Source organism: Cynocephalus volans, chromosome 2 (genome assembly GCF_027409185.1).
Source record: "Cynocephalus volans isolate mCynVol1 chromosome 2, mCynVol1.pri, whole genome shotgun sequence".
Lineage (NCBI taxonomy): Eukaryota > Metazoa > Chordata > Mammalia > Dermoptera > Cynocephalidae > Cynocephalus > Cynocephalus volans.
In genome coordinates this window covers 9,545,181-9,660,411 of record NC_084461.1, presented here as the reverse complement: position 1 = coordinate 9,660,411, position 115,231 = coordinate 9,545,181, and the positions used below count along the sequence as shown (strand labels likewise).

Below are 115,231 nucleotides of genomic sequence, written 5' to 3'. Positions count from 1 at the left end.
GGAATTGGGAAGACCCTTCCTCCAATCTTCATCAATCAGAATAAAGCTTAAAATAAGAATAATGAAATGGAGTCCTTCAAAAGGATTTGATTAATGTCAGTCATGTTACTCAAGGCGAGAAGGAATTCAAACTCCATTTGACACAATAATGGAGACCCACTGGTTTCAAGAGTTGACATGGAGAATTGAGCAGACAGCCATTCCTTAAATATGTTTACACTGTCTCCCAAGAAACTAAATTTGAGGTCAGCTTTTCCCCCCCAGCCACCATCCCTCTGACCCAACCCTAACGAGAGCTCTCTGTAAGACCTGTGACAGAGCACTTACAGCCAGCTGAGACCAAGAACACACATCAGGACCGTTGCACCAATCAGATGTTGTAAAGCATAAGGGGGAAGGATTCTGAGAGAGAAACACTGAAACTTGCTGAAGGAAGCATTAGTAGTACTTAAGGACAAATATATGAACCATAGAGCAGCAGAGCTAGATTAAGATTAGAAGGGTGTGTGTGGTGCGGGTGGGGGTCTTCTTGTCTTTAGGTGACTTCCCTCGTGATGCTCAAAGGAAAGTTAATCTTTTAACCAATTGTCCCTTCTACTTAGTAATAATACCCTTCTGGAATTAACCCAGCCTTTATTCAAAATTTGGGCATTAAATATGAAAGTAATAAACGAACATTTGTTGAGTCCCTGCTATGTGTCAGTCACTTGTCTTCCCAACAGCACTTTCAATTACGTAAGTCAGACCTCTCCTGGTTGCCATTGACAGGAACCCAACTAAACTCTAAAGGCAAAAGGGAGGAACGTATGGTTTATATGAATGAACTATGAGAAGGGTAGGGGTCTGCTGGACCTCAGGGACTACTACAACCAGAGTCCCTCTGTCTGTCCCCATTCCTCGGCTCTACTTTTCTCTGCACATTGGTTTCATGCTGTCAGACCAACTTCCTGCACAAGCTGGAAACAAGGCCAATGATAGCTCTCAACTTCACATCTTCAGCCTTGCCATCAGACAGGCTAAGGGTGATGATCTCTGGTCCCTAGTTAAAAATTCCCAGGGAAGGACAGTTAATTGGTGCAGCCAGTTGCCCATCCCTGAACCAAATGACTGTGCTGAAGAACTAGGATATGTTAGAATGATGGACACTACATTGTTGAAGTGGGGAAAGAATATTTCCCACGAGAAGAGGGAGGACAAAACAATAGATGTCCATTAGAATTAGAATTCGTATTGTTTTCAAACAAGAACACTGAAATTATATAGAAATATTTTTATTTGCCACACTTTTATCGAAGGAAACCAATGTTAGAATTGTTACAGAATTTCAATCTGGAAAATTCATTTCTGATCAAGAGAGACGCTTTATTAAAGGTATAGGATATACATAATTTCAGCCTCATTTGCTCAGGCACCCACATGCATTTCAGTGCTGTGAGGATACTATAGTCTAGTAATGCTGGTTTTCCATACAGCAATAAAATGAGTAAAGGGGGTCATGTAGGAGGATACAGTACAATTCTTTGAGCACCAACTATAACAATAACAATAACAATAATTCCCTGAACTCCCTGTTATGTCCAATGAACACCAATAGTAATCCCATGAAGTAAATACTACACACATTTTATGGATGAGGAATCATACTCATAGCTAATAAGTAATTAGCCCTAGGCCATACACTTACCAGAAGAGGAAGTAGAATTGAGGCACAGGTCTGTCTAACTCCAGGCCTCCAAGTTTTAAACCTCAATGGTATGCCATCAGCAGCTACCCTTAACACGGCCATTAAACTCTCAACCCTTTTACTATGAGCCCAAAACCCATGACTTTTCAACAATTGCATAGAATTGCTGCTGAAGAAACACAGATGTGGTAGTTAGGCAAAGTGTCTTTCTTACCATCAGCTTAACATTAACAAATTCCTGAAGGCAGTTTATGGCATTATCTTAATATTAAATTCTTCCCTTCCAATCATCCCTTCCTTCCTATCTTCCCTTCCCTTCAATGTTTCTTTTCTATTTCTCCTCCCTTCCTGAAGTGAGACCCAGCAGCAGTAGGGCAAGAACACAGAGCTGAAATGAGCAGCATGCAGGTGGCAGAGAGAAGACTGGTGTGGTTGGACAATGGATTACATTGAGCAAATAAGCAAATATATTTAAAATAATGATGATCATATTTCTCCCTTTTGGAGAAAATACAAACATGGAAAGGGCAAAGGCTAGAAAAAACATTGAGGTGTTGGATTGGAAATATAGGTATTATTATAAACTCACTTTTAAAAATATAAGCAGTTATATATGGAAACAGTTATATATGGATGTATGTGTATAAGTATATATATTTTATACACACACACACTAGGGAAAAAACTTAGTTTGTATATATATATGTACATATACACACTAGGATAAAAACCTAGTTCTGTCCTCTGAGAAGATACACATGAAATGGCACCCCAGTAGCTATGAACACACAAGTATACAGATTTTTGTTTCTAATACCATGCTCCACTAAAAGGAACCGGGACTCCTTGGTCCTGTCTTCAAGTGTGTGAGAGTCTGTGACCTGTGGCTGCACAACGGCAGAGGACACATTTTATTTGCTGCTATTTCCGAGGCCAACACAGGGTTTGACATGTAGTAGAGTGGCAATAAATATTGGCTGAATGAATAAAGTATGATTTCCCAGGAGGTACTTTATATTGCTGAAATAGCAACATGTGTATAAATGCTGATGGAGTTTGGATATGTTGTCCCCTCCAAAACTCATGTGGATATTTGATCTCCAATGTGGCAGTGTTGGAAACTGATTGAGTCATGGGGGCGGATCCCTCACGAATAGATTAATGCTCTCCCTGGGGGTGGGGGGATTAATGAGTGAGTTCTCACTCTATTAGTTCCCACGAGAGCTCGTTGCTTAAAAAGACCCTGGCACCTTCTCTCTCTCTCTTGCTTTCTCTCTCTTGCTTCCTCTTGCCACGTGATCTGCTTGTACCCGCCGGCTGCTTGCCACTTTCCACCATGAGTAGAAGCAGCCTGAGGCCCATGCCAGATACAGCTGTCCTAGAATCGTAAGCCAGATAAATCTCTTTTGCTTATAAATTACCCAGTCTCAGGTATTACTGTTATAGCAACATAAAACGGACTAAAACAGATGCCTTTCTTAGGAAGTGACAAGTTCATATAATAGCTTGTAGTGGATTGAATTATGTCTCCCCAAAACTCATTGAAGCTCGAATTGTATCCCCCAAGTTTTACGTATTAGAAACTTAGGCCCCGCTGTGACTGTTAAGAAGGTAGGAAATTCTATTATTGTAATGGAAAGGTGGAGCCTTGAAGAGGTGATTAGATTGTACAACCATGCAGTAGTGAATAGATTAAAAAACGATGGTCAGGGGAGTGGTTCTGAGGGCTTTAAAAGTAGAGGACAGTCTGTCTCTCTGCTCTACTCTCTCTCTGCTCTCTCTGCTTTTACCATCTTGCAATGTGAGACCCCTGGGTCGCTGTCACCATCACCGGATTGACTTGGACTTCCCAGCCTCAGAAACTGTAAGCAATAAATTTCATTTTCTTTATAAATCACCCAGTTTCAGGTATTTTGTTATAAGCAACAAAAGAGGACTAATACATAGCTGAAATATGATTAACTGAATAACAACCATACATTAGGTTTAGTGTGTTTGTACTTTTATATCTGGATTTCTGGGTTGTAATGAATTCGGTTTCAGTACTTTATGCAGATATATCACTCCACAGTGATATACACTGAGTCAAATCAAATAATCAAAATAGAGCACCATATGTTTCTTATTCCTAACATATTCAGATACAGTATTCACGTAAAAAATAGTTTAATCCAAAATGTTGCTGAGATGAAGAGCTTCAAGACCACAGTTCTTTTTTTCTCCAAACTTTTGTTATGAACATTTTTAAGTGTACAGAAAAGTTAAAAGAATAATACAATGAACATCTATACCCTCAACCTAGATTCAACAATTGTTTACATTTAGCCATATTTATCTTAATAGTAGATTTTTTTTCTGTATCATTTGAAAGTACATATTTGAACATCTTTGCTCCTAAATACTTTAGCATGTATCTCCTAGAGTTAGAATAACCTCCTTTAAAACCATTACCACATCATAATGATATCCAGAATCTAAAGATTCTCTAGTTGTCCCAAAATATCTTTTATAAATTTGTTTGTTTTCTTTAGTAAGGATCCAATCTGGTTTCATTCATTGCCACTGGTTTGGTCTCTATAGTCTCCTTTAGTCTAGACAGGTCCCTGTACCTTTCGTTTTCCAATAACAATGCCTGTTGGAAGACCACAGGACAGTGGTCTTATCAGTGTCCCTCATTCCAGATTTGTATGATTGATTCCTCTTGGTGTCATTTTATTTTTTCCTTTAACCCCATTTCCTGTAAACTAGAAGTTAGACCTAGAGGCTTGAGATTCATGTTAAACATTTTTTAGCTAGAATATTTCACAGATGATGAAGTGTCCTCCATATTGCAGTGTGCCAGGAGTATCAGGAGGCCAGAAAGTCAGTTTGTATCACTATTAGCATTGCTGAGTTTGATCACATAGTTAAGGTGGTGGCTGCCAAGTCTTATCATTTATTAAGTAATATGTGGAGTAATACATTAAAGCCACAGTCTTCGGCTCAGATCCTTTCATTGATATCTCTTTCATTAAGTAGGTTGACAGATTTTTAAATTATTCTTAAATTTAAAGTTTCATGTTATCATTAAAAACATTTCTGTGATATTCAAAAGATAAGTTTATTTTATAAAACCTTCCATGTTCTTTATCACAGAATTCCCCCATAATTTTTCCAGTGAGATAAAACCACGTTCTGTTTGTGTCACTCTTCTGATTTCTTGCAAAAATAAAGATGACCCACCACGAGTTCTTCCTGAATGACAGTACCCTGAGTGTCTGTCCCTGTGGCATACTGGACCTTGAAGTTCCTTCTGAAGGAACTAAAGGAGGAAAAAGAGAAGCTGGGAACCCCTTCCTTGAGCCCCACATAAATTCATATCCATCTGCCATGCTTCTTGTGTCATTACTCAGTGAAGTCAGATAAATGAGACACAGCTTTATTTAGTGCCTGTGCATATAGAGCTCACCCACAAGCAAGGCGTGTTCCCTGACTAGTGCGAGAAGGCAGAATATGGAGCGGGCTGCAGGGCGCTCAGTGCAACTGAGGACTCTCTGCTCTCTGCTGCAACATCAAGCAAGATCAATAAATCCTGGACAGACAGTTGAATCCTGGGATGTTATTTTTGTCTGTGAAGTCCCGCTTCCCCGCTTCTCCTGGCAATAATATCCACATTTCTTTTAGAGAACTGCTCCTCCTCACTTGAAACACAGAGTTCCAGCAGGAGCTTCCAGTCTCCCAGCCGGCCAATCCTCTATCCCTTGGGGAGGGCATATGGTCTGGGCGGGACCAAATGTACATTCTCTTGGTGCCCATGGGGACTGCACTTCTACTGGCCCCTTTAATCCACTTGCCACCCTTCTCTACCCCACACTGAATCCAGGTTTCTGACACTTTGGTTCATGGTTGCATCAACAGTTTGACATTGATCCTAAAAATATTTTTGGTTTAAATTTTAACCAGTTATTCAGAAGTTCTAAAATAATAATAACATCTAACATCGATTGAATACTTGTGAGGCTCCATGTCCCACTTCTCCTGGGGTACCCCTTAAAGTTGTGTTCCTATGCTGCAAAGTGCCCTCCCTTGTTAACAAGATCATGGGGACCTCTCTCTTGACTTGTCCAACTTCTGGGTATTCACCGAGAGGCTGAATATACTAACAAAGGCCAGACCATATTTGGCTATAGAACTCTAAGCCACAATCTGCGGCAGCCAGTACAAGAAGCCAAATCATAACCTCTGCAGCAATCGGCAGGGAATGGTAGGGACTTAATAACTACCAGCTTCCCTACTTTTTGCTGCTGCTTCCAATTTAGGACCAAAGAAAGCCAAATATGTTCCCCTAGCCAATCGGATGGGATGCCCACTTCTCTCAGCCCACTGCAGCTTCCCAGGCCAGTGGCTTCCGGTGCGGGCACCCCTGAAGCCCCCCTTTGTTCACTGTGAAGCCTTCCCCCTCCTCCACCTGCCTTCGAGTCTCTGCCAAACACACCTGTTGGAGGCTGACTCCTGTACAGCAAGGTCTGAATAGCCTTTGCTTATTCTCATTTGGGTGGTCTTTGTTTATTTCCACATCGTTTTAGTTTAACTGGCCCTTAGGTCTTTTTATTTAGTGTCCTACCCACCCCTGCCTTCAGACAACCTTCACCACTCTCTCTGAGGCCTGACCTCCAGCCTCAAATCTGTGCCACTTCGGCAGGAATGACCCTGTCCCACAAGTGTCAGTCGTTCTCTGTAGTGACTCATCCCTTTCCTCATCAGGCGTTGGATTCCATGGCAGGGGAGACCTCCAGTCACTGCGAGACACCCACAGAGCCTCATTTTAGCCCCAGTGCTGGGAAGCAGTTGCCATAGCGACGGATGCAGCAGGCGGCCGTGAGAGCGGCTCCCTGCAGCCCGCCCACTCCAGGGGGGCCGGCCTTCGGCTTGGTCTCGGCGGCTCAACGCCCCCCAGTCCAAACCCCCACGTCGGAGGGCGAAAGCGGGGCTGGGAGTGGGAATTGTCCACGTCCATCACTCTTGAGTCCTGGGCTGAGCATACCCCCCACGTTAGCTGTTAATGGTTGGCCTCACTTGGTTGTGCAGCTTGGACTGTGCTGCTTAGCAACGAAATAACAAACAACTTAAGTCGAATCTCCATTGAATCTGCATGAATGGCTCTTTTACGTGGACGCAATCTTGGTGCTCTGTGCCAAGGTGGGGGTGGGGCGGTTTGAATCTTTTCAAATGGAGGATTAACATGCACAGAACCAAGTGCAAAAAGCGTAAGTGCAAGTCTTGATAAATTGTAACCAACACGCAGATCAAGATAGAACATTTCCAGGACCCTCCCCCTCCTCACCCGCCGAGTTCCCCCTGCCCTTCCCAGGTAATACCACTCTCCATGCACATGGCTATGACTTTCATCAGCATCCATTCGTTCCGCCTGTAGCTGAACTTCACATAAATGGAATCATATAGTCTGGTTCTTTTGCGTTAGACCTACTTCACTCATCACTGTGTCAGTGAGATTATCCCCTGTCCTGCGCGTAGTGCAGGAGGAGGGGATGCGGTGAACACGGTTCCCTCCACCCCCAGCAACAGGACTGGCAGGACTGAACTTCATTTGTCTCCTGGCTTCTCTGCCTCACCTTCCCTGTTGAAACTTCTTGGATAGATGCCCACCTGAACCATACCCAAGTTCATCTCACCTCTTTGGCTACCGGTCCATCTCTACAAGTGGACGGGGTTGCCGTCACTTGCAGGGCCCCCAAACTCCTTCTGCCCCACCAATCAGTGCAGCTAGGAGCCTGCATCCCTTGTTCCTGCCTGTGCTGGGACATCCCAGAGCCGAGGCTGCCCAGACAGCTCACTGCATCCGAACCTTAAGGCACTGAAATTGTGTTTCTGCTACATAAAGTGCCTCTTTCCAATTAGTTAGCCCTCTTTTTTTTTTTTTCTTTTTGCAGCCGGCAGGCGTCCGGATCCAACCCTGGTGTTATCAGCATCGTGCTCTAAACAACTGAGCTAACCGGCTGACCCTTAACCCTCTTCAATTTTTTTAAACTGCTTATTTTGAAATAATTTTAGGCTTACAGAAAAGTTGCAACAATAGTACAAATTTCCATATACACTTCACCCACATTCCCCAAATGTTAATATTTTGCCACATTCGCTTTACTATTCTTTTTATGTCTGTTCATACATGTGATTTTTAAAAAGTCTGCTCTGAACAGGTCAGCTAAATCATAGTGTCTTGGGAGATATGAGATAAGTCAGCAGTCACATCCACTGGTCCTGGAAAATGGAATCAGAAGACCTTTTAACTCAGGACATTATGGCACCAGAAGGCCATAAAATAAGCTAGAATGCTTCTTGTAACTCTTACCCTAGATCCCGGCATGTAGGATGTATCCTCGTAACAATCCGAAATCTACATCATGTACAACCAATAGAAAAACTGATAAAGTGATTAGGTCGGGCTGCCCCCTCCCTTTGATTCTTCCCCCTCCTTGTGTTCATAAAACACTAAGCCCTGCAGGCCCTCGTGGGATCGCATTTCTCAGGGTGACCTGATCTATGCATTTCCTGGTTGCGATCTTCATATTGGCTCAGTAAATCTTATACTTTATATCTTTGGCTTCAGTTTCTTTTAGGTAAACACGTGTATAACTTGCACATATTAATTTTTCATTTTTCTACACCATTAGCTGGGAGTAGATTTATAGACAGGATGTCTCATCACCCCTACATATTTCAGTGTATAATTCTTCTTTTTCTTCCTGGTTGGCTGGTAAGAAGATCCAATCCCTTGACCTTGGTGTTATCAGCACCAGTCTCTAACCAAGTGAGCTAACCGGCCAGCTCTATTAATCTTAAAATGAAAAATAAGGACATTTTCTTGCGTAACCACAGTACACTTATCAAAATGAGGAAATTAACCTTGGCACGTCATTATTATGTAATCTACAGACCTCATGCAAATTTTGTCAATCATCTACTAAAGTTCATCTTTCTAAAAGTCGCAATTTAAAAATATATATATTTTTATTGTGGTGAATTATATATAGCATAAGATTTACCATTGTCACTTTGTGTGTGTGTGTGTGGCTGGCGGGTACAGGGATCCAGCCCTGGGCCTTGGTGTTATCAGCACCATGCTCTAACCAATGAGCTAACTGGCCATCCCCATTTTAGCCAGTTTTAAGTATACAATTTATGGCATTTATTATATTTGCAGTATTTGCAATCATCACCACTATCCATCTCTAGCACTTTCTCATCATCCCAAACTGAAACTCTGGACCCATTAAATAGTAACTCCTTATTTCCCCTCCCTCCAGCTCCTGGTAACCACCGTTCTACTTTGTTTCTATGATTATGATTATTCTTGGTACCTCGTACAAGTGGAATCACACATATTTGTCCTGCAAGAATTGGATTATTTCACTTCACATAATGTCCTCATGGTTCAACCATGTCCTTTAAAATGAAAGAAAAAAACCTCATTCCTTCCTGTTTCAGTATGCAGAATCCATACTGCATTGAGTTGTCAAGGCTCTTTAATCCCCTTTAATAAGGAACAATTCCTTAGTCTTTCTTTGTCATCCATGACAGTGATGTTTTTATAGGGTATAGGCCAGTTATTTTGTAAAATGTCTCTCAATTTGATTCGATATTTCCCCACAGCTGAATTGAGGTTATGCATTTTTGGCAAGAACAGCATGGAAGGGATATTGTCCCCTTCTGTTGTGTCATATCATTGGCACCTGTTCTCTATTTGTCCCCTTACTGATGATGTTAACTTTGACCATTTGGTTAAGGTTTGTCGGGTTGTCCACTGTAAAGTTACTATTCTCTCCTTTGTAGTTAGTATCTCCCCTGTGGGGAGATAGTTTGAGACTCTATGCAAATCCTTTTCCTCCTCAAACTTTTCCCACAGTTTAGCGTCCATTGATTGTTCTGACACAATTATGACCATGGTTCCAAGTGGAGTTTTCTCATTCCAGTATTCCTTCTACATTGATGAGTTGATATTCTACCATAAGGAAGAGCTGTCTCTTCTTCCCACATTTATTTTTTCATTTATATGATTATATCAGTATGTACTCCTGAAGTCTTTCTTTGGACTGTGATTGTAATAAAGTAAGAAGAGCTGTAATTCTGCGTATCATTATTGTTGCTCTCATGATCCCAGATTGGGCCAGCGGGAGCCCGTCAAGCTAGCTTTCTTCTGTCCTTTTGATAAGTTCTTATTCTTTGAGCACTTCCTTACTGACTGCCAGAATAATATGCTCTCGGCTCACCTTGTTCCTCTCCTACCCTGACCCTGGAATGCACCGTTTCCCCAAGGTGCCTGTGTTCTTTTCAGTGGAGAATGGTATTTGGAAACCCAAATGAGCTTTGAGCCGCCTCGGCCAGTGGAGTCCCTGGGGTGCCTTCATCTGAGCAGGCCAGTGTCACCTACACAGCACACATCAGTTCACACATCAGTTCCTGTCATCCAACTGCTAAACTACACGTGTTAAAAACCATTCCAGGAGGTGGATTACAAGTGATTCATTTTCTTTATCTTTTGAATGTATACATTCTTGTATTCATTTACTGTGGCTGCTATAAAAAAAAAAAAAAACTCCACGAATTTAGAGCTTAAAACAACACAAGGGTCAGAAGCTCGGTATGGGCTACACTGGGCCGAAATCAAGATGTTTGCGGCCTGTGTTGCTTCCGGAGGCTCAAGGGGAGAACGTTCCTCTGCCGTTTCCACCTGCTGGCAGCCGCCTGCCTTCCTGAAGTCCGTCTTCACAGCAGCCGCGTCACTGCACCTCTGCTTTTGTCTTCACGCGTCCTCCGACTCTCCTGCCTCCCTCTTATGAGGCCCCGTCTGATGACACTGTGCCCACCCGGACGATCCAGGATAATCTCCCCATCGAAAATCTTTAACTTAATCACTCCTGCAAAGTCCCCCCACCCCACTTTTTTTTCATGCAACATTTACAGGCTCTGAGGATTACAACGTGGACATCTTTGCAGGGCCATTATTCTGTCTATAATAACAACGTGTCATACATAGTCTGTGTCACTCTGGCGGGAGGCAGCAGAGGGAGCAACCAGGTGGCCCACGCTAGCCGCAGAGGCAAGGCTCCGGGTCGCCGCCGGGGGAGCGGCCCGGGGCTGGGCAGGGGTCGCCTCCGGCCTCTGGCGCTCTCTGCGGTCCCTCCCGCCGGCGCGCAGTTCACAGGAGCAGGACAGCGCGGGGGGACCTGGGACGGCGTTTCCACTGGAGCACACGACATCGCGGGCACACGGTGTGGGGTGAGCCGTCCGCGCGCCGCTGGCGTCCACGCCGCCGCCGCCCTCCCCACCGCGCGGGCCAAGTGTCCCCGTTGTCCCCCGCTCCCACGCCCGCTGTCGGCCGCCGCGTCCCAGCTTTCTCCCTGGTCCCCCTCGTTTCCTGATTCCCAGCTGCTGACACTGTTCTTCTCCCCGATACCAATATTGCCGTTTCCCAGACTTCCCGCTCCCTGCCGTCCCTTTGATGCTGAGCCGGTGTCGGTCACAGGCAGTCGGGACGCACCGCGGGGACTGGGCGTCCCCAATTCGTGCGCCCCAGTCCCGCCCCCACCGCGCCCCCGCGCCGCTGCCTTCTCCTTCCTCCTCCCGCAGCGACCCCCGCAGGGATCCGGGTGCCGGTGCCCGGTGGACCAGTGGCCGGGTGGCCGCCACCCTCGCCCTCTGAAGAGCCCTCTCGCTGCTCGGGTCCACACGCGGCTGGTGTCGCGGTCTCCCGGGGCGGCTCGGGGTGGCAGCACCTGGAGGAAGGCGAAAACAGCTCCTTTGGTGTCACGGGTCAGCTTTGCTCGGGGCCTGCAGCCCCCGGCTGTGGAGGACACCGACATGAACAAAGCAAAAGTATTTTACAACGCCTCATTTACAGCTTAGCAAGGCCAAAGCCCTGTAGTTTAAGGTAGAGCCTAACTTTTTACAATTGCACATAGAAATGCGAAGCTTGGGAAAAACAGAAAACTTTCCCAGGACTAAAGTCTCTGCTGTAGATGAAAAAAATTGTAACACAGCAAAAATGCTGGCTCTAAGGGCAGATGTCTTTGGTGCAGCTAAACCTATGATAGAAAAATATGTGAGCTCCAAGCTTCAAGGCTGCTGGTTGGGAATGATCCACATCTCGCTGTCAGCTTGTTTCTGTGAGTTTCTTGGGGAACTGAGTGTTGCCATGATGATTCTGTCATTGTTCCTTTTGAAACCACCTGTGTTCCTTTTCTGTAACTTTCTCGCCTGGACAATAAAAACTGGGAGAAAACCTCATTCGTGGTTATTTCCTAGGAAATCTTCTCTCTCGAAGGAATCTCTCCTGGAATTAACCCCTTCTGGGCCTCTCACTGCTCTGGGCTTTGAGTAATCCTTTGCGTGTCTGTCACCCTGGGAGAGGTGACACCCTGGGGCCCTGGCAGGGGTGCAGGCCACCCTGCATCTCAGTCTCCACAAGCTTTGGGCACAGGGGTGGCCTCCGGGTCAGCCTTCTCCTCCAGGACACGTGCCCCAGGCTCCTTCCCACGCCTCTGCTGGCTTTGATGCCCCCACTCCCTCACCCCAGTCACAGAGGGGAGAAGAGGAGGGGGAAGATGTAAGTCCCAAGAAAAGGTGATGGGGGGAAGAGCCGGAGCCGTTTCCGAGGCGATTTTCTTGTGCTTAGAACAGAATGAATAGAGCCCGCGGAGGATGGGAACACTGTTTGACAGTGCTCAGAGGCCTGCTTATGCAGAGCTCGCACACCACAGTTCATCCTCTTAAAGTGTGCAATTCAGTGGTTTAGGATGTTCACACGGTTCTGCAACCATGACCGCAATCCACTTGAGAGCATTTTACTCTCTGTGAAAAGAAAGCCATACCCATTAGTAGTCACTCGTTGTTCCTCATCTGCCCCCCAGTCCCTGGCAACCACTAATCTGGTTTCTTTCTCTACAACTTTATTTCTGGATACTTCATATAAGTAAAATCATATAATATGTGATCTTCTGCAACTGGCTTTTTTCACTTAACTGTAGTGTTTTCAAGGCCCATCCATGTTGTGTCATGAGTCAGTACTTCATTCCTTTTTACTGCCAAATAATACTCTCTTGTGTGGATATACCACATTTTATTTGTCCCTTAGATAGGCATTTGGGTTGTTTCCATTTGGGGGCTATTATGAACAATGCTGCTGTGAACATCCGTGTGTAAATTTGTGTGAGGACATATGTTTTCAGTTCTTTTGTCTATATGCCTTAGAGCAGAATTGCTGGGTCATATGGTAACTCTAAGTCTAACACTTCAAGAAACTGTCAAAGACCTAATTTTATATATTTTGGGAAGAGGGAGGTGGGTCCAGTTCAAAAAGTAATTGCATAAGTCTGCAACAGCACTGGATGCATTACTTCCCAGGTGTTTGAGAAGAGTCTTCTGTATAGACAGCCTACTGTACAGAGACCTGCTTACCATATTGAAAAGAGTAAGGCAGAGCTCAGGGACACCTGATCCAGTGGGAACCTCCTCCACCCGGTGAGAAGGGAGGCAGGCATTCCAACTCCTGGCTATAACCCATTACAGATGTTTTGACACAGAGAGTGCAGAAATCCACAGGAACACTCAGCAGAGGCCGGTTGGGATGGGGGCTCTGATGAAGACATGGGGAGGGCTTCACAGCTGAAATAATATTTGCCTCTATCTCCAAGAGACTGTGTTCTGGCAGCAAGTCAGGGAAGAGCCTACTGGGAGGAGAGAACAGCTTGGGTTAAAGCTCAGTCATGTGGGAGCTCGTGATATGTTTGGCAGTGATGAGAGGAGAATGGTGGGGGTGGGGGACAGGTTTGTGAAGGTAAACTGAGGCACAATTTTGATGCCACACTAGGGAATTTGGACTTGAACCCTGGTGCCATTTGAGGACTTAGGGTTGAGCAGGGTGTCCTGGAGCCATGCCTTGGAGGGGAGGGGGGCTAATGATGGGAGTCTGGGGGCAGCTGTCAAGAGAGAGATCAGGAGGACCTGGGAGTAGGCCTGGGAGTGAGGATGAGTTAAGGAAGGAGGGGGCAGATCAGAATGTCCACAAGACTGCATGAAAGGGGGAGGGTAGTGAGGGACGAGGGAGAGCCACCTTGACTCATAAAGGTTCCAGTCATTTTTTTTCCTGGGAGAAAAAAATGGCATTGTCTATGATATTTATAGCACCCAGGACATATACAGCCCCAAAATGCTTTAAGAGCATGATTGTTTCACCCAGTTGAGTTCCAAAAAGTTAGCTTCAGAAGACAACTCAAAACTTTTAGAGAGGTTAGAAAATTCTTGTGATTTGGGACAAAGCCTTTCCTGTCTGTCCGGCGGGTTGGGGGGGGCATCCTGTAATGACTGCTCAGGAGGCCCCCCTCCCCTGCACACACACCACTCCGACCCCACATTTGCAAACTCCTCCAGTCTCCTTCTTGCTGGCAATTAAAGGCCCATTTCAGCATCGGCAAAAGTGTGGGAAAGGAATCATTTGTCTCCAGAAGCCATCCTTTTTCTTCCTCCTTTGTTTCTCTGTTTTTGTGTTTCTTCTCCCTATTTCTCTGTTTTCCTGTAGGTATCTGGAGCTATCCTGCTGCCCGGTGTCCCTGCAGGACCTGTTCCCCGCATTAGGGTCCTGGGTTAAGGCACAGGCCGGGGCTTACAGAAAGGGCCCCTGATTCAAGGGGTCAGAGGAAGACACATTCCCAAAGGAAGGATGGAGGCTGAAAATCTGGGCTTAGCGCTCAGAATGGCAAGGCAAAGAGTGCTTCCACGACGCTTGATCCCTTGCTTTGATTTATGCCCCTAAGCTTCATTACTTACCTAAATGTTCTTGGAGGTCATGCTCATGGGCAGGGAGAACTGCTAGTGCAAAGACTTTGAAGTGGGAAAGAACATGAAGAGTCTCATGAGAGTAGTCATTGAAGCAGGCATGTGGGCACTTTCCCGACCTTGATATTTCTGCATGGCACTCTCTTCCCAGGGATTTCATGGAATTAGCCCAGACTCCAGAGGTGGTCAGATGTCAGCGTGGCCCTGACATCCAAGCATTGCTCCCTATTGCCAGAGTGTGACAGGTCTGGCAGCCTGTAATGACAGGGGGCCAAGTCTGAGCTGGACGCACAAGGATTATCTTGGTCTTTCTCTGTGTCCTCTTACCCAGACCAAACGGTAGTCTAGCACTGCTGCACATTCGTGTTCAAGCTTGCCTACATCCTCTTGGAAATTGGATCCCTTCATAATTCTACAACATTGTGAAATGTTTAGCTATCAGGAAACCAAAGGAAGTTCACTTACAATTAGGTAATGATAGTGTATATTAAAATAGCTAATGGATTCCTGTTACTTTTTCTCTTAGTGGATGGTTAAAATCCCCATAAAAACCAGGGATCAGGTTTCTCTGGCTGATCTAAAGTGATTTCTGATAGTTTTAAAATAAGAATCAACTATATTAAAGCTGGACTGAATGTGAGCTTCTGATCCAAAATGTATCTTTAGCTTAATTTTAGTCAGTTTACAGGTTAAGAGCCAAAAATAATTCAATTAATATTTATATTAGTTCTAAGCATTATTAACAATAGAGTTGTGGATCGTTACAGTCATGGCCCCCCAGTGAATAGTGTCCCTCTGTCCTCGCTCCTTTGCAATATGACTTTGCTGCTTCTCCCTAAATCAAGAGGTGGAAACTATTCTCCGTTCTTGACTCTCAGCTGGCCTGGTGACTTGTTTTAACCAACTTATGCAGCAGAAGTGATGTCATGTAATCTCTGAGACTAGTTCTTCTTCTTCTTTTTTTTTTTTTTTTTTTTTTTGCAGCTGGTCAGTATAAGACTAGGTCTTAAGAGATATTGCAAATCCCATTTTCAATCTCTTGTGACACTCAGGAACTACATGGAGAGGGAAGCCCAGTGACAACCATACCAAGGCCCCAGACATGTAAAGGAGGCCATCAAGACCCTCTAAGCTAAGAAATTCCACCAGCTGTTAGAGCCCAGGTGGACCAGCAGAAATGTGAAAAACAATACATGGTTACCTTAAGCCACCAAGTTTTAGGGACATTTGTTCTGCAACAATGGTGTCCCAAACAGTGACAGAATGTAGTCCTTTTCCTATAAAAATAGATTTTGTCTCTAAAAACAAATGGGACATTTCCCAACTTTCCAGAATAGTAGGGTTGAGTTTTCACCTTTGAGTTAAGAAAGCAAAGTTGTTCAAGAAAGCCTATGAATTTAGATTTGAATGCCAAGAGGTAATAATGTTCATCCACTTAAAATACCCAAGGAGTTTCTACCATCAAGACTAAAAGCTACCCAGGGAGAAAAGAAAATGAAATTGTGAATGGGTTTGATGATGCGTTTCATTTCACCCTTAGTGCTTTGCTCGCTCCGGACTCGGAGGAGTTTGAATCTGCCCACCTTTGCACTTCGCAGCTTTTTGGATTAGGAAAATTCTGGTCTCCCTTTCTGCTGTCTTGATGCGGATACTTTCTTCATAGCAGCTCTCTCTGCACTGGTAGACATTTGCTGTTTCAGAAAGGATGCAGTTTCCCTGTGTTTTGTGCTCTCACCTTGACATCATGATCTTTCTTACAGGAATTTAAATTACAACTTTTCTCCCCAAGTCAGGATTTCAGGAAGTCCATCTTTGCTGTTCTACTGGAAAAGAAATACATGATTAGACAACACCATTTTCATGAAGAAAGGTGGCCACCATTCAATTCAAATTCCTTAATTGCAATCCACCATTGCAATTAAGGAATTCGATAACAGAAGTTATTCCTCTGTTTGCCAGAATTCTGGGCAGCAAATACCTAGAGAAAAAAGAGAGAGTTAAGGAATTACCATTTATACTCTTTGATACCGGGGAGGGACATGATTCAGTCCATAACTCTGTCTATCCATTGTCTGTCTATCTCCCATCTATGTATCCATCCATCCATCCTATTGGATCTCTATCTCTTCTTTTTGACATTTGTGTCTCTCTATATTTTAAATTATTTTAATTTACATACCATAAAGCTGACTTTTGATCTTGGTGTACAGTTCTGTGAGTTTTAACATATGTATAGATATGTGTATCCACCACCACAACCAGGATACAAAACAATTCCATCACCCAGAAACCTCCCTCATGTGCCCCTTTACTGTTAAACTCCCCTCGCCCCCAGCCCCTGACCACCACTGGTCTGTCCCATTCCTACAGTTTTACCTTTCAGAATGTAATATATGTGGAATCATATAGGATGTAACCTAGGAGACTGGTTTCTTTCACCCATTCATTCATATTTTAGGATGTACAAGTAATTTGTTATATCTGAGTAGTATTGCGTTGTATGGATGGACCACAGTTTAACCATTCACACACTGAAAGATGTCTGGGTTATTTCCAGTTTTGGATGATTCTGAACAGAACGGCTATATATGTCTCTTCATTTTAATTCATAAAAATATAATGCACTTTATTTCAAAGCTACTTTGTAAGCAGAAATATTATATAGTAGTTTATAATACTTTGCTTTTTATAGGGTACTTCAAGAAGTTCACAGAAAGTTCATAATTTGTATTATCTTTTAATTCTATTTTTCCACCAACTTTTTGAAGTACCCTCAGATTTCAAGCATTTTCTCTAGTAGTTTTGAGGGGAGTTAAATAAGCATTTCCTTTGCATTATCACTTTTATTAAATAAGTATCTAGGTGTGATCACTTACATTAAACAATCTATAGATTAGTGATAGATCATAAAGCTCAGCACTGGGGTCAGTTGAATGACTGTGTATGATGAAATTTCAAACTCCATTCTGTCTGTTAGGGGCCCTCCAGAGAAACAGAACCACTGGATTGTTCCTTCTGCCCCAAATTCATATGTTGAAGCCCTAACGCCCAGTGTGTCTATGTTTGGAGATAGGGCCTGTAGGGAGGTAATTAAGGTTAAATGAGATCATAAGTGTAGGGCCTTAATCCGATAGGACTACTTTCCTTATAAGAAGAGAAAAAGACACTGGAGATCTCTCTCTCCAAGGGTGCACAGAAGAAAGGCCATGTGAGGACCCAGAGAGAAGGCAGCAGTCTGCAAGCCAGGAAGAGAGCTCGGCACCCTGCCAGCACCTTGATTTGGACTTCCAGCCTCCAGTACTGTGAGAAAATAAATTTCTGTTGTTAAAGCCACCCAGTCTCTGGCACTTTGTTATGGCAGCCCTAGCAGATTAATATAGATAGATAGGTAGATAGATAGATAGATTTTTGTTTCAAAGAATTGGCTTGTGCAATTGTGGGCCTGGTGAGTCTGAAATCTGTAGGGCAGGCTGGCAGCCTGAAACTCAGGCTAGATTCCTATATTACAGTCTTGAGGCATAATTCCTTATTCTCTGGGAAACCTCAGGTTTTGCTCTTCAGGTCTTTAACTGATTGGATGAGGCCCACCGCATTATCAAAGGTAATCTTCTTTATTTAAATTCAACTGACTTAAACGTTAATCACATGTACCAAATATCTTCATAGCAACATCTAAACGTGTTTGACCAAACTATTGGGTACCATAGCCTAGCCAAGGTGACACATAAAATTAACCATCACAGTATCCATCAAATTTTAGGAAAGATCTCATTCGAAGCAGAAATAAGAACTTCTTCCACATTGCTGCCCTTGTCATCTTGCTGCATAGAGAGGGAAATTAACTAATGAATAAGAGCACTGTTGTTCCAGTCAGCCCTCCATGGCTGCTGTTTGGACAAGCATGGTGTCCAGAATCCATTTCTTTGAACTAGCTCCCTTGCTGTAGAGAAGGATAAATCTGCCTCTGTCTTTACCTGAGTGAATAAGACTGATCTCTTCATGCAATAAGTTTGCAAATTAGTGAGGCAGTTTAGGAACACTGAAGTTTACAAACATGATAATACTATTTATTTATTGAATGTTTACCAAGTGCCAGGCATCACTCTAAGCATTTTATATCACACCATTTAATCCTCAAGACAGCCTGAATGTGGTAGGTACTACTTGTAACCCCTTCTTCAGATGTGCAAACAGGCATGAGAGATAGAAACAGTGCAGAGCTGCAATTCGCCCCCATGCAGTCTAGCTCCAGAGCTTAGAGCTCTGCCACTTAAAGCGTTGATTTAATGCATCTCCACAAGTTATAACAACTCAAGGCAAAGAAAAATCAAGTCCATACAATAGATACAGACAAAATGGTGGTTTGGAGCAGGGCAGTTTGACACATGATTTGAGGATGGAAAGATAGAAATTAAAAAATGTTTAAACTTGATGCATTTTGGCATTTTAGTTGGTTCCTAGAGAGTATTCAATATATTGGCAGCCAGAAATGGCCAAGGGATGGCATGGATTTGTCGATATGAAGTTTTTGGCATTTTTGAGGTTAGTTTTCAGGTATAGAAAGAACTAGGCAGATGTTTATTTTGGCTTTGTATTTTATTTTTCAGTATATGAAATTTACAAATCCTAAATCCTTGTTTTTTCATTAGTTATTAAAGTTCAAGTTACAGATCTCATTTTTCTTATTATACATCTAGAAAATCTTGGGTATCAGTTTTAAGAGGTCTTTGCATAATACTTGGTCCCATTTACTAACTTAGCTAATTAACCATCTTCAAATCTTTTAAATCACATTTAAAAATTTAATGTAACTCATGTTTTTAAAGTACTTTCATTGTCTGAATTAACAACAGCAAAAACCATTCCTGAGTACTAAATAATTATAGGAAATTTAGTAAATTAAATTTGCAAAAGAAGTGAAACTTAAGTTCTTTAAAAAATTCAACATAGTAAATAAACCTAGTAAGATTTCATCCTTGAATCATACGTGTAAATTAACTTTTTATTTACACATTTTAAATTGATGTTACATGCCTGATCCTCCAATAGGCTAAATTCTCTTAACTGTTTCAAGAACATAAAATGCCAACTGTACACATATTCTACCAAACAAATTTTGTATTAATACTATGGTTTTAATTCTTACATGGTTTTCAGTACTTAATTATAAATCTTCCCGAACTGAAAGCTATGTACCCACAGGAGAGGACAGTTACATCCCAGTTAATGGAAGCTACTAAGGCCAGGGTCTTCAGGCATGTGAGTGCTAATGCTGTATAGATCTGGAATGGATCTTCCCACTGCGTGACAGTCACACAGAGCCCTTTCCACAACTGTTTACGACTCTGTAACCTCCAAAAGGTGTGTCAGTGTGGCCCCCATTCCCACACTCCAGTATACGTGTTTCTTAATCCAAATACCTTTGACTTTAATAGTAATCCTAAAATATGTAAATGCCTGTTCCCTTCAACATGAAAAATTTTAAACCTGTTGGAATCTTGCTTTCTCTCATTTTTTTTTCAGATCACACATAACTTTTGTGGATATTTAAAATGCTATGTGAGTGAATTCTGGATATCACATATGTACCAATTTATGAGGTCATTCTACTGACTGAGGCCTGGTGAGAAGCCTGCATGAGGTACGAGGTTCACGTCCCCGAACCTGGAATCTGTGAGTATGACCTTACTTGGAAAAAGGGTCTTTGAAGATATAATTAAGTTAAGGATCTTGAGATGGAATCTTCCTGGATTATTTGGGTGCACCCTAATCCTATTAAATGTCCTTATAAGAGACAGAAGACAGACACAGAGTATATGTAGATGGAGGCAGAGATCGGAGTGATACAACCATAGCCAAGGGATACCCGGAGCCTCCAGATGCTGGAAGAAGCAAGGAAGGATGCTCCCCTTGAGTCTGCCAACCCCATCAGATTTCTGGTCCTGAGAACTATGAGAGAATACGTTTTTGTTGTTTGAAGTCACCAGGTTTGTTACGGCAGCTGCAGGAAACTAATTCAGGTACGTTCAAGGGCATGCCTGGGTGAGGTAGGGTCAGGCACGTGTATTAAGTTACAAGTATGAAAACACAGTGACACTATCTTAAGCATGAAAGGGGAAGTTGTCATAATAGTACAGTTTTCTAGAACTGAAGGTCAGGAATGGATCTGGGTCTCAGAGACACATGGGAGCCAGGATCAGGAGCGCTGACCAGACCTCTCTATGTATCTATGTCTGCTTGCTTGTTTTTTCTTGCTTTAGACCTGCTTCCTTAGTAGAATATGGCCACCCCATAGCTACTGCAGTTAACTATTCCAGCATATTCCAGCTAGCTAGTTTTCTGTCACCCCCAAACCAAAGGCCCAGCTTGGGTTGGGTGCCTATCCTGGTTTGGCCTGCCATGGTCCTGGGGACAGGCTCTTGGAGTCCAAACATGGCTGCTGGGTGCCTACACCTGTGGATCAGGAGGCTGATTCTCTGAGAAAAGTGGGTTGTTGAACAATGCCTACTGGTAGCAGCAATCTCGTTTGTGCTGTGTATGAGTTAGCTATTTACTCCCCTCTCCCTACAACCAAATGCTGCCTAGAAAACCAACCCAAAATGAAGTGCCTGAAAACAACAAGTTAATTATTTTCATAGATCTACAGGCCAGCTGATCTAGACTGGTCTTGGCTAGATGGTCCTGCTTCAAGGGATGAATCTGGATGGGGCTCTGTTCAAGGGAGAGCAGTTATCCGGGAGAAGCTGTTCTCAGGGTAATGGCAGAAGTACAGGAAGGCAAGCCCAGACATGCAGGCATGCTTTAAGCCTCTACCTGCATCATGTGTGCTAACATCGTATTGGCCAAAGCAAGCCTCATGGAGTATCAGTGGAGTGGGAGAGGACTTCTGAACAATAATCTACTCTTCCTTGTAGTATCGGATTTTTAGTAATGGAACCAAATGATCAAACTTAACACTACTAATGGTAGTCCACCTAACATCACGTACCTCCTGACGTACTGTAACATAAAGTTCTTAAAACAACCTATAAAAACTCTTGCCAACAACATTTAACCAGAAACTAAGCCTATAAATTTCTGGTTCACAGGAAATACCAGGGGAGGTAAAGGAATAAGTTAAATAGACTCTGTATTAGTCATCTATTGCTGAGTAACAAATTACTCCATAATTTAAAACAACAAGAAACAATATCTCACAGGGTGGTCCAAGAGAAAGCAAGCAGACGGCCACGATGCCTTTTATGACCTAGTCTCAGAAAGCACAAGCTGTCACATTTGCCACATTCCATTTGTTAGAAGTGAGTTACTAAGTACATTTCATACTCAAGGGGAAGTCACATGTTTTGAATGGGCAGAATCAAAGCATTTGAGAACACGTTTTAAGTTCACCACTGGGGTTATTTAGGTTAAAAGACATTACAGAGATAAAAGAATCAAAGGCAGTGTGTGAATCCTGATGGGATCCTAGATTTTTTTAAAAGGCTATATAAGTTATTTTGGGTACAATTGGAAAAATTTGAATGTGAAATAAATATTAGATGATGTTAGAGAATTAATGATCATTTTTGTAGTGTGTTAGTAGCCTTGTGGTGATGTGGAAAAAGGTTCTTATTCTTAGGGGATGCAAGGGCAGTGTTTAGGGGTAAAATGTCATGACATCTGCAACTTATCTTCAAACAGGTCAGAAAAAAAAGAGAGCAAGAGAAGTATGAAGCAAATGAAGCGAAATACTAACACTTCTTGAGTCGAGAGTATAGAGATATTCATTGTACTACTTTTTGACTTCTTCATACTTTCAAAATAAAAGTAGATAAATATATTAGGATAATTTGGAGTGAAATCTGGGGCAGGATTCTCAAATTCAAGGCTGAGGAATTAGGTTGCTATCCTCAGTTTGCCCACAAGGAAGATGAGGACTGCTACTTTTAAGTTTGAGGACTTCCTTTATCTAATTCGCCCGATGAGTAGGTGCCACATTAACTTCCAGGAACTCTCTTCCTGCAGGGGACACAGGAAGAAGTGCCCTGTGTACTCGTGGGGCTCCCCCTGTTAATCCAGGCAAATAAGCCATGCTGAAGAGGTCGAAGACATTTACGAGAAGCAGAACAAATCAGAAATTAATGTCAAGGGGAGAAGCCTATGTGCTCTCTAAAAAGCAGAAGGTCAGAATCTTTGGGGAAAGTCTGAGAAGGAAGAGGGGTGAGGGATGCAGGGGGAGGGGTGGGAAGGCGAGCCCCCTCTAGCCTCCAGCCCAGCACTTCAAAGAAATCTCCATGAAGCCTCTCTCTGCTAGACACTGAAGGATCCCAGAGGAAAAGGAGGGGACAGCTGTGCTTGAGATGAACAAGCAAACGAAGGCCTCAGAATCAAGCCCTCAAAGCCAAGCTCACATCCACTACTTTTGAGAACCCAAAGGGAACCTTAGGTATTATAATTCGAGGAGAATGATTAAAATGAATAAATTAATAAAACATTATTTCTACATTCTGTAAGGATTGAATAAATCTTACGCACAAAAAAATTTCATCCATGAATAACGTGGTGTTACTTTTAGCAACCAGATACTGATTTAAAAATCACATTTGATTGAGGTGACTTAGGAGGAAACAAGCAGATAAATGCAAAATGTGGGCCATTCTAAGGATAACAACCCAGAGGGGAGGTTATTCAAGATTAAAAGAGTGTTTAAAAACAACAACTCTGAAATAGAGAAAGGATGACTTAGTTAATGTCCTGCCCTTTTGACATCACGCTGGGGCATGGTCCAGCCCTCCCATGGTGTGCACCTTCATTTCAGACTATTTAATGAATTCTGATATTTTATAACTCTGTGAGGGTGGATGACAACATGGACAAAACTGAGAGTGATGCAAATGATTCTTATCTGACAGCAATCCACATGGACTCTGTCTGTTAAAGCTGCACATGATTCCTGTCTGGTAGCAAACATGAACAAAAAAGTTACAGTTTTATTGCCTTGGAGTTTATTAAACAGTTTTTAAAAAACTCTCACTTAGCAATCATTTTCTAGTGCCTATCTCTAGATACGCAATCTCTCAAAGTTTCTTTTAATCAGCTTAACCATCCTGCTGCTTCCCTCACTAATAAGGTAATTACATATTTAATACCTACTTGCTGTATGTTTATAGGAGACCCACATTTTGTCTTTTTGAAAATTCTACTTTGAAAAGACATTTAGAATACATAACATCAAATGGAATATGTGGACCTTTTTTGGACCCCATTCTCTAACAAGCCAGTTGTAAAGACATTTTTAGGGAGATGGTCTAGGTATTTGATGATATTAAGGAATAATTGTCAATTTTGTGAGATGTGATGATGGCATTGTGGTATGAAGGAAAAGTGTATGTATGTTTAAGTGTATTAGTTATGTAGTGCTGTGTAACAAGTTCCTTTAAATCATAGTGCTTTAAATGCAGGTTATATTATTATTTAGGTGTGGCATGGCCAACAGGTAGGCAGATGACCACCATTGAAAAGACAGTTTGTTACATTCACAGATCACAAGAGGAAGGGTGTGGCACATCACGCTGTGGAGATGCTGGGGGGTGCAGCTGCATAGGTAAGCATCGGGTCAGTCAGAAGGCAGAGGGAGCACGGGGAAGTGTGGGCAACAGCCTTCACTGTGGTTTCTGAGGGGTGGAATGGGCGAGGCAGGGCAAGTGGGCTTAGGATTGGTGAGTTTGAATAGTTTCATAGGGCTCTGGGGGATAAGGGCTATCTCCAGTGTTCGTACCTGGCCCTGGCGTGATTAGTGCAGGTGGATAGTGGCCCAGTGCATGAAAGCCTGGTAGAGGAGGGGGTTGGGGTGTGGGCTCTGGTCTGCATATGAAAGGCAGGCACAATCTCTTGGAATTGGCCAGCCCTGGGAGGGGCAGATTCTGAAGGGTCAGCAGGGTCCCAGCTGTCAAAGCATCAGAAGCACATAGTTAATACACTTAGGGACTGAAAACAAAAGCATTCAGTATTTCATGCAGTTTCTGAGGGTCAGGAATCTGGGAATGGCTTAGCCAGGTGGTTCTGACTCAGGGTCTTTCAGGAAGTTATCATCAAGATGTTGGCTAGACCTGCAGTCATCTGACACTTGACTGGGGCTACAGGATGTGTGTCCAAGATGGCCCAACCATATGGCTGTGGGAAGAAGCCTCAGCTCACTACTGTCTTTGGCCTCAGTTCTTCTCCACGTGGGCCTCGTCACAGGGCGGTTGGCTTCTCCTGGAGCACGTGATCTGACTAAGAGAGAGGGAGAGAGAAAGCACCAAGATAAAAGCCACACTTTTAAAAATAAGTTAATATCAGAGTGACACACCATTATTTCCACTGTATGTTATTGATCTCACATGAGGTACGGGGGGAGGGGAACTACAGAAGGGTGTGACTACCAGGAGGTGGGAATCAATGTGGGCCAACTCGCAGGCAACCACAGTCCACCTTCTGGTCCCCAAAGATTCATACCCTTTCCACATGCAAAATACGGTCAACTCCTTCCAAAGGTCCCAACAGACTTATCCTATTATAGCATCTGCTCGATGTCCAGTCTCATAACCTAAATCAGGTTCAAGTATGACTATCTTTCCTTGAATACAATTCCTCTAGTGCAGTTCTTCTTGACAAGTTATCTGCCTACCCACTCCCTACCCCACTAAACATACATGGAATAGACAAAGAATAACCACTCTAGACACTTCTGTTCAAAGACAGAGGGAAAAAGGTATCGTGTGTTTGCAGCAGAGTAGTATCCTCAGCCAGCTTCCTGCCAGTAGAATTTTGATGGTCTGAAGAACTTTTTTTATGTTCTACTATCTCTGTCCTTTTTAGTACAAGCTGGTGATGTTTCTGTATATGTAATTCTCTTAAAAACTTTATGGATTTTCTATGAATCTTACTGGAGTCTACTCCATTGGACAAATGCAACACCCACAAAACTCTGTAAGATAAGCCCTTCTCTACCTTGGGTTTCCGCAGGCAGCAGAGGGACAACACCCTTAAGCTTCCTAGAAGGACTATCCTTTGATTGAGAAAGTCTGTGCAGTGCACCTGTCATCCCTCCCGACAGAAAGCTTTTTGTCTGACTGAATAGTACTCTGAGGTGCCACCTTATACCTTTCTGAAATTAAAAAAAGAAAAGGTTTTACAGTCACACTCAAGGATTCATCTCTGGACCATGCTTTTTCTGTTAGGACCCTGCATTTGATCTTTACTTGGAAGTTATTTCTTAATTATAGCATAATTTATCATCAGGAAAGCTGAGAATTTTCAGTACCATCCAGTCCTAGCTCTTTTTTGTTTAATGGTCCTTTCTTTTGTTGATCTCTCTCCTTTAGCATCTTGTTAGGAGAAACTAGAAGCAACTAGGTAGCATTTCCAATACTCTGATTCAAAATATCCTTAACTAGATCACCCAGTGCATTTGCTTCTGTCCACATAAATGCAGGAACAGCATTGCTAAACTTTCTGCCACTGCGTAACAAGGATCCCCTTCTTCCAGTTTCTACCTCACTTTGCTACAAGCAAAGCATCTACCTCTCTTAGCATCTGCCTCACTTTGCTATGAGCACTCACCTACAACCTTTAAGGTCCCAAGTCTTTTATTAACAGCTTCTTCAGGTAACTGAAAGCTTTCACTAACAGTCTCGAGAAAGCCCTCTGCCCCGTTCCAAGCTACCCTCACACACACAGTTTTTGTCACAGCAGCACCCCGCTTGCAGGTATCAAAATCTGTACAAACAATATATTGATTGCTTCCTAACAATTTAGCCCCAAATTTAGCAGCTTAAAACAATAAACATTATTATCTTGCACAGTTTGTGAGGGTCAGGAATCTGGCTTAGCTGGCTGGTTCTGGCATCAAGATGTCCACTGGGGTTGCAGGTATCTGACACTTGTCTGAGGCTAAAGGATTTGTGTCTGATTTAGCCAAGCACATGAATATAAGTCAGAGGACTTCTTGTCAAATGGGCCTCTCCGTAGCACTACTCAAGACATGGAAGCAGACTTCCCCCAGAGCATGTGATCTGAGAGAGAAAGCAAGACACACACACACACACACACACACAGACACACACACACACACACACGCAGAGAAGGAGAGAGAGGTGGAAGTCACAGTGTCTTTTATAACCTAATGTTGGAAGAGGCATACTATCACCACTTTTGTTTTCTGTTCGTCACAGGGAGCAGCCACAGTGCGGTGTGAGAGACTACACAGGGGTGTGAATTCCCAGAGGCATGAGGCAACTACTAAAAAATTGAGGGGTGAAATGTCCTGCTGTCTATCATTTCCATACTTCAGGAAAAAAATTGATGAAGCAAATTTAGCAAAATATTATCAATCATTACATCTCAGTCTGGGGCATATGGGACTTTATTGTAATCTTTTTACTTTTTTTACTTTTATTTTTACATTTTCATAATAAAAAGTAAAAAAAAAAAAAAAGAAAAGTGAATTTAGGCTTTCTGTCTGGAGTGACAAGATGGCCTCCTGGCTCAAGAACCTTCTAGAAACCAGCTACTTTCTTCTTACCCAGCCTCTGGCTTGTCTTTACCAGCAGTGCCTTCCCTGCACACAAGATTCGGTGCTTTCCATGCAGGCTCCCTGCAGGGGTACTGAGGGGCGGGGGGGGGGGGGGGGGGGGGGGGGGGGGGGGGGCTGAGTCAGCGACATGGCCCTGTAAGTGGTGACAGATGAAGTGGAGCATGTTCTCCCTCAGGTATTGAGATGTTCTGAAACACACCAGTACTTCTTCTCATTTTGTTCCAAAATTTCTTCAGAGGAGCAGTTGCATGGAATACTTTTCCTGACCTTGCCTTCAAGGTCAGTGTTAATCACTGGGGTTTGAGTAGAGTCAGCAGTTGTGTTTAACTTTGCCCTTGCCCTGTTTGTTAATTCAGCTTGAAATCATTCTGTCCCTGGAATTTAGTTCCTTATTTCATAATGAAAAATAAAAACAACTCTGGAGGGGTAACCAGCAGTGACTGCTGAGTCACAGCTCTTAATTTATAAGGAACTCTGGGATATCCTAGTGTTCACGTACACTGAGAGATTCTATAAGAATGAAAGTTTTAATTTCTTTGAAGATCCTAGAGTAAACATTCACTTGTGAGATGAATTTTCCAGAGGAGTTTGGAACTAAAATTGGTGAAGCTGGAAATTTGCCATTGTGGGTGTTGCAAGCAGTTTGAGCATTGTAGGACGGAAGCAAGAATATTTGTTTAGGGCTGGCCCTTGGATTGTTCTGGGTAATAACACTTTGGTAACTTCTTTTAATTATTCAGATGTTTAAAAGATACCTACCCATTATTTTAGAGAAATCCCAAGGTAGTAAAACAATTCATTTGCAGATGTTTCAGACTGGGATGTGGAGGTTTTAGAAAAACGCAAACTCATTTCAGTTTCTCCCACGATACCCTCACAACATGCTTCAGACACTGTGTGTGGGGGTCTCTCCACACACTAAGCAAGCGATTCTGCAGCAGACACCAGCTGGGTGTCCTCCAATTCAATTCAATTCTGACACTATCTACCTGCAGAAAGTCAGATCCCATGGATCAAGGACTCAGAACCCAAGACTCCCTGCCCCTCCTTCCCTCATCTGATGCCAGTCTCAAGACCCAGGTTGTTTTATCTGTGCTTCTGACCAATTGGATATAAACTAGGGTTCCCACAACCCCCTCCTTGGATTAAATTAATTTGCTGAGTGGCTTCCAGAACTCAGAAAAACACTTAAGTTTACTGGCTTATTATAAAGGATATTACAAGGGATACAGAAGAAGAAACGCATAGAGCAAGGTATGGGGAAAGGGACATGGAACTTCCGTGCCCTTCCTGGGTGCACCATCCTCCAGGAACCTCCAAGTGTTCAGCTATCCAGAAGCTACCTGAACCCTGTGCTCTTGGGTTTTTGTGGAAGCTTCATTATGGAAGCATGATTAATTAAATCATTGGCCATTGGTGATCAACTTAACTTTCAGCCCCTCTCCCTTCCCCAGAGGTTGGGGGTGGGTGGGCTCAAAGTCCCAATCCTTTAATCCTGCCTTGGTCTTTCCTGTGACCAGCTCCTATCCTGAAGCTACCTAAGGGCTGCCAGTCATCTGTCAATTTATGAGCATAAAAAAAGACACCACTTTGGATATTTTAATAATTATAGGAATTGTGTGCCAGGAAAAGGACAGAAACAGGGATAAAGACCAAATATATACTATATTTCAAAATATCACAGAAGGGCCCTGATTGAGGGTAAATTAATATATCTCTAGCAGAATAACACTGTCTTAGTCCGTTCCAGCTGCTATAACAAAACACTATAGACTGGGTGGCTTAAACAACAAACATGTATTTCTCATAGTTCTGGAGGTTGGAAGTCTGAGATCAAGGTGCCAGCAGGATTAGATTCTTGGTGTGTGCCCTCTTTCTGGTTTGCAGATAAGGAAGCAATGTCTTGTATATCTTCTTGTAAGGCCACTAATCCCATTTGTCAGGACTCTACCCTCATGACCTAAGAACCTCCCAAAGGCCCCACCTTCTAATACTACCCCATTGAGGGGTTAGGATTTCAACATATGAATTTTGTGGGGTCACAGACATTCAGTGCATAACAACACCTTTGCAGTGGGGGACAGGAAGCGTGCTCACTGTTGTATGATGGCTTGGTGATATGTCCACTTGGCTAGGCTGACCTATATTTCCCAGAATTCCCTTTCCTTGTAGGTTTCCAGGTTGGGAGAGCTATAATAGATGTGTTCTCCTGAGAGCTGGGGAGGGAAGGGAGGCAGCAGCCATTCTGTAGCTCAGTGAGTTGGCGACCTGCTGACTCGCCTCTTTGGTGTGAAGCAGCAGCTGGCCCTGGAATTGCTCTCCTTTCCCCCTGGAGCTTCCTTCTGCTTCTCTGACTCCTGGGCCAGATGTGTGAGTGTAGCTCCCTCATGAAGAGCTCCAGAGTCTGCAGCATACACTTACCACCAAGGTCAGATGCCAAGATGGACACAAGTACCAGGCTGTTTTTGTGGGGTTCTGGTTTTTGCTCCTCAGGTTCCAGTCTGCTCTTGATCTTTCTTGATTTTCTGCCTGTGTGTGAACTTTGGCCTTCAGCATTGGACACAGAGACTTAAGGAGACTGCTTAGCCAACCCCCGTAATTTTGTAAGCTGATTCCCTGTAATAAACAGCGTATGTGTATATGTATATGCATATGGGTATGTGTATATTTCCTGTGGTTCAGTTTCTTAGGGTCCACCCTGGAGCTTCTGAAAGAGGGGCTCTGTGGCTTAACAAGCCCTCTGGGGATTCTGATGCATGCCTACATTTGAGAACCAGATCTAGTCTAAGCCCCTCGTTTTACAGTTAAGGAAGCTGAGTCTAAAGAGAAGGAACATGTCTTTGAGTTAACTCAGAGAGTGGAAATTGGAAGCACCCACTCACTGAGCTCTGGGTTTTTGTGTTTTCTTTGATGGCTTTCCTACGCGGGGATCCAAACCCTTGACCTTGCCTCCCCCCTCCTCCCCTCCCCCCTCCCCTCCTCCTCCCCTCCCCCGTCCCCTCCCTTCCTCCTCTACTCCCCTCCTCTTTCCTCCCTCCCTCCCCTCCTCCCTGCTCTCTCCTCCCATCCGGCTCCGGCCTCCCTCTAGAGCCGCCGGCCACACCGCGTCCGCTTCCCGCTTCCCGTGCGTCCCGCGGCTCCGTCCCCTTCCCCGGGCCTGGCCTCGCGCGCGTGCACGGCAGAGCTCGTCCCGACAAGGTACGTGCGCGTCGCTGGGGACGGAGAAGCCGGGGGCTCCGCTCTGCTCGGCCTCGCGCGTGTGTCTGCATTTCGGCCAAGAAACCCCCCAAAGTCCACTTTCAAAAACGGACTTTCATGACAGGAACGCATTGTCCTTGCAAAGGCAGCCCCTCGGTCCAACGCTGTGCCCTGCTTTCCTGTAGGCACTGAGCCGTACGTTGTCATTTAGTTGAAACCACCCTGGATACCGACTTGTGTCCTTTTTGCCATTTAACACCATGGGGCGAGCCTTTTTTTCTCCATACCGTCCAATACTCTTTGTAACTGTTTTCCTACAGCTGGACATTTCGGTTGTATAGTCGACACTAATATAAAACGATGAAAACACCCAGCATATTTGCATCGAAGTCACAATCCAGCTCTGGCGGTATTTCCTTCGGTGGGGACCAAGAGGGGGTGCAGGCCCGAGTCTGACAGCCCGGATGCTGGGTGGGTCTGTCCAGCGGAAAGACTGTACAGTCTACACCGCAGCTGTGTGGGCTGGGGCAGGCCTTGCTAACATTAGGTTCGACTCATGTCCACTTGCTGCGGGAAAATGCCACCTGTTGTTTTCAAAGCCCATTTAAAGTAAGGTGGTTAGAAATGAGCCTTGCCAGTATCTGGGGAAGCCCGTCCAGGCCTGGGAAAAGGCCAAAGGCAGGAGCATGATTGGCCAGTTTAAGGAGGTCAGTGTGTGCTCATCATATGAAGCTTTTTACTATCTAACTGCTGCTGTCTAAAGCCTATACCCTATGGAAAACATAAACATGATTGTTGAAAAATAAATATTTGGAGGGGTTGATAGAATCATCTAAGGAAAGTACAGGCTTTGACCCTGCCTTCCACACTGCAAGATTGAAAATCAACCACATTCCTACAGTGTTTAACCAGTAAAGGAAAAACAGCAAGCCCTTCACCGTGGCACACCGCCCATTTTACCTTGAGCCCCTGTTACTCTCACACATGGTTTCTATTTCTAACTCTCTAAAGCTTCCAGCAATTTATTCCTAGACTTTCTTGCTTGTTACAGTCCCATCTGCACCAGTTCCTTTTGCTCATCAAAGTCTATTTTCTCTGTTTCTGGTGGAGAACTTAGTTGTGTTAGGAAGTCTGACTTGTGAGTTGTTTAAATCCTTGGGGTCAAAAGCAGAAAGACCATACTCTGGCCATACTTTACCACCCATTTCTCACCTTTCTGACTTCCAGTGGGAAAAAGGAAATGTTCAATTACACGGCTCAAAGATAATTTTCAGCCAAAAGTAAAGTCATGACTTTCATATGGATATAAAAATGAGCACATGGTAAAGATTTTGTTTTATTCGTTAATGAGGGAAACAGGCAGATGTTACAACTGGTTCAAAAAAAAAGTCGACTTGTAAATTTAGATGGAGTAAAGGAATGCCCAGGAAGGGAGGAGAAGAGGAGAGGATACCCTTGGAATTTGCAGATGAAGTGCTCAATAGTGATCCCCATGGGTTTTGATTTTTAATTTTGCAGAAGAATGTGCCTGTATGAGGCAGGGTGGGAGGGGCTGCAAGAGTCACTCTGTAAGGCAGTGGCCTCGCGATCATTCACAGGCATGCGACATCTTGCTTGAATGCTTATGCTGTGTGTTTGTACTGCTGGCCAATGTGGGCATTGCCAAAGAGTGTGCCCGACAGGGTTTCCTTTGCAGGGGCTTGTCCTGGCCATCCCTGGCGCCATGAGGAGTGCCCTGACTTTGGGAGGCTTTGCCAGTGGAGAACACAGACCTGATCTCTGTGTGGTCGAGGTGTGGCCCCAAACATACCTGCTGTGATACAGAAAAGCCTGTCTTGACACACATGTAATGAGGACCTGCCATGCATGTCAGACACAGTCCTGCCGGTGTCCAGGAGGACACTGAAACCTTGTCACGCACAGTGAAGGACCCTGTGATGTGCAAAAGAAACATTGTTGTGCTCCAGGAAAAGTACTCATGGTCTTACAGCATACCCCCTAGGCTGCCTGATTCTATCTAGCCCTGTTCATTGTATTTGAGCCATTTGGCAACTCTGTGTAAGTCACAGGTAACTGATCTGATAGATTTGTATGTCCTGTCTGTTTCCATAGAAAATTAGTTGACTCTCTCCCCTCCTGTGGAAGAATGTTTTGTCTCCATTTGCAGTTCATCTCAACATTTCTTTACAGCACAGAAATTTGTGACTTTCCTTCCAGCCAGTTAGAACGTCTGCCTATCGTCCAAGTAAAATAAAGTCCTTAGTATTTGTTCATTTGTATATCTGTTTAAGAGTAATGGTTTTACTTTTTCCTGAAAATTATCTTTTAGTAAATGTGTCACTCTTTGGGAAAGATAGAACAAAAATCCTGAAAGGTATATACAGAAAATGTACTTATTGTACAGTCGGTCGAAGGTCATGGGCATGTTCCCTGAGACTTCCAGGGCCCACAGGCGGTGCCAGGCAGCAGGACCTTTGATCACCCTGCCCACCGTGGACTTGGCCCCTGACGCTCAGGCTTGGCCTGACTGCTGTGCCCACGTGAAGGGTCTGGGCAGGAGTCCAGCCTTCGACATGCGGCACACCCAGGCCTGTCCTACTCGCCGTTCCTTTCTGCAAGAGAACAACCTTGCGGGATCAGTCCAGAGGGCTGCTTTCTGGTCTGTAAACATTCCTTTTGGAAAGTGGATATCAGCTGAAGATAAAGTAAAAAGATTTTGATTAGAGGCTGCTTTGGAATAGCCAGGATTTTCAGTGGTCCCTGGGTCCTTCTAGGACAAGCCCAGGTAAGAAATCAGCCCAAGGAATCAGTTCTCAAAAGATAGTGCTGTGGGGCCTAAAATATATTGATATCGGTGCTAGGTTGTTGTGATGTCCCTTACTAATAATAGTTTTGTGATGTAGCTTATGGAAACAAAACCAAGAAAACTACAGTCAAATTGCTCTTAATTGAATAACTAGTTATTAATTCCTTTCTCTTTAAAATCTAATTACTTTTGGATCCCTACATCAGCTAGCCGCCAACAAAACAAAACAAAACAACAGAAAAACTAATTGCTTTATTTCTAATTACAAAACACAAACATTCAGTGAAGTGCAGGAAATTATTATTATTAATAGCCACTCATTTTCACATCACCCAGATTTAAAAGATATTACTATCTTGTCTTACGTATTTCAAATCAAAACTTTTTAAGGAAATAAAATTAAGAAATAAAATTAAAGCCAGCAACCTCCACACACACCTTCCGCCCCCAGTGACCACAGCCCTAATGTGGTTTATTTCATTTCCATGCATGATTCTTTTACTCCAGTATATTTATTGGTAAAATATGTATCATTTTGGTTGCTATTATTTAGTAGCATCGAAATAGCAGTTGTCTTTTACATAGCATTGTGTTTTTGAGACTTATATTGATAAATATAGATACAGTTTGTTCATTGAACTATGTAATATTCTTTTTATAAATGTATTTGTTTCCTGGTAGCAAATTACCACAAACTGGGTGGTTTGAAGCAACAGAAATTTATTCTGTCACAGTGCTGGAGGCCAGAAGTTCGAAATCAGGGTGTCAGCAGGGCCATGCTCTTTCAGAAGCCTGTCGGGCAGAATTCTTTTTTTACCTCTTTCAGCTTCTAGTGGTTCCTGGCGGTCCTTGGTGTACCTCGGTTTGTAGAAACATCACTCGAGTCTCTTCCTCCAGGGCCATCTCTCCTGTGTGTCTGTCTCTGTATCCAAATTACCCCCTTTTTGTAAGGATGCCAGTCATTGGATTTAGGGCCTACTCTAATCCAGCGTGACCTCATCTTAATTTCATTATTTCTGCAAAGACCCTATTTCTAATTAAGGTCACATTCACAGGTACCAGGGGATAGGACTTGAACATATTTTGGGGGGGGGGAAACAATTCAACCCACAACAACGAATAAATCACAGTTTATTCCATTTTCCTCCTGATGCTCAATTAGATTTCTTCCAATTGTTGCCATCATCTTAGTGCCACCAAGAACATCCTTCCATATCCACCTCATGGATACCCCCACGCACACATATGTGCACGCACACACACCCCTGTGAATTTCTCTAGGGAATAAATCTAGTGGTGGGATTTCTGGGTTGCAGGGAGTCTTCATCTTTAACTTTGCTGGACCTTGCCAGTCTGCTTTCCAGGGTTTGTCTTGATTTACGCTCTACCCCATTTTCCTACAAGTGCACTATTTCTTGGTGTTAAAAGACTTTTTGCCAATCTGCAAGATCTAAAGTGGTATCTCGTTGTTCATAGTATTATCTCCTTAAATACCAGTGAGGTTGAATATCTTTTCCTATGTTTATGGGCCATATAGGTGCACTCTTTTGTAAATTGATTGTTCATATGTCTGGAGCATTTTTCTATTGGGTTGTTTGTCGTTTTCTTAGTGATCTATAAGAATGCTTCATATGTTTTAGGTAGATACTAAGTCCTCTGTATCTAAAATAATATTTTCTTCTAGTCTATAATATTGTTTTCTCACCTTGGTTATAGAGCCTTTTATCTTATTAATCTTAACTATTCTCTTACTAATGAAATTTTAAAAGCTTTTTGTGGTGGAAAATCTCGTGTGCATAAAAGTAGAGAGATCAGTGCAAAGGATGCTCTTGAATCGCACCCCAGCTCCAACACTGTCAACACATGGGCATCCCCTCCCCTACCCTCACCCCACACTGGGCAATTCAGAAGTAAATCCCAAACATCTGGCTGTGTGTCATTGCTGGTTTGAATGTTTGTTCCCTCCAAAACTCATACTGAAATTTAATTATCCAGGAAATGGTTTAGGGAAGTGAGCCCTTAAGAGGTGATTAGGCCATGAGGTCTGCTGTTCTGGGTGGGCTAATGCCTTTAAAAAAGGGCTTTGGGGAATAGGTTCTCTCTCCTTGCTCTTCTGACATGTGAAGAATAGTGTTCTTCCCCTCTGGAGAATGCAGTGTTCAAGGCACCGTCTTGGAAGCAAAGACCAGGCCCTTATCAAACATGAAACCTGCTGGCACCTTGATCTTGGACTTCCCAGCCACAAGAACCATAAAAAATAAATTTCTGTTCTTTATAAATTACCCTGTCTCAGGTATTTTTTTATAACAGGACAAAATGGACTAAGACAATTATGGTGTATCTATGAAAGACAAGGATTCTTAAAAAATATTGATAACATTACCACTGCAATAACGCTCCCCGACTAAAGTGAACAGTAATCCTCAATATTGTCAAATATCTATTCAGTGTTCAATTTTTTTTAATACAATTGGTTATAGTGAAATGAAATTTATCAATCCTTTCCTTTATGATTTGTTTTTTGGTCCAATTTAAGAAATTGTGGCTTACTCCAAGGTTCAAGAAAAAGGTATTCTCCTATATTTTCTTCTAACAGTTGAGTTTTGCTTCTTCTACTTAGATTTCATACCATCTGATACTATCGCTCATCATGATTTCACCTGAACAGCTCAGTGTTGAAAATTGGCCAGTTGATCCTCTCCCCATGGTCCTGCCCCCGTAATGACAGAGCCCCGTCGTGTCTCAGCCCCTCTCTCTACCTGCTCTGCACCTGCACCCGCACCCCACTGCTGGACCTGGTCGGAGGAACATGGCCTTGCTGACCAGCATACTTCTCTCTCCTCACACCTCCTCCCCTGCTCACACCCTGACTCCGCTTCTTAGTTCTGTGAGCAAACAGATGGAGACAGGGAACACCCACCTATGTTTGTGTCCACATCCTCTGACTTCCCTCCTGTCCACGCTTCTAAAGAAGGTGCTAGATCCCCTCTCATCCCCCCTATGCAATCACAGTTCCCTCTCTCCCACATCATGGTTTTGTTCTGTTTTGTTTTCCTCTCTGTGGTGTCATTCTCACCCACATACAAATATGCAGACATTTCTTCCATTAAAAAAAAAAAAAAAAGACTTGTCACTGTATCTTATCTCCAGCTTTTGCTCAATCTCTTTGTTCCCCTTTCTGGCAAAAGTCTTCAAAGAGTTTTCTATGTTCATTGTCTGCATTTCTCTCCTATCATTCTCTCTTAAGCCCACTGCAGTCATGCCCACACCATTCCTCCCAACCTGCCCTTGTGGAGGTCACCATGACCTTCACTTTGCTAAGCCCTGTCAGCACCCCTCAGTCCATCTCTCATGTCTTCTGGCAGCATGTTGAACAGTCGATCGCTTTCCCTTCTTGAAACCCTTTCTTCACTTGGCTCCAGGACACCACCCTCAGGGCTTTCCTCCCCCGTCACTGGCTGTTCTTTCTCTCTTTCTTTTATTTTTTGTGGCTGGCCAGTATAGGGATGGGACCCTGGACCTTGGTGTTAGCAGCACCACACTCTAACCAGCTGAGCTAACCAGCCAGCCTGTTCCTTCTCAGACTCATTCACTGGTTCCTTCTTACCTCTCTAAAGCCTTAGTGTTGAAAGAACCTAGGGTTCAGTCTTCTGGATTGTTCTCTGCTTTATCTCCTGTCACTCCCTTGAGCGATGTCATTCCATCTCAAGGTGTTAAATGCTGTGTACAGTTGATTCTTGTTATTTGCAGTAGTTATATTCTATAAAGTCTCCACAAACACTGAGTTAGCAAATATTGAATTATTGCTTGTAGGGAAAATACCTACAGGGTTAGATTCCTGTGAGCCTCTCTGTTCACAGCATTATTTTCAACTGACCAACACCTAACCTTGTTTTATGTGTGTTTCTCTTTAGAGATATCTTATTTAATATACAGGGATACTTCAAAAAGTTGATGCAAAAATGGAATTAAAAGATAATATGAATCTTTCCACAAACTTTTAAAGTACTTTCATGAATTGCTTTTTCAGATTTTTTTTTTTTTGGCAGCTGGCTAGTACAGGGATCAAACCATATATTGTTGATTCATTAACATTGAACTCACTGCCAACAGCACTATATGGCACATGCCTGATGGAAGCTTTTCTAACACAAGTGCTGTCTCTGTAGGGCACATCGCAGCCTTCTTACACTTAGGAACCCTAGACAGTATTTCAGCTCTGTGCTTGGGAGCCATTTTAAACAGTGAAGTCACCAAGAAAATGCAGAAAAAGTATGAAAAGTGTGGCACTAAATAGACCATGCAAAGGACATTTGTTTGTAGTGAGAGTGTGGAAACAAGAAGTTAGAGTGTCTTAGTCCGTTTGGGCTGCTATAACAAATGACCATTGACTGGGTGGCTTAAACACCAGAAATGTATTTCTCACAGTTCTGCAGCCTGGAAAGTGCAAGATCAAGGTGCTGGCAGATCCTGTGTCTGGTGAGGGCCTGTTCTCAGGTTTGCAGATGGCTGTCTTCTTGCTGTGTTCTCACGTGGCAGGAAGAGGGCAAACTAGCTCCCTGGTATCTTCCAATAAGGGCACTAATCCCTTTATGAACTAATTACCTCCCAAAGACCCTACCTCCAAATACCATCCCATTGGGCTTAGGGTTTCAACATATAATGTTTAAGGGGGACGCAAACATTGAGTCCACTGTACAGAGTGTCACCTTGTTTGACTTTAGCTCGGAATGTGCACATTGACAGTCAGGTTTCTTGCACGTCTGTGAATGATGGTGAGGTTACAAACAAATTCAGTGAGTAGACTAATTCATGAATACAGAATCTGCAAATAATGAGGATCTACTATTGTATTAATCTGTTTTCTGTTGCTTATAATAGATTACCTGAAACTGGGTAATTTATAAAGAAGTAGAATTTATTTCTTACAGTTTCGGAGGCTGGAAAGTCCACAGTCCAGGGGGCGCATCTGGTGAGGGCCTTGTCCTTGGTGGAAACTCTCTACAGTGATGCAGGGTGTCATGTGGCGAGAATGGGTTGAGCAAGAGAGAGCTCATCTGCTCACTTGCCCTCCTTACAAAGCCATCAGAACCACACCCATTCCTCCATGGCTGGGTCAGTCCATTCATGAGGGCACAGTCCTCACAATCTAATCACCCCGACTTTCAAATACTATCATTGTATTTCCCACCTTCTTAACACTGTTGTAGTGAGGGTCAAGTTTCCAACACATGAACTTTTGGGATACACATTTGACCCATAGCAACTGTGTATGTTGATCACTCTCAAATTTATATCTTTAGCTTGGTGACCAGGAAACAGGCCCTCATCTTGTTATCCAGCTGTCCACTCAGCTTTTCTCTTGGATGTCTCATAGAGACCTCAAACTTAACATGCCCCAAACTGAAGTTCTCATCTCCTCAGACCTGCTCTTCCCATGTTCTTCTTCTCATTTAAAAGCACTCTGTCCTCCAGTTGCTCGGGCAAAACCCCTTATAGTCATCAGTGTCTCCTCCTTTTGTCTAATGCCCCACAGCTACAATCTGTCGGCAGAACAGTCTCTGACGGCTCTCTCCTGTCTCACCATCACCTCCTGGCATAAGCCGTGTCATCTCTTGCCTGGATGATTGAAGTGGCCGTCTAACTGGACTTTCTTTTCTTCCTTTTTACCGCCTGATGATCTCACCTTAAAACAGGACCTTCATCAGGTGATAGATACGCTAACTGTTTGGATTACATCATTATACAATGCATGCATGTATTAGGGAACCCCTAACACACCATTTTAAATTGCAACCCCCTCCCTTAGCCCCAACATTGTCTTGTCTCCTTCTCTCTGTTTCTTAGCATTTACTACATCTGACAAGCGCTGCATTTCTCATATTATTTTATGTACAGGTTGAGTATCCCTTATCCGAAATGCTTGGGACCAGAAGTGTTTCAGATTTTGGATTTTTTAGGATTTTGGAACATTTGGGAATATTTGAGAATAATGAGATATCTTGGGGATTGAATCCAAGTCTGAACATGAAATTTATTTATGTTTCATATACACCTTATACACATAGGCTGAAGGTAATTTTATACAGCATTTTATATAATTTTGTGCACGAAACAAAGTTTGTGTGCACTGAACTATCAGAAACACCTGATAGTTTAGTGACACCTGATAGAGGTGTCACTATCAGCCACCCATGTGGACAATCTGGTTGGTTGGCATCACTGTTATTCTTGACGCTGGATTTATATGCTACCAATAAGCAGTCATTTTCTTATACTTATCCACACAGAAGTAATTAACAGTAAAAAATACGACACACCATGAATGCAGTGAAAAAATAATGTGTTCAGGGTAACTAAGCAACACGGTTAAACCACAGCAACAACAGATCTCAGCAGGTGTTCCGTCTCCACCTACGATGCTCTGTTTTGATTAAACGGTTACTGTATACGTATTTTATTTTTTTAGGTGAGAAGAAACATCAGAAGCAGTTGAGGGACCAGGAAGTGGGTCCTCTAGGGAAGAAGAGCCGTTCTGCTGGAAAAAATGTTTCCTCCAGAGTCATCTGCATCATTAACAACAGCATTTGTCTTAGAAGTCTCTCTTTGATTTTATAAACTAACACGTTTATAAAATCTTGTCCTGTTGTGAATGCATGGGGCTATAGTCCTTCAATAAGCCTGTCACACGTTTTCACCATGTTGTCACTTTTCCTGCAGTGACAGGACGCCTATCCCTTATGCTAAATGCTTAGGACCATAGGGTGGAATTTTCCACTTGTGGGGTCATGTTGATGCTCGAAAAGTTTTGGATTTTGGAGCATTTTTGTTTTCAGATTTTCAGAATAGGGATGCTCAACCCGTGTTTCATTCCATTAGAATGCACACTCCACGAGGTCAGGAATTTTTATACGCTTTGTGCTCTGCACTTTCCCCAGAACCTACAACAGTGTTTATCGTAGTGTTGCCCCTTAACAAGTATTTCTTGAGTGAATAGATAGAGAAACATGAATCTGTTACTGGTGTCTTTGTTCTGTTCCATTGATTTATCTGTCTGTCCTTCCAGCAATATCATACTGTTTATATAAATATATTTCTTTTAGCGGCTGGCTGGTGCAGGGATCTGAACCCTTGACCTGGGTGTTGGATCACCACACTCTAACTAACTGAGCTAACTGGCCAGCCCCTGTTTTAATATATTTATAATAGGTTTTGTTGTCTCTTAAGGTTATGTTTTCTTCTTTTATTTTATTTTAGTTATCTTGGCTATTCTTGTCCCTTACCCTTTTTCATTAATTTTAATATGAAAAATCCTTTTGGAATTTCTATTGTACTTGCATTGAATTTACAGGTTAATTTGAAGAAAATTGCCATCTTTACAATATTGATTCTTTTAATGACTAATCAATTAACATGATACATGTCTTCATTTATTTAGGTCTTATTAAAAAGTATATTTTCTTTACACACCTATTGTTAGCATTATTTCTGTCTAACAATGTTGATATTTTGAGTGGTATTATATGCAAATTATACCTCCTAATGATTGCTGCTGGTATATGAGAAAGCTGTTGATTTTTGTATAGTCTCGTGTGCAGCAGCCTTGCTAAACTCTCTCATTTGTTCTATTCGTTTGTCCTTAAACTTGAAGTTTCTGTGGAGCTAATCTTATAGTCAAAAGATAATGATAATTTTTCTTCCTGTCCAATTCTTATAAACTGTTCTTCTTTTTCTTGTTTTCTTGTGTTTGCTGGACCCTCCATTCCATGTAAGACAGGAGTAATGATAAGCGGTATCTTTCCCTACCTCCTGGCTTTAAAAGGAGTGGTGTTTGCTGTAGGGATTCAGTATGCCCTTTATGGGGTAGGAAATTTTTTTTTCCCCCTTTACCGTGAATGGCTGTTGTCTTAGTCTGCCTGGGCTGCCAGAACAAAATACCACAGCCTGTATGGCTCAAACAACAGGAATTTATTTTCGTATAGTTCTGGAAGCTAGAAATCCAAGATCAAGTTTCTGGCTAATGTGGTTTCTTGTAAAGGGCTCTCTTTCTGGCTTGTAGATGGCCACCTTTTTTTGGTGTGTGTGTGTGCACAGAGGTGGGGAGAGGGAGAACATGGTGTCTCATCTTATAAGGACATTAATCCCCTCAAGGCCACACCCTTATGATCTCATTTTACCTTAATTACCTCCTAAAGGCCCTATCTCCAAATATAGCCACACAGGGGGTTAGGGCTTCAACCTGTGAATTTTGGGGGAATACAACACATTCTGCCCATAACAGTTGTCACATTTTATCAAAACGCTTTTTTCTGCATCTGTTGGGATGGTGACAGGGACTTACTCTTTTAATTTGTTAATATATTGGGTTACATCATAAAATGTCTGACAGTAAACTATCTTTGCATTCCTGATACAGTCATGATATATACACTTAAAAATACATTGCAAGATTTAGTGTGCTAATATTTTATTTAGGATTTTTGTATCTAAATTCATAAGTAAGGGCTTTATACAATTTTTCATTTTCATCTTGTCCTTGTTCAGTTTTCATTTCCAAGATATAGCCAGATTTTATTTGCTCCAAGTTGACATTTACTCCTGATTTTTTTTTTTTTTTGATTGGTGAATATTTCTGGGGTTAGGTCTCCACCCCAACTTTCTATTATGAAAAATTTTCAAATATAGAAAAATGGAAAGAATAGTACAACAAACACTTGTATACTGATCATCTACATTCAGCAGTTGCTGGCAATTTGTCATCTTGCTTGAGTATCTGTATGTGTGTCATGTGATGTGTGTTTATGAACCATTTAAGGGCAAATTATGAATGTTATGACACTTCATCTCCCAGTATTTGAGCACATATTGTCTAAAAATAGGAGCACTACATAATCACATTATCACACCTTAATCATACCTTATAAAATTAATGATAATTCACAGTATCAACTATCATCCATTTTCACTTCCCCAGTTGTCCCCCAGATGTCTCCTATAGCTCTTCTTAATTTTGGACCAGGATCTAGGTAAGGTTCACATGGTGCAATTGGGTTTTTTTCTCTTTAATTTCTTTTAATCTAGAGAGTCTCACTACCTGTTATCCTTTTACCATTGATTTTTGAAGTTAGGCATGTAAAATAGTTGGGAAACATTCCCTGTCTTTTTATATTTTACTAATTTATCAATTTTGTCTGTTTTCTAATTTATTAGTATAAAGTTGTTCATACTGCTTTCTTTTGATTTTTAAAGAGAAAACCTTTAATTATGTCACCTTTTCATTCCAGATATCGTTTTATTTGTGTGCGTTTATAATTCTTTCCTGTTTATTGATCAGTTTTGCTGGAGATGTGCCTATTTTGTAACTCTTCAAGGAATTAGATTTTAGTCGTTTTGGATTTTCTCCATTGTTTATTTTCGTCTCATTATTTTCTCTTTGTAGGTTCTGCTATGCTCTGAATGTTTGTGTTCCTCCAAATCCATATGTTGAAATCCTAACCCCCAAGATGATGGTACTGGGAGGTGGAGGCCTTTGGGAGGTGATTAGGTCATGAGGGCAGAGCCCTTATGATTGGGATAGTGCCCTCATGAGAGAGACTCCAGAGAGCTTGCTAGTCCCTTCCACCATGGGAGGACACAGGGAGAAATGCCATCTGTGAACCAGGAAGTGACCCTCACCTGACACAAATCTTCTGGCACCTTGAACTTAGATTTCTCAGACTCAAGAATTGCGAGAAATAAATTTCTCTTTATGAGCTACACAGTATATGGTATTTTGTTATAGCAGCCCAGATGGACTAAGACAGCATTTATTCTGGTTTTTTTTTTTTTTGCTCCTGACTTCCTGATGCTTAGCTTATTTTCATTTTTTCCACTTATCTAATATGTGCAATCTAGGCTGTAAAGATTTCTCTATGTACCACTGAATCGGTTATATCACCTTTTGCTATATAGTGTTTTCATTGTAATTCAGTTCTAAACCTTTTGAGTTTTTATTATAATTTCTTCCTTGTACTGATATAATGTTTTCTACATAAAATCTTTGTTGAAACGTGCATCATGGGTTAATACGTGGGTAGTGTGGTGACTGTTCTCATGTGCTTGAGAAGACTGTAGTCTCTAATTGTTAGAGGAGGGATCTCCCATTATCTGTGGATTCAGTGTTCCCAGTTCCTCCTTCCTGGGAACACTGCCTGCCTCTTCCTGACTCCGGCTTTCAGCTTCCTCTCCAATTCTGGCTCCTGGGGAGTTCCCTTTTTCCTATGAGCTCTGCCATTTTTATTGTTATTTGTTGATTTCATTCCATCTGGCATTTCTAGTGTTTGTAAGCGGTATAGATCCTCCTTAGCCTTAGTCTGCAGTGTTGCCAGAATCAGAAGTTATTACTGATTTCTTCCATAACAAATAGCATAGATGTCGTCTGAATTAATTTTTTTCTGTAACCTTCATGTTCGTTTACTTACTGTTTGTAATCTTTAGATTTGCACCGTTCAGAATATAATGTGTGTTTCTGTCCCTGCAGCTCAACTTAAATACCTCCAATGGCTAACGAAGCTCATCCCTGTCCCTGCGACATTGGCCATAGGCTGGACTATGGAGGGATGGGATGTGAAGTTCAGGTCGAGCACATAAAGGCGTATGTCACCAAATCCCCCGTTGACACAGGCAAAGCTGTGATTGTCATTCAAGATATATACGGCTGGCAATTGCCTAATACCAGGTATATGGCTGACATGATCGCTGGAAATGGATACACGTACGTATAAAATTCTGTTCCTCGGCTTAAGTTCATGTAAATGTCTGTGGTCCCTTCAGAAAGAAAACAAACAAAACGTGACTATACTCTAATTTTCATGATGCACTTCCTTATCTCACTGTGGTGAAGGTAAATGGGAAATGTCATAGGAAATTAAACACCCACGTGGTGGAAGCCATCTGCTCCCAACACGGTCCCTGGGCTTCAGGTCCTCCTGGGAATCCCTGGCCCTACAGACTTGCTGGACACGGAGAGTCCTCACCCCGCGTTGAGCCCTGTTCAGACACAGGCACCGGGCACCTTGGGCAGACCTCAGCAGCTCTGAAAAGGACCCATTACTTGGCCCTGGAAGTATCTCAGCCTGGGCTCAGATTTCACAGGTCTGCTTGGATGGCAGGGTGTCCACGGGTCATCCTTGTCTAAACACGGACTATCCTGGCCCTGTCTGAAGTAGACTTGGTTCCAGAAATGGCACAGTGAGACCTCATGCATCTCCCAAAGTTTATGCCTTTGTTCAGCCAAGTAGCTGTGGCCACCTTGGCGAAGGCTGACACTATCTGTTCTCATTTGCCCCTGGTGTTGGTACAAGTGGCAGTGAACCATGACAGAGAGTAGGCACCAAGCTTTCCTACCAGCTTCAGAAAGCTTTATCCCAGCAAACCCTGAGCTTGGGTTGTCACCTGGACTTTGTTTTCTCAAAAAAAAAAAAAAAAAGAAGCTGGAAACTCGAGGGTGCAGCTGCCTCGTTCTCCTGCAGGAGATGGCTTGACGAACGGGCTCATATCACCGCGGCGTGACACGCGTGTAGTGTTGAATGAAAAGATGACCTGCGTTTGATGTCGCGCTTGTTCACAACCCCACATTCCCTCTTGAGGATGAGGTGACTTAACTTTCTAGGGGCAAGCTTGATCATTAAAAAAAAATAGCCAACTCTGATTGCCTTCTGGCTGGGCCAGACCCAGTGCCAAGGGTGTTCTTGGGGTCATTGCCCTTAATCCTTCCACCAACTCCACGAGGGAGGAATTGGTGTTGTTCCCATTTTGCAGATTAGGAAACCAGGGCATAAAGATAGAGGCTCCAGGCACTGCGGGTTAGCTCACTCGTCAGAGTGTGGTGCTGATAACACCAAGGTCAAGAGTTCGGATCCCTGTACCTGCCAGCTGCCAAAAAAAAGAAAGAAAAAGAAAAAAAATTAGAGGATTGCAGCTGTCCCAGATCACTCAGCTGGGGGCCAGCTGATTGAATGGAATTGCGGCTTCTGTTGTAACGGTGGGTCTTTTAGCTGGCTTCAGAACATAAAAGATGAGTAAAGATAGCTACGATTTACAGAGCACTTTTACATGCATCCGATTCATTTTGCCCTCGAGATAGTCTGAGTGATTTGGGCGGTGCAGGGTACTGTCTACTCAGATCAAGAAAATGGGGCTAAAAGTGGTTAAATGACTTGTTAAGATCACAGGCAGTATGGGTTGGTACTGAGACTAAAACTTGGATTTTCTGACTCAGGTTTCAGTGTTCCTTCCACCCCTGCAGGAGGAGCCGTGTTCCTCCAAGCACAGCTGCGGCGACTCTATTTTAGGAAACAGGGCTCTTGGCGGGAGCAGCCTTGGCTCCATCCCTCCTGGGCCAATTTGCGTGGAAGAACCACATGGACTCGGGCGAGAAGGGCTTGTTTTCTCTCCGTGGCCTCTTTTAGAACCTGCTTTAGACCATACCCTCTGGGCAAGGAGTTGTGCCCTGTTGGCATCCTGGGCGAGGCTGGGGAAAATTGCTTGGTCATAGTGACTGGACATGCTGCTCTCCAGCCGAGGCTAACATCAAAGGCCAGGAGGCTCCAAGGCCAGTGAGAGGTGCAGCTCCGTGGGGACAGAAAGGGCCCTCGGAGCTACCCGCCCAGGTCCACGTGCCCTGTGCCCCCCCATCCTGTGCCAGAGTATCTAGCAGGGACTGGCCCTCGCCTGATGGCTCGTTATGTCCCAGGGCAGGGTTAAAGCAGGCCACCAGAGGCCATGCACCTGCGGTTGTGAAATCCGAGATGGCCTGGCCTAGAGCCAGGTGGCCTCTCTACTGCGATTAAAGTTGGCCTCATGGTCAACACTTTTCCTTTTCTCTGAGCCAGAATTGCCAACTTAGCAAGTTTCTTAACTGTAAGCAAATACTGGGTCCAAGAACTCTGAAACTAAGATCAATTATCACCCCTATTTTCCAGAACCATCGTTCCAGACTTCTTTGTAGGGCAGGAGCCATGGCACCCCTCTGATGACATGTCCACCATCTTCGAGTGGTTGAAAACGAGAGATGCCAGAAAGATTGATAAGTAAGTTATCAGCGGATGTGGCTGTGTGTGTGGCATGGCCCGGGGGGAGAGAGATGGTTTGGGCCCCCCTCAGAAACCCACCTCCCTCCTTCCCTCCCTAGGACTTTGCATGGCCACAGCCAATGGAGTCCTTCCTACAGCATAAAGGAGAAGTGACTTCATTTGGTGTTATTTATGAGCCAAAGGTTTGAAGCCAACAGGTGCTCCTGCTGCCCCAGCAAGCGCAGATGCTTCCCTCTCTCAGAGACTCTACACACCCCCGATTTCAAGGGGAGCTTTGTGGAGGTGCTGGGCAGTGCTGAGTACCCTGGATGGTGGGGCTTCTTCCCCTCCTGGCTGCAGAACCGGTTGAGATGAAGGGCAGAAAAAAGACACTAGACAATGCCAGCTCCTTACTGCTCAGCTGACTGGAAACCACGGTCTTAGACCTGAGGCCTGAAGGACCACCCCCACCCCCAGCCTAGACCTAGACCTCGCTGTCATTTCCCTTGAGGGCAACTTTGGGTCTTTCGAGCAGACCCACCTGACCACGCCTGCTGTCTTGCCAGGGTCTGGGAGCAATGAGGAGAAACGGGAGGAGGCCCTGGGCCACAGCCTTTTATTGGATTTGCTCTCCTGGTCTAGAAGGGCCACAGCTGTCAACTGCTGGTCCCAGCCCCTTCCTGCTGTCTGGAGTCCTGTCTCCTCAGCTCTGCCTCATCCCCACACTCGTTGGGGGCCAGATTCTCCCCTGTTCTGGCTGTCCTCTTTCTAGGGGCTGATGCAGAACAGCAGTGCTGCACGGCTCAGGCCCAGTGTCTGGGCCCGTCCAGCCTGGGGCTCCCCAGGGTCTCTGTGGGGTCTCATCAGACCATGGGGATGTGCTGCAGGTGATCTTGGAGCTCCCAGCTTGGCTGAGTGCCTGCGACTGTGAGTATTAGCAAGTACTGACTGCAGGGCCCTGCAAGAGGAGACCAGGGCTGGATGTTGTAGCATTGATTGATTGCCTCTGGTAAAGCCCTGATCATAGAGCAGACGGGACCCAACAGTGGACTTGTCATGTACCCCCTAGATCTGCCCCGGGAGAACAGAGAACCTGTTCCTCCTGCAAGGAGAGCTGTCCACTGGAAGCCCCCGCCATCAGATCTCTGTGGGATTGCCTCTAGAGAGTCAGCTGCCTTGTCCAAGCCTGCCCCATCCTGGGAAGTCTGTGCCCAGTGAATGGTCACCGAAGGGGTATGAAGGCTTGGCTCTTTGCCCCACATCGAGGTGACCGTCCAGGGCCGTCCCAGCACTGGAGCTCCCCTGTGGAGTCAGTTGAGGCCTTGGTTGTTGACTCTACCCTGCCCAACTTCTCCCTCTGCGGGTCCTGCTCCCCCGTTTCCTTGCCCTCCCCTACCCCCTTTCCTTCCCCAGTGTTGACCCCAAGAGCACTGCCAATAAGCCTCCCACACGCTACTCTCCATATGGGAGTCGGCTTCCCAGGGACCCAAGCTGCCACCCCGAGAAAAACAGAGCAAGAGGTTAAGAGTAAATTAGAAGTGGAAAGCAAGAGAAGCAGAGGGAGGACTGTGACACTAAGAATACACAGTTCAGCCTGTCCTGTGGGGGTGAAATGGGTGGGGGAAGGACAGTAAGGACACTGTGCTGCTCCCTGAGGAAAAACTGCGGGTGTCCCTTCCATTTGTGAGCAGAAATCAGGGTGACAGTCGCTGGCAGGTATCAGAACAGCCCACTGAGCCTTTTCCACAGGGGAAAGGAAAGCCATACATTTTTAATTAAAATGAGACATAAAACGGAAACAGTAACTTTGGAAGTAGACAGAAGTCCTTATATCTGGTCAGATGTCTTGTTTGCAAGAGACAGAAAACCCATCCTGAATGCTTACTGCTTAAGCAGTTAGGGATTTATCAGCTTAGAGAACTGAAAAGAGGTAGCTTTTGGCTTTAAGCAGGGTTTGGTCACGGGCTTAAAAGAGATCGCCAGGACTAGTTCTCCCAGCAGCTCTCAATCCACTTCCATGTGCTGACTCCATTCTCAGGTGGAGACTGCTGCAGCAGCCCCAGCCTCCCTTTGGCCTGTCTCCCAGCATCCCAGCATCAGTCTTATTTTGCTCCTTTGGTTATGATTGGGTCACAAGTCCTTCCTTGACCAGTCATTGTGGCCAGGAGATTGCTATGTTCTGATTGGCCAGGTCTGAACCCCCAAATATGTGGACCAAGCATGGGGAGAGGCAATTCATCCACGGCTGAATACTGATGTTCCCAGAAACGTGGGGAACAGACTTGGAACAACAGAATCAAATCCACTCGAGTCAGTTGAAGAATTTTTATAGAAATGCCTCTTCCTCGCCCCATCCAGTTAAGGCAGTCATTCCTAAGATCAAAGCATTCAAGAAAAGTTAAAAGCCAGAACAACAAAAACTATTGCGTGTTACATTTTGTTTTGCAGGATGAACTTAATGACTGCTTTTGTAACATTGTGAGAATAACTGTACACAGAGTGGCATGATACATGTGTTTAAATGTGTTCTAATATATGTTAAGATGAAAAGAAAAAGGAGGTACCATAGAATTGCTTTTTGCTATTTTTTTTTTTTTTTTTTTGGCATCTGGCTGGTATAGGGATAACACTTTTTTTTTTTTTAATTGCAAACATACAGCATTTTTTTCCCTATTTGACCAAACAGAACTTTCTGGGCTGGACTTGCAGCCCTACCTCCAATTCGGTTCATTGCTTCTAGTTGAAAATGCTTTCTGAGTTCCAAACAATCAATTTGCACACGAACCATTTGCAAGATACAGCCACTGTTCTGGGTCCCCTCATGGCTTAAATAGTCCTGGTGGCTTTCCAATTTTTACCTTGCTCTTTGGGTGCTAGCGGGGAGCAGATCTTGGACTCAGGTTTTATGAGCCATGCTGCAGACTTTGGCCTTTATCCTGAGACTGTTGCTCAACTCTCAGCTGGAAAGTGAGCTGGTCAGATCTGTGCTTTGGAAAGAGCACGGCATACCTGCAGCTCTGCCAGGTGGCTGGAGAAGGGTGGGCTTGGCAGGGGGACCTGTCAGGATGAAACATCACTTGAGCAGGAGGTAGTGAGAAGGGAGCTTGGAAAATAAGACTCTTTGACAACTTCAAATAACAGTTGCTCATACAGCACTGTTACCTTCAGTGTGGTCCTTTGAGGGGTTCACAAAATAGTCCTTGATTCTTGAATACCTTTTCTTTGTGTTCTAGAGAGGTTGATGCTGTCTTGAAGTATCTGAAACAACAGTGTCATGCCCAGAAAATTGGCGTCGTGGGATTCTGCTGGGGTGGAGTTGCTGTCCATCATGTGATGATGAAATACTCAGAATTCAGGGCAGGGGTGTCCGTCTACGGTAAATCTGCCTTGTGCATTTTTGCACAGTAAAAACAGGAATGGAATGGGTGACTGACAGTAACCACAAGCCTCTTCCACCTGGTGCAACACAAAACCCAATAGTTGGAAGATGGCCCATCTTAAGGAAATTGGCTTTAAGAATCTGAGAAGAGACATGGAGGTTTGTAATGTAGTAACCAGAGGATGTCACTGGCAGTAAGGAGTCCTGGGTCCCAACAGTGTGACTTTGAGAAAGTCTGCTAACCTGAGGTCTTCATTTCTTCACTGAGGAGGAAGGGTAGCATTTCTTTCTGTGATGGTGATTCATATAAAGCTATATTTTTTATGAGGGACATTTATGAAAATGCTTTTTCAAGATATGACTTGCTCAACACACACATACACACACTGAAGTCAGAAAGAAAGAAAAGCAAACCCATTCTAAAATGTAAATAGCAACTTACACATTTTGGCTAAAACAAACCAAAGCTATCATAGCAATAAATTAAGAACATTATACCTGTATATAGAAACGGAATACTAAGTTCATGATATAGAAGCATTTGGACCAAAAACATGTTAAAAACAGATAAGACATACAAGGAAATCTGACCATCTTTTATTCTAGTATATTGTAAGTTATTCTAGTGATTCTTATTTGGTTTAATGGTTCCTCACTGTGGTATTTTCATCTACGTTTAGCATTTTAAAAACCTTTTGAATATTTACTTACACAAAAGGAAATCGGTTCAATAAATGGCCAGTTGCCCTCGGGCACAATGGGGCAGGACTGTGAGCCCATGTAGTGAGTATGAATTGGTGAGAATTAGCAAAAGGCGCTCAGGCGTGGATGCCTCGCCGATGCCACCTTCTGGCCACTGTTGCGCAGTACGTGAGGGGCAGAGCTTGGAGGGACTCAGGCTCAGGGGACTGCAAACCGCTCTCCAGCCAAGTAAGTGGCCTTGCCAGAGTGGGCAGGGAGTGTGGCTGTCTTTCCCGTGGCTCCCTGCCTCCTAGAGAGGAATTATAGGTGAGGAGAGGCTCTCTGTGTTGCTTCCCTCTGCTGTGCTGCCAGCAAGAGGTGTAAAAAAAGTTGACAGTTATTGTCTCTACCTACTCTTATCTTAAAATGGTAACTTAGGCTGGTCGGTTAGTCAGTTGGTTAGAGCATGGTGCTGTAACACCGAGGTCCAGGGTTCCATCCCTGTTCCGGCCAGATGCCAAAAAAAAGAAAAAAAAAAAGGTAACTTATTGCAAGACATTTACTCATGTTTCCACAGCAGTGGGCAGAGGTTGTTTCCAGAACCCCTGGGACAGGCAGAGCATGCTTTTGACTAATTAGTCTCTAAAATTCTGAGAGTAAGGATGAAAACTAATTTTTACAGAATGACCTGCTAAGACCAGGTGCTGGCAATTTCACACTTGTGGTCCTGTCTGAGATGGCCACTCCTCTTAGGAACAAAATGCCTCAGTGTATTTAAGTCATAACCTGTGGGGCTTGTGTAGACCGTGACAAGCTTCTAGAACAACAGTTTGAAAATGATCACCTCTGAAAGTGAAGGCGCATCCCAAGGGGGAATATTTCTCAGCATATCTTTACGTACAGGTCTAACTAATTCCATTATTTAATGGCCTGATTCCTAGCGAATAGGAATTCCTAGTGAGCAGGAAGATCTGGATGAATGTTTCTCTTTTACGCTAATTTTGTAGGCCAGGCCACTTGTGTGGAATTGCTAAAGAAAAAGCCCCCAAAGCACGTGCTTTACTTTGGAAAAATGAAACCAAATGCACGCAGTTTCCTGTGGCGTGTGACGGAGATTATCCTCTCATGCACCTGTGCTCATTTTTCAGGCATCATCAAGGATTCTGAAGACATTCACAGTTTAAAGAACCCCACACTGTTCATTTTTGCTGAAAACGATGCTGTGATTCCACTCGAGCAAGTGAGTTGGGCTTCTCTCCTCTTACCAGTTATATATTTAATAGCATGATGTGACATTTTGGGGGGAAAGGGTCTTAAAAGAATCATTTGTTGCTACAAATGTTTTCCAACATTAACATTTTGAAGATGGTTTTTATCAGGGACTTAGAGTGGAACTGAAACCTTCCCCAGACACACTTATTTAACATAACGCTTGAAGGAGGTGCTCGGGGCCTGGCCTGGTCACTGCGCATAGAAAACCGGTTCTGCCTTGTGCCACCCCTCAAGGTATAACCCACGAGTTACCATAAAGTCAAGAAGTCTAACACATGCATGTGTTAAATATAAGGTTTTTAAAAATAAATAAATAAAAGAAATTTATGTATTTCTTAATTGAAATATTGATTGTACATATTTATGAGGTATAGAGTTATATTTCGATACATATATACAATGTGTACGGTCAGATCAGCATAATTAGCATATTCATCATGGCAAAACGTTATCATTTTTTTGTGATGAGAACATTTGATCTCTCCTCTAGCAATTTGAGAACATATAATAGATGATTGTTTTTGCTTTATTTTGGCAGTTGGCCAGTACAGGGATCTGAACCCTCGACCTTGGTGTTACAATGCTGTGTTCTAACCCACTGAGCAAACCGGCCAGCCCTATTGCTAATTACAGATGCCTAGCATTACTGTACACTGCTAGAATTTACTTTTCCTATCTAGCTGTAATTTTGTGTCCATTAACCAACCTCTCACTCTGCTCCTGTTAATTCCAGTAAATTGGTAAGGAAAAAAACAGGAGAAAATAATTGAGGTTGTATCATTTTTATGTTGCTCTGAATTATCTCCTTTGCCAGAGGTAAGAGCTGTGTTAGTTATAAAATGAAAAGTAATCCCTTCTCCCCTTGCTGATGACCCTCTCTTCTCCATGCTTCCTGCCCCTACCCAGTTATTCTTTATCACAAATTTCTGTTTTGTTTGTTTTTTAGATGTTACTCATTACCATATTAAGTTATCTCATTTATTTGTAAAAAAATAAAAATGTAGAGGATGAAGTGTAGCTATGTAATTGTTTAGAATTGAAAGCACTGATGTTGAATCTCTCTTATAAACACTCGTTGAAGATTTGGAGAATAGAAGATATTAGTAAAGGGTTAAAATCATATCGTGATGAATTTTTTTGCGTGCCAGGTCGCTATGCTGACGCAGAAGTTGAAAGCACACTGCAAAGTTGAGTATCAAATTAAAACATTTTCCGGGCAAACTCACGGGTTTGTGCATCGCAAGAGAGAAGATTGTTCACCTGCCGACAAGCCCTATATTGATGAGGCAAGAAGGAATTTAGTCGAGTGGCTGAACAAGTACATTTAGCAGTAATCAACTGAAAAAAGCTTTCATCCAAAAGTTTGCTTTGAAATACTTAGATCATTTGATTTAATTTTCACTTTGTAAGACAGATGGAGGAATCCTGACATTCATTATTTCATCTGAAACACAAATTCAATAGGAAATGTGAATGTATAAAATGATTTAATTTTTAATATGCACATCAAATAAAATGTAAAAAATAGGAAGAATTTAAATGTTGAAGGCATACTCTCATTATTAGTAAAAGCCTAGGGCTATTCAGGGACCAGCTGACAGCTCAGGTGTGGCCTTTCTGGTCTTTAATTGAACAAATCCTTTAAAGTGACTGGTGCGGCAAAGCCATGAACACGCACTGTAAACTGGGGTAGATGAAGAGCCCAACTTAATTGGACATTTATCTTTGTCTTAAGAGAGCTGAATTTGTCACATTTATATATTGCAATATGAGAAGTATTCAGATTAAAATCGGGTTTCAGTGATCTAATTGTAGCACACCAATAAACTAATTTTTTTGAATTTTTGAATTTGTAGCTTTTTTTAAAGGCTAATAGAAAATGATGGGTTAGAGTTGTTATCCAGCTGTCTCCTAGGCAGTGGTTTTCCAGACCCTGGCATTTTGAGGTCTCAGGGGCTGGGGCTGCATCAGAAATCTCCTGTGTTCAGCCAGAATGGTGGTGGTGTCAAGGGTAAACCTGGGAAGTACCTCTGTACCTGCACCTGCTAGGTGCGTGTGTGTGACTTTGGGTAAGTGATTTGCCGTTGTAAGCTGGGAAGTACCTCTGTACCTGCACCTACTAGGTGTGTGTGTGTGTGACTTTGGGTAAGTGATTTGCCGTTGTAAGCTGGGAAGTACCTCTGTACCTGCACCTACTAGGTGCGTGTGTGTGTGACTTTGGGTAAGTGACTTGCCGTTGTATTTTTATTCTAATTCGGTCTTGAGTCTCTGTCTCGAGAGTGGCTGTAAATTCTAGCTCTGCCTGGATAGGTTCCAGGGGTGTGGTCGTGAGTGTTTACAGTGTGCCTTTCACAGGGTACTTTATCCTGGTGGACCGCCTAAACCCTGAGTGACCAACCCGTGACCAGGTGTCCCTCTCACGGGAAGCTTGTTTGTGCTGGCTGTCTGGCTGGGGCAATTGTCGGAATCCTGCTGACGTAGCCAGTTGTATTGTTGGGTTAGGGCTAGAGCTAGGGCTCACACAGACCCTTCAAACCCATTGTACAGACTGGGTCACAGACCCCTCACATGCCTGGCTGGGTCACCAGACCCATCATATGCCTGGCTGGGTCACCAGACCCCTCACACACAGGTTCACAAGCTAGGTAATTGGGAAGGATCCTGGGAACCATTGGCAGATGACATAAGCTCAGTCCTCAGCAGCAGCAGCAGCAGCAGCAACAGCAGTAGCAGCAGCAGCAGTGGCAGTGGCCTCCCGGAGGGTCCCAGGGGCCCTGGCAGCAACACCTTGCAGCAACGGCTTCCAGCAGCAGTAGTGGCCTCCCTGTGGCCCCCCAGGGCATCCCGAGGGTGGGGGTGCCCTGTGGAGCAGAGCCACTTGTCCTTTAAACTTAAGTCCAATAACCCAGGACACCTGGGTGCGAGTCAGACAACCCAGGAACACCTGGGTGCCCACACGCATCTACATCAAACATCCTGGGTGCACGTGCATATTTACATCAAATGCAAGATTCTGAACCCCAGTGGGACCCTGACCATTTATCTTCACTTTCCCTACACTTGCAGACACCCTTGTGGTTCTTGTCTGACCTGTATCCAGTTTATTCCTGCCACTGTCTAGGAGAGGCCTGCTGGAGAGGACAGTGAGGATCACAGCGGGTCAGGGGAGGCAGCACGACAGAGCACGTGGAATTACAGAAGCAATTTTATTGCTTACAGATCCCAGAGAGAAGAGGGCAGCACACCTTCCTGGGCCACCAGGAAGAGGGGAGCCATCAGGACAGGCATGCTCAACTAGGGGAGCAAGAGAGAGAGAGAGAGAGAGTGAGAGAGGGACCTGTGGCCGGGACTGGCATTGGGGTCCAGGGCATTACCAAGCAGGTTTTCTGTGGAGAGTTCTAACTGGTGGCTTTAGAGCAGGTGGGTATGAGTTCTAGGGGGTCACAGTGTGACTGAGAGGGGGTCACTGTCGTGCATCTGTGCAGCCCATGCAGGGTGTGGGGGTCAGCAGGGCAGGTCAAGTAGGCTGCATCCAGCTGTCCCATGGGGAGGTGGGGGTGTAAGGCAGATGTCTGGATAGACCACCTTCAAGAACTGGGAGGAGGCGAAGAGCTGGAAACTGTGTCAAGGGTGACCAAGGCCTGCTTCTGGTATGAGAAAGTCTAATTTATATTCAAAATCGATGCTGAGGCAACATGAAATTATAGGACTATACTAGACCTTTCTGAGCCTCAGTTTTTGCATCTGTCTAATGGGGAGAGGGATAACTTTGGCATCACATTGAGGGAATAAAAGCCCCAGCACAGTCCCCGGTCCACCGTGACCTCCAATGGGCCTGAAGCCCGTGCCTGCCGAGGGAGCTCCTGGGAACTTTGCTCGTTCATCCAGCCTCGCGGGAACACCTGGGACATGCACTGGGTCATTGTTATTCCCTGCTGGGGTACCTGGTGAGCACACAGGCAGGTAGCCAGAGTCTCTGACACAGTCGGACAGGAGGGTCTGAAACTTTGAGAGAATGAACACAGGGCATGGGTGTCCTGCTCCAGCCGGGTGTCCCTGGGGTGACCTTAGGCCTGGGCGGCCTTTTCTCTGTCCTGTTGTCCTCTCCAGGCACTGTTCCTCGAGGTGTTGAAGCCAGTGCTATGGGTGGAAATAAAAGGCAAGTCACACACCCACTTTGTTTTAGATTTGTTGTTCAATGTATAATTATACCAGTAGATAAATGTAGGTGAGGGGGAAAAAACTTCAATTTAACTTTTTTCCCATATATGTAATTTTAAATTTTCTCATAGACATTTAAAAGAGTAAAAAGAAATAAGTGAAATTAATTTTACTGATATACTTTAACTCAGTTTATCAAAAATGCTATTTCAGCATGTAATCAATATGACAAATGATTAACGAGGTATTTTGCATTCTTTTTTGTATCGTCTTTGAAATCTGTGTGTATTTTACACGTAAACAGCACATCTCAATTCCAGTGCTAAATTTTCGACAGAGATACTTGATTTGTATTTAGATTTCATAAAATTTACAGTTGAAAAAAGTAGATTCGCATATCCAAGTTGTTCCAAACATACTTAAAATTTTCTGATGATTGAATCTAGTACCAGAAGTCATTTTTCCTTAAAGTTCACCTGCACATGAACATACTGGTTCATCTTCTTTTTTTTTAATAGAAGAATTGATTTTATTTTGAAGCAAAATTATCCATTTCAAAACTGGTCTATCCAAATGAGGTGAATTCACTGGCTTTTGAGTCAGCTCAATGTTAACAACACCAAGTTCAGAGGAGTTTAGCACACACTGCAAAGCAGCTCTCAATGTGTATCAACAAAGCGTTCTTTGTATTTCCCTTGTTACTTTTGCAAAGATATTTTACAGTGCTTCAGTTGTTAAATTTAAAGTAAATTAAAACTTGAGCATCTCAGTAGCACTGGCCACACCTGCAAGTCTACACTAGCGAAGAGGATTGGCATCCTCTAGCTGTATCCTGCTGACTCTCCATTAGCCCTGCTAGTTCCCCTTGTGACTATCCTGCAGTTGGTTTTTCTCAGTTCCAGCCCAGAGAATTCTTTGATGTGGCAGACTCCTCAAGGCTAGACCAGATATCTGTCTGTCCCTCTAGCCCCCCAGTGTCTGCATACACCAAAGGCCACTCATTTTCCCCTCCACCCAGGCCTGGGCCCTGCACGATGCTCCCTCCATCAGGTGGGACCTTGGGGAGAGGGTTCTGCTTAGGTTTTGGGTTGAGGGTGGGACTGTTTTCTTCCCGGTGTGCTAGGCCAATTTGGGCAACTTCTGATCAGTCCTGGGGCTCTAGGATCCTGCAAACTCATTCTGGACTCTATTCTGGAAGGTGGAACAAGTAGGATCCCTGCAGCCTCGAGGAACCACACCTAATCTTCTTTGCTTCTGCAAAAGGGTGGCCTGTGCTGGGGCTGGCCCTGTGGAGTCCCAAGGTGCACATGTCCTTTTGGGTCCTTTAGGTGAGAGCAGTGTGAGTTACAAGATGACATTTGCATTTTAGGAGCATTCAAATCTGGAGGGGAAAGGAGCAAGGTTGGGGGAGGCAGGAGGGGTTTGCCAGCACGTGGAACAACAGACTGAGAGGACACTGGGAGGAAGGATCTGAGGTCTGCGTAGAGATCATCCAGGATGGGAATCCAGGGAGAGGAGCGGGGCTGTGGGAAGAGAATTGGTTTTTGGTCCAGTCTGGAATATCACTTAGTTTTTCTTGGGCTACAAATAACAGAAAACCATAACATTTAAGTATCTCCCACGACACTCCTCAAGGGGTCCAAGGGTGGTGGTTCAGGGGCTTCCTGGTGTCAGGAAACTGGTAGGTTCCTGCATTCTCTGGGTCCTCTCCCTATGGGCACAGCTCTGGGACTCAGGGCCTCACGAAGTGCAGCCGCAGCAGGAAGGGACGGAAGGGACTCTGTCCCCGTGTTTCCATTTTTGTCAGGTAGGAGAATCTCTCCCAGAAGTTCCCCAGCTGGGTGCTTTTTTTGTGTCCTGGAAGAGGCTGAGGACATGAGCATCAGTTGAAGAGGAATTTGGTGACCAGGATTGGACAAGACCCTGACTCTCACCAGGGGCTGGGCACGCTCCCTGCTGACAGCGGTGGGGTTTGGCTGGCAGGGAAGAAGCTGTGGGGGCCTGTTGGGGACAGTCGAGTCAGCCCCATGTCCATCTAGTTTTGGGAGTTGTTGATCAATCGGCCTTGGATGGTGTGGGCAGAGGGAGAGTGTGGAGAAGGTGAGGATGAGGAGGGATGCTGGGAGGCAGGACAGGCTTAGCAGGCCCACCGTAAGTACCTAGTTGTGTGATTTGGGGCAACTTACCTAAATTCTCTGGCCCTCAGTTCTTCTCAATGTAAAATTTATAAGATGAGGAAAATAACCTTACCTGGCACGGTTGTGTGTGAAGTGTCATCAGCACGCCTTGCACTTGGGTAATTGTGGTGAATGTGTCGTAGTTCTTTCTGAATGTATATGGCAGCCATGAAAGGGGAAGGCGGGAGGGGAGCGAGACGGAGCAGCCGGGTGGGAGAGGACAAGTAGAAGAAAGAGCCTTCGTGGAAGTCACGGGAGGAGTTTTAGTGGGAGAGGTGTGGATGGGGAGTTAAGGGAAAAAGCCCATGGTGTGTGTGAGAGGACAGGGGATCCCATCTTAGGGATCATTGCTGGGATTCAGCAGAAGTCAGTAGTGATCTCAGCAAGTGCATTTTCTTGTGAAGGGCTCGGTCAAGAGGCCAAAGTGTGGGTGCAGAGTGGAGGGGAGAGGAGAAAGTCAGCCCCCAAGGTTGGCTGTAAAGAAAATGAGAGTGCCCTGGGGGACAAAATGGAGAGGCTTTTTCGAGGCTGTGTTTTTGCTTTTTAAGGTGAGATATTTGATGGAAAGAACTAATAGAGGAGGGGAGGTTGAACATGCAGCTAAGAGAGGTATCAGATGGGATGAGCCTGATTCCCTGGGCCTAAATCAAGCAAGAGCTTGGAGCTCCACTCGTGCTCTAGTTCGGTCCATTGCACTCTGGCAGGAGACTTCCATCAGTATAATCTCCAGGCGTCACGGGTTGATGGAGCAGCCACCACCCTGAGTAATGCACATGGGCTGTGCAAAGAGGAAGGAGAGCTCTGGAGGGTCTAACCTTGGCAAGTGAATGTTCTGGTCTGGAAATGATGCTTCTCATAGCTCTTTGGCCTGACCTGGTCATGGGGATCCACTCACCCATAAGAAATCTGGGAAGTGCAATCCTATTATGAACTCAGTCACATGTTGGCAAGGAGTGCCAGATGCTGGAAGGAGGAAACAAGTTTCCAGAGGAAATGGAATCTAAGAGACATTGAGAAGAAATTGTCTTGGGTAGGAGGACCCCAGCACCCCCCACACCCCTACACACCGAGGCAAGATAGAAGTGTATGAGTTTCTGATTGCTGCTATGACAAATTATCACAAATTTAACAGCTTAAACCACACATATTTATCTCTGTTGTGTAGATCAGAAGTCAGGTTGGCTCTGCTGGCTTTTCTATTCTGCTCTGGGTTTCACAAGGCCAAAATCAAGGTGTTGGCTGCCTGGGCTCCTATCAGGAGTCTCTGGGAAAAATCCACTTCCAAGTGCATTCAAGCTTTTGGCAGACTTCAGTTTCTTGCAGCTGTAGTAACAAGGTCCCTGTTTTTTTTCCTTGCCATCAGCTGGGAGCCACCCTTACGTTCTAGAGCCTCTCTTGGGTCCTTGCACATGGTCTCAGAGCCAGCATCAGATGTCAGATCCTTCTCAGGCTGCCATCTTTTGATCTACTGAATCTCTCTGGCCCTTTTTCTGAGCCCTTATAGGCTCATGTGACTACATTGAGCCCACCTGGATAATCTACTGTAGGTCAGCTGATTAGCAACCTTAATTACACCTGCACAGTCCCTTCACACAGTATTTAGTGTCTGAGTGAATTCTAGATTGAATCTTACATGGACAGCTTAGAATTCTGCCTACCATAAGGAAGGAAGGAAGGATGCTGAGCTGCTGAAGTCTGTAAGTGGGAGCATGGAGATTGAAAGTTCACACTGCTAGCTTCAATCAAAGTCTTAGAAGAGTCAAGATCATCTGATGAATAAGACATCTTGCTAAATACAGATTTTCAGTTGCTTATGTTACAAGTATCCACCACAGAAAGTTAGAAAGTTTATTTCAAGAAGTGAGTTGTCCATTCAAATTATGCAGTTTCTTGGACTTGAGAATGACTAGATTTTGAGAATTAAATGCATGAATACATTGATGAATGTATTAATATAGAGATCAAATGTTTTGGCCTCACGATTCCTTTATACTCTTAAAAACTATTGAGGATCCTCAAGAGTTTTTGTTTATGAGTTATATCCACTGACATCTAATATATTAGAAATTAAAGCTAAGAAATTTAAAAATTATTTAAAAACAATGAACACATTCAATGTTAACACAAATAATATTTATGAAAAATGTATTTTCCAAAATAACACACAAAAACAAGTGGGAAAAGTGGCATTGCAAAACTCCTTCGTGTCTGGCTTAACCGAAGACAGGTGGATTCTCATACGTGTTTTCTGCATTCAATGTGCTGTGATGTGCTGTTTCAGAAGAATGTGAAGAAAACCTGTCCACACAGATGTATAGTTGGAAAAAGAAGTATTTTAATTGCCTTTCACAAAACTGGATATTCTTCTGCAATATAACACCAAAACTCAACATGCGATAGTCTGAATAAACTCCATACTGCTACATGGGTCCATCTTGCACTTTGAAAAGATCTTGTACCCATGCATATTTTAACACCTCACACTGACATCTGGAAAATACTGGTTTACTGAGCAGATCTTCCATAGGTTGACACATCTCATGTGATGTCAGAAATTCATCCTTTAAATCACCAATCTCATCAGAAGTGTTGAGATGTTGTTAAGCTCTTGATGGTGAATACGAATTTTCAAGAATTCTAATTTTAGCTTAAAAACTCAAACTTCATCATTGGCAACAGATACTGTTTGTTATTCTATTGGAAACAACAGGCTTGTTTTACTCTTTTCTGAGCATGTCTGTCAGACACCCGAGTCTGAGTAACCAGTTAGCCAGACATTCTTTAATGTAGAAATGGTGCTCCACAATGAGGGCTAGTTCAGCTGCACAACCAAGGTGCTCATCACAAAGTGCTTTATGAACATTGATTTTGTCATGTAGAATACTAAAAGGTGTGTAGTCAGGGTCAACATCTAATGATGTGGTAACATGTGTTGTTTCATCGAAGCCACCCTTAAGTGAAAGTATATGTATATTATAAGGTGTGTGCTGGTGAAGAGCACAGTGACTATGCGTAGTTTGGAGCCACTGCCCTGACTCATGCTGAGACCCAGCAGTCACTGCTTCTGCACCAGCAGTTCTAATGTCAACAGTGAACAAGGTAATAACCTTTTAGTTCAGAAACATACTTTGACCTCATGGGCCCCTTGAAAATGTCCATGATCCCATGGGGTCTGTGGACCACACTTTGGAAACCAGATTTACTAGGTATAAAGCATTTAGTTGTGACAGAACATTAGAGTTTGAATCTTTACGAGTACCATTGTTGCTGTGCTCTCCCTGACCTTGAACACATTTTCTTAGTAGCTTTTTTGTTTTTGGTGTCTTTACTCGTGCTTTAGATGACCCCAACTTGCAAGGCTGCCTGCAAGAAGCACCTAAATTGGAAACACACTTCTCCATGTTTGCACATTATTCAATTACTACCATACCCTCCCCTCCCCTGATCCCAAACTCCCAATACGTTAGAAGAGCTGTTTCACCAAGAAGAAAGGAAATAGGATTCAAAAACTTCAGTCACAAGTACAGACAGACTAGCTTCTCAGTCTTTCCAGAGGCATTTCTACTTCACAGTGGTTGCTTGTAACTTAGGACGAGGACATTTAACAAACCTCAGATAAATCTACCAAGTGTAGGAACTAGGAACCAACAATAAAATGTTGGGTCCTGCATGAGAATCTAGCCTGGGGATCAAGCACCTTAAGTTGCTTTTGATACACATAGGGAAGAAGGGATATAAAACTTCAGCGGTTTGGAACTTAATATAAAAAGTTATATAACACATTATGTAACTATATAACACATTACCTAGAAGAAATTTTTTTTGGAAGAAATGCTTTTAAAAAAAAAATCAATGTTGAAAAACCAATCATCTTGAAAAATCAAGATGTTTCAGCTGTGAAAACATCTGTTTTCCTGTTCATTGACCAGTTTCTCTGAACCACAAAAAACATCAGGAAATGTGTGTGAGGTTCATTCTTTGAAGGGGAGAATTGGTTTACTGGCTCTTCTGATACAACCATGAACCCCTTCAGATAAGACACTCCAGTCCAAAGAAAGCTGCTATGTCCTTTGCAGGCTAGAATTGGTCCTTGTAAATGAACTCATCCAAGTTACGACATCACAGATAGTTACCTATGTGGATCTGTGTTTGACTTGCTCCACAATCTACCTTATAATGAAATAGATACTAAGTTGTATGCTCAGTAGGTTTTAAGCTTTCAATACTCAACTCTGTAGTTCCATGAATACACTAAAATTAGGAAGATTAGCACTTATTCCTAAATCCACAGGATACTAATTTAGCAAAGCACTGAATGCATTAATGTAAAGAGGAAACGTGACCTAATAATTAAGACTGATTATTGTCCAGGGTCACTAAAGCCAATCTAGACAGGAAGAGTCACCGTTTCCTAATTCTATTAAACTGACTAGTTCAACATTCTCTCAGCTTTATTATCATGATTCTCTATAAGAAATATTTTTTAGAGGACCGGCCCATGGCTCACTTGGGAGAATGTGGTGCTGATAACACCAAGGCCACGGGTTCGGATCCCTATATAGGGATGGCTAGTTTACTCAGGAGAGCCTGGTGCTGACAACACCAAGTCAAGGGTTAAGATTCCATAACCGGTCATATTTAAAAACAAAACAAAACATTTTTTAGAAAACCTACAGAACCAAACACAAGCAGATGGGGGCAGAATGGGATAAGGGATCATAGGAACTTGGGTCAGACTGCCTAAGATTGACCCGGATGTACTTACTGGTGATGAGATGCTGGCCAATTACCAACACTAACCTGTGATGCGAACAGTAAGAAATGTTTCTCTTTCCCGGGGTTGTGAGAATTGAGGCGATCCTCATAAAGTTCTCAGAACAAGGCCCCTGGTCAGGATTACGCCACTGTTAGCCAGTATTATCTTATTAAACAGAATTCATTCGATACCAGTCTACCTAAACATGGTAATGGCAAGGCATTTCTACCTGCTCCACCTCAAGATTTCTCCCTGACTTTCTACAATTCACTCTAACCTCCACTTATCTTGTCACTCTGTTAAGAAACCAACTGGGTTTTGAACTGTCCTTCATTCCAAGCATGTGCTGGTGGTACAGCTGTGCCCACACTGGTTCTGATTCTGCCCATTACCTGACTGGTGTTCAGAGCAGGGCCATGACCACAGTAAAGAAAAGGGAGACGTGTGTTAAACTTTGAACACTGACCTCATCAGCACTTTAACAACATCCTAGATTATGGGGGTGTAATCTAATAATAGCATCCGATAATTCTTTGATGGAAATACTCATTTATGATGGTCTCTACAATCAAAGGACCCACCCATTCAGACAGAAATAGGACCAAGCCCATATTCCTCAGTGCTAAAATAAATCTTGAGAACTCAATGTTTAAGCTGTTAAATAGTTCCTACAGCTTATTCTGAAAAATACTCAAGTCCCTTCAATTAAGGCAGCATTTAATTAATGTTATAATGAATGTTTCTTAAACTTGAAGAGCAGATAAAGGTTTAAAGAGATCCCTTTAATATAATGAATACAAAAGCTTGTGAGACAGTATCTCTACCATTACACGGCACTGAACAAGTGGAACTATGCTTACCAAACAGTTATTTTTATTATAGCATCTACAGTGTCTGAAAAAAGATGTAATAATAAATAACTGTAGATGCATCACAGGACACCCATTTATTTAATCACAGTAGTGGATCTTACTACTACATTCTATTCTACATTTCTTCGTTATTCTTCAGATTCTCCAGGCTTACGGATGTCATCGATCTTCAAAATCATTCTAACCATCTGTGTCGCAAGTGATATCTGTTGCTTTTTGCCAATCAAGGTTTCTATGACATGTTGTTGCTTCATATCTGAAAAATACAAGTAAACTGGTTATTCTAAAACAGCAAACACATTAACTATCAATAACCAGCTCCAATTTATGGAATCACAGTAAAAAGCCACTAATCTCAGCTTTATTTCACTTTCAGATGAATATAATTTCATTACTTCTGAAGACACTCTGGAATTTGAACCTGGTTAACAGGGAGCTGTTGGGGGAAGGAAACTCTCTTCAGTGTCTAGCCAAAAGTGATATCTTTCAGAGACATCTCATCCCACAAAGTATTAGAGGCTGGCTGGTTAGATCTGTTGGTTAGAGCATGGGCCTATAACCATATCTAACTTAGTAAATCTGAAATAAAAAATATTTTTAAAAAAGACCTAGAAATGCTAAATTTTAGCACAACCAGGCATTCAGGTTAAAAACATTAAATATTTACCTGACAAAGAACTGGTTGTATTAGAATCCTTGGGAATATAAGCATGAAAGGAAATACTAAACTATACTTCCGGGTAAAAAGTCAGATTCTGTGGTCAGGACTGATTACAGAACTCTACATATGGCCCGACTAGTACCAAACTCACTGGGACCACTGTTTCAAGAACCTCAAGTTATCCTACCCTCTTCAGCAGCAGAACTGCACAGTTAGTCAAGTGCTGCATGTCGACATTCTGGTCAACAGTAGATTGCATATATGATGGTGGTCTCAGAAAATTACAATGGCTATGCCACACAGCCTAGGTGTGTAGGAGGCAATACCATCTAGATTCGTGTAAGTACATTCTATATTTGTGCAATGATGACATTGTCTAACAATGCATTTCTCAGAGCATGTTTCCTGTTGTTAAGTGATGCACAACTGTTCACCACATTTATTTAACACTCCTTAATCTATGGGATAAAACCACCTGTAAGCTGTAAACGTCAAGTCCATTCCAGAGCTGTTTTACATAACACCCAGAACCTACTATGACAGACATTTGTGTTAAAAAAAAGCAAGATGGAAATTATTTTCCAAAACCAGAGATTAAAATGTGTCACCTTTAGTAAGACCATATTGTAGTTAAAATGAGTTTTATGTTGCTAGGACTTGCAGTCAAACCAACTCCTAAGGTAATCAAATCAGTCCGAAATACAGAACTTTAACACCTAAAGTGTGTTTAAGTATTTAAAAAGATATGACAATCTCATAGCACATATTATATACTGTACAGTAATATTGTATATAATTATTAATTTAAATAAAAAACACAGTCCCACATAAAGAACTGTGACAACTCCTCACCATTTGTACCCTTGTGTAAACAGTCAATTCCCAGAGCAGGGTTCATCTCCTTCACTTGTCTGGCTCGGACTTCAGTCATAGTCTGGATGGGATTCATGCCACTGTTTTCAGAAAGGGCCATGGGGATGACCTCCAATGCGTCGGCAAAAGCTCTCATGGCATACTGCTCCAAGGTTGGGCACTAGATGGGTACAGGGGTACAGTAAGTGTACTTGGCAAAACACACACACACACATACACATACCCAGTAGCAATATAGAAACATGAAGAGTCTGAAGAATTAGGTTGTCTTATTTTTAATCTATCAGAATATTAAAACGTCACTAGAGAATATGAATGGAGAGGATACATGCATAACAGATGTCTCTGAACAAAGCAGCTCTTACTGCTTTATTTTTAGGTTACAATATTGATTTAGGTTACAATATTAATTTTTGAATTTCAAATAACATTAAAGGACTGAAAAGATTTATTATTATTGTTAAGGATGGAACAATTGAAAACAGCTGAGAAATGCTAGTTTATGGCAACCTGAATTTGAAAACATGGACATGAGAGTTAAATACCTGTTACATACAGCTTATAATACTTTTGTTCATTCTGAGCCAAGCACCTTGTTCTGTCCCGCGGCCTTCCATACTCCACACACCAGAAACGTCTTAGTCTCTTACCAAGTCTTTACATACATGTTACCTTATCTGCCTCTTGGCTAACTGCCAAAGCACAAGATATTTCAGCAGCCCCTCCTCCATACACCACGCGATTATCACGGATGAGGTTCCGGATGACACACAAAGCATCATGAAGGGATCGTTTTGCTTCCTCGATTATCTATGGAAAACAGTTTTGCCTAAATTAATGTGATCAACATCTATTCATTTTAGAGCCAAATACCTGGCACCTTTGGTTTAGTGTAAGTACTTGCTGGGTACTGGCAATATTCTCTAACAGCCCCTATTAAAACTATCTTGGTTAAAAACAGAGTGTGCCATATGATACGTACACAATATTTATTATCAGATGATTTATCTCTTTACTGTACTTTCCCTGCCCATAAAGTAGTAAACAAAATTCAACAGGCAGAGGCAGCCACAGTGACTCAATTCAGGACACATGATCAAGCAAGGGAATCAAAAACCAACAAAGGAAAAAAGCTCACAATGATTCGCATTTGCTGTGATGTGCTAAAAATTCATTTTCAAAGAATGGAGAGATTGTCAATGATTATTTACTTGGGTTCCTTGTTTCTACCTAAGGGACAACAGAAAGGCAAATCTGCCTTATAAATTGATGATTTTACAGTCTTCAATAATTTTACACCATGATATTTCGTTTGAGAAAAATGATTTTCTTATTGTAACTGTGTCTCAGTTAAACACATTATGGGCAAAGAAGCCAAGTTATGTACCAAAATCCGGAAAAAGAACTGAATTCTCACCATCTTATTTCCTCCTCTAATGAAAATGGTTACGGCTCTGGAGTTCTTACACTGCTCGATGACCAGCATTTTGTCTTTAGTTGTCCCAAATGAGATCTCCTGTACCAGCCCAGCAAAGCCTAGCTTCTCAGCTGTGAGTTCGGAGAACCGTGGGACAATCCGCCCTCCTGTTGCAATGGCAATCAGCTAATGGGGGTCGATAAGGGAGAGGGATGAAGACATTATTGGTGAATTTAACTTTCAAAACTAGACCACAAATGAGCTAAACCTGATATAGAACCATCTTCATCTTTTTCACCACAATTGCTGCCCCACTGGCCAAAAAACTTCAAGTTCAACCCAAAGTACCTTGTTAAATGAACAAGGTTCTGAAGAACTGGGTGTCTTGGTCTGGCCTTGGTGCTGCCCGGCTCTACCACCCTGTGCACATCCCCTAAGCTCCAGACCATCCCACTCCTCTGCGTAGCCCTGCCTCTCTCTGTGAACCCAGCTCGAGTGTATGCCCAGGGTCCAGACGAGTGCCTAGGATGGCTGTTAGTACCCGGCTGACCTATGAGGAGATGAGACTGGGTCTTCTTCCTGCCTCAGAAAGTCCATGACAGGGCCCAGTGAGATGACACGTGGAAAGCATTTCAAAATGCCACAAACACCAAAAAGACATAGTTGTCATTCAAACAGTAAGAGATTCTAGCACTTCTCTCTCTCCCAGCTCATGCTCCTCTAACCTGTGGAGCCTTGCCACGACGTGGGTATTTAAGGCAAGTGCTATCAAAGCAGCGCTAAATACACACATGCATTGTAAGCTGAGCCCTTTCCTCTAGAAGTCTCCTCACATGGAACTTCCTACCTCAATTTCGGGTCCTCCTACCCAACGAACCGCAGGCAAGTTATTCTGAAGAAGTAGATGATTTGCTTCATCATCAAAGCCCCACTGGCAGATAGCTAGGTTAGCACCAGTTTCTTTAATCTGGGAAAAGAAATGCCACAATTATGTTAACAGAGAGCAGGCATTTACATTTTGTAATAATGTTTGAAAAACGGAAGATGCTCAGCTGGGTGGGTGAGGTGGGTGTATTAAAATAAACAAAAAGCACAGGAAAGAATAGAAATATGTATATGTCTACTTTTCTGACCATTCCACCCTTGGCGATCACCTGTGACGACTCTCTTATGTCCCACTACTGCTGTTTACCTGTCCTCACCCACCACTACCTGGCTCTCTACCTCTCTTCTTTCCCTGATCCTCTGGAACTCAGTCCATTAACAGAGGAGTCCTAAGGCAATGCTTCTGTCATATTCTAGCTGTAAACAAATTCTGGCTGTCCCCTGAAAACCAACCTGCCCCTGCACTCCTCAGAGTTGGCTATTTCCCTTTTCACGTGCTTAAAATAGGAGAAAGGTCCTTTTTGCTCCTCATAGCCACCTACAGTGTCGCTCTTTGTGTCACCCCCTCTCATTCTTTAGCCCTCTCACAATTCCTGTTATTTTCAGAAATCTGCACATCACCAGTGTGATCCATCCAATACTTGGCCTCCCAGTTCATCTTTTTTCCTGCAGTGCACCTCAGCTCTCATTCACAAACTCCTGCCAGCACACTCCAACCCCTCAGGCTGGCTGCTCCTTGCATAAGCCAACCAAGTTCCTGCTGCAGGGACACCCCCACCCCATCCTGTCCGGAATGCCCCTCACCCAGAGGTGCTGCTCTCTTACCGCACACAGGTCTTGGCTCATATGTCCCTCCCCTAGACAGCCTTCTCTGCCCAGTGTCCACAAGAGCCCCACCTGCCCTCCCATCACTCTGTGCCTCAAGGGAGAAAGTTTGGCTTTGTTCACTGCTGTATCTCTAGTGCCTACAACAGTGTCTGGTATATAGTAGAACTGAAGGAATGTATCATGAAAGCATTAAAATAGCCTCTAGTTGGCTGTGAACAACAATATTCCAATCAATATCCATGTTCATATAACCTCAAGTACTGGTGCTTTAAATTCCCTCAAGGACAGAGTCCTAAAAGAGGAACTGCTACGTTAAAGAGCATGCACACTTAAAATTTAATAGCTAGAGGTGAAACATAAAGGTTTTATAAAATCACACCTTGACTTATTAGAGACAAGAACTGGGATTACTATGCATGCATTCTGATTAAACTCCAGTTACTCAATAACTTTTTCATCTAAAAGTTATATGAAGAGGTCTTCAATATGTGGTAAGCTATGCTAAAATTGTCCAAGACAGCAAAAATCTACAATCAAAAGCGCAGCTCTAGGTAAGTGTCAACTCCTTTAAGCACCCTAACATGTTACCATTTTAAGACAAAACAAGACTTCTTTCTCCTTTATGTCGCTCTGTGCCATTTGGTTTTTTCCTCACTGTGTATATTTATTACTTTTACAACTGAAGACTGTAATGTCAACATGTTATTTGGAGCCACAGGATGAAGTGTCATGAACAGCACAGGCTGGTGCCACATGTTTATTAACCATACTAACTAACTGCATCCTTCGGGAGTTTAAACTCAACTGAGAACTATGGTAGGACTTACTTGTTGAATCATCTCTTCGAACTTCTCCTTTTCATATTTCTGAAGGGCTTTATAATCTTCCACAGAGGTCACATCCAGCTTATGCTTCGTCTTTGGTTTGGGTGGCTCAAATGGACATGTGAGAATTGCAATCTTAGCATCTTCCACTTTCTGTGGGGAAAGCAAACACATTTTAATTGGCCGAATTAAGAGTTAAAACAGTGGGAAACTGCACGGGGTAGTGACTTACTTTTGGCATCTGTGGATGACTGAAATCCTTGTCCACAATCACGCCTTTGATCAGTTTTGTGTCCTCCAGCCTCCCACCCACTTTGCCTTCTACTTTGATGAGCTCGAAGTCCACATCTCTCCGCTCCATGTCTGCTACCGTGAGGACAGCATTCACAGCAATCTCGGCCATTTGTCGGTGACAGCTGTTAACCCTGATGAAAATACCGCAGAACAAACTGTTCAGGTTCATTTTGCAATTACTACTACCAAAGTTGAGCACATAACGTAACTCACAGATATTTTATAAAACTAATGATGTTCAGTCTTTAAAAAGGAATGTCACCACAACCTGAATTTTCTTTAGTTTTTCACTTTATTTTACCAAAAAAAGCAAAAACAAAACTTCCAAGGTCGTCCTTAAGCATAGGCAGACACCTCTAAGTAACTTCCTCCCACCTCCCACAATGACAACAGGCATTGTGAACAGTTTGGAGCAGGAATTCTTAACCTGGGATCCATGGACCCCCCAAAAAACCATAAACTTGGATGAGGAATAAATTACATCTTTATTTTCACTAATTCTAACTGAAATTTATTATTTCCTTCCATTATGAATGTATATGAAAGACCACTGTTGTATGGCAAGAACTAAGATTTTTCTAAAATTGCAACACTTTTAAAGAATACTATTACTATTTTATAAGTTCAAAATAGAATGGGAAAAATAAGAAATTGTCCGGGAAAAGTAAATCTTGTCTCAATAAGGCACAGCACTAAATGAGAGGTAAAGAAGCTGTTGGGGTGTTCTACCTTTGCAAGAATTCGCACTATAACTCCAGTTACAGGTGGGGGGATTCTACCTTTTTTGAAAGCTGTGAAACATTTGAATAGACGCCTCATAAATTTACTTGAATCTGGAGAAACCACAAAGGAAACCTAGCATTTGAAATATAGTGTCTGAATTCTTAGGTCATCTAGAAAAGAGAACCATGAAACTAAAAATGTTGTTAGCATCTTAAGTAGGATTTTTTTGCTTTATGTTGAATGTATTTATTTGGTGATTATCAATCAATTTGAGCATGTTTTTATAATGAACACCCATACATACGTGGGTTTTACAGAGACTTGCAAATAAAACAGGATCAACTTACAAAGAAACAATAAAATAAGATTTGTGCATTTCAAGTAATGGTAATGCCTTCCTTTCATGAGAAGATAATGTACTTGTGACAGAGGCCACACCCAGGGTGGACATCCCTGCCTAGGAGCTAGTCTTGGCTGAGACTCCTCTGCAGCCAGAGGACAGGTGGCATTATGGAAGGCTCTGTCCTAACACCAGTGCTGGGGATGTCCCCCCCCACCCCCAGGTGAGAAGGCAATAGACACTTTAGCTGCATTTTTCCTATCCAGAGTTGAGACGACCACTCCCCTTTCTGTTAAAACTACCACACATATACAAATTAAAATTAAAACATCTCTTACACTGATATCAATTTTCAAAAAATAGTGTAACACCTTAAGCTGGATTTTTATGCCACAGTATGGCAACAGACTGTAAGTCTCTATCACTGCTCAAGATAAGTTCATCCCTCGGCTGAGGCTCCTTTAGAGTCTCCATTGGACAAGAACTGTATCTTTATGTCCCTTAGACTTGGCAGTAAGCCTGGCAAATAGCAGGTATTAAGCAAACATTGAAAACACCTGATATAAGTCAATTTCAAGACAGCCCCAGCTTACTAAATTAAAATTTTGGATCAATAATTTGCTTGCTGAGTGAATGAAAAGCTGACTCCCCCTCATGGCTTCCTAGGAAAGAAACTGCAGAAAGAAGTACTATGAAAATTAACATACTCCCCAACAGGACCCATTCTGGTTGATTTCCAATGCAGCATATACTGCTAAATTAAAGGATTATACATTTTGCAAAAACTGCCAAGAGGATTTTGTACCCAAACTTGGGAATTCAGCTCCCAAATAAAACATAAGATGCATGTGTCCACATCTACATTAAAAACAAAGCAAAACCAAAATAACAGAAAGAAACTCATCAAATCAATATGAAACTACCAGTGATCATTTTTTGTTGCCATTAGGAACAGGCACACTGTGCCTCTTCTACACACAATTATAACATTCTACTGAAACATACACTTTGGAGCCCAGTGTGGTTTTTGCAGTCTGAATCAGGGGTTCAGTGTCCTTGATGTCAACAAGGACACTATCGCTGATTCTGTCCAGGTGTTCGAGAGCAATGCGGGCAGCCTGCTCATAGCCATCGGCTATTCTGATGGGGTGAATGCCTCGGTCCAGCAACTGCTCAGCTTCTTCTAACAAGGCACCAGCCAGGACTGCAAACAGGAATGCAGACAATTAGTTTAGGAAAACGTTAAAACTCTACTCTCAGTATAATCAATATAAATTAGATGCTACCCTGGAAATAAGTTCCAGAATTAAGCTGTTAAGTAATCTTGAAGCTGAGGCCATCTATTTTTAAGAGGGAGCCTCTTGTTTTTTTGGTTCCAGCAAAGGTCTAACAGGTCTCCCCTTACAGATAAATGTTCACCCCTCAGTGATGTGAAGGATGCAGCTAAGAATATAATAAAAGAACATTTCTATAAAGGGAAATAAACTACTACTTTTCCTGGGTCAGGGACTTCTATTTAGTGAAATCCATCCTGGTGATAAGAGGATTTAAAAATTTGTTTATTATTTACCCCCACTCCCACAAACCTCCCCTTCCCTCATTTTGGTTCCACAAAGGTAAAGTTTTATTTTAAGTATGCTGCTCTCCAAGTATACCTAGAGCAGTGCTTGGTACACAATGGTACCCAACAAATATTTATTAAATAAATGCAGTCAAATTTCATCTGCACTGCAGAAAGGGTAACCTTAAAAATATTTTTAATCTTTTCAGCCTTCCCCAACATTTTACTTTAAACATTTCAAACCTCCAGAAAAAAATGCGAGACTAGTAAAATGAACACCAGCTTACTTATTAACATTTGGTCACATTTTTTCCTAAACCTTCACATATTTTTTCTGCTCAAGTATTTGAAAATAGGTTGCAGAAATCATCACGTCACCCTTACATATTTTAACACACAGCTGAGTACAAGGGCATTCTCCTACATAACTGCAATATAATTGTCACATTCAGGAAACTCAACACATATATAATACATGATCCATAATCAAATTCCCCCACTTGTCTCAAACATCCTTTACAGCTTAAAACCAAACCAGCATCCAATCAAGCATTACACAGTACAGCTAGTTGTCATTTCTCATTGTCTAACTCTCTCCACCCTTCTTTCCATTCTTTCATGACACTGTCAGTTTTCAAGTCTGGGCCACATGTTTTGTACTGTGTTACTTAACTTGGATTGTCGATCTGTCTCCTCATAATTTAATTCAGAGTAAACATTCCCAGAAGGCATGTTAGCCCTGCGAGTTTAAATAACATCTCTTAAATGAGAAAGGGTATTTTGCCTTTTCTTACCAACCACTCCTGTGGTTCCATCTCCAATTTCATCATCCTGTGATTTGGACAGTTCAACCATCAGCTTGGCAATCTGATGATCAACATCCATCATGCTTAAAATGGTAGCACCATCATTAGTTACAGTCACATCGCCATCCTTATCCACCATCATCTTATCAAGTCCTAAAAAGACAACAATGTTTAGACCTTTGGGCAAAAAATTGGCAACCAACACTAATAACTATAACAAAAGTTAGACCTCTTGACTCGGTTCTATTTGGTGGCTAGCTGGTACAGGGAGTGAACCTTGGGCCTTGGTGTTATCAGCACCACACTCTAACCAACTGAGCTAATCGGCCAGCCCGTGACTCAGTTCTCATCTGTGCAATTTCTTATAAACAAATAACTCAACATACTGCAAAGAATATCTGCATGAAGACATTTTTAGATTGGTTAATATAAAGCAAAACACTAGAAATAATCTAAATGGCTAAAACCAGTAGTAACCTCGAAAGATGATAGCTATTAACTGCAAAATGCCAATGAAATGATGTTAAGTAGAAAAAAGTCTGATTTAAAATTATATACATATTATCATTATAACCATATTTATGAAGTATGGAATACACCAAGAAATTGTGGCTGTTTGAGGGTAGTAGGATGACCCTCTCCCCGCCATCCCCAAACAACTTCCCACCTTTCCTGTAAAGAGGTTGTACTGACTATTCTGTTATGTAAAACTTTTAGATTTTTTTTTTTTGGGGGGTGGTTTTGTTTTTGGCAGTTGGCCAGTATGGGGATCTGAACACTTGACGTTGGTGTTATAAGTCTGCACTCTAACCAACTGAACTAACTGGCCAGCCCTAAAACTTTTGTTTAAAAAACACAGAATGTTAGACTCTTACCATTTGGTCCAAGTGATGTTCTCATTGTATTTGCTACAGCTTTCGCTGCCATTATATGAGACTGAATGAAACAAAGAGAAAAAGCAAATATTCATTACATATAATTTCAACGGTTCAACGCATATAGCTGATGATTATAAAGATCACTTATGATATAATTTCTATTGTCTAGAAGCTTCTACACCTAAGAGGCAAAACACCAGCCCATTTTTACAGCTGACAACACGGACAGTGTGACCTGGCAGGCCTTGCAAGACCACTTTGTAATACTAACTTCATGAGAAAAAAGTCCAACTGTAAACACGTGACACGGTGAACTGTCACACTATGGTTCACTACAAAACATATACTATTAAATAGTCAAGCCAATATGTAACAATATACTAGAGTCACCCTTTCCTGTCAAAGTTTTTAAGTGAGATTGATTTTGACAGAAGGGAAGTTCTGAAAAGTGGCTAACAATTTAGTAGTAGGGATTCCGTGTGGGCACATAATCAGGTAGACTGCTCTGTTTTAATCCATTTGTTCTTTTGCCTTAAAAACCTTCCTCCACTGTCTGAAATTCCAACAACGATAATTATAGAACATAATTAGCAATTGGCCCTCTTAAGATAAGCAGCTGTCAGAAATATTAGAATACATTAAGTTACCCAGCATTTTTTTCTCACCACATCTAGTTACTAACCTGAGTAACAGATATAAATTATTTTCTCAAGGAAGAAATAAGAGGCAGAAAAGAAAGGAGGTACTGAATTGGCAAATAGGAGAGATGATAAAATATACTTTGCCCCACTGCTCAGGAAAGTGTAAGAAAACTTTTTTCTTCCTTCTCCTTCCAGTTCCACGTTTGCAGAGAGAAGAGTCTCAATAAATACCACGGTACCATGGTTCAGTTACATTATGGACTTATTAGGATTTTGTTGGCTGGCCTGGGAACTCAGCCTGCTTTGCTTTGCATTATACACTTTTAGAAACACAAGTCTTTCATAAGCCAAGTATTGCCGGAATTTTTAAGGCAAAATATTACACATTAAAGTTTTTAGAGCATTGAAGAATCTCAACAAAATATGAGCGTACTTCATAAAATTTGTGGAAAAACAAAATTAAAAGATAATACAAATCTTGCCATGAACTTCTGAAGTACCTGTATATGCATTACCTTTAAGGCTCTAAATGTCAAGGGAAAAAGAACTGTTTGTAACCTTTACACATCAAATTGTCCAAGTCCTGGCTTATGACATTTCTTTTACCGTTGTCTTCAATTTTTCATATATTTTGGTCCCACCTCTTCAAGTCAGTTGGAAATTCTTTGAGGCCAAGTACATACCCCTAAACCACTAGGCCTCAATACTGAAGCAGTCTCACCCTGAGAATCTAATTTTTAAAGAGATTTAAATACCCACATCACTGTCCAAACAAGCCTTAGATCTTAATTTCTTCGTTCTAGGAAAATACACAATAAACCTCATGCCAACATATGTATAGGTTCGTTAATCTGCAGAGGTTCTTGCAACTTAGAGAATGTTCGTTACAGCAAATAAAATCTTCCTAATTGAACATCCTGCCCCTCCCCAATTAGAATTTAGGCCAGTGTTATGAAAGCACTAAAAGTAACCAAAGCTTGAAATTGTCCTTCTGTTTCCACACGTCTTTTTTCCTTTCTTTCTATTCTTGCCATCACCAGCCTAACCCAGATCCAAAGCACCCTACAGAATTCCAGGTACTTATAATTCAACTCTTATCCTTCATGTTCATCCCATATCTAGCTAACCAACTAATTTTTCTCAAACATGTTGCTTCCCTGCCAAACGCTTAAACAACTCACCAGTGCTTCAACACTCAAGTCCAAAAGCTTCAGCTTTTTCTTCAAAGCCCTCCATAATCTGAGACCTCATTCCCTTCCAGTGAGGATGGCTTGTGACTGTTCCCCAAATATGTCACCTGATCCCTAAAGTACTGATGCACAGATAGGCCTCTACCCGTCAAAATCCTAACAAACTTTTCAGAGCAGTTCAAATGCACATGTTTGGTGAAGCCTTCCCTGTCATCACATCTGGCAGGTTACAAAAGACATAAAGTTCATTAGGTCTATGAAAATACTGGTAATCCTTAAAATACCCTTTGAATGATGTCTGTATAATGGAATTTTTAAAGAATAAACTCATAGGAAAGTGGTGGAGATACCTGTTTGAGGACATGGGTTGTCAGAATTGGAGAGGAGGGTGCTACTGGCATGTAGTGAGTAGAGCCCAAGGATGCCGTTAAACATCTTACACAGGACGGGTTCCCACAACAAAGAATGACCTGGCCTCAAACGTTAATGCCAAGGATGAGAACCTTGCTCCAGACCACTGGCTTTGACTCAGTGATGGACTTGAATCATAGCCCTGCTCTTTAGTAGTTAGGCAATCTTCGGCAATTTCTCAACTGCTGTGGGCCCAAGTTTCCAATTCTGTAAAAATAATACCTATACCAATCTCAGAGCGTGAGGACTACATACAATTATGTATTAGCACAAAATGGCTCATGCAAAATAACAAGTAGCTTTAATCATACCATTATAATGGTTGGGTTTACTGGATGTTACTTTCTCTTCAGGTCCCTTTAAGTGAAAAGTGGAATTGATGTAATACAAGTAGCTTGAAACTTTTCTACAAAGGAAATAAATACTAAGTACCTATCACAAATCAAGACTGTGTGCCCACTCCTTAAGTCACTTCATTTAATCTCTCTGCCAAGTCTTCCGTTTTATTCACTTCATTTAATCTCTCTGCCAAATCTTCCGTTTAACAGAGGTATACAACCCCCACTGGGAAAGCAGTTCAGAGAGGTGGTGTAATTGGTCCTAAGTCAAACAGTCTATGGGAGAGAACTGTGTTGTTTCTAAGTTTAAGCAAAACTCCAAGACAGTCAGTGAAATGGGACACCTCAGACTCGGTGGTATGGTGTGTACTCTACACATAAAACATTAGGAATTCACTCACAAACCCTAAAGGTCCTCTCAAAGTATCCCTTTCTCTGCATTTCCTCTGCCCACGTTTGTGTTCAGATGACCCTCACTTTCTTTCCCGGACTCCTGCACTGGCTTGTTTAACTCCACTGGACTTATTCCCTCAATCCATCCCAAACGTTGCTAGCTCCTACTGAAAATTCTGCCGAAAACCCCCTCAATGGCTCCCCTCCTTCCCACGGGAAGACGTCTAGATTCCCATGCAGGGCATTCAAGAGCTGGCACCTTTGGGGACTACCCTAACTTAAAGCAGACCGTGCCCCGTGAAAACCGGATTGCTCTTCCACTCAGCGACGTAGCACGCGTGTTCCTGCCCGTTTCCTCTCCGAAGTATGTAGTTCTCTCCCATTCAAAATATTACTGTCCCTGGTCACACGCTGTCCTCTATCAAACGCTTGCAGGGGTCCCTCCACTCTTACCCGCAACCCTTTCCGCAGCCGGTCATTTTGACCGCGCACGCCGTGTATTACGGTCGTGTGCCCGTTCCTCACTCTGGAACAGTTATTTCCTTAACGGCCTATGTTTAATGACACCGCATCCGGGCACAGGCCATGCACAAAGGCACTCACAAATGAAATACTCTAAGTGACGAGACCTCCACGAGTGACAAAGAAAACGCCCCTCCGTTTCTTTGAGGGCTGTTGCGGGAACACCAACGTTAGGCAAAGCAGCAGAACCCTAACCGGACAGACTCCTGACATTACGTTCTCTGCCCCTTCTGATGAACACACGGCTCGAACGACCGCCGCGCTGGAAGCCGGGAGGAGCGGCGGTCCTGCCCCCACCAACGCCCGAGGGCGCCTGCAGCCCACCGCACCCCACTCATGCGACGGCAGCTCCCGAGCTGAGAGCGGGGTGCGAGACTGCAGACGAGGGGCTCCCTCGGAGGAGATTCTCGACCTTTCCAGGCCGCACATGGTACAACCGCTTCTAAGCCTGCGCAGGCGCAGAGCCACTGACTCGGCCGCCTCCCCTCATCCCACCGCCAAGTGTATCCCGGGCCGTTACCTTGAGGGCCTCAAGTCCCATAAGGCGGGACTTGCGGTCCTGATCCTTGATGATGAGGAAAGGGCGTCCATATTCATCGAAGGCGAGGGTCCCCACGGACGCCATGCTGCAGCAGTAGGCGTTACTTTCCCGCAAACGGCGGCAAACACTCCAGAACCGAGGACGCACCTTCCTCTCGCCGAAAGGAGTAACACCTCGCGCACGCGCAGTATAGGGCGCGCGGGACTTATTTTTCAGATGAGACTAGTTTAACGCCAGACAGCAACTTCTGGAATCGGCAGACCTCGGAAACTTCTATTATCCAGGAAACAATGGGGGGGGGAGTTTGAAGACACGGCCGGGAATTTTTAGAACCCAAGAGTCAAGGGTAGATCGAATTTAGTCATTTTTCAAATCTTTACAGTTGAGAGTTTCTGAGTAGTGTGTTCCAACAAGGGACTCATTATTTAGAGTATTATTTTCTCCCTTTCTCCCACCCCGGTTCTGAGAAGATGGTGGAATCCACTTCCGGATTTTTTTTTTTGTTGTTGTTTTGAACTGCGGAAATCTCGCGATGGAGGGCGGAGGAGGTGAGGCTGGGATGGTCTGAGGGCGCCTTCGCGCGAAGGGAGGGGCGCGGGCCTCGGCTGGTCGCGCTGTGGGGCCTGAGGCTCGCGCGGGTCGAGCGCAGCGCTGTCCCGCCGGGGTGCGGGCGGCAGTGGGAGCCACGGCCCGGCCAGCCTGCTGGCGGCTGCTCCGGCTTGCGGTTGGGCGCTCGGGGCACACTGCTTCTGGCCGCCGCGCCCTGCCCTGCCGGTGCCGCGCCCTCCGATGGTGGGCTCCCGGTGCGGTGGCTGGTGCGAGTGTCCATCTGTCGGGGACGCTTAGGGTTTGAGGGCAGACGACTCAGCCCTTAGCACGATCTTAGGAGATGGAGTTACTGCAGTCACGCTGCCTGGGTTGGAACCAGAGCTCTGCCACTTACTAGCCGTGTAAAGTTACTTAACCTCGGTGTGCCTCAGTTTCCTTGTCTGCAAAATGGCTGTAATTACAAAGTATGTACCTTGCAGGGCTAGGGTAACGATTCAGGGAGAACAGTGGCTCTGATCAAGTGTGTGTTAAATAAGCCCCCATTTTGCACAAATGGTTCAGTAACTTGCCCAAGCATAAGTTGTACAATCTAGTAGCATCAAGGGTCCCACTCTTAAGCCTGTGTTGTGCTGCCTCAGGAATATCTTTCCTGGCACCCCTAGCTAGAGTGTATCCTTTCCTCTAAATTCCTTCTGCTGCTTTTCTTCAGAGATCACGACCTAATACTTTATAGGCTTAGATATATTTGTTGATGGTTTCCAGCCTCCCTTCAGCCCACCTGCCATAGGACAGAGACCGGTGGTATTCATCCCAGCCTTTATCAGGTACCCACACATGTCGAAATGAATGCAATGCATGCATTATTAACACAACCTTGGCCCGAAAATCAAGAAATACCTTTGTCATTGGATGATTGATAATCAGTTAACCTCTCCTGATGCTTGGCCTACTTGCTCTCTAGGCTTAAGAGAGATGCTCCAAGGACATTTTAGATTTTGGAATCAAGCCTCATTTCACTTTAGCTTTGCCGATTCAGTGTCTCCTCATTCAAAAATGGTGAATTCTGCAATCTTTTCGGCTCATTGGATTGTTGTGAAGAATAGGGAATGTCTAATGGCATCTTTTATGCAGTTTATTTCCTGTCAAAACACGGGAGGTGAGGGGTGGGTGGGGTGGTGGTGGTGGATTTTTCCTCCTATCAAAAGCTGATGCATAGTAAAAGGATGCAAATGACATTATTGCAAGAAAGTCTTCTTAAGGAACATAAGAACATATGTTAGAGGGATGTAACATGCTGTAGTTATTAAACTAATATGTATGTGCACAATGACAGCCCATAAGTATTGTGACATTCAAATATAAACCCCACTTTAAACATGTGGCTGGTCAAAATTACACACAGGCCCCTTCTTTCTTCCTGACCTTTTTCCTGTGGCTCAAACTTACATAAGAACCCTGTCTACCTTTTTGTACATCTCATTCCCTGCCTCTAGCTTCAGCTGATCCAAATCTGTCACTGAAAATTGAGGTTTTCAATCAGTTTCAGAAGTCAATAACCAGGCAGACCCTGGGGACAATAAATGGAAGTTAACCTCGCCCTGTCCTTTACTTTGAAGGATGGAGTCCTCCTAAGTGCTCAACAAAAATAGCCAGTAGCTACCACAGCTCTTATTTAATAGAATGGCTCGATGTTCCCAAGAGCACATCTGACAGAAACCTCTTCCCATTTATTTGTTATAGTAAATAGCAGAGTTTTGTGAATCTAAACACCATCCATTAAAAGGATCCGTAGAAACAGTCTTGATTTCAGTATTGAATGTTGGGAAGTGGTTTTCACAGATAAAAGTCAATACGTTTTTTACTGAACAGAGCTGACAATATAGTCATATACTATATTTACATAGTAACTTCTTCTAAAGCTCAGGTAATGGGCATGGGTCTTGCTCTCCCCATACAAATCTTTGTGAAGTTGTTAGACTTGCAGCCATAAAAACTTGATACAGAAAATTCAGTGATTTCATCAAGGGATGCCCTGCTGTTGGTGTTGCCTTTCTTAAAAACAGAAATATTGTAGTGACTTTGCTCAAAAAGTTTCATCACGGTGCCCATAGAACAAAAGACATATTCAGCCTGGTATTCAAGGACCTGCCTTCCTGTTTATCTCACACTGGGTTCAGCAAAGGCTTTCCCCACCTTCCACGCCTTGGGTCAAAGGCTTGATTCTTTTGTCCCCAGCTCAAATTCTGTCCCTCTGTCAACACCTTAACTGGTCCCATTGCTGGGAACATTCTTCCCTCTGCCTCCTCCCACATTCCGACAGTGTTTTGTACATGTTATAGCATTTCTCACAACCTGACCTGTGTCTGCCTCAACTGGACCCCACTGCTCACGCAGGTCTTCACCCTGAAGACCGAGAGCTCTTTATTGAAAAGCTGGTTGAATAGAAGTGTACATGTCTACACAGGTGAAATGAAATTTGGATCATCTGACTCGTTAATAAACTGTCAGTGGACAAATGGGTAAACAAAATGTGGGCTATCCATATATTCAGCCACAGAAAGGAGTAAAGTACTGATACAAGACACAACATGGATGAATCCTGAGGACATTATGCTAAGTGAAAGAAGTGAGTCACAGAAGACCACATACTGTGATTCCACTCAGTAAATCCAGAATAGGGGACTCTGTAGAGACAAAAAGTAGATTAGTGGTTGGTTAGGGCTGCGGGTGGAGGGTGATGGGGGGGTTATAGCTAAGTGATAAAGTGTTTTTCTTGAAGTAATGACAATGTTTTAAAATTGACTGGTGATGGTTGTACATATCTATACATATATTATAAGGTATTGAATTCTACACATTAAATGGGCAAATTATATGTATATGAATTATATTTCAATAAAATTAATTTTTAGATCCTTCCCTCAAAATGGTAGTATGGAGAGTAATAATAGCAGTCAACAGTCATCACTTAGTTTCTCGGGCCTGTGCTAAGTGCTTTGTGTGCATTATTAACTGTTCCAGTGACCCCATGAGGATAGTATTATTACTAATTTTTTAAAAAAGTTTTGAATTGTAGTTAAAAACATAACTTAGTTATTTCTAAATCTTACTGGTGAGAAAACCATGCCTTAGTAACAACTTACCTAATGTAAGTTAAACAACTAGTTAAGTTCTGAGACTCTAGAACTGTTTGACTCACATCCTCTTAACTACTGTACTGTGCAGTTGGAACACCCACAGGATAATTTTATACAAGGCATGACAAGTGTGCCTTGACTTTTCTTCAATAATCAGATGTGTGACTATTACCATAGCATATAAGTTCTTCCATGTAATGCTAAAATGATAACGAAATTATTCAAAGCTTTTGCTTTCTATCAAACATTATCACCTTCCAAAACCATCACTAGCATCAGTAGCAGACTCAAATTTCTATCTTGCCAGAATAGATTGCCACAGTTCATGGATATGGGGGGCAGAATAGTGGCCCCTCCAAAGATGTCTACATTCTATCCCTGTAACCTGTGCAGATGTGATTAGGGGTCTGGAGATAGGAGATTATCTTGGATTGTCTGCGTGGGCCCAGTGTTATCCCAAGAGTCCCTATAAAGAAAGAGGAAGAGGACTGGCTGGTTGGCTCAGTTGATTAGAGTGTGGTGCAGATAGCACCAAGGTCCAGGGTGTGATCCCTATATTGGCCAGCTGCCAAAAAAAAAAAAAAAAAAAAAAAAAAAAGGAGGCAGGAATGTGAGATAAGGAGATGTCGTGACTGAAGCAGAGGTTGGAGTGAGGTAGAGTCAGGATTCAAGGAATGGGGGTGGCCTCTGGAAGCTGGAAAAGACAAGAAAACCAATCCTACCCTAGAGCCCCCAGAAGGAATGCAGCCCTGCCAACCCACTTTAGACTTATTACTTCCCGAACTGCATCATGATCCACGTGTGTTGTTGTACCACTAGGTTTGTGGTAATTTCTTATAGCAGTCACAGGAAACAAATACAGTGGGCCTTTGCAATGGCTTGCTGATCGTGAAATTAGAATAGAAACGTTTGAGAATGACAAGAATCTGTTGTCCTCCCCCCTCTCACTCTCTCCTGTTTCCTGTGGTTTCATGTGCATTTGGTCTTATCCCTCACCTGGATGAGATGGTCTTGTTCCCTGTGGGGTTCAGCGTGTAGACTGCAGTGTATAAATAATAACAACAGCTGACACGGTGCATGCCTCTGCTTCCCATGCACCAGACCCTGTTCTAAGTGCATCTGCTGGTTTCATCCTCACAACCCCGACCCCCACTTTACAGACTCGGAAACTGAGGTTCAGTGAGAAGTGTCACACCGTGAGAGAAGTGGCAGAGACGGGATCCTAACCTCAGTTGGCTCCAGAGGAGTCCAGTGCTTACCTCCTGTACTGTGCTCGTCATTAATCAATTTCAAAATCAATTCAAATCGATATCAATTTCAAAAACTCGAGACTCTGTTAGAATGTGTTTTTAAAGGATAAAACTCAAGAGGAAGGTATTTATGTATTTATTTTAAAATATTGTTTTAGTTTTCTTTTTCTTTTTTTAATTTTAATTTATCAATGTACAATGTAGTTGATTTTCATGTCCCTTTACCAATTCAAGGGAAGATTTTTAAGGTATTATTTATTTCTCAGTAGTCAGTGATTGGAGTTTGCTTTATTTCTTTTCTTTTTTTTTTTTTTTTTGGCCTTCATTGCACTTTTATTTGAATTAATATTTGGGACAATTGTCCAAAAGGGCTGATATTTCCCAATTTAATCTGAGGTCATAATAAAACAAGCCAACAAAACAGTGTTTGGGGTTTCAGTTTCTCACCCTTATCATCAAGACTCACTGCCTCCCATCATCAATATTTATTAAGCATTTACAGTGTACTAGGCACAATAGAACACACAGAAAACATTGTCCCTGCTCTTGAGGAGCTTACATTCTAAAAGAAAAAAAAAAATACACCTCTTTAAAAATGGCATTTTTGTTTGGTGTTTTCTGCAAAGTACTGAGGAAATATTCTGTAGGGTGAGCTTTGGGTATAACTTAGCCCCTTCATTATTTAGAGAATAGAAGAAGAGGAAGGATTTTAAAGGCAGACAATGACAGACCACTCAGGATAGGTAGGGTTTACAGGGAGATAAACACAATCTCATCAACTAAGGAGAGATTTGCTGCAGTAAATAGGATGAGGGAAAAAGTCTGTAGGATGCAAGCAAAGGAAGCAGGGTATCTTAGATGTTGAGTTGAGCCAGAAAGATCATGCGGCCTTTTCCCAACTACATGGCCACCAAGTAGGAATGATTGGTGACAAGACAGAAGGCTGAAAAAAAGAAAAGGTAATCTTGTGCACCTGACAAATAGAATAAAGGACCCAAATGAAAGGCAGGCTATAAGAGTATCAAGAAATTCTTAAGCCAAAAATGATTTGGAAGCACAAAACTTAGTTAATGCTATCCAATGTCACGATGGGACAAGAACACTGTGGCTTCCTAAGTGAAAAAATGCCATATACCAAAATTTTAAACGGAACACATTTTTTCCAACCTTCCCCTCCTCCCCCAGAACAACAACAAAAACCTAATTTTTTGAGGGTCCAAGGTGAAGGGGTGGGGAGAGAGGGGGATATGGGACATAGCTGGGAAACAGTAGTTACATTAGTAGTATTTTTGATGTTATGATAAACTTTGTACTTAAACTTGGTAAGAGCCCATTTAGCTGCCAAGAGGGAATAAGGAATACATTTCTAAAAATGTACAATTTCCTTTAGAGAAGTTTCAGAACCAAAAGACTAATTTACATGAAAAGCTGTAGAGAAAGTAATTGAAAAGTCCATTCATAAAACTTTTATTCCACTTACATGAACTTAATACACGTGTTCTTAACAATTATGCTTAGATTGTTCATGAAAATTTCATAAGACATTAAACAAAGCTAGCCATCATCTCAAGTTATTTCCCTGTTAACTATTTTTACAGCACATGCATGTTAGGCAAGTATAAAAAAAAAAAATCACAAAAGCAAAAAAACCTAAAAAAAGTTAAATACATGGGTTTTTTTGTTTTACTGCTGTGCTTGATAAACATGAAGTAATGAATATCAAGCAATTCATTTTTACTGCATCTTTACTTTTACATTTGTTCTTAGGTTGCCTAAAACATTTAAATACAAATAAAATGAGTGTAGCAAAAATAATGAAAGCAAACAGCAGGTAACTTTACAAATAATGGAATGTGAACCGTTTCTGCCCTTATCCAGAGTAAGCTGGGTCACAACTTTGTCTAAAGGAACACTTCTGCAGCTGTAGTCAAAGGTGTGCACACTGAGATTGAGTATTCTGCAGATACACATGGCTCGACATGTAGCATCCAAGGGATATCTGTTTCTACCACAGCCTTCTAAGTGCTCCGGACCTTAAAGTACCCACGATAATCACACCTGTGACTGGAACCAATTATCCCTTTTATTCCCCACCAGACAAGCCAATATGTAGGCAGTTTTCTTTGCTTAGAACATGGAAGCAGTTTTAACACTGGCCCTTGTGAAGCCACAATGTACCAAAAGTACTATGCCAAACATTTTTAACTTGTATAAAAATTCCACATCCCCATATTGGCCACCTCAAGATGAAAACAGAGAACTCTCTAAAAGTTAACTGGCTCTACTCCCCTAATATTAAACATAAAAACCAGATGGGAAATATAGAAATTCAAATAGAAGTAACATAAACCTGTCATAAATCGTAAACAAAAAACTATTTGTGGGACAGCATGGATGACAAATGGTCTACTGTGTAAATTTTAGAATGAAGCAGACAAAAGTTGGAAGGCCGGTTAATTTTCCCCTCCTTCTCCTGCTTCAGCTTCATCCCCTTGGGTATCCGAGGTCCATAATGTTAAGTTGTCTCTCAGTAATTGCATTATTAGCGTGCTGTCTTTGTATGACTCTTCACTTGACGTATCAAGTTCAGCAATGGCTTCATCAAAAGCTGTCTTTGCAAGCGAGCAGGCCTTCTCTGGGGAGTTCAGAATCTCATAATAGAACACAGAGAAGTTAAGAGCCAGACCCAATCTGATAGGATGCGTTGGCTGCATTTCCTTTTTGCTGATTTCAAAAGCTTCTTGGTATGCTTGTTGTGACTGATCCACAATCCCTTTTTTGTCATCACCAGCAGCAACCTCAGCCAAGTAACGGTAATAGTCTCCTTTCATTTTCAAATAGAAGACTTTGCTCTCTGCTTGTGAAGCGTTGGGGATCAAGAACTTTTCCAAAAGAGACAGTACATCATTGCAGATATCTCTTAGCTCTGTCTCAATTTTCTCTCTGTATTCTCGAGCCATTTGCTGTTTTTTCTCAGCACCTTCCGTCTTTTGCTCAATACTTGAGACGACCCTCCAAGATGACCTACGGGCTCCTACGACATTTTTATAAGCAACTGAGAGAAGATTCCTCTCCTCATTGGATAATTCAGCTCCTTGCTCAGTTACAGACTTCATGCAGGCTGCCATATCATCATATCGCTCAGCCTGCTCAGCCAGTTTGGCCTTCTGCACCAGCTCATTTTTATCCATGATTGGGTGTTCTGTGTCCGGAGTGGGTCGGAGTTTGCTTTATTTCTAACTTGTGATTTTAATTTTTGTTCTTTTTGGATTTGCTTTAAAAATCTCTATTACCATGCTTATTTAAGGTGGTGGGCAAAACCTCATTTTTGTCTCCTCTATTACTTCAAATTGTATCTGTGCAACTCTATTATGGGTGCCAGACTAATTTTGATGCAGAATCCTTTCATCCTATTTGAAATAGGGTAATAATTAGACATTTTTATGCTTATTTGTTTATGAGAACATAAAAATATGGAGTTCATGGTTAAAACTTGTACTAGTGGATATTGAATTCATAAATTACCAGATTAGTTTGAATACATTTTTTTTTTTTTTTTTTTTTTTGTGGCTGGCCAGTATGTGGATCCAAAAGAATACAATCTTTTCTAAGGATGACTCCTAGACACACAAAAAAATCAATATGTTGGAAAGAAAAGACTTTAGTCTTCCATTAGTGTCAAATAGTTTTCTTCAAAACACTTTAATTTTGTTAATGGAATTTAGAATCGTGGAGTAATGCTTGTAATTTAGATTATATTTAGCTAAATTATACTTTAAAGAAGCATGAATTTATTGAAAAAAAAACCACTATCTTGGATTTCAGATTTGGTGCTATGTATGTGTTTTCTACTTGCTCTCAATGTAGGTACACCCCCAGAAATGCTCAAAGAAGAAAGTCAGTTAAAACATGTTCTACCCACAAGTCTTGAAGCCAACAGTTTGAAGAAAAGCAATTGGGGGTTCTTATTTACTGGGATTGTTGGCGGGACAGTAGTGGCAGTGTATGCTGTAGCTACTCCATTTATAACACCAGCCCTCCGAAAAATATGCTTGCCTTTTGTACCTGCAACTACAAGGCAGGTTGAAAATGTTGTGCAAATGTTGCGATGCAGAAGAGGATCCCTGGTGGACATTGGTAGCGGCGACGGACGCATTGTGAGTTATGCTAAAACATTTTAAGGTTTGGAGCCAGAACTGTTAAAATTTCCTCTTTACATCTCTTTCTAATATTTTTTTTTTTTTTTTTTTTTTTTGGAGGCTAGCCTGTACAGAGATCCAAACTCTTGACCTTGGTTTGATCAGCACCGTGCTCTCCCAAGTGAGCTAACTGGCCAGCCCCACTTTACATTTTTTATGAGGCTTAGGCAAAGAATTGCTCAATCTAACACTGAAAAAGTGGTCTGTTTCATTTCGTGTTTGTTCAAAACCACTAGCATGTGTTTGGAATTCATTTTTCTCAGATTTAATTTTTTCTTAAAGGACAAAGTACTCTATACATGCCAGGTGAAAAAGAGCAATTAATTGGTGATTATCAAATTGTCTGTTAAAATACTTGGGCCAGTAGATGTCGCATAATTAGAAGAAACATGTTAAATAATGGAGTCTCACTGTTTTACATTTTTGCACCGTAGATGTTTGCTTCTACATTTGCTTCTACTTATACATTTGCTTCTACCTATACGTGTAGAAGAAATAAGGAAGAGCCACTGATTAACCCCTACTTAGCCAAAACTTAGGCTTTTAGCAACCTTAACTTTCTTTGACCCCAGCCAGGAACCTATAAATAAAGACACAAGGACACTGACTGGCAAATTGGTGTGTTAGAGCATGTTCTTCCGTGGACAGGTGGCACCTTCCTTAGGCCTCATCCCAATGATGACAGAAAAGTGAGGACAGCAGTAGGACAGGCTCGTGTTCTGGAAGCCCTGAGTGTGGAACCAGCAGGGTCATACTATGTTTTACCAGCCCTGGCAGACATAGACCCTGTTATTTTGTGATTGTGACCCGGAATAATGAGGAAGAGGTTAAAAGGTGACTAGGGTTTTTTAATTTTTAAAACGTTAAAAATTTTAAAATTGTGGTAAAATACACATGCCATAGTATTTACCATCTTAACCATTTTTAGGTGTATAGTTCAGTGGTGTTAAGTGCATTAACACTGCTGTGCAGCTATCACCACCGCTCATCTCCAGAACTCTCTTCATTGTGCGGAACTGAAACTCTGTACCCCTTCTCTTCCTTCCCACAGCCTCTGGCAACCACTAGAGTTTATTTTTGAGAAATCAGGAGACATACGTATTAATCAGGAGGAGGTTTTTAAATCCGTATTTGAATGCTTCACATATTTGAATGCTTTACATATTTGAACAATATCTTTCTAGTTTCTAAGAAAATGGTTTCCTTTTGGCACTATAGTAATTGGGGAAATTACCTTAGGTGGGACGAATCAGTCAAGGGAGGCTCCCTTGAAGAGTGGAGGCAAAACAGAGTGGGTAGGGGGACCCCAGGACCACCCCTCATCCCCCAGCATACAGATTCTACAGTTGGCCTTATTCTGACTGGGTCCATTTTACTCTTACCTGTTTTCAATTTTGAATGAACAATCATTAAATACTAAGGAACAATATAATCCTAATGTTTTAGGATTATAAGCCATAAATAGGAAATATTTGTATCATTTGACCGTGCAAGTTGATTTTTTCTCATTTTGGATAAATCCCGGTTTCTTTGCACAGGTGATAGCAGCTGCCAAGGAAGGATTCACAGCTGTTGGTTATGAATTAAATCCATGGCTAGTTTGGTACTCCAGATACCGTGCTTGGCGAGAAGGTGTGCATGGATCTGCCAAATTTTACATTTCAGATTTGTGGAAGGTATGTAAAGTAGAGAATCGTTCTAGAAAATTTCAACTGAAAATTTTATTATTCATAGTTAGTATGACTGAATACTGAAAAATGTATTGTAGTGGATTGAATTGTGTCTCCCCAAAACTCTTTGAAGCTTGAATTGTGTTCCCAAAGTTTTATGTATTAGAAACTTAGCCCCCACTGTGACTGTTAAGAGGGTGGGAAATCCTATTATGGTAATTGAAAGGCGGAGCCTTGAAGAGATGATTCGATTGTAGGACCTGCAGTAGTGAATGGATTAAAAATGGTGGTCAGGGGTGTGGTTCTGAGGGCTTTACAAGAAGAGGAGAGTCTGTCTCTCTGCTCTCTCTGCTTCCACCGTCTTGCAACGTGAGACCCCTGGGTCACTGTTGCCACCACCAGATGGACTTTGGACTTCCCAGCCTCAGAAACTGTAAGCAATAAATTTCATTTTTTTTAATAAATCACCCAGTTTCAGGTATTTTGTTATAAGCAACAGGAATGAACTAATACATTTATTAAAAGAAATGTAATTAAAATCCAAGTGAATATTTTGGCATAATGAAATGTGTACACATTTTAAATTCATAGATTTTACTCTAGAGGAAAAGCCTGAAGTTTTCTATGTGATAGGTCATGTAAATTCCAGGAATTTATTTACTAAATCAATATGTTCTTATTTTTGTTTATTATGAAATAATGAGATTTTTCATGTCATTTGGAAATTATGAATTGTTCTTGATAAATATTTTTATTTAATTTATTTTTGGCAGCTGCTGGTAAGGGGGTCTGAACCCTTGACCTTAGTGTTATCAGCACCACACTCTACCAACTGAGCTAAGCGGCCAGCCTATTCTTGATAAATATTATACTTTTCCTTGTTCGTGTGTGCATGCGTGTGTGCATGTGTGTGTATTTAGTGAGACACAGAGATGGGTGATAGAGAAAAGAAAGAATCCACCAACCATGCTGTTATGGTTACATCTCGTCCTCATGAAATTCAAGATACTTCAAAATTTATCTTATTCTAGAAATGCCCTGTAATTTTGCTTTAGGAAGTCTCCATAAAATGCTTTTTCTTAAATAAGAATTGCCCATTGTAATATTGTCATCAGTAGCTTGTAAAAATTCATTTGAGTTTTGCTTGCATTATTTTTTATGCCATATATACATAAATGATCTCTCTATAAATAAGACTTTTATTGGGCAATAAGAATTCTGAGTGGCAAAGCACTCCCCCCTCCCCCCCAGTTTTTCAACTAAAGACCATTTTATTGCATTTTTTACATAGTATTTTAGAGAAGAGGAGGGGAACTAGAATTTTAAGGATGGTTCAACATAAAAAAACAGGTGGTTCTGAAATCCCGCGAGTTCTTGCTAGCTGGTTTGGTGTACAGTGGAGCAGAGTGGGCCTGTGTGGCCTGCGTGCCGCTGGCTTGACCACCAGCTGCTCACTGGGGAGTCACTGGCCTTTCTGACACATGACCCCGGGGGCGTGCCCTACCTGGAGTTGCCCTGGGGATGAGGTGAGATGACTTACGGGGAAGCATTTGGAGGACTGTAATGGAGAGCACTAACACAAATGAAATTGCGAACACGGTATTCTTTTCTTTGTGAAGTCTTAAAGAGGGCCACTCTTCTTAGGAGTTTGTAAAATCCCGCCATTTGGCAAAATGGAAAATTGCTACTCATTTCTGTAAAGCAAATTAAGCTTAATGTTTGCCTCTTTACAGTCAATCTACCCGTTGTTTCCCCATCTCATTTAGGTCACGTTCTCGCAGTACTCAAACGTCGTTATTTTTGGTGTGCCTCAGATGGTGAGTATGTCCCTTCCTGTTGTCTCTTTGGCATTGGGTGGCGCAGAACCCCTCCCAGCTCCACCAGGCCCCCACTCACCCACGTACAAAGTGATGGCCTCCCAGAGATTTTGAGCGAATGTTGGATTTTAGTTTGTGGGTTTAATAAAATACTTCAGGGCTTTAAAAGTTTAATCATAAAAGATTAAGTCATATTTTTAAACTTTTACTTCAGATAAAAATCTCAAATGATATACCTGTCTTAAAAATTCCAGTTTGAAAACTGCTTTATGAGGTCCCAGTGTCTAACGTGGTTCGGGACTTCCATGGCTGCTCACTGACCCAGCTGAAGTCACTTGGGAAAGTAATGGGATTGATCTCCCTGAACTGATCACTCTTCTGACTTTGCAGGAAGATAATTTTCAGGGTGGAGGATTGACTAGTTTCAGTTTACCTCAGTTGGCTGATTTGCCAAAGAACTGAGTATTGAACTTTGATTATGTGCTTCCAAAAGTGAAAATACCGCAGCATTGTACCGAAAATGGTCCTCTTTAGCCTTCGGAGGGATGGTCAGGGTGGGATGCTTTTACTGTAATTGCTGGTTTACAGACCATAGAAAGAAACCTCTTTTCACTTTTAAAGTCTATAATTGTAGCTATAATAATCTTGGTGGAATTGGGTGTTTGCTGAAATGCCACCGTATAACTGATATGGTTTTTTGTTTTTAAAAAAATGTGCTTTTTGTTGTTTTGTTTTCTTATTCATACCTTAATTTTTATGTAAGATGTTTTCATACTTGAGAAATTTATTCTTACTATTAGAACCTTCAGAGTAATGTCATGTTCTTTAATTTTTTCAAGACAGTATAGAAATGCATTTTTAACATATTCTTGAAAATGACAGTATTCTATATGTTTGTAAATCTTATTTGGCCTAAGATTAAGACAAAACTTGTGTATCTACACTTTTGTTACAGAAGTGAAGAGATGTAGAAGGGCTTGATCCCTGGTTCATAGAACTGATATAGGATATTGATGTAGGGTATTGATGGTGATTCACTGCTTATTATAATGTTTGGACATTACATCCAAAATGGGATAGTTAGCATTTTGGAGACAAGTAAGTTTAATTTGAAATCCATGCTTTATAAAAATAGAAAGTTAATATTTACTGGGAATTCTGTGCTGTCTGGAGAGGCAGGATGGCAGACCGAGATGTGGGTAATGAAACCACAGCAGCCTTGTCCCAGAGGGGGGCAGCAGCGGCCTTTGGCAGTCACTGTCCCCATGTAACCTGTGGTGGCTGACTCCTGGGGCTAATCATCATGTCTGATGTATAGTCAGTTTTTGGAGCTGTTTATTCAGGGGAAATATGAATCTTACTATTTTGATGAGTGTTTTTGCAGTTACTGCCCTTTTTTCTGCGCAGAGAGAAATTGTAAATAGGGAACGTGCAGCATTTCACTATTCCCAAGGAAAAAAGGGAGCAGCCGAGGTACACGCAGCACCCACACTCCCTGTGACAGGAGAGGGTCGGCCAGCTTGCGGCTTTCCATGCTGGTGGGTGGATCAGGGCACAGAGGGCCTGATGGCTTCTGTTGGCTGGAGGCCAAATTTTGTGTGTCAGCCTTCACCAAGCTTCGCCTAAGTGGAGGAGGTAGTGACGGGGATGGAGGCCAGGTCTGCCCTCCGTGAGTCGTGTGACCCTTGGAAAGTCGTTTTACCTGTCTGAGCCTGACTGTGTTGTTCTTCTATTGAAATGCATTCCTGTTCTCTGACCACTGGTCAATATTCCACTCATGGCTAGCATGCCACGAAATGTGTCCCATGGCAGCTAATGCAAAGGTAGGTAATTGGAGAGCCAGGAGGAACCATAGAGTTCAGAGGAGCAACACTGGTGTTGTAAACCCTCACCCCTGCTTCTGATAGCCGACTGATTATTCCTGAGAGGTCTCTGTAGTTGTAGCTCGACATAAGAGGTGCCTTGACAGCTCCATATGAGTATGTATCTGAGGTAATAGGGTGAAGAGTCCCATTTGAATCTGGTAAATCTGGTGCTCGGATTATAAATATCCACATTTAACATGAGCTTATGCACCAAGAGCATATTTTCAAAATGCAGAACAGATGAATCACGTTCTTGTTTACAACCCTTTGTGACTTCTTGTCACATTTCAGGATAAGGCTCAAACCCTCTTTGTGGCCCACAGCTGGCTCCTGCTTGCCTGAAGCCTCACCTCGACTGTGCTGCCCTCCGCTCTCTGTGCTGGCTCTCTGTCCTTCTCTTGACCCCTGGACTTCTGCTGCTCCTCTGCCGAGTCTGGGGCCATGTCCTTCCCTCTGACTTCAGTCCCCACTGCTCTGGGTCTAGTTGGTGAATAAGTACTGACCATTCACAGGCCAGCTGTCCTTTCCTCTATGAAGGTGTGAAATCCAGCACCCTGTTTTCCACTCTGTGAGTTAGTGTACATTTCTTTCTTTGTCGATGGCTCCGACAGTGTTTGCCTTTTGCACTGCACTGTCAGGTCAAGGACGGGCTGTCTTCCTCTCTGCCAGACCTCCCGCACAGCAGCACAGTAGTCACTCAGCAAATATTTGTGGAATGAATGAATATGGTATAAACATACCCATTATTTACACTTTTCACAGACAGCTGTTAACTTTCATAACTTCGAGGAACGACTAATTAAATTTTAGTTATGAATTCTGTTACGAATTGATGAATGAAAATATCATCGTGTTGTGATAAAAAAAGTTATTCTTGACTGAATTATTTACACTTCCTTCCTTCCTTTGTTAATTGGACAGGTTTGGCCATTATGTGCCTTGTTCTAATCACTTGTAAGACTTCAGTGACTAAAACAGAAAACATCCCTGCCTTGAGGTGCTCATATGCTGGCGGGGAGAGCAGGTACAAAATAGATTGCACAGTAGAAGGGGAAAGGGCTATGGAGCAAACTAAAGCAAGGGAGGGCGGGGTAGGGACAGAGTCCCTGGAATGGTGACATTTGCAGGTGAGGGAGGGGCATGTGCGGAAGTGTGTCAGAGGAGTGCCGTGACGAAGATGCTGAGGGGCATGTGCCCATTGGGGCCAAGAAGCAGCAATCGGGTGGAGGTTGGTGTGAAGGACACTGGTCCTTGGAAGGGCAGGAGCTGTAGAGGAGTGAGCAGAGGAGAGCAGGGACCGTTTGGGTTTGAAAAGGATCACAGGCTGCTGTGTGGAGGCTGGACTGAAGGCAAACATGGGTAGAAGCCAGGTGACAGGTTATGAGGTCTTGGAGATGTCTAGGTGAATGCCAGACAGAGAGAGAGAGAGAGGTCAAGGGTGCCCCTGGGTGTTTGGCCAGAGCTAATGGAGGTTTGGAGTTGCCATGAATGGAGCTGGGTGAGGTGCAGGCAGAGCCAGTTGGGGAAGACTCAGCCAGCAGGGGAAGTTCAGTGCAGGCATGTGAAGTCTGAGTGTGATTGGAGATGTTACGCTGGTGGTTGTGGGTAATAAGGAGTCTGGGATTCAGGAGAAAGGGCGGCCTGGGGATGTGGATGTGTTAGACATCAGCGCATAGCAGGTGTAGAAGCCCAGGAGTGGCTGAAGTCACCTAGGGGGAGCACAGGTCATGGATGGGAGCTGTCTATGACCTGAGTTCTGAACTCTCTAACATTAGAGGTCTGGGAAATGAGGGACAGCCAGCAAAGGACTCAGAGAGGAGCCTGGGGGAGGAGGACATCTCAAGAGCACGTTACCCTGGCAGCCAATGGAACAAGAGTTCTGGGAGGAGGGAGTGTTCAGGTGGTCAGAACTGCTGGTGGCCATGGCTCGTGTCTTGTACCTTTAAGCTGGTTTCAACTGATGTTTAAAGTTTGGAAAATATAATTGGAATATGATGAGTTCATGTCACTTTGGAACCTGTAATTGTATGAATAATTTTGAATTCCATTAGACAGACATGACATATCACTGCTTCTCTTTGTGGATGGTATCAGGAACCAGATTCATTGCATATTTATGTGTAATTTAGTCAGTTAATTTCTTATGATTGAAATAGCTTCTTTCATTTTTAGGTTTATCTTGACTTAGCATATGACAATCATTTTGAAATAAACTGAAAAGGAGAAAAGAATAATAGTAATATGAATAAGTTTACATTTGTCCTTTTTATGAACAAAATTATCATAAGAAATCTCTGATATTTTGGAAAAACGTGCATTGTCTCATTTTTTGCTCATTTAATTTTTCTCTCAAGGAACAAAACTTTTTAAAAAATCCTTTGCTGGCTGTTAGAAGAATAGAAATCTTCCGTCCTTAATGGAATTTATTCTTTGTTATCTTGGTATTGATTCTAATGAAGAATTAGAATTTTGGATTATTCTGTCTATAGGTCATATAGAGGAGTTTTTCCAAGCACTTTTTTAAGACATAGGTCATAGAAGCAATATTGATTTGTTTATCTTGCTTTAAATTGGTTAATTTTAAAGAGAGCAGTGTTTGCTTAGAACTTGGTTTCTAAATATTATTTCTCACCAAAAGGAACTAAGAATCTTTGAGAAATGGCTGATCCAGGGTTGGGGAAGAAAGACACAAATGCGTGGAACATTTTGTTGAGCCAGAATATAAGGAAGTGCTCAAAATATTTGGTGAGAGCATGTCCAAAGGATGGAAAAGCCAGCTGCAGGAGGCTCCCAGTGGCCAAATTAGGACAGTCTGAGGATTAGAATGAACCAGGACGTAATGGATTAGAACCCATTGAATAAGAATCTAGGTGTTCGTAATTGAGATGGATAGAAAGATGGAAAGAGGAAAAGAGGGAAAAGGAAAGCTCTTTTTTACAGAAGAATACTGACTATCCAGCAAATTGCCACTTTGCAACCATTATAATAAAAATTGATTCAGGTTAGATTCATCAATAAAGGCTACTTCTAGTGTAGGGACTGTCTGATGAATAACAGGATATTTACATCATCTCAAAGTATCTCCCACAAGCTACTCACTCATTATAAAAGGAAAAATATTAACTACACTGTGGAGACACCAGATTCCACCTTAACTGAGTGGTTAATGTCACCAGTAGGAAGAGCAGAAAGGCCTCCTGTGCCTCTGGGCCTCTTGATATTCCCAGCCTCATAGATGGGGCATTGCAGAGACACACTTTGAATCAATCACCAGCAGACATCAGAGGAACCCCACGTGAGGGCCAAGAACTGGAGAATGTTATTTGTCATGAAAGATAAAGAAAGATCGAAGAACTGTTCCAGATAAAAGGAGACCAGAGAAACGTTACAGCTAAATGCAGAAGTGGCCCTGGATTCTGCCCTGGGGGAAATGTTATAAAAGGCATTATTGGGACAAAGACAGAACTGGAGTGTTATTGCGATTATTATTATTGGAATACAATGTTAAATTTCCTGAATATGGTGACTGCTGGGATTTTGTAAGAAAATATTCTTTTTCTTAGAAAATACACACCGGAGCATTAAGGGGGGAAAGGTGCATATTGTATGCAAACTCTTCTCAAATGGTTTAGAAAAAAATGTTCTTAGAGGAAGAAAGCAAATGTGACAAAATGTTAAAAATTGGCAAACCTGGGTAGAGGCGTGTGGGAGTTCTTTGTTCTTTTCTTGCACCTTTTCTGTATATTTGAAGCTATGTCAGAATAACAAGTTAAAAGAAAAAGTGGGAAAAAACCATATTTTTAGGTTTGTGAAGGTGGTAATATATTTTTGGGACCTGCGTATAAATTTTTAAGTAGTTGTTAATTTGCCAATGTAATTAAAATGTCAGTGCTTTTAGCAAACAATAAAAACCCTTTCTTTATTGGTAGATTGGTAATAAAGTGATAAAAAAGTGATATAAATTAGGCTGACTTTCAAGAAATTCATTGTTAGTATATTATGGACACATTTTTTAAAAATTACAAAATATTCTTAATATTTCAAGTTGGTAGAATGTGTGTATTTTTTTCAATGTCTAATCGTGCCATATTTCACTGACTCTGGATGTCGACTTTAAGATGTACCATTGCCATTGAGAAAGAAAAAAAATGTTGCTGATTGTAATTCTAAGACATTGTCAATTGTATGATGTCTCCTGATTTCAGAGATGTTAAAAATTTAGAAAATTATGTCTTAAATATATGTTATAGGGTATATTGAAATGTTTAAGTAGGTAAATAATTTAAAGCTGCTTCTTATTTTAATTATTTCCACATTATAATTTTTAGTCAGAAAACTGGAAATCTATGATACACATCTGCTGAAAATGGTGTATTTTCTAATTGATGTTGCAAGATGTTCTTACAACTGTTGTTAGTGTGTCTTCTCTATTTTAATTTTAATGGATTGTTTGATAATGTATTTGTGCCCTGATCTTTTTTTATAGATAGTAATTTTTTCAGAGGTGTTTTCAGGGACTGTTAAATACAGACGATATTCTGAAGCATTTCCTCTGACTCACCGCTCACTGAAATAGTGGCTGTTACTCTCCACAGATGCCGCAGTTGGAAAAGAAACTTGAACTCGAACTTGAGGATGATGCGAGAGTCATTGCTTGCCGCTACCCTTTCCCGCACTGGATCCCGAACCATGTCACCGGAGAGGGGATAGATACCGTGTGGGCATATGACGTGAGCACTTTTAGAGGAAATCAAAAGAGGCCCTGAAAATCGATGCATTTCCAGTCGGTCATTCCAATATAAACTTTACTGAGAGTGCTTTTCAGAAATGTTGGTGGTCATCTTTGATTTTATAGAGACTTACAGCTGTGCCTTTAGCAACAGAGTGTATTTTTCTTTGGTATGAAATGAGAAACTACTATTACTTTCCTTACCTTTTTAGAGGAAACAAACAGAAGTTAAGAAGAACAGGTAGATTTAAAGTCCCCTTTTGACTTTTCATGCGCTTGGATGCATGAAAATATGAGTAAGTGCCGGTCGTGTTCATGGGTAGGAAAGATGTCAACAGCTCTTGACATAATAAACAAGGTGCTTTCATGCCACAGATGAGGAGAAACAACTTTTAAAGAAAGCATGTATAAGTAAATGTTTGTGGTTTCCTATAACTTTGTTCATATTTAAGATTTATCTTTTTTTTCTGTACTTCATGGCAAAATTAATTTTCTAAAGAATTCAGAGAGGCATTTATATTTTATAACATTTATTTAAAATAATTTGTTCCAAGGCTAGTGGATTACTGTATTTTATCAAATCTAAGCTGTATATATGTATATGCATATATGTGTGTGTAATTGTGTATATACATACACACATTTTAACATTGCTGAAATTATGACACACCTTTCAACTGAAGGTGTTTTATAGGTTTAAATGATGGTGGTGTACATTATGATGTAGTTTGATAGCATCTTAGATTTGATGAAATATGGTATACAGAGACCACACATGATATAGTGGAATAGTTGGTAATGATTTAATAGAAAAATAAATGATTGTGAGCTTTGGTGTAAGCCTGACCTGGGTTCAGATCCCTGCTTTGTCATCAGCAAGAAGCCTTGGACACATGACTTACTGTTTCTGAGCCTTGGTTTTCTGAGTATCTCTCCCATTGGACTAATAATACACTGAACAGGGGACTAGAGACCAATTTGTAAAACTTGTAGCACATAGTCTTTGGTCCATAAAGGGTATTTATTATTTTAGACACTTAAGGAAAAGCTTATTCACAGAAGTTGCAGATTATTTCTGCTAGTCACTTCTTTATTTTATGAGAGCAGCCACTTATTTAATAATTCTCATTTATGAGAGAGACTTAACTGATTTAGATAAAAGATGAGTTAAGGAAACCCTTTGAATGTGAGTAGACAATCTTCATATATCTGAAAAATGAATGTTGAATGGTGGCATGAATAATGCCTGCTTATCACAGAAAATAATTGAACTCCCAGTCATACACCTGTAACCTAAATACAAAACCGTCTTAACAGAAATTTAATAAAGTAAGATGATCACATCTTTAACTAAATTTTAAATCAATTTGATAATTTTCGTTTAAATGAGAACTATCTGAGGACACATTCATTCATTCAACAAGTAGGTATGGAGTACCCACTGTGTACTGAGCTCTGTGATTCCACAGTGAATAGACAAGCAAAGACCCTGACTCATGGAATTCATATTCTAGAGAGGGAGACAAGCAAATAAGCCAGCAGATTTTAGTGTGTGTGAAGTTCTCTGAAGGAAATGAATGGTGTAATACTATACAGAGCAACCGTGTGTTTGAGATGAGGGAATGTGATGTTGTGGACATTTGTCAGGTTTTTGGCTGCTACCATCTAACCTTTTCCCAACAGCCCCTGACTTCCTCATGAAGAATGAATTTTCTCTTATGGTGTATAGTTTTGATGGGAGGGCAGTTCTTCATGTCTGCCTCTCACAGTCACCTTCCACCCTAGCCAGTCCTGACATGTGTCTGGGCACACTTGGAGAGAGATCCAGTGTAGCTACTTGCTGTGAGCATGTGGTGGGTAGAGGCAGGGCTTTTTGGAACTTTGGAGGTATTGTACAGTTTTCTAGATGTGTTCCTGGTGGATTTGTGGAGGCATCGAGCTATGTGCAGTCATTTATAATTGCCATTTTTGGAGTATTGTTTTTAGCTTCCCAAGAATTAGATGGTACTTGGTCCTGCAATCTCAGAGTAAAAAGGACTGTTTCATAGAAGTGTGATTCATGGAGTCTGCAAGACCTTTAATTGCTTTTTAAAATTGTGGCTTGTTAAATAAACTACAATAAGGATTTTTGCATTGCAGGTTATTATGGCTTCTAAGGCTGGTTTGAATTTTCATCGGTTACTAGGTTAAGGACATTGATCAAATTTGCACATGAACAGGGCAGGGAATGAGAGCTTCTTTGTTGGATGTGAAAAGTAGGATTCATGAATGTCTGTACAGATTGAAATCAGGGGCCAGGGCTACCTTGATAAAATTTAAAGTTAAAAAAAAAAAAAGAGACAGCTTTGGATTGATGTGGCCAACAGGAGCTGTGGTGAACAGACCTGGGGGTTTCCATCCACATGGGCCAATTACTCCAGCACACTCCCATCTGAGTGCATATTGTTCCAGAAGCATGGCCCACAGGAATGCAACCCTTGCATCCCCAGGTGTGCCAGGTGGGCTCAGCCTGTTCTGCCATTCACACTTTCCTTTTTTTCAATTTTTTCAATTTATTTATTTATTTTAAAAAATTTTTATCGAATCAAAATCAATTATACATATTTTGGGGGTTCAACATTGAGATATGTTGATCAAATCAATATTACTAGCAAATATATTGTTACAAATTTTAATTATTCTTTATGCTACTTGTCCAATCTCTCCTTATCTCCGTTTCCCTTCCCCCCCCACCAATTACCCTAGATTTCTTCTCTCCTTCTGAAAGAATAATGGTTACTCTGTTGATTTGTTGCCTAGATGATATGCCCAATGCTGAGAGGTGTGATCAGATCCCCCCATATTATCATAGAGCAGATGCTTCTTCTGTCACTCTGAAATGGGCTTTGTGTAGAGAGACGTCCTCTTCTTTTCTGTATCTCTGCTGGTGACTCTCCTCGTGTCAATGCACTCCAGTGACTGGAGGACCATCTGTGTGGTGGTTGTGGTGTCTAGTCTCTTTTGCGGCAGCCATGGTTATTGTGGTGGCTGTGGTGGGCCACCACCATGGAGGTGATGTTTTTGGCATGCTCCTTTGTGCTGGCAGTGTGCCTGGTTGTGGGAGGGGGGTCCAGTACCTAGCTCCATTCCTCATGTCCCCTGGTGGGCTCCAAGGCACTGGTGGTATGCCTGGGCCGGACTAATTCTTTGTCCTTTGCTTACTTCTAAAATGAGGGAACTTCCTGTGGGAACCAGTACTTGAGCTGTGTGGTCATGCTAAATTGCTGCTTTGCTGCTGTTTCCCTAGGGAAGGCTTTTTGTGCAGCTCAGGGTTTAATGGTTGACTTTATAGGTACTTCTAGCTCTCCAGAGACCTGGTGCACCTGGGTGGTGTAGAAACTTGATCTGGGCCTGAGTTTTTTCATCAAACTGCACCCCGTGCAATTCTGCATTCCCAACCAGTCTCCTCTGAGTGGTCCTGCACTGATTGGGGGGCAGATTGGCTGTCCTTGCTGTGTCCCAGTGTTCTCCTGGTGGGCACATCTCCTCTACCGCCCATGCTCCAAACGCTTCCCATGGGATGGGCCATGCACTGGTTCCTTATGATGACTCACCAGCCTCTAAATGGCTCCCCTTTTTCAGCTGTTCTGTCTCCTTGCTCCTGCGTGGGTCCATGGGAACTGTATTAGTGGTCTTGCTGTCCTGGGGGCCCTCAAGGCCCTCTTCTCCCCTGCTGCCTCCAAGTAACTCCATCTGAAGGACACAGCTGTGGCTTCTGCTGGTTCCTGCTCCATGTGCTCAGCAGCTCCAGCCTTAAAGTGACCATGGCCCGAAAAGCTCAGAGCAGTTTTTTCTTTCTTTCATCGTGGTTTCTCTTTCCTTCATGAACTCCATAGGTCTCTCCTCCTCTTTCCCTGAGCTCCAGCGGCCCTGCCTTGGCTGATGTTACATTTTTATAGTTGTAAATTGGTTGATTTGTGGGAGAGAGTAACACTGGGGATCGTCTATTCCACCATCTTGACTGGAACTTGCATTCACACTTTCTGAAATGCTTAGCTCTATCAGGTGCGTGTGAAACCAAGTGTAAAGATTTAAGAAATGAGACTGTCTTCCAGGTACACTTTTTTGTTGTTGTTGTTCACCATTGCTGGTAACAGCATACATTATCATGAGTCATAGCTAAACAGAACAGAAGGAATGTGGGATTCTTGATGTTTAAACCATGCAGCTGGATACCATTTGTTGTGGATTGAATTATGTTCCCCCAAAACTCATTGAAGCTTGAATTGTGTTCCCAAGTCTTATGTATTAGAAACTTAGCCCCCACTGTAACTATTAAGAGGGTGGGAAATCCTATTATGCTAATTGAAAGGTGGAGCCTTGAAAAGGTGATTGGATTGTAGGAGCATGCCGTAGTGAATGGATTAAAAAATGGTGGTCAGGGTTATGGTTCTGAGGGCTTTAAGAGAAGAAGAGAATCTATCTCTCTCTGCTCTCTCTGCTTCTGCCATCTTGCAATGTGAAGCTCCTGGGTCACTGTCACCACCACCAGATGGACTTTGGACTTCCTAGCCTCAGAAACTGTAAGCAATAAATTTCATTTTCCTTTATAAATCACCCAGTTTCAGGTACTGTGTTATAACCAACCTAAACAGACTAATACACCATTCCTCTACTTTGCCTGATGCCCAATGGTAGAAAAGACCTGGCTGTGAAGAAAGAAATGTTCTGGAGTCCAGGAGGCCTCTAAGGTTGTGCTCTAACATGTATTTTCTAGTTTAGCCCTGGCTGAGCACATTCCCAGAAAGACATCTTAGTCATTGCAAAACATACAACGGTAGTCAACTTAAGTCTCAACAGACAAACAAGAAGCACACCCATTGGGTATGTGGTGTGTCTTGTTGCCTTTGGGGCTGTATGGACTGGCCCTTCGTTAAGACATCTGAAGTCATTTGGGCCATGGCGGAGTGTGGATGTCAGGGTGGGTGGTGGGCATGTGAGCCAGTTTCCACCAGTGAGATTTGATGGGATGTCTGCTGGGAGCTTTGGGAAAGGCTTTTGTTGCTAATAGAAGGAGATGTTCAAGGAGTGAGCCCCTTCCTGTCTTCGGACATGGTATGTAAGGCAGCTTTAGCAGCCACAAGGGGACCCTGAGGGGCCAAGTGAAGCTGCAGGCCAATATGCTGAGGACTGGACAAGCAGACCAATGGGAAGCCTGGGGTCTTGGGGATGCCGCAGAGCTGCTGCACTGATCTGGAGCTGAACTGTCCTACTTCAAGACGTCTTGTTTAATGAAGTTGTATGTCCATGTTGTTTTAAGTTGCTTTTCCATGGGTGTTGTGTTATTTGTGCCCTACATCGTCCTGATGCAGGGGGGAGGGTTGTAAGGCTGAGTTGGGGTTAGTGGAGCCGGCAGTGTAGAATGGTAGGCACCCAGGAGAGGGCCAGGGGGTCAGCACTTTCTAGCAAGCAGGGGAGGTGCATCTGGAGGGCTGGAGAGTTCCCTGCTCACAGAGTAGCTCCAGGAGTGGTGTTGGGAGGAGTTGTACCAAGTCCACAGGCCTGTGAAGCTGGACCTGTTCTTCACAGGTGATCACATGGCCCCTAGGGACACGAGTCTTCCCAGGACAGTGTCCTGTACTTGGGGACATGGGCAAGGGCGAGGCCCAGCATATATCTGTATCCCTGCATTGCAGGGAGTTATATAGGGGAAGAGATTATTTCTGAGGAATGGATGACCACTGGGGGTATAGTTGCCACCATCCTTACATGGGGGGAGGCCTCCCAGGGTGGGGGTCTCCTCTGCGTCCCCCTCCTGGCTCACACAGAGGATTCCTTCAGCATATGCTGTCCCCAAACTAACAATGGTTTAAAATGGATGATATAAAAAACTAGAAACAGAAAAAGGAACAGTAGAAGCCACATTGATAAACGGAAATGAATTCTGGATGGTAAAACATCTTGAAAACATTTTAAGAGGCACAATCGAGATTGTGAATGTTTACTCTGACTGAGCAGATGATGTTTCAAGGCAGCATGACAGATATTTTCAAATACCCGAAGGGTTGCCATGCAGAAGAGGAAGGAAAGGAAGGGACATTACTCTGTGCCAGGGGTTCCCATGTGCCGTGTACCCTTCTCATCCTCAGGGAGGTGGTACTGTCTTAAGTTACTTAATTTTTAATTCAAGGGAAGTTGTTAGCTTGCTCAGAGTCACAATTAACACAGGAGCACTGGATCTTTATTACATGCAGTTAGACCTGTTCTGATTGGCTCTGAGGAGCAAACAATGGTCATTGGGTGCATGCTAAAGGGACATGGAGTTTAACTCAGTATGAAATACGGTCTTAATAAAGTCATTTAAAGTTAGAATGTGTTGCCTTTGGACATAGTTCCTTCTGCGTGGAGATTCCGGAGCAGAGGCTGGACAGCCACTTGGTGGAGATGTTGTAGAAGGAATCCATCTATGAGCAGGCGTGGAGTCCTAAAATGACCTAAGATAGTGATGAGTTTTCCAATCTTAGCAGGGTGGCCAGAATCCTCTCAGCAGACCACAGTGGGTCTGTGAAGCATCAAAGCAGCCTTCGGCAATAAAGGTGTTTCACACAACTCCAGCAAAACTTAGCATCTCCCCAAATGTGAAGAGGCTACGGCAATTTTTGCCTCTGGTGTTGCAAAACAAAGTAGTCAAAATATTGGAGGAGGTGGTCAGTGAAGATAAACTGTATCAGAACTGCAGCTGTGAAATGTGAATGCTCAGAGAAGAAAGTCGACATCTTTAAAATCTCAGAGGGCTTAGTTGGAGCTAACACAGTTGTATTCGCCAAGTACTAAGTAGAACCAGAGGCCTGTTCTTGTCACTAATGGTGCCTCATCCTCTTTAAGTGATGCTGTTCCACCCATAACCTTGTCAAGGGAGCAGCCTTATGAGGACCAAAAGCCCCCCCCCCACCTTTCTTCAATTGATTAGACCAAAATTGGGCATCTGAGCTAAAGGCAGGCCACAGGCTGGCCAGCAAAGTGGCTGGCAGAAAAAGAAGAGGTGATCTACTCAGATTCCATGTTGAGAATTTAAGTTAGGGAACAGAAAGATTGGGGATATAGAAGTAGACGTTAATTAGGGTCATGAGGTTGATGCCAGAGCAGCTGCGTCAGCCATGGGAGAGAGGAGAGAATAACGGCCAAGCTTCCCTGAGGTTGGGGAGCAGGCCACAGTCCTGATGAGCAGGACCCTGCTGGGGCTCGTCCCTGCCCGCTGGCCAGCAGGGCCAAGGAACCCGGGTCCAGCAGGAGCAGAGCTAGCAGAGCTGTTGCCAAGCTTCAGAGCGTCTTAGCCTGTCTCCTTTCTGATGAGGTTGAGTGTTGTGTTCCTTGAAGAACTCAGTTTGTGACATAGGTAGTTTTATGACAGATGAAAATACCACTCTCATAGCAGGTATTAAACACAAAGACTTCTTATCCCCAAAGACGGTGCAGGCCGTATATTTAAAGGGAAAAATGGATATTTGGATAAATGTAAGGATTTCTGCATCAGAATAGCACAATAAAGTTTCTCTACTCAAATAGAAAACTTTAGTTGTGTGGGAGTCCTTTTAGGCAGAACACCTTATTCCTTTAGAATGAGGAGGTCCTGTGATAATGACGCACTATGATTATATTGGAATTGGCACACTTGTGACTCAATGGACTGATGCAAATTGAACATGAACAAAAAGATCACATAACTTTTATAGGTGAGGGAAATTAGATGTCTTTTTTTCTAATTTAGTATGGCAGTATGAACATTATCCAGGAAGGACTGATAAAACAATAGGTCATTGATCACTAGGTTTAATTCAGGAATGGAAAGGAGGAATCAAGTTAGTTTTCTACTCTGTAATATTGTAGGATGAAAAATTGGGCAGCAAACTTACATTTTTTTATAAGAATTAATGAAAACATCAGAATAATTTCACAAAGCTCACGTATATCCCAAACTGGGTGGATACATTCAAGTGGTGAAGTCTGGTAGGGTTTGCTGTAAATATAGCTTTGCAGTGTTTTTCATGTGGAACATGACAGTTAAAGGAGAGACAGTGTGACATAATGCGTTAAGCTAAATCCCAGTGAAGACAGCTAGCAGTCAGCAAAGTCGTAAGGCAGGTAAAGCTTCTACCTTTTTGGTGATGTTCCCTTTTCACTCCCCCTACACCTCGTCCCAGGAACTCACCCTTTATGATTTGACCACGTGGCCTTCTTTTCACATGTCCACTAATTTTTGAATTAGGTGTTACATTATGTATTGTTATTTTCAAGGGCATTAGCATTTTGTTAAGCAACTCTTTAATATGAATTTGATTTTAATAAAACTGAAAAAGATGAATTTGTAATAGAGAAATGACAGGTTCTTGCTTTCTCCTGATTCTTACCCAAGCCCAACCTACCCTGCTGGCAAATCCGTGACAGCACGTGGTCATCATAAGATTCCCTTGACTTTAAAAATCTTAAGTGAATTTTAAGTGAAAATTCTTAGTCTAGAAACTATGTTAATAAGGGTAGCTCTCATGTATCGACTGTCCACCATGTCGTAGGTCTTTTACATACATTATTTTAATTCTCATATTAACTCTGCAGTGTAGATATATCTCTCAGTTGGGTAAACTGAAGCATTCATTTGCCAAGACTCATGCACTAATTAGTAAATGGTAGAACTGGTATTTGAACACAGGCCTGCCTGAAATTAAAGCCCACACATTTTCCTGTATTCCACTGCCAGGGCATGGGGAAGGCTCTACTGCTGTAGAATCAATCCTATCTACTCTGTTAACTCAGATATTAGCAAAGTTTGAATTTCTCCAAGGCTTGGATTCTATGCCTCTTTGAATCAGGATAACTCTTTTTTTGGTAGGTACAGGGTGGTCTTTGAGTTAGAACTGTAAATCCGAGAGAAGGGTAAAGCAGCAGATTTTCCAAAATTCTTCTACCCACATAGAAATAGGTAGATGAAATAGTTTCTTCTATGCAGAACTCACCTATTTCACCTAAAGGTAGGTTAGTGCAAACATGTCACCTATGTAAGAAAAGAACTTCTGAAAGTACACATCTGTATTAGTTTGCTAGGACTGCATAAAAAAGTACCACAGACTGGATGGCTTAAACATCAGAAACTTATTTTCTCACAGCTCTGTAGGCTGGAAGTCCAAGATCAAGGTGCTGGCAGAGTGGTCTTTGGAGGCCTCTTTCCTTGGTTTGCAGATGGCTGCCTTCTCATTGTGTCCCCACATGGCCATTCTTCTGTGTACACACATCCCTGGTGTCTCTCTGTGTGTCCTAATCTCCCCTTATAAGGACACAAGTCAAATTGGATTAGGGACAACTCTAATGACCCAATGTTAACTTAATCACCTCTTTAAAGGCCCAATCTCAAAATACGGTCACAGTCTGAGGTACTTGGGGCTAATTAAGACTTCAGCATGTGAATTTTGGGGGGACCCAATTCAGTCCATAACAACCCCTTACAAGTTAATTACAGCATCATTTTTGTAAGTCAGTCAGGCTGGGTCCAGCTGAATGAGTATCAGTTGGAGACTAGTTAAGTGCATTTTTGATATATCCATATGGAGCAGCTGTGAAAAGGACTGCAGCAGAGTGACACCTACCAATCCAAGTGTGATTTCCAAGATACAGGCTTCCCTGCTGCAACAATGCACATTTAACATAACCAGCCTTACAGAAAAAGCAAGTTTAGTGGGAGACCACTCAGAACAGGTCAGCTTCAAAATCAGAGCACAAATCATTGGTACCTGGGGAGGTAACTTGGACAGTCCAGGCAGGCAGCTCAGAGGTGCTGAGACTGCCCTAAGGGAATAATTTTTAAAAATGGCATGGGAATGGGGTTTTGGGGGACCAACACTGTGCAGATGAGCACTGAAGAACGTGTACCCTGTCATAAGCCTGGGATGGTACACATGGGGTGCCCCTCTCTGGGGAGGTGCAGGCACTTTTACTTTTTCTTAAAATACAGCTGAAGGGTCTCCATGTTGAGAACCATTTCCTTTCTTGCTGAAGGTTCTAATTCTGCTCTCAATTTAAAGCTGAACTCCTCTTGCTTAAGAAACATCGCATATGAACCAACACAACTTCCAGGTTATCCTGACATGGTTCCTCTGTGCACCAGTGCTGTGTGAGTTAATCTGTAATATAGCAACAGGAGTTGTAGCAGAGCAGACAACTGTCAAGTGCAAAAAGCAAGGGACAGAACAGTGTGTGAGCTGCTTCCATTTATGTAAAAAGGGGCATTCACATGTTCACACATGTGCACACGTATACGTGCACATGTGTGTGCACACGCACACACACACACACTCTGCCAGAAATGATCTATGAATATGCAAGATGTTAGTAATAGCTTTTGCCCCTGGGAAGGCTGTGTGAGGATTGAAAGGTGAGAGGAAGACTTCTTCATTGTACATTTAAAAATAATTTTGTCATTCTTTACCATATATATGAGACTTTTCAGCAAAAAGTTAATTTTTAAAAGTTCACACATCCAAGGGGAAGATTAGCTTTGATTCACATATAAGATGCAGCTTTTTAAAGCACATATGGAAGAGATAAATATTCAGTGATAATATGGGACTGATGTTGGGACCATGTACATTGGCCAGTAAGACTCTGGAAGATCAGAGAGCATGGGTGCTTCAGGGCAAATTTATCAGCATTCAGAGCAAAGATTTTATGAAGATGGAGAACTGAATTTTAATGACTTATATTGGGTAAATATAGATGGTTCATGATTTTTTTTTTAACCTCCAAGTCTTTTCCCTTCTTTTTCCCGTTAGTTCTCTATAATAAAGTGGAGAGAAACACAAAATTTGTGAGATTTAGGTCAGTAGTAGCCAAAAGCATCCAAAAGTGAGACAGAAACTGACAGCCAGGAGGTGGGCAGGGAAGCCTGGTACTCAGCGCGGAGGAGCAGCTCCGAGCAAAATGCCTCTTCTGCCTGCAGCCCTGTTCCACCCCAGCTGCTGTAGGCTACGTCCACTCTCCAGTTCCCTCCCTCTGCCCTTTTCCTTCATTGTCCTTCTTGCCTTCTCTAAATTGTGCCCAACACTAAATTTGGACAGCAAGAAAAAAGCCAAGACACTTTTTCTCCTTTCTTTTTGTATTGTCTAAGAAAGAACATAGCAGGTGGAAGAGCAAGTGATATGCCTAGGCAGTGCTACATTGAAACTTTAAGTTACTGACTCTAAACAACCATCAACCGCCACCTAAAATATTGTTTTTGTGGTTTTAGAGCCCCTGCAGAAATGTGTCCAGGACCTGGCAATTCACTCCCAATTTGTAAGGCAGCCCATTTTACCTTAGGGCACCACTGTTAGAAATGTCTTTGCATCTGGTTGACAGCTGGCTCTCCAGCACTTCCCGCCCACTGTCCTAAGTTTTACCCCTGGGAACCATCCTGAACAGACCTAAAGCTTTCCTCATGTGCTAGAACTTTGAATACTGGGAGAACTCTCTCTAGTCCCTAGTAACTTCCATTCTCATAGATTTTCATACATCCCAGCCCTCCGTAGGTTGGTGACTTGCCTTAACAGAAGCTTTGTTACAAATCATCCTTCTGAAATGTGGCTTCTGGAGCCAGACACAGCCCCAGGTGTGGCCCAACCACTGCAGAGGAGAATAAACTATCCTCTTCCTCACTTTTGAACTGGTCTTCAGATAAGACTGGGGCATCACACTCTCAGCTCACATGGAACTCTTATTATGATTCGGGTAATCCACACATCCCACATAATATTCTTATATAAACCACATTACTGGAATTATTTTTGACCCAACTGGATTTTACGTTTTGAAGAAGTGCAGGACCTTAAGTATACTTCTTTTAAATTTTTATCACATTGTATTTGCTCCATTATCAAGGGTTTTTAAAGGCTTTTTGGATGCTAATTTAACTACTCGATCATTTGTTTATTCCTGTGCACTTTAAGCCACATAAATCATTAATAGCATGCTATCAGTGTTCTCATCTGTTGTTTTGAGAGAAACAGCCACAAACTTTGAATGAGACAGGGCTGAGATAGATCCCTGAGACTTTGCCACCGTATAAACTGTATCTGGTTGGCTCTTTTGGCCGGCACTCTTAGGAGATTGTTCATTGAGTTTGTAATCTACTCAGTGATGCTGACTTACAGTTCATGTTTCTTTGTCTTAACTATAAGGACATGAAGAAAGTGTGGCCAGAATTTCAGCTGCACATAGGCAGGACTCCACCATCATATCCCCAGCTTGTAGAATGTGCCTTCATATCTTAGGCAGTCCATAAATATTTGTGGAATGAATAAATGGATGAAGGAAGGGTATCAGGGGAGAGTTGGTTACACATCTTACTGAAGTCTGTCTATACTACATTTGCTCTTTATCCAAGACCTAGTGGTCTTGTGTCTGTAGTTTAAAAAATAAAACTAGTTACCCTGCCATGATTTGTTCTTAGTAATCCATACTGTCTCCTGTAGCCTTATCTTCCTTTTTGCAGGCATTCGTAAGCCTTCTAGGCTCTTCCCAAAGTTAATGTAAAGCTCTCTTTTGTCTGTAGTTTCCAGAATGGATCTTCCTCATCTTTTCAGGACTGACAACAATATTTACATATGTCTGTCAACCTCTGACTCCTCTCTTGTTCTATATGATTTCTCCAATATCCCAAGTAAGAGTTTGGATGTCTCATTTACACAACCTCTTAGTTTTCCGGACAATATTTTATTCTGACATGCTTGGAGGCTGGATTTATTTAGAGCAGTTAATGGACATGGCCATCTCTTTGTGGATTAGGAAAACTCTAGTTAGAATACATTTTACTCTCTGTTCTGTTTTTTAAAACTTTCTTTTGCTTTTTTAAAAAAAGTAATTGAATTGTATTGATTGCAGATATTTATGGGGTACAGAATTACATTTCAATACATGTATACAATGTGTAGTGATCAAGTCAGAGTAATCAGCAAATTCATCATCACAAAAATTTATCATTTGTGATGAGAACATTTAAGCTCCTCTCTTTTAGCCATTTGACAACGTACAATAGATTATTGTTAATTATAGATGCTGCATTACTGGATGGAACTAGAACTTATTTTTTCTATCAAGCTGTGATTTTGTGTCCATTAACCAACTCTCACTATCCCCATCACCCCCCCTCTTTTCTCCCCACTAGTCATCACAATTCTACCTTCTACTTCTAAAAGTTTAACTTATTATTATTATTTGCAAGCAACTCAGTGTCTCTCTTGAGGGTGCAGAGTCCTGCCCATGACCCTAGCACCCTCACCCAGAGTGGCCCACTTCGAAGGTGAAGCTCAAGAGTGCCCCAACATCTCTCCTGGGTACACAGAGGCTCACCCACAACTGCAGCAGCCTCACTTAGAGTGGCCCACTCCAACTGAGCATGCAGAGCATTCCAGCATCCCTCTTGGGAGAACAAGGTCCTGCCCATCAGCCCAGTGACCTCACCCAGTGTTGCTCACTTTAGCTGAAGATCTGCAGAGTGCCTCAACACCTCCTCTGGGGGTGCAAGGCCCAGCTCAAAGCTCCAAGGACCCCACCCAGAGTTGCTCAGTTCAGCTAAGCAGCTGCTAAGTGCCTCATGGTCTCCTTCAAAGTCCTAGTTCCTAATCTCAACCCCTGAAATCCTGCCCAGGGTTGCCCATTCAAACTGAGGAACTGCAAAGCACCCCAGTGCATCTACCAGGGGTGTAGTATTCTGGCTGGGGCATTGGTGAGACCTCACAGGGTCACCCACCCCAGCTGAGGAGGTGCAGATCACCCCAAAACTTCTCCCAAGATCTTGAGACCTTGTCCACAACTCCTGTGACTCAGCCTAGTGTTGCCCACTTCAGCAATGAGCTATAAAGTACCTCAGTGCCACAGAGGCACTCAAAGACAAGTCTGACACTGAATATAGTTGAAGAAATCAGATGGAGACTACACTATGGTGACCACCTGGAATAAAACCTAAAACATCCCACCCAACTGTCACTATAGAACACACCTACTGGAAAGAGTCTCTCCCTTCAAAAACTATTCCAGAGCATTAGAAGAAGTGACTGTTTCACCAGATGTGCAGACATCAACATAAGGATACAGAAACATGAAAAAACAAGAAAACATGATACCCCCAAAGGAATGCAATAATTCTCTATTACCAGACCCCAAAGAAAAGGAAACTTATGAAATGCCTGAAAAGGAATTCCAAATAAAGTCTTAAGGGAACTCAATGAGATGCAAGAAAACACAGATAGACAAACAAGAAAAAACAATTCAGGATCTGAAGGAGAAATTCGATAAGGATAGATATAAAACAGAAACAAGCAGAAGTCTTGGAACTGCTGAGTTCAGTCAATGAAATAAAAACTATAACCAAGAGCTTAAGCAACAGACCTGACCAAGCAAAAGTAAGACTTTCTTTTGCTTTTTATGACTATAGAATTCTAGCAGTGTTAACTTCTTCTTAAGTAAATGAGTTCAAGTTTGGAATTTTTAATGAAAAAGTTTTCTCTTAGCATAATGACTAATTGAGAGAATGTTGCCTTCTACTAACCATTTTTCTTTCTTTTTAGATTTTTAATTGAACATATTTATGGGGTACAACATGATATAAACATTTTTTCATTTACGTCATTTAAAATATGTATTTCAAAGGTTGTGAGTTCCAAAAATAGAACTATAAATTTCACATTTACCATGTCTCTGCTTTTATGCTATTTTTTTTTTTTTTTTTAGTTCATGAATTCTTTTCCACTTAGTAATTTTTTTCTCTCTAGTGGTTGGCTGAGGTGACTTCTCTCCTCCTCTCTCCAACATTCAACCTCAAATTCTTTGCTGTCCTCTCTCGCTTGCATATTGGGCCCTTTGGGTCCTGATATGTTCTGTGTGCTCTTTCTGTCCTCAATGGAATCTTAGGCCTTTTCCTTCCAGATTTTAATTTTTCTGAATCCAATTTTTGACCACAAAATTCATGCCCTAATGAATCCTCTTGTCATTTTGTTTCATTCACATTTAAGTAGGCATCATCTTTTTTTTTTTTATGTTTTATTTTGTAGCTTATCTGCTGATGCAGCATCACTTTTGTTTCCAGTAAATGAAAGGAAAACATTTCCACCCACTTAGTACTTAAGCAAAAAGAAGAAGAAAAGCTTGAGTGCTCAGCAAAATTCTCTGAAATGAGATAAGTACGTGATAGATTTACATTATATTCTGCTTCATGATTTGGCTCAAATGTAGGTATTTTGTATCTTTAGTCATTTGGTGATTATTTCTTCAGGTTGATTTTACTTGATGCTGTTTAAGACATGGATTTTGACCTTATATGAGGAGATTTTTCATTAAACATTCAGTTCTAATTTTTTTCAGGCATAAAGAATGAACTTTGCTACGGAACACTAGATTATGTTTAGACTAAAATGAACAAATAAATATTTCAAATTATCCATGTGACTATTGGTCAAGTTGTGTAAACTGCTAGTAAACCTGAAAATAATTCAGATTGATTATAATAAATATTTTCCCAGAAGCAAATGAACTATTGCTAGAATTAAAATAAGAACAATTTGTATGTAAAGGAAAATGATGAAGGACAATGATTTGTAGTTTACAGGCAGCTTTTTTTTTTCTGCACAGAAGGAGAGAGTTCCTAAAAAGTACTTAATAGTACTTTTCTTTCAGTTTTGAATCCTTTGTTCAGGAAAACCAGTATTTTGCCCGAAGAAAATAGAAATGTCTTCTGAATGTAGGCTGATAATAATGACATATATAAATACTATGTAGAAATTTTGGGCTGGCCTGTTGGTTACAGTGCAGCCTTATAACACCAAGGTCATGGGTTCAGATCCCTGTACTGGCCAGTCACCAAAAAAAAAAGAAAAAGAAAACAAAATTTTTATACTAGCGTTTTAAGGTGTTAATGGTAGAATATGAAAGCCATACACTTAAAAAGTTGAGGTCTAATTTACCTAAAGAAAAATTTACCCTTTTTAGCTCACAGTGCTGCGTTTTGACAGTTTATATATAGTCACATAACTATCATCACAATCAAGATGCAGAATAATTCCATTAACCACAAAATTCCACTGTGCTCCTTTGAAGTCAGCCTTCCCCCAACTCCTACTTACTGGCGACCACTCATCTGTTTCCTGTCCCTGTAGTTTTGCCTTTTTAGAATGTCATATAAATGGAATCACACAGAATATAGCACCTTGGGTACTGCTTTTTTCACTTGGCATAATGCATTTAAGGTTCATCCATGTTGTTCCATATTTGTTACTCTTTATTGCTGAATCTGCTGTATGGATGTACCTGACTTTGTTAACATTCACCAGTGAGAAACATTTGGATTTTTTTCCCAGTTTTCAATGACTATGAATAAAGTCACTATAAACGTTTGCATACAGGTTTTCTTTTGTGAACATAAGTTTTTGTTGAAGTTGGGCAAATACCGAGGAGTAGGATTGCAGGGCTGTATGTCAATGTTATAAGGAACTGCCAGGCCATGCTGTACCATTTGGCATTCCTACCAGCAGTGCACGGGAGTTCCATTTGCTCTGCATCCTCATCAGCACCTGGTTTTTGCAGTTTTCTCTCCTCCATTCTGATAGGTTTGTACTAGTTTCTTATTAGGAAATCATTTTGCATTCTCCTAATGGCAGATAATGTGGAGCACCTTTTCATACGCATGTTTGCTATCTATGTATCTTCCTGGTAAAGCGCCTGTTCAAATCTTCTGCCTGTTTTAAATATTGGGTTGTTTACATATTATTGATTTTTGATAGTTCTTTATACATTTAGGATAAAAATTCTTTATCAGACTGTGTTTTGCCAATATTTTCTCCCAGTCTGGCTTTTCTTTTCATTCACTTAATAGTGGTTTTTGCAAAGCATTAAGAAATCTATTAAATTTTGATGAACTCCAGTTTAATCAATCTTTTCTTGTATGAGTTGTATTTTGGTGTCATATCTAAGAGATCTTTGCCAAGGTCACAAACATTTTCTTCTATGTTTAATTTTAGAAGTTTTACAGTTCTAAATTTTATGTTTAGGCCTATGATCCATTTTGGGTTAATTTTTGTTGATGTGGTAAGGTATGGATTGAGTTTTATTTCTTTGCATACTGCTATCCAGTTCTAGCACTGTTTGTTGAAAAGACTGTTCTTTCTCCATCAAATTGCCATTTCTTCTGTGTTGAAAATTAATTGACAAAAATATATGTGAGTTTATTACTGGACTGTATATTTTGTTCCATTGATCTATGTGTATCCTTTATACGCTACTATACAGTTTTAAGAATTACAGCTTGATGGTAAGTCTCGAAATTGAGTGGTGAATCTCCAACTTTGTTCTTTTTACAAATTATTTTGGCTATTGCAGTTGCTTTGCCTTTACATATACATTTTTGAATGAGCTCGTCAATTTCTACAAAAAAGTCTGCTAGGATTTTGAAAAGTTTTGCATTAAACCTATAGATTATATTGGGAGAATTGGTATCTTAACAATATTGAGTTTTTCAATTCATGAACAGTGTGCATCCCACATTTATTTAGGTCTTAAAATTTTTTTTATTAGGGTTTTCTAGTTTTCAGCTTACAAATCTTGCATCTATTTTGTTGGATTTATATGTAAGTATTTCCTGTTCAGGGGTAGTATTATAAATGGTACTAGGAATAAAACAATTGGATTGAGGAAGAGGAAGAGGAAGGAAAGGAGAGGAAGAAGAGAAAAAAGGAGAAGACAATGAAAAAGGAGGAGGAGGAGGTGGAGGAGGAGGAAGAGAAGACCCACTTCCAACAATGGACCAAAACTAATATTAAACTGGTTTCAAGAAAGAAGAATAAGAGAAAGATATTCCAAGAAGAAGAAAAACAAATCAATGAACAGAACTAATGCCTAAAACTGTATTCTAAGAAAACTTTCTGGAAATAAGAGAAAATCTAAATCTAAACATTGAAAAGCTAGATAGTAAAATGTTAAAAAAAAGAAGGGTAAGGACACGGCATGACAGGTGTAAAGGTAACCACCAGAATGCACCATCCATTATCAGTACCATAAAAAGTGCAAAAACGATGTCATTATTGAGTCCTAAGTCTGTATTCATCTGAAAATTTCCATCTGCATCAAAATGCTCTCTTTGACTCTACATTTGATGGTGAGATGGTGAGAAGATAGGTGGGCGTGAGCTAGCTCTGAATAATTTTTCTCCATCTCCTTTGTCTTCAAAAAATCCTCTCTTGTTGACAACCCGAGATCTTTGTAAACAATTTTTTTCTTAAGATTTGTAGAAATGGCTGTATTTTTTATTGCTGTAGTTTCAAAGTGAGCATTTCCAGTATTTTCTTCATCCTCTTTGAATTAGCTACATATAAATGTGATTCCAGTACAGAGCTACTCATATCCACTTCAATACTGTTCTGCTCACATTCAACCTGTAAAATCTTTGACCTAAATTAGAAACTTTTTGTCCC

At 42.2% G+C, this 115,231-nt stretch overlaps 4 protein-coding genes across 8 annotated transcripts; 2 read left to right on the top strand and 2 right to left on the bottom strand.

The window, feature by feature from the left end:
• The first annotated feature begins 30,119 nt into the window (after window positions 1–30,119).
• CMBL (carboxymethylenebutenolidase homolog) lies at window positions 30,120–53,308 on the top strand. 4 transcript variants are annotated; one of them, XM_063087126.1, is made up of 7 exons: window positions 30,120–30,269; window positions 38,612–38,783; window positions 43,595–43,828; window positions 46,038–46,145; window positions 49,361–49,503; window positions 51,336–51,427; window positions 52,608–53,308. In XM_063087126.1, the coding sequence occupies exons 3-7, from the start codon at window positions 43,614–43,616 to the stop codon at window positions 52,785–52,787; spliced, it is 738 nt and encodes a 245-aa protein (XP_062943196.1). In that variant the 5' UTR covers window positions 30,120–30,269; window positions 38,612–38,783; window positions 43,595–43,613; the 3' UTR covers window positions 52,788–53,308. The 4 variants fall into 4 exon arrangements, with proteins under 4 accessions (XP_062943196.1, XP_062943195.1, XP_062943198.1 ...); XM_063087128.1 differs by lacking the exon at window positions 30,120–30,269 and adding an exon at window positions 32,872–33,054; XM_063087125.1 differs by lacking the exon at window positions 38,612–38,783.
• Window positions 53,309–63,314: 10,006 nt separating this feature from the next.
• On the bottom strand, window positions 63,315–77,738 carry CCT5 (chaperonin containing TCP1 subunit 5). Its single transcript, XM_063086252.1, has 11 exons — window positions 77,531–77,738; window positions 73,513–73,573; window positions 72,626–72,790; window positions 71,276–71,474; window positions 69,146–69,338; window positions 68,917–69,066; window positions 67,224–67,343; window positions 66,377–66,562; window positions 65,632–65,769; window positions 64,939–65,119; window positions 63,315–63,681 (listed from the first exon to the last, which is right to left on the bottom strand). The coding sequence occupies exons 1-11, from the start codon at window positions 77,633–77,635 to the stop codon at window positions 63,554–63,556; spliced, it is 1,626 nt and encodes a 541-aa protein (XP_062942322.1). The 5' UTR covers window positions 77,636–77,738; the 3' UTR covers window positions 63,315–63,553.
• A 337-nt stretch (window positions 77,739–78,075) lies between these two features.
• ATPSCKMT (ATP synthase c subunit lysine N-methyltransferase) lies at window positions 78,076–99,571 on the top strand. Of its 2 annotated transcripts, none has more exons than XM_063086433.1 (5): window positions 78,076–78,099; window positions 86,355–86,644; window positions 88,225–88,362; window positions 90,123–90,173; window positions 96,634–99,571. In XM_063086433.1, the coding sequence occupies exons 1-5, from the start codon at window positions 78,084–78,086 to the stop codon at window positions 96,802–96,804; spliced, it is 666 nt and encodes a 221-aa protein (XP_062942503.1). In that variant the 5' UTR covers window positions 78,076–78,083; the 3' UTR covers window positions 96,805–99,571. The 2 variants fall into 2 exon arrangements, with proteins under 2 accessions (XP_062942503.1, XP_062942504.1); XM_063086434.1 differs by having other exon boundaries at window positions 88,225–88,318; window positions 96,634–96,659.
• Window positions 84,807–85,700, bottom strand: LOC134369398 (14-3-3 protein zeta/delta-like). The gene has a single exon (XM_063085855.1). It carries the CDS (start codon window positions 85,676–85,678, stop codon window positions 84,941–84,943), a length of 738 nt encoding a protein of 245 aa, XP_062941925.1. The 5' UTR covers window positions 85,679–85,700; the 3' UTR covers window positions 84,807–84,940.
• Window positions 99,572–115,231: the final 15,660 nt, after the last annotated feature.

Bases quoted from the DNA above. Each gene is read 5' to 3' on its own strand.
- CMBL (XM_063087125.1), top strand. From the start codon at position 43,614: ATGGCTAACGAAGCTCATCCCTGTCCCTGCGACATTGGCCATAGGCTG. The intron at 43,829-46,037 runs GTACGTATAAAA...CCTATTTTCCAG, and splicing joins ATCGCTGGAAATGGATACAC to AACCATCGTTCCAGACTTCT. The intron at 46,146-49,360 runs GTAAGTTATCAG...TTTGTGTTCTAG, and splicing joins GATGCCAGAAAGATTGATAA to AGAGGTTGATGCTGTCTTGA.
- CCT5 (XM_063086252.1), bottom strand. From the start codon at position 77,635: ATGGCGTCCGTGGGGACCCTCGCCTTCGATGAATATGGACGCCCTTTC. The intron at 69,067-69,145 runs GTAAGTCACTAC...CTTTCCCCACAG, and splicing joins GTCATCCACAGATGCCAAAA to AAAGTGGAAGATGCTAAGAT. The intron at 66,563-67,223 runs GTAGGAAGTTCC...GACCCCCATTAG, and splicing joins TAGGAGGACCCGAAATTGAG to CTGATTGCCATTGCAACAGG.
- ATPSCKMT (XM_063086433.1), top strand. The intron at 88,363-90,122 runs GTATGTAAAGTA...CATCTCATTTAG, and splicing joins ACATTTCAGATTTGTGGAAG to GTCACGTTCTCGCAGTACTC. The intron at 90,174-96,633 runs GTGAGTATGTCC...TACTCTCCACAG, and splicing joins TTTTTGGTGTGCCTCAGATG to ATGCCGCAGTTGGAAAAGAA.
- LOC134369398 (XM_063085855.1), bottom strand. From the start codon at position 85,678: ATGGATAAAAATGAGCTGGTGCAGAAGGCCAAACTGGCTGAGCAGGCT.